The following is a 144179-nucleotide window of genomic DNA, read 5'->3' as shown; positions in this document are numbered from 1 at the left end:
CTCTAGACGAAGAAGGAGAAACCATAGATGAGCAAATAAGGAGACCTAACTGAGGGGATGGGAGGAAGGAAAAGGAAAATCCCCTAATGTTCAGGATGTACATTAACAAACATATCAAGGTCAATCACGAAAGGAAATTTTGTTTTTTAACAGAAAAGACACAGCCTCTAGTTTTGCACCAATGTATGTTTTTATATTGAAGATTATTTTGTAAGACCTACATAATAAATTGATTAATTTTAGCCAGCTTAGGCATATGAGATACCCTTTCCCTTCTCCTTTCTGCCCTCTTCCCTTTTTCCTCCCAACTTTCTATGTCCTTTCAGTTTTTTCTTGTATATTCCCTTTTCATTCTTAACCTTTTATTTTACATAAGTACAGAATTGCTTTCTTTCTTTTTCTTTAAAAAAACCCTCATATAACTTTCTTACCAAAAGTGCATTTTATTTCCTTTGTATGTTTCGCATAGTGTTGTTTTCCTTATTACTTCTAGTAGTCTTAATTGCATCTATTAATCAGAATTCTTAATTCTTATAACTTTAATTTCTAGAAGCAAGTGCTTCCTCTTAAAATTTTTCAGTGTGGCACAGGGCATGTTTGCTAATAAACCCAAATATGTCTAACTTCCCTATTTCATATAAAACAAGAGTCTGGAAGTATATAAAGTTAAATTTACACTTAGTAATTAATATTTCAGTATTTTATCTTATTTGGAAATGATCTAGGTATTCAATAAGCATCTATTTTTTAGCTTAACTTAGCAAAACTTAAAGGTGTTAGTTACCAAAGAGATTTGGAAAACAGTTTTTAAGTAGAAATATTAAAAAACATAATTATTGTTTAAATGTACATTTATAAGATTTTATCACACTGGTATCTACTTAATTCACTTGTTTTTAACAATTATGTTTGTATTATTCATGAAAATTTTACAAGACATTAGCCAAAGCTAGCCATCATCTCAAGTTATTTCCCTGCTAAATATTTTTTACACTGCATACATGTTAGATAGTTATCGCCAAAGAAAGAAACTGATGATTAAATACATGGGCTTTTGTTTGTTTATGTTTTTATTAACTAATAATATTAAACTAATTTTATTGACCAAAAAGTTACCCAAGTCACATGAACTTGAAAAGCATTTGGGTTAGTTACTTCAAGCAGCTTCAGGAATATTTCATTGATTTAAACAAGTATTTTCCTTGAGGCCAATTAAATAGAGCTTTTACAAATCAATTTTGGCAATACCATCCAGAATGTGCCCAATTTCCAAATAACCTCCCCCTCCCTAGCTTAGAATAAGACAGCTCCCTGAAATTTACTTTTAAAAAAGGGATGGTTCTCAGATAAAGCAGGGTAGAAAATATAGATCTCAAAGGCACAAGGGAGCCAGCCAAGCATAATGATGCATACCTATAATCCCAGTACTGGAGAGGCTGAGACAGGAGGATCATGGGTTTAAGGCCAGTCTCAGCAATTTAGCAGAAGCTCTCAAGCACTGAGCTAGACCCTGTCTCAAAGTAAAATATTTAAAAAATAGGGCAGGGGATATAACTCAGAAGTAGAATGCTGCTGTTCCCAGTACCACACACACAAAAAAAAAGCAATAGCAAGGGGGTGCTAGCTTTTCTCCATCTTGGGGCACCTTTGTCGGCCATCAGCAGTCAATTCCATGAAAACTGGAACAAGCTTTAGGAGGCAGCCTATTTTGGGGAGGGGAACGAAATGGGGTTGGAATTGGGGAAGGGCTAAATGTATGCCTCTACCATCTTGTACCCATTTAAAATGTATGATAACACCAATTCACCAATTAAAAAGTAAAATAAAATTCAAAGATTTTCAGTAAAATAAAAAGAGCCAGTCTATTTCTTTTTTTGGGGGGAGGGGGACTGGGGATTGAACCAGAGGCATTTTACCACAGAGCTACACCCCCAGCTCTATTTTTTTATTCTTTATTTTGAAACAGGGTCTCGCTGAGTTGCAAAGGGCCTCACTAAGTAGCTGAGGCTGTCCTTGAACCGCGATCCTCCAGATCTCAGCCTCCCAAATGCTGGGATTACAAGCATGTGCCACCATGCCCAGGACCCAGTCTATTTCTAACTAATCTTTTTTTTTTCCTTTTTGACCTCAGGTCATTGCTGTCAGGGATGCCCAGGAAAGCAGGATCTCAAGTCTTAAGAGCATGAGGAGAGGATGAACGGAGCCCAAGCAGGGGTGGCCAGAGGGCTGAAAAAGCATATCAAGGATAGAAAGAGACAGAGGTGAGGACTGGAGACAGCGCACGCTGGAAGGAGTAGAAGCAACAGAAAAGAGGAGCTGTGGGGAACCTATTTGAGATGATCTGAAGTTTGCTATAGAAGCCAGGGAAGCCCCTGTAGGGGTTCTGTTTCACAGGATGCCGGCCATGTTGAGTCTTAGCTGCCATGACTGGCCTTGAGTTACCTAACCTGCTTCCCAGCAGACTATAAATAGACAAAATCATTAGAATGGAGTGCAGAGCTTTATGAACAGAGCCTGGTGTCATCGGCACCAGGAATGTGCCTGGCATCTTTACTACTGGCTTGAGATAAACTAGGTACAACCGAGTTGGGTGGGGTGAAGTCAATGGAGTCTTGGCCCTAATATAAGCCCTCCCCGTCTGATCCAAGTCACGATCTTGACCTTGCTTCTGCCCAGGCCCACACTTCTGTCAGCAAATCCCGCAATAAATTGCACTCTGTGTAATTCTGCACCTGTCTGCCTCTCTCTTTGGTCTTACAGCATCTTAGAACTGGTTCTGATAAACTTGGGTTGTGTTTTTCCGGAGAAAGTTCCACATTATCCTGAACAAAAATCATGATAACAGGAAAGGAAAGTGATGGGGGCAGGAGAAAGACAAGACATCTAGTCTGCAAGGATTCTAGAAGTTTCCTGTGGGAAAATCAGCAAAGTCAAATCGGAAATAGGTCAAAAAGCAAATAGGGTCAAAATGTCAAAGTCAAATAGGAAATAGAGTTAAAGAGGAAGTAGGCCAAAAGAGAAAAGGACTTAAAATTGCTCCTATCAGGCTCTGAAATAAAAAATCAGAAATCAAACTTTTAAATTAGTGCAGCCACTATGGAGATCAGTGTGGAAATTTCTCAGAAAACTGGGAAGAGATTCACCATAAAATCTATTTATATTCCTGGATATCTTTCCACAGGGACTGAAATATTTTTTAAAAAATCAGAAATCAAACTTTTTAAATCAGTGCAGCCACTATGGAGATCAGTGTGGAGATTCCTCAGACAACTGAGAATAAATCTACCAAATGATCCATCCATAGTCCTGGGTATATTTTCAAAGGAACTGAAAGTAGATACATGCCTACCCATGCTTATAGCAAACAATTCACAGTAGCCAAATTATGGTACCAACATAGGTGTCCATCAACAGATGAATGGATCATAAAATTATAGGATATGCACACAGTGAAATTTTTCTCAGCATAAAGAAGAATAAAAATATGTCATTTGCAGAAAAATGGAAGGACCCGGAGAACATTATGTTAAGTGAGATTAGCCAGTCACAGAAAAGAAAGAGTTACATGTTTTCTCATATATGTGCAAGCTAGGGAGTAACTGGGATGCCAGAGGGACTTCAGATAATGGAGAGAAAAATTCAGGGGAGCCAGAGAGGTCGTCTGGGGGGAAGGAGGATTAATATAGGAAACGTTTCCATTGACTTAATGTATGCATATGAGAATACCAATGCCAATTTCAACACCATGTATGAGGAAGGGAAGGGATGGGGAGTCAGGAGGAAGCTCACCAAGTGTGTGTATTTCTGTCACTATCATTCTGAACTTCATCATGATTTGAGACTACAGTGCATCAATAAAAGTATATAAAAAATAAGCCGGGTGTGGTGGTGCACGCTTGTAATCCCTGCACTAGGGAGGCAGAGACAGGAGGATCGCGCAGGTTCAAAGCCAGCCTTGCTGGCTTAAGAGACCCTGTTTCCAAATAAAAATATAAAAGTAGGTCTGGGAGTGTAGCCCCGAGGTAGAATGGTTTCCACCAAAAAAAAAGGAAGAAGAAGAAGAAGAAGAAGAAGAAGAAGAAGAAGAAGAAGAAGAAGAAGAAGAAGAAGAAGAAGAAGAAGAAGAAGAAGAAAAAGTATATAAGAATAAATAAATAAAATACAGGTATCCCTACTGAGTGATCAGTAAGCCCTTTTTGGATTGAGCACAGATGTACATGGCATCTCCACAGGGTGAAAGGATACAGTCCATGACCTAAAAGTTCACTCCCAGCAAATAGCATGGAACAGCAAAGGCCTCTGTGCCCCCAGGCTGTTGAGGTAAGGATAGTGTTCACACAGGGTAGGTAGTGTCTCCAGCCTTCCACAGAATGTGAGATGACTTCGGCCACATCCTTGCTCAGTGTAACACCGGGCATGCTTTACTGGAACAGAACTTTCCCACCACTAGCCAAAAGTGATGAAGGTTGAAATGGCAAAATCCCCTTCTAGACTGAGACCTCTTATTAGGGTAAACTCTCCTGAGAGCTCACTCAGTTGGACAATGAGCACTTCCTGTCTCAGGCTTCCAGCCTGTGGCATTGGCTACCTAACTCAAGCCAATGCTTACCCTCCCCAGCTGGTAGGGACCAGAGAGAACATCCTCACTGGTCACAAAACCAAGCTCTCAGGACATAAACAGAACAGAAAGAAAAGCAATAGCTGGCCATGGAAGGAAAGTGGCCAGAAACAAATGGCTGTACCAACATCAAGAGTCACACCCAATTCAAACTAATTTTTATAAATGTTCTCCTCTTGGTAATCTCAATTTGGAAAAGTAAAGACAAAGAAAATGTTTAAGTTTGCTCATCCAGCTTAGCATCACAGATAGAGATCATGTAGAACTGATTTTAGTTCAAAAAAAAATTACTGTCTTACTGGCTCTGCCTGTTTTCCCAGTATCTTATCTGCAGACTCTAGAGCAAGTGGAATGTCCCAGAAAATACCACTATATGGTCACCAGGAGGTAGGAGAAAGAAGAATCCCATAGGTTCTTAGTTGTAACAGACATTACAACAGGGTAACAAGAGAAAAACAAGTAGAAGTTTATTAATATATATATTAATATATAAGTATATATATAAATATATATACATATATATGTACATACATACATGGGAGAAACTCAGAGAATGAGTAGTTTGCAAAGAGGTGGCTTTGCATTCCCTTACAGAGCATTTTCAACTAAGGATGGTACATTTTTTAGAGAATTAACAAGATAAGAGTTGGAGGCTCTAGAGATGGCAACTTAGGGGAAAGCAAGTAACTGGCAGATAAAAGTTGGTAAGGCTTATTAATATAGATTCCTCTGTTGCCATCACTGATACCAAGCCAATAAGGATCTAAGTTATCTTTAGTAGGCAAGCTTTGTTCTCTTTGGGAGAGGGAAAAGGATGACTTTTATCTCTATTTTATGACCTACTTTTAAGCAAATAGAGGGGGTTCGCAAAGCTCGCCTGTATCTACATCTTCTTAACTGCCCTCAGCTCAACATCCCTTCATATATGGGGGTGGCATATTCTGGTCCCCACACAACAATCATCAGAAATCCCTCCTCTGAAACTCACCTTGACCTCCATCTTCAAACTCTTACTGAAGTACAGTCTTATGGTAAACAAGGATGTATCATTTACTTCAATCATGAAACACTCCTCTTAAATCACACAGCAAATGATTATACATTTTTTAGGAATTATGAAACTCAGATTTTATAAAATTATTTTGGCTTCTTAGTCCTATAAAAACTGTCATTTGAAAAATATATGTTACAGAGCTGGGCATGGTGGCACATGCTTTTAATCCCAGCATTTAGGAGGTTGGAGACAGGAGGATTGTGGTTCTTGAACAGCCTCAGCTACTTAGTGAGGCCCTTTAGCAACTCAGGGAGACTCTGTTTCAAAATAAAAAATAAAAAACAGGGCTGAGTGTGTAGCTTGAAGGTAGAATGCCCCTGGGTTCCATCAAAAGAAAGGCAAGAAGGAAGGAAGGAAGGAAGGAAGGAAGGAAGGAAGGAAGGAAGGAAGGGAGGGAGGGAGGGAGGAAAGGAAGGAAGAATATGTCTTGGGGGTATAGCTTGGAGGTAGAATGCCCCTGGGTTCCATCCCCAGTACTGCAAGATAAATAAATAAATAAATAAATAAATAAATAAATAAATATAAAAATGCATGTTACACCAAGTGTTCTTTGCAGGCATGTCCATATCACTCTAAACTTTGTTTTAATATATAAATACAACACACTAATAAAAGTATATTTAGCTAGACTTGATGGCACACTCTTATAATCCCAGTATTTGGGAGGCTGAGACAGGAGGAATGCAGCTTCATCGCCAGCCTCAGCTACTTAGTGAAGCCCCCTGCAACTTAGTGAGACCCTGTTTCAAAATAGGGCTGAGGGTGTCACTCAGAGGTAAAATGTCTCTGGGTTCAATCCCTAGTACCTCAAAAAAGTATATTCAAAAAATTAAAATATGTGTTAAAGATAAAAGAAAAAAATATAAATAAGAAAGAATAGCTGGGCAAGGTGGTGCATGCTTGTAATCCCAGCATTTGGGAGGCTGAGAGAGGAGAATCGCAGTTTATGGACAGCCACAGCTACTTAGTGAGGCCTTTTGCAACTCAGTGAGACCCTTTTTCAAAATAAAGAATAAAAAATAGGGCTGGGGGTGTTGCTTGGAAGTAGAATGTCCCTGGGTTCCATCCCTAATACTGGGGGGAAAAAGAAAGAATATTTAGTGCCTGTACAGATTTTTGCTAACAGGATTAGGCAAACCAAAGTCCAGAATGTGCTAAAGTTTATGTGAAAATGTCTAAGCTAATAAATAAATAAATAAATAAATAAATAAATAACATTTAACTGGATCACAATGAGACAATAACTAGGCAGAAATGGGCCCTGTCTCTTCGAAGTTGAGCCTCAGAGAACAGAGGAGTCAGAAAGGGCCAGCCCCGTTAACTGTGGTCACAGCCTCGAAGCTCAGCTCCACTGTGCAGGGAACTCAGTTTGCCTGGAAGACTGGAAACACCTGCAGATGCTCAGACAGAACAAAGACCAAGGGACTTTGAAGACGTCAACTCACCCTCCCATGACACAGTAGTCATTCTTGTGAACATTTTCTTTTGTGACCATTTTTTAGACAAATGACTAAGAGGACACATGAGCAAACAATTCGTTTCAGACGTGGGTATGACACAAAAGTGAAGTTGATAGAAAAGGAAGAAGACTGGGAAGAGAAAGGGGAGAACTTCAATCATGGAGCCTGTGCCGGAGATGTTGGGATAATTACTTCATCAGTCCTTCGAGCTACCTCTACAACCCTGCTGTGATGCACAATGGGTGACTCAGCTCTATTATATCTCCATCAACCTGTCACTTTGTTGGTTAAAATTTTGCCATCAAACAAATTTTTTTTTACCAACTGCTACCCTTATGCCCATTGGACCTAAACCAGCCACTCTTCCCAACATTTTATACTCTGAACTAAATTGTGTGTGAAAATTACCTTTTATTGACTTGCATAAGAGCCTTGTACAAACAACTGAAAGCCAATTTCAACTGCCCACTGCCAAAATAGTCCTCTGTCCCATCTGTTGGATGTACATATCATTTAGACTTTTATTAGCCTCAGAAAAAGAAAACTCATTTTATAGTGCTAGCTAAAAACCTACAAAAGTCCTTGAAAAGCAGCTCTACTGTCCCGGTAACCACTACATCTAAGAAATGGTACTAAAGAACCAGGTTGACATCAATATTATGAGATAAAACTTCCCCCGGGTGGTAACGACAAAATACAATTACATGTCTGTAAGTTCACAATTTACACTAAAAACTGTTCAATGAGAAAACATCTACTTCTCCCAAAAAATGGAGACTGTTTTAAATATGTTTCAAAAGAATATTAAAGCTGGGAATAGTGGCACAGACCTGTAATTCCAGTACTTGGAAGGCTGAGACAGGAGTATTGCAGGTTCAAGACCACCCTCCACCACCCTGTTTCAAAATTAAAATAAAATAAAATAGGGCTAGGGGGTGTATCTCAGAGGTAGAGTATTCCTGGAAAAATGAAAAAAAAAAAAAGTCTGTCCAATTTTCAGTTACCTTGAATAAATTCAAAAACTTTACCTAACTAACATCATGATGACAGCAAATGAGTAAGGTAATAAACTTTTCTTGTATACTTGAGAATTGCTGAGGGTACATTTTCAGTGTTCTCACCCCACCAAAACAAGTGTGTGAGATAATTCATATGTTAAATGGCTTAATTTAGCCATTTCATAATATGCATTTACCAAAACGTCTGATTGTATGCCATAAATACATATTATTTTTGTCAATTAAAAATAAACAAAGGAAAACATTTCCCTAGAGACATGGGGAAAACATAAATTCTCAAAGATACCACTATGAGGTAAAGCCATGACATTAAGAGCCACCATCAGAAGAAATCCAGAACATCCTTGGAAATGGAAAAGTTGTAAGAGGCTTAACCATTAGGAGCCCAGGGAGAATTAATGGTCTCGTAGCAGAAGAAGAGAATAAAATCATGGAAGCCTAATATGGCTTTTTACAGTTCTGCTTACAATTACGCATTAAACAATTTACCCCTTGTGGATGAGTTCCTAAAGCCTGCTGAGAAGTTGCACTTGGAGAGATGAGTACACGCTGGCTCTTCTTCTGTTGTGGTTTATTTTTATTAAAACAAACAAAAAAACCTTACAACAACTAAAAGAAGAGTCACTTTTATTGAATTTTACTCTTTCCAAGAAGACGACAGCATGGCCTACCATTTGTCCAGTGCTTGTAGCAAGCCCGGCAATAAAAGCCAATGGCTTTATACATTCAAGCCCAGTCAATGTCCTATGGGCTGGAATTCATAAAATCAAGGCAGCAGATGGCATACCTAAATTTAATTTGCTATTTGATTTATCCTTGGGTTACCACTCTGAAATGCAGATACCGAATGTTTGCCTAACGCTGTTAGAGAACACAAGACCGTGCTTCCAGCAAGTTTATCATGTAATCGGATGCTGGACCATCAATCCTGAGAGTGAAAACTATCCTATCCACAGTGCCCGTTGCCCAACCACAGAGGCACTGTTGGACTAAGTGGGACCTGTCAACGGCCAGCTTTCCACGCATCAGAGCTGGTATTACACGCTATTTGGAATCACTACTTGTGTCAGGAAAGCAGCACCAGACACCATCACGGGAGAAAACATGCCTTTGATTTTGCTGTTCTGATTTGAAACTAGAGGGGATATTTTTAGGTGTTTCAACTGTCCTTATTTCCCCTAAGTTCTCCGAGAATAATGATGGTTTTAATTGTTAGGGTCACGTTTCCTTGTGGGTTCTTCTCTTGAATACTGCACATCTTTGTCCATTAATATGTACCTGATTAGCATCAAGACAATAGTCTAGACCACCACACTCTAAAATGAAAACTTTTTAAGTCACGTTACTGCTTCGGGCAGCTGTCAAAATAATTCCTGCTGATATCCTGTTTAATGGACATGCCTCCACATCAGATCAGTGGTGGAGAGCAGCGTGCACTGCGGCAAAATGAGCTCACGCGTTGTGAAGCCAGCTCCAGCGCCCTTGTGTTTGGAGACCAAAACTCTGAGAGGAAAGGAAACTGTACGATCAAGGATCCTGGATTCATCCTTCCAACCTGGAACAAGGTGTCGATTTAGCAATGTATTTCTCAAAGCTCTCAAAGCCTGGTGGTATCATACCCATTCTTCCGACATCTACATGTCCTGTAAAACATGCCAACATGAAAATATTTTACTCCTAAAGGGTGTAAATTCAAGACCTAAAAACATTTATCGCACTGATCCTGTTTCTGAGCACTTGAATGTCAACTTCGTAAATGATTCCAGGAGAACCTAACGCTAACCTATTTTTCTTAAGTGTCAACCGGAGTGGTCATTAGAGGGTTTGCTTATAAAATTACCTCAACCTAAAGAAGGAGAAAGGAGGGAGAAAGAAGGAAAACATCTAAATCACACAATGCACTTAAACATACCGAAGTCAACCGCTAAGCCAAACAAGGGAGGGAGGGACGGGGAGGGAATGGGGTGGGAATTGGGTAGGGGTTAAATCAGTGATGTGTACATGTATGTACACACAAGTTTTTTACCCCAATATGATGTATGAATATAATACACCAATAAAAATTTAAAAAAATAAAATAAAATAAAATTACCTCATAATAATATAGTACAAAGGAACATCAGAGTGTGTATGATGTAGAGAAAGAAATAAAATCAATCTGGTGGCTATAATCCACATGCAAAATTACTGGCAGCTGCATTGCCGGCATGCCTGGGGGTGACCCTTCCAAACTCATTCTAAAAAGAAATTGAAATTGAACTGAATCCACACAAAGTAGAAAGCAGACCTTTTTGAAGACTCATACCAGTTAAATAGTAAACAGGTTGTTAGAAAATATCCACATGTGAATTGATTTCATAGTTTTATTTTGCACCCATAAGGCAATTTGCATGATATGCATCCACTTATTAAAACCCTGCCCCTTTTTCTAAAGGTTTCAGGAGCTGGGTATGGTGGTGCATGCTTGTAATTCCAGCATCCGGGAGGCTGAGACCCAAGGATCGCAGTTAGTGGACAGCCTCAACTACTTAGTGAGGTCCTTTGTAACTAAGCAAGACTCTGTTTAAAAAAAAAAAAAGACTAAAAAATAGGGCTGGACTGCCACTCTGATAGGGGGCTAATATCCAGAATACACAAAGAGCTCAAAAGATTCTACACTAGCAAAACAAACAACCCAATCAAGAAATGGGCAACTGAAATGAATAGACACTTCACAAAAGAAGAGAAACAATGGCCAATAGATACATGAAAAGATGTTCAACATCACTAGCCATCAGGGAGATGCAAATCAAAACTACTATGAGATTCCATCTAACCCCAATCAGAGTGGCAAACATACAGAAATCAAACAATAAATGCTGGCGAGGATGTGGGGAAAGAGGAACTCTTACACTGTTGGTGGGAGTGCAAAGTAGTTCAGCCACTATGGAGATCAGTATAGAGATTCCTTAGAAAACTGGGAATAGATCCACCATTTGATCCGGCTATACCATTCCTGGGTATCTTTCCAAAGGGGTTGAAATCAAAGAACTATATTAACATATGCATAACCATGTTCATAGCAGCACAGTTTGTAATAGCCAAAATATGGAACCAACCTAGATCTCCATCAACAGATGAATGGATTGCAAAATTATGGGAAATACACACAATGGAATTCTATTCAGCTATAAAGAAGAATAAAATAATAGCATTTGCAAGAAGATGGAAGGAACTAGAGAACATTATGTTAAGTGGAATTAGTCGAGCACAGAAAGAGAAGGGACATATGTTTTCTCTAATATGTCCAAGCTAGGGAGTAGTGGTAATACCAGAGGGACTCCAGATGATGGAGGGGAAATCTCAGCAAAGCTTGAACGGAAGGATAGGAGAGGAAGAAAGCTGAGGTTGTTCAAGGGAGGAGCTACATACAAATATGTGTAATAGCATAATTACAACATGATTAACCTGGACACTCTCTATTGCGGGGGAGGGAAATGAGGGGGAAGGGCATGAAGCACAATGTAAATGTACACCACTCTCAATATGTTCCACTTATAAAAAAATTAAAAAATTTAAAAAAATCGGGCTGGAGGTGTAGCTCTGAGGTACAATGCCCCTGAGTTCTGTCCCCAGTACCACAAAAAAAAAAAGATTGCAAGAGTCTTAATATTTTGTTATAGCATTTTAAGAATAAAAATAGAGTGGCCATTTTGATGTTTTTTCTGTCTATCCAAGAGCAAGGGAAATATTTCCATCTTCTAAGATCTTCTTCAATTTCATTCTTTAGTGTTTTATAAACCCATGTTCATGGGATCACAATTCACAATAGCCAAATGATGGAACCAACCTAAGTGTCCATCAGAGGATAAATGGATTACAAAATTATGGGATAGTCACATAATGGAATTCTACTCAGCAATAAAGAGGAACAAAATTATGTCATTTGTAAGAAAATGGAAGAACCTGAAGAACATTATGTTAAGTGAGATCAGCCAGTCGCAGCAGGTGAAGGGTCCTATGTGTTCTCTAATATGAAGAGGCGAGGGAGTAATAGGAACACCAGAGGGACTCTAGATAGTGAAGGAGAAACTTGAGTGGAGCCAGGGAGGTGGTCCAAGAGAAGGGGAGTGGACAGAATACGTTTCATTGAAGAAATTAATACCATAGGGTTTGTGTACATAAGTGAGAATACCAATGTCAATCTCAGTACTCTGTATGGAGAGGAGGGAAGATGGGAAGGCAGCACCGAGTGCTGTACATGTATGTCACCGTCAACATGATCTGCATGAGGATGTGAGGCCATGATACACCAATAAAACATATAAAAATAAAATTAAAATAGTTTATTGCCTTACAAACTAACATAAAACAAAATTAAAGGTAGACATTCGCATTCTTTCATAATGTGTTTCCAAGAAAGTAGAGATGCTAATATGGTCATATGTGTCATTTAATTATTTAATAATTCTAAATACCAGGAAATTCTTTTTCTCAAAATCCATCACATAGTACTAAAATCAAAGATTAAAATGTTAAGATGGCCTGAGAATTAACAAAGATAAATGTTGGGACAAAAGCGGATTGATGGGCTTGGTACCATTCCAACTTATCTCCCCACTCTTCTGTCCTGATTAATTGCCCTCAGCAAGGAGCAGGAGCCTTGTTATGCTGTTTTCGTAATTCCTGTTGATGGGGTGTTGATACAAGGATAGAAAGAGAACCAACTGCCTTTTAACTAACCCATTTTTTCATGTGTTAATCAATCATAACTTGTCCATTTTAATTATCTCCCAAATTCCAAATAGAGATACGCTTGCAGTTTCCAAATATTTGCATGATTAAAGATGTTTTCCTTCTTTCAATAAGGAACCTCAAAATGATGACTCAGGTGGTAAGATTTATGATCAGATGAAGCAGTTGTGTTTATCTCCCAGCTTTCAAAAATATGGTCTGCAATTTGGTAACAAAGAGCATTCCCACCAGAGATATGCAGACTGTGCTCATTAATGATGATGTGATGATGATCACGTTTAAAATACATATAGATATAGATATTAACACTAGTAGATAGCACATGAGCTGAAACACCATTCAACCCAAATTCTAAAGCAAGGGAAAAATATGTCAAGAAAACTCTGTCCTTAATATTTGTGCCTATATTTTTTTATATATGGCACAGCAGGTTTTGAAAAGCTGGACTCAAACCCTTTTTATCTTTGAATACACCATAACACTTACCCTAGTGACCTTAACATGAGCATCACAAGCAATTCTTTGGTCTTGAACTAAGTGGATAAGGAAGCCACAGACCCAAACCTTAAGTTAATAAAATTCCAGTCATGAATTCAGTCTCTAGAATTTTCCAAAATATGTTCCCAAAATCACTGGTTTGAAGTAATTTTTTGTTGTTGTTGTTGTTTGGGGTTTTTTGGTTTGGTTTGGTTTGGTTTGGTTTGGTTTGGTTTGGTGGTACTGGGGTTCCTGGAAGCCCTTCAACCTCCAGGCAACACTTCCAGACCTATTTTATATTTTTTAATTTGGAAACAGGGTCTCTTAAGCCAGCACGGCTGGCTTCGAACCTGCGCAATCCTTCTGTCTCCGCCTCCCCAGCTCGGGGATTACAAGCATGCACCACCATGCCCAGCTGAAGTAATGTTTTTAAAGAAAATGTTTCACAACCATACGCACTGTAGTGGTAGGAACAGTCCTAAGTCTTTTCATTTTACCTGGACTTGGCCAGCCCAGGCCTCTACTGTGAGGTGTGCTTGGGAAATGCCATATGCCAGAAGCTATTTTTGAAGATTTGTAGTAGATACTAAAGACTCTAAGTAGCCCTACTTTAAAAGATTGTATTTGTTTTAGTTTTTTGAACTTAGAACTCTTTTCTACTTAGGAAATAGAACATGCTTAAATAATATTATTCCAGAAATTAAGATATTGCACAAAATGAATTATAACAGGATCAGACAATTCACACTCAACAAAACAATGTCTCATTCCTGAAACACAAATAGACACAAAGTAACTCTTGTCTTGTTAATCACCAAAGCTGTGCATAAAAAATAATTATAAAAAATTGAAATGAAATAGAGCAGAAATTTCCTAATTATGGCACCTAACAAAAAAAAAATTTTAATTACTAAAATTCCTAAATGTCCTCCTTTTGGTCACAAATATCAAGTGAGATTAAACTCTCTAGAACACTAAAATTCTAAATACAACACCAAAAGTCAGCCCCAAATAAACACATCCTTCTAAGTGGATATGTGTTATTCTTAGATCTGAATGACTCCCTCCCCCAAGTTTGGAGAACACTCTAGCTAAAAAGCCATAGGAAACAGAAACCCTCCGCACTATCAAAGTTAAGAGTCAGATTCCAATTCCCCAGTAGTAAAGGCACCGACCTATGTATGGCCTTGACTTTGACTTACAAGCTGATAACAAATGAAGTGTGGATTTCTTTCTTTTTTCTTTTCTAATTATTCATTTTATTTTACTGTTTTCAGTGTGATTTCTTCTTTTTTATGCTTTTATTGGTACATTATAGTCTTACATCATAATGTAAATCATGTTGACAATGACATACGTCCACTCAGTACTTGGTGCCCCCCCCAGCCTCCCCATTTTCTTCCCTCCCAATAAGTACCAAGTACCCAGATTGGCAATGGGATATTCACATGTCAGAGTCATAGATATATACATAGTCAGCGATAGTATTTCCATGAATGTATCTCAGTCTTCCTCCTCCCCTACTCTTTCTCCCTGACTCCACTGAGATTTCTCCTCCATAATCTGGAGTCCCTCTGATACCACAATTACTCTCTAGCTTGCGCATAGTAGAGAAAATATACGACTCTTCACTTCCTATGATTTTTGTTTTGCAATACTAGGGAGTGAACCCAGGGGAATTCTACCTCCAAGCTACACACCAAGCCTTGATTTTTTTATTGTTTATTATATACAAGGTCTCACTAAAGCTGCAGAGGGTCTCACTTAGTAGCTGAGGCTGGCCGAGAACCTGTGATCCTTCTGTCTCCGCCTCCCAAGTCCTGGGATTACAAGTGTGCACCACCACGCCCAGCTAAAAGTAAGGATTTCTAAAGATCTCTTCTAGAAAGGCTGGAAGCAGCAATAGTGCCTGCATTAAGTATTTTGTATGGGGCTTCTGCCAAAGTTCTAGGGGTGTTCATGTGACTCAGATTTGGCTAAATAGCACATCCCATAACCATGACCCCGAGATTTGTTTTAAGGATAGACATATCTGAAATCAGTCTGCTGAGATACAATCTGAAGATTTGGGTTAGAACTTTTGTAAAGAATAAATTTATCTTTACAAATGATTTACTAATCCACTTCGATGCAAAACTATCCCTATTGGTGGCCATCCTGTTATTATAAAGAGAGTCAACCAAAAAGAGGGATCCGGGCTGAACAAACACTGTTAACTGGGTGTGTGAAGTCAGCAGTATTATTGAACTTTTCAGCTGTATGTACAACAAGTTGTCCCTTTCATTTAGATAAGTTTATTTTTATTTTTAGATACAACCAAGAGAGAATGTGAGGGCAGTTCAGGGAAGTGAAATAAGGAAAGAACCCAAATTAGGACTGATGGATTGCAGAGGTTGAGGCTATGAAGACATTAACAAGGGCTAAATCTAAAAGGAAGGGCAAATGTGGATGAGGAAAATAAAAACAGGACAATGAGTAGTGGGGTCCGAATCTAAAAGAATCAACAGAAGGTTAATACTGTGTACAAAGAAGACTGGGTTATTAAGATAACTTAGAATAAATCCATGAACAATGAACAAATATGATTTACCATTTATGTGGGGCCCAGAGAAAAGCTCAAGAGGGGCATGGTAATCACAAAGCCATCCTATGTGAATACCACTTGATCATTAATTCTGAATGTAGAAAAAATTCTAAGAAGTAAAAGCTCCTTATAAGAAACTGACAATTCTAATAATAAAGATATGGTGTGGTGGAGGAGTTTGGCTTCAGATATGTTTGTAGTTCTTCTTCTTTGATGTGACTTTTCTTAGAGTCATAAAACCTGAAAGAGAAATCTGGAAAGTATTTTTGCCATTAGTGTAAGAATAATAAAAGATAACCTTCCTAAGAAAGCAACATCTATCTTAATATTAATCTCCTTATATTGTGGTTATTGAGCAATGGCAAAGTGACTTGGAATTTTTATGAAAATATCAGATTGTCATTATTTCTTCATTCTTCCACTCAGCAAAGAGGCCCACACCTGCCGCACATCAAATTAAAAAGAATAAGACACAGTTTGATCTCTCAGGGAGATTGCAATCCTACTGAAAGAAAAAGATCCACAAATATTCAACCAGAATACAAAAACAAATAAATAATATGCAGAGATAAAAGTAAATCATTATAAGAGGATGCAGGAAAAGAAATAATTAGTAATACTTGCAAAAGAAGCAGGATTGTGAAAGTTGATTTTCACAGCCTAAATTTCCAACTTTTTAATAAGTTGTGTGGATAAAAATACCCATATATTTATATACTTTATACACAGGAAGTTTTGTTATTGAAATTTGATTTATCTGCTAACAAAATCATAACACAGGGACAATCCAAGCTGAAGGACATTCTACACAATAAGTGCCTTGTGTTCTTTAAAAAATGTCAGTATCATTACAGATTAAGATTAGAGCTCTAGTCCAGATAGAGACTAAAGAGGCAACATCAGTTAAATGTAATCCTGGATTAAGGATTATGTTACACACACATGCAAAGTACATTAAAACCACCTTAGATGTGGAAGGCATGCAGGTCAGTCCTAAGTCACTGGCCAGGGTTGTAATAGATGATAAACTTGCCCTAGACTTCCTCCTTAAAGCCCACAGTGGAGTTTGGACAATAGTTAATATATCCTGTTATACCTGGATTGTTGCCTCAGATGAAGTAGAATAGTCAATACTAAAGCTTCAGGAGAAGGCTAGTTGGCTTTCCAAGGCAAACACTGCTGGCTTATGCTATCTGTTCTGCTTGTTGAATCCAATAACCGGGGGAGATCTGGCTGAGGTCAGCGTGGCTGAAGGCCCTTATGTGCCACGTAGTCCTGTTGATAATGACCGTCAGTAACTGTCATCTTAGACAAGTTGAGTGACTCTGATCCTGGCCTGTGTCAGTCAGATAAGAGTGACTAACCAAGTAGTCTACTCATGGGAACATTCACTAAAAAAGATATAGAAAGTGGGAGGTATTGCTGAGAGCAATTCTCCATGGGTCCCTCTGTTTCTGCATGTCTTAGGACAGCTTTTATTCTGAACTATCTTTACGAGGATATTTGCATATCAGACAGATTGGAAGATACAGATGTTGCCTCCCTTCCAGGGGCAAAGAATCTGTTGCTATACAAGATAATAAAAATGATATCTCCTCTGGGGCAAAGGTTGGACAAATTTGCTGGTATTTCCTTCTCAAGATTTCAAGTTTCCTAAACTCAGTATACATCAACTGTAACATAAACCTATGTACACAATATCTACCTGGGCCCACCTGCACATCACCCCCATGGGTCAAGGGAATAAAAGAATTGGTACAAACAGGAAGATTATGGTCTCTGTCAACATCAAAACAACTGGACACATGACCTAAAGAAAGGGAGATTTATTCGCTCACAATTTTTTGGAAATTTCAGATCTTCAACATGAGGCCAGGTTTTATAGATCTCAGATCATGGTAGGGAGAAGCAGAGAGAGGGAGAAAGCAAGGGCTCTGCTCTCACATCATGAAGGCTGGAAGCAAAAGAGCCAGCCGCAAAGGGATTCAAAGATAAAAACAGTCCCTAAAGCCACACCCCCAGGGACCCACCTTCTCTAGCCACAACCCACCTGTCCAGGTTACCACCCAGTAAATCCATTTCCACGCGTTTATTCACCAGTGAGATTACAACCCTTGTGACATCAACACTGAACATTAATTTCATAAGCCCTTCAGAGGACAGTCCTCATCTAGCCATAACGCTTATGTAGTTCTCTGTACCATAAGAAATAAAGCCTCACTATTGTAAAATCAGTTCTTCTCAAACTGATCTCCAGATTTAGTGCAATACAAATCAAAATATCAGTAAGATTTCTCATGGAAATTGAAAAATTGATACTAAGACATGCATATCTATACAAAAGTTATAACAGCCAAAGCAATCTTTAAAAAGAATCAAGTTAGAGAACACATAGTATGTGCTCTTAAGACTTACTATAAAGTATAGTAGCCAAGACATTTTAGTAGTTGTATTAAATTAGATATATCAATGGAACAAAACAGGAAGTTGGGAAATTGCCCCCCCACAGATGGCAAGTGAACTTTTTTTTTTTTTTTTTTTTTTTTGGTGGTACTGGGGTTCCTGGAAGTCCTTCTACCTCCGGCCTACACTCCCAGACCTATTTTAACATTTTTATTTGGAAACAGGGTCTCCTAAGCCAGCGCGCGCGGCTGGCTTCGAACCTGTGCGATCCTCCTGTCTCTGCCTCCCAAGGGCGGGGATTACAAGCGTACGCCACCACGCCCGGCTTATTTTTATATTTTTGAAACAGGGTCTCTTACGCCAGCGCGGCTGGCTTCGAACCTGTATGATTCTCCTACCTCTGCCTCCCAAGTGCAGGGATTACAAGCATGCACCACCACGCCCAGCCATCAAGTGAACTTTGATAAAGAAATTAATGCAACTTAAGGAAGAAAAAACTAGATCTACTGGATATTCCTATTAAAAATATTGATCCATACTTTATATCAAACATAAAGGCCAGAAACTACAAAGCACCTATAATAAAATATAAGTGAATGTGTTGAGACCTTGGAATAGGGAAAGCTTCTAGAAAAAGGTAAAGGTACTAATTATAATAAGAAGTATAAAATGAAACGATCAAAATTTAAAATGCCTGCTCATCAAAAGATAACTGTGAGAAAACTAAAATGTAAACTACGTGTTCAGAAGAAATATTCCCAATATGGGCATTTAGCAAAGGACCTGTATTCATTGTTTTGAAACAGGGTCTCACTGAGTTGCAAAGGGCCTCACTAAGTAGTAGCTGAGGCTGTCCTCCGTGATCCTCTTGTCTCAGCCTCCCAAATGCTGGGATCACAAGTGTGTGCCACCACACCCGGCTGAAAATAGAGGAAAAAGGTACTCAAAGTGGGTGCGGTAGTAAGAACCTGTAGTCCCAGTACTTGAAAAGCTCAAACAAGAGGATCACAGGATTAAGGACAGCCTTAGAAACTGAGCAAGACTCAGAAGCCCAGTAAGACTCTGTTTAAAAAACAATTAAATTATCTGGGGATGTAATATAGTGTAGAATACCACTGGGTTGAATCCCCAGTACCAGCAAAAAAAAGTGCTCAAGAGCACTTTTTAGGGTAGGAAATGTTCAATACCTTGTTTAGTATGTAAAATACATAGGTGTATACATGTGTCAAAACTCATCAAACTTATACTTAAATCTATAGAACTTACTGAGTGTCTTTCTTGACTCAAAATGAAGCAAAAAGACTGCAACCTGCAAGATTTTATTGAAAACTCCTTCCCCCCACCACCCTATTCAAGGTCGAACTCCAAATTAGATAAATAATTTGCTCTGTTTCCACAGGTGTTGGAAAAGATATTTCTCAGACTTTCCACAGCGATGCCAGGAAAGTCATTAATCAAGATCTGATAGTGTTATTTGCAATCTGGAGAAGGGCGGAAAGAACATTCTGGATTATAAAAGCCGGTGGGACCCTGCTCGCCCAACAGACCTAGACAGACACGATGCTGCTGTTCCTGGTTCTGGCGACGGTGGCCCTGGCATCTGCTCATCCTTCTGGTGAGCACTTTGAAGGGTAGGTAAACAATTCTTCAAAGAGCGAGTTTTTAATTCTTTGGTAGCCCAAAAAGTTTGGACACATTACCAATTTTTCCCAATCATCTTTTCTTCTTCCATTTCACCATTTAGCGATAAGGTTTTCCGTGTCAATGTTGCCGAGAAACATGACATCGACTTAATCCACCAGCTGGCCAGCACCACTCAGGTCAGTAACAATTCTACACTTTAGGTTTTCTTCACAACTACCTTAAAACCTGATCATACTGGGATCAGAGGTAGAATACCAGGCATTATTAACTAAAGTTGTTAAGAGTGACAAGAAATAAGCCTTGGAAAGCATTTAATGCCACAGTACTTTTTTTTCTGCCTAAATTAGATGGCCATAAACCCGATGGCATTATAAATCCATGCAGACGTTTTAAAAGGGCTGACAGTGTGACACGGGATTTGGAACTGGCTCGAAGGTCAGAGAACATCGAATGTGCAGTCATTTCCCTTCTAAGGGCGAAGGAGAAAAATGATCAACATGGATATTGCTGAAAAACTGGGCTGTTATCCAACTTCAAATTCATTTCCACATCCCATGTATCATCTGTTCTCTTTGATTTTCTTTCATTCCAAATCAAACAGCTTGTGTCTTCATGACCTTGATTCCGATCCCCTTAACGATATGAATGGGGATGGGGTGGGGGGTAAAAAACCACCAGCAATTTCTATACTTTTATTTTGCTTTCAAGAAAATAAAATATCTATGCAACTTTTTTAAAAATCACTCTATACGGGGTGAGAACCAACATTTTTAATTGTATATATAGCAAGAGCAGAAAGCTGTTTCTGATCACAAATAGTTCAGCCTGGGCTGATAACTGTTTCTTCATAGACATGCACTGATTCTCTAGCTCCTGAATATCTATATATCCCTCTATTTCTCTATCTTTCATTTTCTAGCTTGTAAGGTGAAGAGAACTGAAGGAAGGTAGAGTACTGGAATTACGGAAGCAGAACTTTTAAACTGCATGAAAATAGAAAGTCATATATTCCAGTCTTCCTCTCTAATCTGGGATTCCCTCCAGGAAACAGCCTTCCTGGTTGCTAGCCCTGCTAAACTCTAAGTACTTCCAAGGACAGTAGGTTCACTACTTTTCAGACCAGCCCATTTGCCTTGCAAATCCTCCTCGTTGTTTCCTTCTTCCTCCTGAGCTGAAAGCCACATTCTCTAATTTTGACCCGTTAGACCTAGCTGAGCTAAATATTGTGCTACTTCTAACATTTATCTTTTGTAAGCCTCCCATCATTTCTCTTAGCACTGACTTACAGACACTTGATCATTCTGGTCACCTCTGGACACAGCTCAGTCTTCCTGTCTACATTTCTTTCTAAAAATGTAGCCAGCAGAATTGACAATGGGCCCCCAGGTGTGCTCTGATTAATACCTGCGACAGGACCGTTGCGGACCTTCATCTGTAAAGCAGACATTTATTGATGGGGCCTAAGATTCTTTTGAGCATCTTGAGTAGTCACAAGAACACTCTTAGCTTCCGTTAAACTTTTGTTAATCAAAATCATTAGGTTATTTATTTTCCCGTCTGAATCACCTTCAAACAAGATACCCCTCCTTCAGTTCTTGCCTAATTGATTTTTTACCAAAGTGCAAGATTTTAAATCTATATGGCTCAATTTTATCTTGATAGACTCCTTTTAGATTTTTTTAATGTATTCGGTTATCCAGGAAAAACATTCTTCCCACCAACTTTGTACCACCAGCAAGTGTAATAAGTATGCCTTTGCCAATAATAAAGGAAAATATTAAAAAGAGGAGAGAGTCTGCACCAAAATAGTACCTCCTTTGTAATTCACTCATTTACCCAGCTTCCTCTTCTGAGTGTTCACAAGTCCATCTGCTTCCAGTTTACTCTGCATCTTTGCTGGAATCCATGCCAGGCCCCAGGAGCTCCTGCTTCTGGGATTCACCTGTTTTTCTGTTTATGAAATCCAAGACCACTCTACCACCCCCTTTACTCCCCAGTGAGCCCTTCAAGCTCTGATTCTTTCAATATTGCTGAGAAAGTTCTGCAATCACATCTGCAGTATTTTCTAGTTATCAAAACTTCAGCATTTTATGGTTGTCAGGAGCAGAGAATCTGTTCTGAGGGTCCCTGGTTCAAGTCCTGGCCCCCGCTGCTTTATGGCTGGGCCTTGGACACCTCTCTGGGCCTCCACTTGCTCGTTTGTAAAATAATTATTACCTTAGAAGATTGTTGTGAGAGTTAATTAATATAAGTAAAGCACTTAAGAGTTACATGAAAAAATATGTAAATATTTGATTATTACTATCATTAGATTTGAGAGATTTTGAATACAAATTACATATCAGTATAATGACCTATCTTGTCTCTGTTGGACCTCAATATATATATTTCTTTTTCCAGAGAAAGTATTTCTGCTTAAATTTCATGTGAAAATTCATGACTTGTCTCATTGGTAATTTCATCTTTCATCTTTAAAAGTAGAAAAAGTGAATGATAGTATAATTCCTCTTTGGAAAGACAGGGCCAAATAAGAGGGGCTCTTTTCTCTCCTCCAGCTAAAAACACCATACTTTAGCTCCAAACAGTAGGATATATGTTTCTTCTTCCTTTTTTTTTTAATTTCCAACATGATTGAAATAGAGTCTTAATCTCCTTTGCAATTGTGAATGTGCAGTATATTCTGGGACTCGGCCTTCCTGATAAGAGCATCACAAGGCCATCCTTGGTGTTCATCCTTGGCCATGTGTCCTTCCTCTCTGCTTTTGAACATGTCCTTTTTGAAGCTGAATGTATTGGCAAGGTCTGTGATCGTGTTGGGCTCCAGCAGCCGGTCCTATTTCATCTGTAATTATATGGGAAGGTGTTTTTTTTTAATCTCCTTACAATCAAGGTTGTACCAATTCCTTTCTTGGAGACATTCACCATAAAACCTATTCTCTTTTCTCTGGTCTTTCTTCAGATCTGTGTTTCCCACATTTAAGAGATGCTTTGTTCTGTCTGTAGTAACATGGCTACTGTCTTTGAGTGTCCTAAGCATTGCTGCTACTCCAGTCCATTCCCCCTTGCTGTTTTGAAATCAAGCTGCGAATAGAAGTTACTTCATTTTTTAACTAGAAAGGAAAATTTCCCCCAAGATAAATAAGGAATCTATCAGATGCTCAACTTAGAGTCAAATACAATGTAAAAAGACAAATATGTCAAAATTAGGAAGAACCAAAGAATCCCAACACCATTATTTAGCCTTTTATATGTAAATCTTAAAACCCCAAAAGAATTTAAAACTTACATTCTATTTTATCTTTCATTCGTGCTAGTTGTGTGGCATATTTTAGACTCAGAAAGGACGCTAGGTATTAGATACTGGCTGATTAAGTTGGAATTCTCAGAAGGTTGTCACTTAAAGACATCTCTTTATCATTGAATAAATGTTCTGTATGGTCCTCTAGCACTCAATTCCCCACATTTATAATTTTATAACTTCAGTTTTATAACATCCTAACAGATAATTTAATCCCCAACATAGTATAGGGGGAGCAACAGGGTAATTGAAGCCTGAACCCAGGGGCATTCTACCTCTGAGCTGCACCCTGAGTTCTATTTATTTTTTATTTTGAAACAGAGTCATATTAAGTTGTTGAGGATCTCACTAAATTACTGAGCCTGGCTTTGAACCTGAGATCCTCCTGTCTTAGCCTTCCAAGTACAAATCCCTACATCTTATATATCTCACCTGTTTCCCATAGTGAAGGCATAAATCTAATTTGTCAGTTCTTCATAATTCCTGAAATTCATGTTATTTCCTGTGCTATTGCTTAGAGTTTATTACTTGTATCCATACTTGGTGCATTGCTAAATAGCCCGTTGCTCCTGATTTCCAGCTATGTTTCTCATGGAAATTACCAGAGACTATGTTGGGTAGAATAAATCTTCATCACATTTGCAACACCCTGTATGTTGCACATTGACAGATTTGCTAACCAATTTTCTCCATGTCAAGGAGAAATTTTAAGCAACCCCACTTTAGGTCTGCACGTTTTTGCTAAACATGTGTGTAACACTCCCCTTTAAGGAATCTGTCATTCTCACAAAAAAATCTTAAACCTGCACGTTCATATGTAGTGTTCCAATGTTTGGCAAAAGCTTAGGAGGTTAGAGAAGGCAATTTCCAGTTTAAGATTTTAAAAAATAGTACTCAAGGTTGTCATAGAATCATCAGCAAAATATCATTAGGCATTTATTGTTTTGAGTGGAAAGCTAGCTTCTTAATAGAGCTTCTTCCAGAGCAGCCCCTAAGACAAAGATGCAAGAAAAATAATGTCATTCAGGTGCAGAGAGCACTGATTAAAAAAAAAAAAAAAGATTGAGCCAGATGTGGTGGCCCACGCTTGTAACCCCAGCATTTGTGAGGTTGAGACAGGAGGATCTCAGTTCTCGGACAGCCTCAGCTACTTAGTGAGACCCTTTGCAACTCAGCGAGACCCTGTTCAAGAAAGAGTAGGGATGAGCTGGGCGTGGTGGTTCACACCTGTAATCCCAGCATTTGGGAGGCTGAGACAGGAGAAACTTGGTTCTCAGACAGCCTCAGCTACTTAGTGAGGCCCTTTGCAACTCAGTGAGACTTAGTTTCAAAATAAAGAATAAAAAATAGGGCAAGGGGTGTAGCTCAAAAACAGAATGCCCCTAGGTTCCATCCCCAGCACCATAAAAAAAAGAAAAGAAAAATTGAGAAACATGGCAGATAAACTAAAGGAATCAACAGAGGGGGCAGCATTATTTAAGCCAGGTACAAGAGGACAACTGGAGTGTAACCCAGAAGAAACATAAATATGTGTTCCTCCTGCTTGTTGGTAATTCATTAAAGTTACATATGTATTTGTAAACATTTTAACCAACATTTAACTGCTTGGTCCTGTTCTGATATGTCTAAGAGATTTAATGGATAATTTGATTTTGCAAATACCTCAATGGAGAGGAGCAACGGTGTTCCCTCAGATGCTAAGTCACCCACTGAACTGTAGAAGTCTAATGAGAGTATTCCTTGATGTTTATGCAGATTGACTTCTGGAAACCCGATTCTGCCGCACAAATCCAACCTCACAGTGTAGTTGACTTCCGTGTTAAAGCAGAAGATGGCGTCACCGTGGAGGACTTTCTGGACCAGAATGAACTGCCATATGAGTAAGTTCATGTTTTGTAGCTATTAAATTTCCTGCTTGTGCCTGCTTCCAGATGAGCCTTTAAACAGCCCTGGGAAGTAGAAATGAACCCAAGACCTGGTCTATATAGAACCTGGCCTCACAGAGCTGGCTCCAGATTCCAAATCTTAAGACATCAAGGCTCATGAAGGCTGTGTCTAGTTATAGTAATGAAAAAGGTTTTAAGTCTACAACCCCAGGTCTTTAGTCATATACAGAATATAGGCTAAACCAATGAGCACTCTATTATCACCTGCACAGTTTCATCCCCAGGATCTTGCCCTGACTTCTTCCCAGGTAGTCTGGCAGACCTCTGTGAGCCATAGGACTCTTTATGCTCCTTTAGCTTATGAACAAGACCAGAGTCAGTCCGACTGGACTTTCTGCCGCTTTGTTCCCAAGATCCCACCACCATCTCTAAAAAGGAGAAGACATGGAGAAAAGGAACTAAATAAAGGAAAGTTTCCACAAAGGCCTGAAGTTGGGTTGGCTAAGCTAATCATTCCATACTTCCTCTCCCCAGATACCATGCTGGCCCATCTAGGACTTTCATGATAAAGATGTCCTTCTAAGAAGACACTGGGTATCTAGATGTTTCTAATCCTAAAAAGAATAGATTATAGTTCCACCTGCTTCAGGAAAGGACAGATTTTATATTTCATGTGTGTGGGTCTGGGATATAACCCAGGGACATTCGACCTCCGAGCTATACCCCCTGGCCTATTTTTTATTCTTTATTTTTAAACAGGGTCTCACTAAGTTGTGGAGGGCCTCACTAAGTAGCCAAGGCAGTCCATGAACCACGATCCCCTGATCTCTGCCTCCCAAATGCTGGGATTACAAGCATGCGCCATCATGCCTGGCTAAAGAACAGATTTTAAAGAATGAATTTCAATTGTGTATAGCAGATGCTAAGAAGGTCAGAGAGCTGGAGATGAGGGGAATAGATCAAGTCTAGAGGACAAGAAAGGCTGCCCTACAAGATGGTGCTTCAGCTGAGAACGAGTTGAGTAGGAGCTTTCTTGATCATGACAAAGAAAAGCCATGCTCTGGGCAGATAACAGACAACATATGCTAAAGCTCGGAGGTGGGAGAGAAGACGCCAACCTGGAGGTGGTCCATGAGAGGAAAGAAGTGAGTCTTTCCTACAAAGCAGGTCTGGTGGGGCAGACCAAGGACCAAGAAGGGACAAGGAGAAGTCCTCGAACTTCAGTTCTGAATATTCCAAAGTCTATCTAGCTACCCACCACCACATGCTCAAGTCCTCCTTAGGTTTTGAGAAAATAGGACCCACAGAATTGTAAGACTTTTCTGTTGTTTTTCATATCTTAAAAATATAAAGGAATAGTACGTAGGTCGTGAAGGTGTCAGAACTGTCACACGTGTGAAATCTGCACCAACATCAGAAGCTGCGTAGCATAGCGTGACAAGTAGATGCTTTGGGCAAGAGCCCGGCCTGGCTCTGTAGCCTCCTGGCTGTGAGATGATGGTAACTTGCTCACCCTCTCTGAGCTTCTGTTTTCTAGTCTATAACATGATGCTACAATGCCACTCTCAAGGGGCTGTTGTGAACACGAAAGAGAACAAGAGTAAATAAGGTACAACTAGCTTTATTGCTATGGAGAATGTTGCTCTGGCTTCCTCGTGTACAAAGAGGGAAAATTTATTCCTCCTTTTTACGGGTCAACAGAGACTGTTATGTTTAACCCCATTACCATGCCTCATATATCTCAGCTCTCTGCTTCTGCCTGGGGGAAGTGTCAAAACGTGACCTTAAAAACTGACTGTCATTTTAAAACAAAAATATAACCCAGCAAGTTTAGAAATGTGATTAAGATTCATGTCTATGGCATTTTGCTTGTCTTATTATCTAGGAAGAACTTTAAGTCTTGACCTTTAGAAGCCTCAATAATACATAAAATGATGAGTTTTTTAAAAAAGAATTCTTTAAGAAAGACAGGCCTAATGTGGTGGCACATGCCTGTAATCCCAGTACTTGGAGGCTGAGATTGGAGGATGGATCACAAGTCTAAAGCCAGTGCTGGCAATTTAGCAAGACCCTCAACAACTTAACAAAACCCTTTTTGAAAGTTTAAAACAAAAAAATTTTTTTAAGGGTTGAGGGTGTAGCTCAGAGGTAGACTACCCCTGGGTTCGATCTCCAGTACCAAAAAGAAAGAAAAAATTCTTTAAGAAAAGCAAAAGAAGCAGGGCGTGGTGGCTCACGCTTATAATCCCAGCATTTGGGAGGCTGAGACAGGAGGATCGCAGTTTGCGGCCAGCCTCAGCTATTTAGTGAGGCCCTTCACAACTCAGTGAGACCCTGTTTCAAAATAAAGAATAAAAGATAGGGCTACAGGTGTAGCTTGGAGGTAAAATGCTCCTAGATTACATCCCCAGTACTTCTAAAAAATAAATACATAAAAAGAAAGAAAAACAAAAGAAGATCAACAACCATAGACTAACACCAGCCACCTGAATGTTGTCCCAATTCTACTCTTATCTGAAAGCAGAGCAACGGCTCCCGATCCCATCTCACTCCACATTTACTGTGCCAAGGAGAAAAATCCACTTCCATTTTTAGTGACGAACTCTTTGGGAGCCATGGATGAATGGTGTGTCTTCTAGAACATGGGTTGTTCCCAGAGGGCTAACATCTTGTTAATTTTTGCTTCTCTGTTTGCTGCCGAGTACACATTCATAGCATATAATTTTCTAAATATTAAATAATAATAAGTCCCTAGAAATCCTGGAGAACTACTCCAGCAATATCCTTGCTGGGGCTGCGAGCGGTCCCTGTGCATCCCATTATTACTTCATATGGTAACTAATGTGTATTTAGACGGTTTCCTGCCGGCAAGAATTTGCAGTTGTGTTTGTATATAATAGAACCATCCACTGCAAAGTTCCACCAAAATAGATTTTTCGTTTTTTTGTTGTTGTTTTTGTTTGCTTGTTGGTTAGTTGGTTGCTTGCTTGGTTGCTTGGTTGCTTGCTTGGTGGTTCCAATTCTCGTCACCAAGGACTGGATCATTTGGCAATTTTAGATCCTCAAATATGCATCATGGGAAAAATTTAAATATTCACAAGAAGAAAAATAACTGTAGTTTTAAATGTCTAGGCCATTCCCCATTCCCTGATATACAAAAAGACTAGGAATTACGCAGTGTAAATCTCCAACTTACCATTTGAAGCTAAATTGATAGACCCCTTTGGTGGGCAGCTCTCTGCAGAATTCCTTCCTACAAATTCTACAAAAAAAGATTATCTTTGCCCTGCCTCATCCAGGGAAACACTTCTTATCGCTAACAAACTATAATATCATTTTTTCATATTTCAGAGTCACACAGTATATTGTCCTTGTACAAAAAATGGGTGCATGGTTCAAGAACCAACCAAATGTTTCATTTTCTGGAATCTGAAAGGGCGACAAAATTAAGCCATCTCTCTCTTTCCATCTCAGATACTGTATTCCTTGTTTTTTTTTTTTTTTTTTGGAAGGCACAGTTATTTAATTTGCTTGCAAGTTTAAAAAAGAATTAAAGAAAAAAAAGTTAGATGGCACTATAAAAGCAGCACATAAAAGTATAAACTAGCATGCATGCCTCTGTATTTTGGAGCTCTAATGCAGTCTCTATTATATTAAGAGACATTGTTTTAATCTTCTACAATAGTAGCTCATTATTTAGTAATAATATTTTGTAATATAGCTAAAGTAATGTTTTGTCCTAAATCTAATAAAATCAAGTAATCATAAGGCTGGAAAAGATCATTTGAGGTCAACCTCCGCCTCAGGCAAAAGTCAGCATCGTATTTTAGCCTAATTTTGATGCTCCTTTACAAGTTACTAGAGGATACTTTTACTCTTGGATGTCATCTCAAATTTAACTGTTCCTTTTTTGCTTCTTTGTTCTGGTTATTGATGAAAATGTTTAATATTTAACCCTGTAGTAACTCTTAATACCAAACAACACCATCAGCCCTAGCCCCTACGTAGTTGCTAACTCTGCTAAATAATTTGAACTTGAAGAATGGGTACAGGAGAGAGAGTAGCTCTATGCTCTGGAAGTCTTGCTGCTCCTATACCCAGAGCTTATTCCTGATAGATCTGAGATAGCACGGTAATGGCCTTACACACTGATGTCCATTCAGGTTTCAAGGCTGTGGCTTGCCCAGGAGGAGTTAACTGATGACATCTTTTCCCGAGTACCCACTAAGAAGTCACATGAGTTAGTCAGTATCACACTTGCTCATTGACAAAGGAAAATCCTTTGACAAAGGAAAATCTTGTTAAAAGGAAGGTATTTTCCCTTTGCCATTTTTCTTGGATCTGCTTTCTTTCTTTCCTCCTTTCCTTTCCTATCCTTTCCTTTCCTTCCTACCTTTTTTCTCTCTTTTTCTGTCATTCAATCAGAAAAGTTCATCCTTGTTACAGAAGACATGTTGTTTCAAATTATAATGAAATGAAATATAGTTATACCTTGGAAGACAGCTAGACCAAAGCCTATGGATTTAAGTTGTTATATTTTTATAACTGAAAAATATATTGAATATTCACTATCTACTACCCCAATTCTAAAACATATGGAATTGAGGCACAGAGATTAAATGACTTTTCTGAAGCCAATTGTTAAATTAGACCATACTGAGATAATGATCTTTTGATTCCTAATTCAGAGTTCCTTCTACTTCTACCCTATTTCCTAACAGTCTAATTCAAATGTTGAGTATATTTATGGGACTTACTAGAATCATTATTCCTAATTGTAATTGGCAGAATGATGGTTCCCCAAAGGTCTACAACCTAATCCCCAGTTTAACTAAATATGGCATGTTACCTCACAAAGAAGAATTAAGGTAATAGATGGTGGCTTCAGGTTCCTAAACAGCTGACTTAAAATAAGAAGACTATGCTGGGTTGTCCACATAGACCCTTTGTAATCTCACAAGTCCTTCAAAGTGGAAGAAAGAGGCAGAAGAGAAATTCAGAATGACTAGGACGTGCAGACTTGATTCCCTGTTGCCAGCTTTGAAGATGGAGGAGGGAGGACCAGCCAAGAAGTGGGGGTGACTTCCAGGAGCTACAAAGGGCTCAGAGCAACCCAGTTCTTCCCTAGAACCCCCCAGAAAGAAACAAATCTCTTTTGAAAACATCTTTGCAGCCCAGTGAGACCCATGTTGGACTGCCAGCCTACAGAACTATAAAATCATAATTTCATGTTGCTTAAAGCCACTAAGTTCAGGTAGTTTAAGTAGCCACAGAAAACTAATACACTAACAAAGTATTGGTGACTATTTAGTGAAAAAAGTTCTTTCCACAAAATAAATGTGAAGATCTGCCAGGCATGACAGTGCAAGTCTATAATCCAGGTACTTGGGAGGCTGAGACAGGAAGATTCAGCCTTAGCAACTTAGCAAGACCCTTGTTTATTAAAAAAAAAAATAGGATTTGGGTAGAATGCCCCTGAGTTCAATCCCCAGCACCACCACCCCCCACCACAAAAAAAGAAAGAAAATCTGCTCCTTTTCTTTTTCTTTTTCTTTTCCCCCTTTTTTGCAGTACTGGGGATTGAACCAGGGGCATTCTCCCTCAGAGCTACATCTCCAGCTCTATTTTTTTTATTCTTTTATTTGGAAACAGGGTCTCACTACGTTGCAGAGGGCCTCACGAAGTAGCTTTGGCTGGCCTAAAACCTGTGATCCTTCTGTCTCAGTCTCCCAAGTACTGGGATTACAAGTGTGTGCCACCATGCCTGGCTCTTTTCATTTTTTAATACTACCTGAACTTTTAGTACTTAAAAGTGTCCTTAAGTTAGCATTTGCCATTTTCTAGGAAACAACTACCATTTAGTATTAATTTATGGCATTTTCCATAAATGGACGCAAGCTCATACCCAAGTTCACCAAACGAAGGAGCAATCAGGCAGGCGGTTCAGAGGATGTCCCTGACATACTTCATCAGAATGTCCTTGGGATGGCCAGAGGAAAAGCATACTTTTGATGCGTGGCCATAATACTCTCTGTGTCACAGAGAACCATTTCAAGGCTCAACTGTGGATAATAGAACTTTCTGCAAACTGACCTCCTTCAGTAATATTCACAAGGCTCTGATAAAGGATATTAATGCTCATAAAACTTTGTCTCTTCCAACCACACTTTCCACCCAAAGTAGTCAAAGAAAATGAAGACACACGTTCAGGCCTTCTTATAAGAGGAACTTTCAACAGACTATGCATTTAGAGGAACAGGCAGTCCTCAAAGGTTCTGTTGCCAGTTTTCCTATTACCTTACTATAGAACTATTACTAGATTACTTTAACTAGCCAGACGGGCAATAGAAGCTAGACCTTGTAACCCAGTATTCTGCTGCTTAATAAACCTTTACTTTGTTCACATTTATTAATTCCCAGCCACCAAGATATTTGCCTCAAAGCTTAGAGATTGAAACTGGGTAACAAATTGTCCCCTTTTACCTATGTTTGAGTTTTCTAAGACATGGAACTTTTAGTACTAAATATCAGGAAAGTCCTGAGGAAGAAAGACCATAGGTAGACCTCAAGTTCATATTGTTTTGTGGCTGTCCAAAGCCCTGCCCCAGAATGCCCAAGGAAGCAGAGGAAACTGTGTCTGAGTTTAGGATCTAAAGACACCCAGATATGTGTGCTTGGGCTGAGGGGAAGCCTGCCATGCTCACACCCTGCAGTGTGATTCGCAATGACTTACTCCTTTTTTTTTTTTCTTCTTCTATTTTTTTTCTTTCTTTTTTTTTTTTTTTTTTTTTTGTTGTTGTTGTTGTACTGGGGATGAAACCCAGAGGCATTCTACCTCTGAACTACACCATCCAAGCCCAAGTTTTTATTCTTAATTTGGAAACAGGGTCTCCCTGAGTTGCAAAGGGCCTCACTAAGTAGCTGAGGCTGTCCAGGAACCACAATCCTCCTGTCTCAACCTCTCAAATGCTGGGATTACAAGTGTGAGCCACCACGCCCGGCTTAGTGACTTACTCTTTGTAACCAGTAACAGTTCAGATTGCAGGGTGTCAGAGGCAATCAGAGGGCAATCTATGGTGAATGGGCTGGACCTTCTACTAAAGCAGAGACTCTGGGTTTTGGGGTGTGTTCCCTGGGGGAAAATTTGCTCACGTTCATAAGCTTGCTCTGGCTCCTTACAGGGTATTGATAAACAACCTGAGAAATGCCGTGGAGGCGCAGTTCGATAACGGGGCACGTGCAACCGGACACAGTTATACCAAGTACAACAACTGGGAAACGGTAGGCTGTGTGCACGATTTCAACAGACATTACTTTGGGAAAAGAACCGGTAATAGCACATTAACCCCTCTATGTTCCCTTTGGTAGATAGAGGCTTGGGTTAAGCAAATCGCCGAGGAGAATCCGGATCTCGTCTCTCTCAGTAGCATTGGAACCACATTTGAGGGACGCACGATGCACCTCCTCAAGGTAATTATTTTAACCGTGACCTTGCCGTGTCTGAGGGCTTTAAATCAGTGAATCCTAATGCATTAACATCTGTTTCACAGACACACTTATCCCAAACAGTGTTATAACTTTTCCTGCCTATATCCCCGGGGAGTCAAACAGATTCCCTGGCTTCCTTTATCATATGTGGATTTTCAAATCATTATTTTGATTTATTCGAAAGACAAATGCAATAAAATAAGAGAAGACCTATAAATTTACCCACATTCCTGTAAGCAATGTAAATGTTCATCTACCTGGCTGCAGCTCTTCTCTCCCAGCTGTTGTTTGCAAACCCATTTGCTAAAGAGGTTCATAAACTTCACGTTTATCAGACAACATTACAAAGCGCATCAACAGTTCGTTTCTGCCACACTCTAATGCCATTTTTGTCATGCAATTCTAATGAAGGAAATAAAAAGACGAGAAATAATGGAGAGAAGGAAAAAATCCTCCAAGGTTAGCAACAATCATGATTATTTCTAATTACTCACCCAGTTGTCTTGGTCATGTCACCTAAAAACAGCAGCTGAAAATAACCTCCACGTGAGCGCCATTAAGCGGGGTAATCAAGCATCATCCGAAAATATGAGCTTGTCAAGCTTAATAAAAATAATAAACAGCCATGTAAGCTTTCAGCTCAAACATTGTGAGTGTCTGGAGGCGAGAACACACTGTGCTAGGATTATGTTTTAATTTAATCATAGGATATATCACTTGCTGCTGTCAGGTTTCACCTGTTGAGTCCGAAGCCCAGACGGGTAGTGAATGTTAACCCCTGAGTGCCAAGTGGTGAACCACAGTTTCCCTTTTCCTTCTGTCCTCTATAGATTGGCAAAGCCAAATCTAATAAGCCTGCCATCTTTATCGACTGTGGTTTCCATGCAAGAGAGTGGATTTCTCCAGCTTTTTGCCAGTGGTTCGTGAAAGAGGTCAGTATATACAATAATTGTGAGCAAGGGGAGATTTGTTTTATTTTTATTTCAGCCGGGCATGGTGGTGTGTACCTATAATCCAAGTACTTGGGAGGGTAAGACCGGAGAACTACTGGTTCAGCCTCAGCAACTTAGGGAGATCTTGTTTTTGTGCGATTGGTGTTGTTGTTGTTATTGTTTTAAAAAGGCTATGGTGTAGCTTGGAGGTAGAATGCCCCTGCATTCAGTCTCCAATACCAAAAATATACATATATAGTAACAGAAAGATATCGTTTTATATTTCAATTAATTCCTTACACCCTGGCTACAATAAGAAAGAATTTCCAGCCGGGCGTGGTGGCACACGCTTATAGTCCCCGCATTTGGAAGGCGGAGACAGGAGGATCGCGCAGGTTGGAACCCAGCCTCGCTGGCTTAAGAGACCCTGTTTCCAAATAAAAATATAAAATAGGTCTGGGAGTGTAGCCCGGAGGTAGAAGGGTTTCCAGAAAACCAAGTACCACACACACACACAAAAAAAAAAGAATGTACATAATTCCAAGTTCCTGGTTTTCAAAATTAGTTTCAACTTTTACCAACATCTCTTTCTAAAGCAAATTTTTAAAGCAGTTAGAAAATTGTAATTTATATGAATTTCACTCATCTAAACTTTCTCACTCACTTTTGGTGGACAGGTGAACAGCTAGCATAGTGAATAGCACTTAAAAATTAATGGTCAGGGATAAACCACCAACTTGATCATTATGTCCTTCCTGATAAACTTAACAAACTTAAGTTTTAAAATATCCTTGAATCTATGCTGATATAAATGGATAACATAAATAAGAGGGAGAGAAGAAATGACTATTTCTTGCAAAAGAATTAAAACTAGCCAGGCATGATGGTGCATGCCCATAATCTTAGTACTTGAGAGGCTGGGACAGGATGTTTGAAGGTTTGAAATCAGCCTCAGAAATGTAGCAAGTTCCTCAGCAACCTAGCAAGACCCTATTTCAAAACAAAAACAAAAACAAAAAAACAAAATTAAAGAGCTGTGATGTAACTCAGAGGCAGAATGCCACTGAGTTCAATCCCCAGTTACCAGTACCACACAAAATAATAATAATGATAATAATAGTAATAATAATTACAATAAAAATAACATGTATATAAAAAATGAATGAAAAGTAACATCTTTAGAATACTGCAATAATAATAATTTCAGGTAAATCCATAGAGGAACGCAAAAATTACTGGGTGAAATTTTAAGGAGAAACAAGATATTCATGGTCATGAATTATCTTCTCCCCAGTACATAGAATTACAAAGAGAAGCCGGGCATGGTGGCGCACACTTGTAATCCCAGTACTTGGGATGCTGAGACAGGAGGATCTTGCAGGTTTGAAGCCAACCTCAGCTACTTAGTGAGGTTCTCAGCAGCTTAGTGAGACCTTCTTTCCAAATAAAATATAAAATAGGTCTGGAAGTATAGCCCAGAAGTAGGAAGCCCCTGGGTTCCATCCCCAGTAGCGCACACACACACACACACACACACACACACACACACACACACACAAAAGAATTACAAAGAGAAACTTACAGAGAAAAAGACCAAGCAGAAACTACTTTAACCAAGTCATCAAGGTTAACATCACCAGAGGATCATGCCCATTTCCCTGATATCCTACACTGAAGAGATACCTCACCTTTTTGATATTCCTCCCCAAAATGTAGAACTTCCTAATCAAAATAAAAAAAACTTAAAAAGATTTAGACAAGCCGGACATGGTGGTGCATGCTTGTAATCCCAGTACTTGGGAGGCTGAGACAGGCGGGTCACGGGCTCATGGCCAGCCTCAGCAATTTAGTGAAGCCCTTCATAACTTAGTGAGACCCTGTTCCAAAATATAGAATAAAAAATAGGACTGAATGTATAATTCAGAGGTAGAATACCTTGGGTTCAATGCCAAGTACCACACACAAAAAAAATCAGACAAACTCATGTCGATAAAAGACTAAGAAAGACTGAAGAACTATCACAGATCAGAGATAGCTAAGAAAAGAGGATGTGCAAAGCCCATGCAGAATGCTAAATGGAGTCCAGGACAGAACAAGACATGTTAGTGGAAAAACTAGTGAAGTCTGAAGAAAGTTGAACGTTACCCAATGGTATTCCACCCATTTTAATTTCTTCACTTTGATAATTATACCATGGTTATATAACATTAGGGAAAGCTAGGGGTGCAGGGTATATGGAATTCCCTATTGTTTCAGCTCTTTGCAACTCTTAAAATTTACATGGACATACTTTAAAAATATATTAATATTATTATATAAAACCTGTTTTTTATGAAGCACTTCTGTACTCATTTGCTATAATCTCGATTTCAGACATGTTGTCTATCCAGGGAGCATCACTGTAAAATTTACCATCTGCCCTTCATAAGGAAAAAGTTCATTTTTATCATTATCTCTGATTCATAGACCATTAGAAGAACCTGGCTCTACAGCTCCTCCAACCAAAAAAGCACACTTTTCATCCTCTGTTATGATAATGAATATATAGAGATTCACAAAAGGCATATCAGAGCTTTTTGCATATAGAAGCCTTATGTCTTTTAAAGGGCATTTAATTACGCCTAGATTAGATTTAAATTTAACAAGACGCTGATGCAGAGGGCCTGTGGTTAAGAGAACATATCAGACAAGCAAAATGTCCTTTATTCTTGATGAAGTGTCCACATTCTCTAACACAGAGAATTAGTCCTTTGATGAGATTTCTGTCTCAATAAAAAAAGGAAGAGAAGACTTCCACCAGGAGGTAGCTTGGAAGGGTAGGGAGAACCCCCTGATGATCTATCCATGGAATTTTAAGGAAAGGATTATCATTCCTCTTCCATGTGAGACTCTCCCTCTACTAAGATCATCCATGAGAGGTTCATAGAAAATAAATAAATTTCTAGGTGACATAATTAGGAACATGCGTGGCCGCCCACCGATATTCCTTCTTACTGGGACTAGGTCTTTCACTCAAATTCTTTCAATAACAAGTCACCGCAGTTGTTATCTCCAAGGAAGTGAGTACCTGTATCTTTTTTTTTTATTAAATCTGCATTCATCTCCAGAGAAAACAGTTAAAATAAAAAGTAATAATTACATGAGGTATGTATGGGTAAAAAGAGAAGTATCCTAGAAGCAGAGAGAAACCAGAAACAACAATTTTAAACAAAATGTCCGTGATGATTTGCTGATGGCTCTTTAAATATCAAAGTGGCTACCTCAGTAGGAAACACGGCATTCATTACCCAAGTCCACACGCCCCCGGTCTAAGTTTTAGCAGCATCATGAAGTCTATAAATTCTGCTTTGCCGTTCACATACAGGCTGTGCGCACCTATGGACAAGAGATCCACATGACAGAACTTCTCGACAATTTGGACTTTTATGTCCTGCCAGTGGTAAATATTGATGGTTACGTCTACACCTGGACCAAGGTATGTGAACTCATACAAAGAGCGACTGATGAAACTAAAAAGAAACTGCTTCCTGTAGTGTTTGTCCTAATCATATAATCCACCTGCAGAACCGAATGTGGAGAAAGACCCGCTCTACTCGGTCTGGAACTTCCTGCGTTGGCACAGACCCCAACAGAAATTTCAATGCTGGTTGGTGCAGTAAGTATCTGGCTGACCATTTCACATCCAAGAGTTGAAAATACAATGGGGGGAAATGGCATTTGAAAACACAAGAGAGTCCAAGATCAGAGAAATTATAAAATTTTAGATTTTAGAATCCTATATTTCTAAAAGCACAGATAATAAGTAGTTTATTGATTCACTTGACAAAAAAAAAATGTTTTCAGCACTCTCTTGAGCTGTTTACTGTATTAGATGCTAGAAATATAAGGCTGAACAAACCAAGAATAAGCCAACTACTTGTAGGAGGTGCAGTCCAGAGAGTCAAATCTAATGAAAGTCTAGAGACAGTCATTGAATAAATAATTATTGAAACAAGATTGTGATGCAATTAAGAGTCATCATAGAGCCGGGCGTGGTGGCGCACGCTTGTAATCCCAGCATTCGGGAGGCTGAGACCGGAGGATCGCGGTTCACGGACAGCCTCAGCTACTTAGTGAGGCCCTCTGCAACTCAGTGAGACCCGGTTTCAAAATAAAGAATAAAAAATAGGGCAGGAGGTGTAGCTCAGAGGTCGAATGCCCCTGGGTTCCACCCCCAGACCCACACACACAAAAAAAGAGTCATCATAGTAGTAGTAACAGAGAGTTTCTCATTAATATTAGTTTGGACCCGACTTACTCATTTTCTTACACTATATCGATCCCATTGTAGAGTATTCTACAAGGACATAGTAGTGATTTCATGTGCAACTTCTTACCATCCCAACCTGAAATCACACCACCCGAATCTCATGGCTAAACACATACACACTTTATAACCCATGCATAGTGGAGAATAATTATAAGGACTCCCGTGAAAACAGCTATGGCCAACTTCCTATTTTTGAAAGTCAGAAACATTCCAGTGTCATTGGTGAGAACTTTGGTAGGTGACTGAGCTATAGTAATAACAACGTACGTATTTTCAGAGGTTGGAGCGTCTCGAAGCCCCTGTTCTGATACATACTGTGGACCCTCTGCCGAGTCTGAAAAGGAGACCAAGGCCCTGGCTGACTTCATCCGCAAGAACCTCTCTTCCATCAAGGCGTACCTGACTTTCCACTCCTACTCCCAAATGCTGCTTTATCCTTACTCCTACACAGAAGAACTGCCAGAGAACAATGTGGAGCTGGTAAGTAGGCATGGCTGTCATTGGGGAATTTCACTGTTGAGATTGTTCAAAAAAGTGATAAGAACAACTTCTAGAAATTTCTGGGTTTTTTTTGTTTGGGTAGTAGAAAAATATTTTAAAACTACATTGTAGATTTATAAAGAATCTAGAGCTGGCTGGGTACGTTGACTTTAAAAAAAAATAGAACTGTAATCAGGGGGCAGTATCCTACATGTGGGCTAGTCTTCAAAATTATAGTAGTTCTGTTTCTTCTGACTTTATCACAATACTGATTCAAAGGATGATCTCAGATGTATTGGGCATAAAACAAAGTTTCTTGCATGATCTTAGTCAGAGTCTCTTTCCCAAGTTGCCCTGAGCCGGCTTAATACCACAGAGCACAGCAGTCGTCCTTAGGGAGGTGCCCCATTTGACTGGGCTATGTTTAGTCATGAGACCCTGAAGTTGCGTATTTCACTCTCTGATCAGTTAAGACACAGAAGCAAATCCATCCGTGAGCCAATGTCAGTGAGTCTTTCTCCATGTAGGGAATACTGCAAAGAGCTTTAAGTACCTCTGACTAAAAAAAAAAAATCGAGAAATAATCACAAATATTTTGAGTTTTATAACATTTCACATTAACAAGCACATCAATGCATAATTTTTAAAAAAAAACATTTTGCAATCCATCAAACAATATATTTTTTTAAACTTCTGAAACATCTGGCTTCCAGAAGTTGAAACCAGTGATCTACAAGAACAAGCATAAGATTTAAAGCATTTCAGTTACAGCCCCCCAAAAAAGAGTATTCCACTTAGACAATGACATAGATATTTGGCTCCCCTAAATTCATGAACTTGAAGGACCAGAAACTGAAAACTGTTGTTCTGCGCTCTCAGATTCAGACTTTCGGAGACCGAATTTTAAAATAATTTAATGCTGTAAATATGTCATGAAAAAGCAAAACTGCAAAACAGCCAAGTCACTCTCCTAAAAAACTGATAGCTAATAGTTGGCTAGAACCTTTATTAATATTTTTTGCAAAAAGCTTCCCATTTTCCCTATCTGTGGCCAAAAAAATAAAGGAAAACATGATTAGTAGAACCATTAAATATTTGATTTTCCAGTTAGGCTCCATCTGTGCATATTCCCAGGGAGAATTCCCAGTCCTCTTGCACCAGAAATGAGCATGATCTAATCCCAATTTTTGTCCTAAATTTCTAGCCACCAGAAGGAAGGAAGTTGGGATATATGGTTTTGTTCATTCACATGAATTTATTTAAATTTTATATCATCAGAAGAAAAAACATAGTCATAATAACTAAACACTAACAAATGAAAATATCAAGACTATAATTATAAAACACTCCAAGTGTATCAATAATAAAGATATCCAGTTTGCTTGATATCTACTAGTTTTTGACAAAAGTACCGCAAGACTAATACCAACCAAAAAGCTTATTCTATGGAATCAATTGTTTCCACAAATGGGCAATACCTTCCCTTACTTGGAAAATAAATTTAAGCCCTTTTAGTGCAAGGATAGTTTGGTGTCCTCTGCTGTAAACAATAATATCCTAGAGTCTGGACTACTGTAAGTTGTCAAACCATTGCTAAGCAAGGAATCAAGGAATCTTTGCCTTTGGAATCCTGTGACTGTGTTTTGCTACATTCTATGAGAATTTTAGGCAGGAAAATACCTGTGACTCAGAGGTAAAGAGGCCATTTGCAGGTGCTCCAGCAGATCATGAGAATCATGGGAATCATTTCTTCATTTAAACTCTTCATAATCAGGAGGTAACAGTAAGAAAAATACTGTTCAAAGTCTGTCTCCCAAAATTCCTTTTAAATTCTAATTAGCAAAGAAGAGGAATAAGCTGAATTCTGTCGATGTAAAATATTCATCGTCTATTCTCAAAAAAAAATAAAACATGACACAAAACAATCTTATTTTGAAGATTTAGTTAATGCTTACAAACCAGGCAGAAGTATATATCATTCTTTCCTTCTTTAAAGCAAAAAAAAGATACATAAAGTATAAAACTTGATCAGATTTATATCGCATTCATCGACTTAAAAGTTACTTTAGCTTCCAGAACTTTCCAGTAATTAAACTTTTGCTTGCTTATCTTAAAATAAATACTTAAATGTTGTTAGCAATTTATCCTAGGGTGAGTGCAGCTTGAATCATTCAGTATCTAAATTAATTTAGACACCCTAAACCAGTGTAATATTTTGAGTAACTATAGGCCCTTTCAACTTTTAATTTGTAATGAGAATTTCAAGAAGAAAAAATTATACTGATCTAGAAGGATAAATTTTTTATCCAAACTAGTCTCTCCATATTAATTCTTTAATAGAGAAATGTGACTCTGCTAGAGAAAACAGAAAGGAGTAGAAGATTGATAAGATGAATTCTTAGAACCATACATTAGAGATAACTAAGAATTTTCTAGAAGGGACACAATGAGAATTTGTTATTGCACATGATTTGGCTAGTCATTGATGTATATATGATTTTTCTTATCTTTATACTTATAAAACTTATAAGATTGTATCTGTAGCAAAAAAAAACTGTCTTATCCTCAAAGAAAAATAAAACTCTAGAATCAAGAAAATTATTTTGTACTTACATTAGCGTTTTCAACCCAAAATTGGAATATACTATAAGCAGAAATCCTTTGATATCAGAATAACGATAAAAACTTATGTGAGTTCATCTCTGTGGATCTTACATGTAGATTGTTGTTTGGTAACTGTTTATATCATGAGACACAGTTTAGCAGAAGTAAGAGACAGAAATGCAAAGATCAATGAAGAAAGTAATTATGTGAATTAAAGAAGTAGGCAGGAAATATGCCTTCAGTAGAGCAGTACAAAGTACAGGAATAAGCCAGGCACAATGCCGCACACCTGTAATCCCAGTACTTTAGAAGGCTGAGACAGGAGCATCATGGGTTCAAGGCCAGCCTCAGCAACTTAGTGAACCCCTCAGCAACTTAACAAGATCCTGTTTCAAAATGGAAAATGGAAGAAGGATTAGAGGTAGACTGCCCCTGAGTTCAATCCCCAGTACCACACACAGACACATGCATACACACACAAAAAAAAAAAAAAAGTATAGGAATAATCTGGACATGGTGCCACACACCTGTAATCCCAATACTTGGGAGACTGAGACACGAGAATCACTCATGGGTTTGGGGTCAGCATCAGCAACTTAGCAAGGCCCTCCGCAGCTTAGTGAGATCATGTTTCAAAGTAAAAAATAAAACAGGACTGAGAGAATAGCTCAGAGATAGAATGCTCCTAGGGTCAATCCCTAGTAACACACACACACACACACACACACACACACACACACACACGAAGTACAGGACTAATAAGCATGGCTTATATGTATAATAGTTGTCATTTTACAGACTACTTTTTGCTGCTCTATATTGCTTACAGAAAGAACTCAAAGGGCACCCAGTTTCCGGTGGCTACGAAGCCCTACACCAAGCTCCTCAGTGCAGACGTCACTAACATAGTGCTACCACTCTCTTCAATGGAGATGTTAAGGCTCAGAAAAAAAGAATGTATTTACCTTTCCAAAATTCTAAAAAAAACTGCATGATTTCATTATTGTCAGAGGAAATCCAAACAGAGAGTACAAAAGGCTCCCAAACCCAGCCCCATAGCTACGTTCATTGAGTGTGAAGAATCTCCCAATCTTCAGTCCATTTCCTATCCACCAAGATGCCTACATGACACTGCTGTTGATGATGATGATGATGATGATGATGATGATGATGATAATAATAATAATAATAATAATAATAATGCCATGTGAGACTAAAAAGCAGGAAGCCAGAAAAGTACCCAGCCAATAAGCATCTTGTCTGAGCAGGAAGCAGAATGTGTGGCAAAGTTTCCATAAAGACTTCTGCCGTGGACATTATTAAGGTCTCATGTGGCCACCCTGCTCCACAGCCACAGGGCTTTATAGCTGGAACATCTTAGAAATCCTCTTATTCTGTCCCTCATTTTCCAGCTGAAATAATGAAAGCCTGGCTAAGCAGACACTACTAGTCAGGGAAGCCCTGGGTCTAGAGCTACTGACTCCTGAAAAATTGTCTGGGCTGCCCCAATTTCCAAACACACATGCACACACACACACACTCACACACACACACACACACACACACACACACACACACACACACACACTTATGAAGCCATATTTTCTGTGGCCCATTTAACTATTTTTCAGAAAAATATTCATTAAAAAGATGTCTTTAATCCCACAAAATATATATAATGACCTCAGATGCATTGCTAAGCAGTTACACTACTTATCTGACATGACTGATTTCTCAGGACCCAGTCTATAGGATTCTGGCCCAGTCTTTTGAGGAGTGTATATTTAAAATGTATAAATATATAAGATGGCAGTAACCAGAAGGAATATGAAAGTCTTTCTGAAAAATTACTGAATGTGACAAAAAGATAGAAATTCCCTTCTAAAGTCAATACCTTCCCATCTAGGGCACATCATTAACTGAAAACTTTAGGTGTCCTAAAACTTCAGCTGAAGTTTTAGTTAATTACCACCACCACTCCAACCAAGCATGGCAGCAATTAGAGATAAACATAAAAAATCCAAGGGCAGAAAGAGTGTGAATAGGAGGCAGATAATTGTGGGGCCTCGTGCAGATCCCCGCAGCTGTCACCACATCCCTGCCTAGAGGGACAAGACCACACAGTCCTCTGTCAGACAAGCTACCAAGAGCTACTGTGAGCAAGACCCAGAGAACACAGTAATTGCTTCAGGAATTTACTCAGAATTCTTAACTTTGCATAAAAGACAAAAAGTTTTAAATGACATAGCAGAATGCCTTTGGTTAAAGAAACTGGTGGCTGATATTCCAATATCCACTTTTAGTGACTTTTTGGCCTGAAGGATTTCTCCTATTAGTCCTGGTCAGGACTTGACTTAGCAGTCAGACATTCAATTTCCATTAAGTACCTATTAAGTGTCCATTATAAACCATGGTGCCTGCCAAGGAGAACTTAGGATCTTAGTGAAATTATGAAATTCAGGTTCCAAAAACCATATAAGAGAAGGACAGAAACTGGGAAATTTTTTTATGCACAGTTATAAGAATTCAGGGAAAGGGACTGGCAGTGTTTGCTGAAGCTATCTTATGAAGGCTGTGGAGAAGAGAGGAGATTTGTTCTGAGCCTTGAAGTGTGGTCAGGATTTGGGTAACAGAGAAAGAAACAGGTTAAAGAAAAAAAAGAATCAACAAGTATACAATAGTAGGATTGAAAAGTGGAGTTGAAGAGAGGTATAGAAAGGAGTCGGTCTGTTTTCAGCGTTCTTGCTAGAGAAGACTGGGGGATGACATTTGACCAAGAGGGTGACCAGGTGCAGGGGCTTGAATGTCACATGAATCCTGTGTCTCCACAGGACCTGGAGCCAGTGACACAATGAATAACACTGCCAGGTCCAATGGAGGGTCCCAGCTTAATATGGATTTCAATAATAATAATAATAATAATAATAATAATAATAATAATAATTTTCACTATAAGTACGTCCCAACTATTTCATGAGACAAAATTATACAGAAGAAAGTGTTAGATGAATTTGGTTCTTATTTCAGATCCCCCCCCATAAGCTAAGTCTCCTGAAAGGCCCTGGTCTGACCAGTTAAGCTACCATCCCCCTCTGACCACACCTGGTCACTTACCTGGGAGACCTGCCCCCTCCTGGTGCCCTTGGCCAATCAGTGAAAGGGACATTTCCCGCTGACCCCGAGCCAATTACCTGGCCGCACGACCCCCTCCCGTGGGACTCTAGCCAATTAGTTCAAAGGGCATTTCTCCTAGCCTATTAGCCCCCAATCTGTAACCCCAAGCCCCTATATAACCCTGATCCCAGCACATGCTCCTTCTCTTCCTGGATTCTTCCTTCTCTTCTTCTTCTTCTTCTTCTTCTTCTTCTTCTTCTTCTTCTTCTTCTTCTTCTTCTTCTCTCTCTCTCTCTCTCTCTCTCTCTCTCTCTCTCTCTCTCTCTCTTTCTTCCTTTCATACCAGCCCCTCCAATAAATCTCTTGGCTGCAAGGTGGTCTCTGGTGTGGTCAAACTTTGTCCTTTCAGAAAGTATTCACAGTTTCTCTGAAATTTAAATCTAACTGAGCTTCCTATGTCTAAATCTGGCTACCCTACTGGCAACGTGAGATTTTTAATAAGACTGACCTAGCAGAGATGTGTAAGAGACACTTGCAATGTCCCCAGCAGAGGAATAGGTGTTTAGAACACTTTTAAGACCAGCTGTCTTTGGTTTTAATTCTTTTCCTAAAAGAAACTCATATTTGCCAAAATATATTTTTTTCTCACTTTCCATTCAACTAATTTTGACACACCACCACCACCACCACCACCACCACCACCACCACCACCACCACCAGCATTCCCACCTCAAAAAGTCATTTGGCAATGCCTGGAGACAGTTTTGATTGACAAGAATGTGGGCGTCTCACTGGCATCCAGCCGATGGCAGCCAGAGGTGCTGATAAACACCCCACCATGTGCAGAACAGCCCACACACAAAATACAAAGAATCACTCTCACTCGGCCCAACAGGTCAAGAGTGTCGACACTGAAAAACTGCTTTATATGAAGATAAGAAGAGAGTTACATTCCTGGCCAAAGGCTCTTGGCTTTTATAGGATCTTATACCTTTCCCCCCACACCCCCAAAAATAATGTACCATGTTCTATGATCTCACATGTCAGCGACTGGTACCTCCTTATGATTCAGTATTTGTTTATATATATATATATATTGGGGAGAAACTCCACTTCCACCAAAAACAAATGAAAAACAATTCTCTGGACTGCAAGAATCAGCTGACTCACCTTTCTCTTAAATCTTAAGGAGACAAAAAATATGTGTACAGATCAAGCCAGAGAAGAGAAAAAAAAAATTGTTTCTGTCAGGGAGAACATTCCAGCACTCCTGGTGTGCTCTACGAAAACTATATAGGGCTGCAGCTCCTACAACTAAGGTTTCCCCGATTCCTGTCCTCTCTGATCCCAGGGCCTCCTTCTGCTCAGAAACATATTTGTTTTTTTTTTTATTTTTTCAGACTCAAATGCTTTCTCCTCAGTGTCTGCTTGTAGACTTTATGAGCTTCCCCTCTTGTGCCAAAATTACAAAGGTTCCATTTTCATCGGTCTCTTGGTGGAGGGTATGCCTTATCACAGGACAGTAAGGAAGGAAACCGTGGTTAATGATCATCCTGAGGTTCCATTATCACATGCATGCACCCACAGGGGTGGTAAAACTCAGGACTTCACCTTAGAAACAAAGCTCTGAAAGAAAAGTTTCTTTGCCCTCCGATTGGGGCTTTTGTTTTCCTATGCTGTAATAATGGACGGATGGAAGATTTTAAAAGTTAACTCCTGTCAGGATTCTGGCCATGCTTGTGGAGACAGGGATGAGGATATGTGTGCTGTCATGAATCAGGGCTTCTTTCTCATGTGCTACCTGGGAACGCAGGTCAGAGGAAAGGGACACCCTCTGCCTCTTCATCTCACCAGGCCCCTGGAGCCCAGAGCCCGGGGCGACATTACTCTACTTTTTCCTTTGTCTCTTGGGCTTTGGGCTAAATATGACATTTTGGACTCTTTGGGTTTTTTTGCTCTGGGACCAAGGCCTCTTTTTAAGGAAGCCAAAAGTGAACATGCATAAGATGAGGTAGGAAATTCATATCTAAAGATTAATAAAGGCTGCCCATGTTTGGCCTTGACTGAAAGCAAAGTTTTGTCTGAGACCGATTTATATTTAGCTGCCCTCTGTTCTTTACAATTGGTAAAAAGCAGCTCCGGCAATGCTTCTTTTGAAGTAGTCAAAGGCCACGGAGAGAAGAGAAAAAGAGCACAGGATTTAAAGAAAGAAGAACCTAGCCCAAGTCAGCCCCTTCTGGAGCCCGGTGGCCTTGGGCAAGTTAATTTATTCTCTCTGAGTTTTGAGTCTTTCATTTGTAAAATGGGGATAAAAAATACCTAGCTCTTATCAAGAGCTCTTTTTAAAGCATAAGGTTCTATGTAAATGTTTAGTTCTTATTTTGAATCCATTGAGTAACACACTGGTTCCTCAGAGTTGTGGGTTCCATGGAAAAGCATCATTCACTGGAACTTCGAGACCCCTGCTCTCTGCTGGTTTGGCTCATTGGGTCTCTAGAACAGCTATTCCAGCCAGTACCTTTGGGCAGGAACATGTAGGGGAAAGGTGTTAGCTAGCTTGCTCTAACATTTTAGCAAATGCAAGCTTCTGCCCCTTCCTCTCTACCATTCCTAGCAGGGGTCAGCCCTCCAGCTGGGCTGGAAACACTCCCACCAAGCAGCTCTCAGCCCACGTGGCATTCCATTCCCCTAGAAAATTCTGTGTTGAAATGAGGACAGATAATGTTGGGAAGATAAATGAGTAACACTTGTGAAGTTATCTGAGCTCTTCCAAAGAAAAGACCCACAATGATTCTGGGGGATTTTTGTTAAGATAATTGGAATTTAAAATATGATATTTTCGTGGATTAATGTCGGTTCAGACTTCTTTTTTTTCTTTTTTCTTTTTTTTTTTTCTTCTGTCTCTTGGCTTTAGAGGAGCTCAGAGATAGAGCCCAGAGACTCTCCTTTTTCTTTCTTTCTTTTTTTTAAATTAATGGAAATAAGTCAAGCATAAGGAAAATGTCAGTGTCTAAATGCGGCCACCCATCAACCATCACTCCATGGTCCCCTGCCCTCCCCATTAGCATCCTCAGTGTGCACTCAGGTGGGTCATTGTTCAGGCTTTGTGGAGCTCAGCACATCCCTACCCAAATCTTGCCATTTATGTTACCCCTAAGCCCCAAGTACTCAGTTTATCAGTCTCTGCATGGTACTGAGAAATCCACTGAGGGTACAGCAGGGACAGGCAAGAAACCCTTTCCAAGGAGCTCAGCTTTGGGGAGAATAGATACAGACACAACTGACTAAAGCCCAAAGTCCTGGGAACTCTGAACCTTCCAAAAGGAAAGGGGCTCAGTGTTCTTCAAGGAAACGATTCCTACAGAAGATTAATACTAAAAATGAATCTGAAAGAACACCAGAAATTCTCCCTGTAAGCAACGAAAACACGGCTTCTAGGAAAGAAAAAAAGAAGGATTCCCAACATCGTGGAAATAGGGCAGGAAAGGAAAAATGTTCAGGGAAGTAGTTAAGGAGAACCTACCTCCGAAGGAGTAGGAGGATGCACCAGTGAGAGAGAAGGCTGAGACTAGTCCACAGTCTTCCTTTTTCCCAAAAGAGCGTTGAGTTAAGCATACTTGAGTATCTCAAGTATGAGTTGAGTTGTTAAGTTGGGGAACTCCTATAATCCCAGTACTTGGGAGCCTGAGACAGGAGGATCACAGGTTCGAAGCCAGCCTCAACATTTAATGAGACCCTCAGCAATCTGTTGAGACCCTGCTTCAAAAAAAATAATAAAATAAAATAAAATAAGAGGGCTGGGAGCATGATCCACAGTATCACAAAAATTAAAAGAAAAAGAAAAGGAGGTTGGACTTCAATAGAAGGTGATAGAGCCATTGGAGATGTGTGACCCTCAGAAGATGGTCAAAGATGACAGAGGGCCTGGGGACCGGAAAGCAGAGGCTGAGGCCCAGCCAAACGTTCCTTCAGTGTGCACCAGAGAGTGGAATAAAATAACAGGGTTTTTGAGCTAAAGCCAATTAGCTCTTGCCTCAGCATCAAAGACAAAGCCACCATTTCCAAAAGGTAGATGCCCATGAAGGCTGAGAGAGCAAGCCCTTGAGGACACTTGACTTCCCACCCCCAGAGCGTGGTTTGAAGAGGACTGTTTTTTTGTGTGGCTCTCACTGCACTCATGACTAAACTGCTAAGTTGATAAGTCAAAAGAGATAACAGATCACGAGTATGTCAGAAATTCAAATTTTCAAATTGTGTGTGTAGTACTGGGGATAGGACATAGGAATGTTCTACCTCCGAGCTACTCTCTAAGACCTATTTTTTTTTTTTATTTTAAAACAAGGTCTCACTAAGTTGCTGGGGGTCTCACTAAATTGTTGAGGTTGGCTTAGAACCTGTGATTCTCCTGTTTCATCCTTCCAAATACTGGGATTACAGGCATGCACCACCACGCCCAGCTGAAAATTCAATGACTAAATAATGCATTATTTAATGCTGACAGACTTGAGTGAAAATCAACACATGGGATCCATGGATAACAACAATAACCATTCAATCTTCTATATAACTGCATAACTTTTCATGCTTGGGACTTTTCATGTTGAAAAATTGACACATTTGGAAATAACACAGAAGAACTACATTTCCACTGATTCAAAATAATATTTAAGCTGGGCATGGTGGCACACACTTGTAATCCCCACACTTGGGCGGCAGAGGCAGGAGGATTGCGCCAGTTCGAAGCCAGCCTCGCTGGCTTAAGAGACCCTGTTTCCAAATAAAAATATAAAATAGGTCTGGGAGTGAAGTCCGGTGGTAGAAGGGTTTCCAGGAACCCCAGTATCACCATAAATAATAATAATAGTGATAATAATAATAATATAGTAATAATAATAATTATTATTATTTAGAGCCAGACATGGTGGTGCACACTTGTAATCCCAGCATTTGGAAACCTGAGACAGGAGTATTGCAGTTCAAGGACAGCCTCAGATATTATCTAGTGAGGCCCTTTGCAACTTAGTGAGATAAAGAATAAAAAAAATTAAAGAATTAAAAATAGGGCTGGGGGTGTAGCTCAGAGGTAGAAAGCCCCAGGGTTCCATCCCTCATACCACAAATTATTATTATTATTATTATTATTATTATTATTATTAATTATTTAGGACTTAATGGGGAACAAAACAGAAATAAACCCTGAAAAAGGAAGCTATGGAAGGAAAAGGGATTTTTCTGGATGAGAGGTTCTTCCTTCTAGAAAAATCACTAACTAGATGGTTAGTGAACACAAGTTAAAGAAGCCGTCAAGAATAGTAGAGAACATAATGTTTATCTAACAAAGAACTACTTGCCACATCATGTTTCAAATCCCCGAAAGATGGTTTTAAATCCATCCTGAGCATTAGGCAATGTTTACAGACTGTTCTAATTCCAACTGAAAATAGGGCTTACCTACCAAAGAGTTAAGCGAGCATCTCAGACTACCATCATGGTCACAATATGGCTAAGCAGCAGGAACAACACATTTAGACCCCAATAATACAGATACCATGTGGTAAGAGAAAGGATGTCTAAGTTTGCCAGCTTGGAAAGAGAGAAACAGAGCTCTTAAATGTCCAAGTTGCTGATCTAAAACTCTGAGAATAAGAAATTAGTTCCAGGAAACTAGGTTGCATCATTTCAGTGGACCAGAACAGAAAATCATGACTTAAATTTTATGACTCTTTAAATTTTCTAATTTGCCACTTGATTGATGAAGCATTCATGCCTTGAGAGCTGGAATCCTTGAAACCTTCAGTTTTCTCCCTAGTCAGTTTAACATTAGATTCTCTCCAACTGATGTTAATACTAGAATAAAGAATAAAATTCCTACTTTATGAAAAAAATCAGATTTTTTTATTTTATGTTTTTTTGTTTTATTGCCAACCTCACGGTTTCTCAGGCATATGTACAAGAAGGAATTGTGATGCCAAAGTATGAAATATAGCAGGTTTCATAACCAGAATGAATTATGGCGAATTCTCCTGTAGTAAACAATCCGTTTTTCCAGTCTGTGTTCCCCAGTCAGCTGAGCCAGGCCTTGCTTGTCAAGTGTTGCTTTAAACAAGTGGGGTGTCAGGGCAAGGCAGGGTGCCTGGGCACAGACAGCTTGTCGCTTGTCGGATGAGTACGCAGGGCTGGAGGGTAGTGGTTCTTATGAGAGTGTGATGCCATGCTAAGAAAAAAGAATCCATGTAAGTGAATGCTTACTACTTTTTATTTTTTTATCCTGGAATTCAAACGTTCTGCATTTTGAAACAGAACAAATGTTTTCTTAATTTTTCAGTCTAAAAAACCTTTCAAGCCGAAACTATCCCTTCATTGCTGGAACTGCCAATTCCTAAGCCTTTCTCTGCTGGTGCTGAGATTACATTAACTCTCTGATCACTCATACGTGTTGTTCCTAATGCTACTGACCTAAGCCCATCATGACTCAATCTTGGCTTTATGCCTACCATATTGCCAGGTGGGTTTTGTTTTGTGTGTGCTTTTCTTGTGTTTGATTTTTGTGCAAAGAAGTAGCCAACCTCTGCACACACCCACGAAGACACCCTTACAGGCTATATTTTGCTTACAAGCTCTGGAGACTAGCTACAAGTCCAGAGTGAGCGATTGAGGATGGTGTCTGGAAAGACATCCTATCACTTGAGTTACTTGGATCATATGATTGAGCTCCCCGGAAAAATGGAAGTAGGAAATTGGAAAAGTATAAAATAATAACCCAAAGTGTGGCAGGAATGTCTTCAACGTCTTGAAAATCATGTACAGGGTGTGCGTCTGTTCAGCTGTGCGTGACTTATTGATTTACTTACTCGTTGCTGGTTCTTTTGCAGAATTCCCTGGCCAAAGCTGCCATAAAAGAACTTGCCTCCCTGCATGGCACCAAGTACACCTATGGCCCAGGAGCTACAACAATCTGTGAGTCTTGGCTTTAGAACCCTGCACGTGCCCCATGGGTCAACAAATAATTCCCAGTACATTTCTTTTCTAATCATTTAAAGCATGTAGCTTTTGCCTCATAGTGATTTTACTATGAGATGTGTAATCATTTTCTGTTTGAAAAAAAGAGAGGGAGAAATATCCTTTCACCCCACAGAAACATTTGCTCTCTGTATATCTCTATTGAGCAGCTACGACATGCAAGCCCTCGGTAGGTACCAGGAGAGAAAAGAGGGATGAAGAGAAGGGAAGCAGGAAAGAGACTAGAGCATCCTTCAAAAAACCCATAGTAGGGAAGCAGGCAAACGATGACAGGTGCTAAAAATTATGGGATGCACAAGGAGAGAACTCAGCCAACCAACCACCCTGCAATGTTTGAGATCAATTTTCAAGATGGTGGCACAGCTTTTTCTAGAAAGGTCATTGGTGGGGGGGGGGAAGTAAATGAGGAAATGTTTTGCTGGCTAGATGGGCTGCAGGTACTGGGGCTCCTTGTGGCACAAGCCACCTGTGAGGGGCAGATGTGATCCACTCAGCATGTGCCTCTACGTGGAAGGGACCCAGAGAAACAGCGAGGTGGAGGCTAGACCCCTGAGCCCTGGATGTTGCAGAGGTTAGATTTCTCCAGCAAAGCAAATTCTGCAGGCTCTATTCCCAATCTCTATTTATATTCCCTCTGCCTTCAAATGATTTTTTTTTCTGCCCAAGATCTGAAAGAAAGAGAAATATACACGAGAAAAAAATAATAATAAAAAGACCAGGTCCTATCATTCCAAGGGACCACCAATGTAGTTGGTTAGACTCAAGTCCTGAAATTTTGTTTTTCTTGGTGCATTGTAAACTAACATATACTGTGATGCCGTTCAGGGTGATGGAAGCACACAGGCACACAGTACTCACTGGGCCCTCCCCCATTCCCCACCCTTCCCCCCTCCTTCCTGTGCTCAGCCCAGCGAGTGCCCTTGGTGAGTTTGTGCCTGTATACCATGTCCATTGAGGTGTTGCCCTCTTCGAGTCTTCCTCCCCCTTATACCTTCCTCAGTTAGGCCACCCCTTTACTAGGGTTTCTCCTCTGTTCAAAGTCCCTCCTGTGTCCCAATTTCTCTCTAGCCTTATCATATGACAGAGAACATCTGATCCTTCACTTTTTGTGACTGACAAATCTCACTTAGCTTAATGTTCTCCAGTTCCATCTATTTCCCTGAAAATGACATAATTTTGTTCTTCTTTATGGCTGAGTAGAATTCCATTGTTTATGTTATCCCATAATTTTGTGATCCATTCGTCTGCTGATGAACCTTTCAGCTGGTTCCATAGGTGTTTCTTTAAGTTCTACATTGAATACAATTTTCAATATTTTCATTTTTAAAAACTGCTTTAATCTGACATTTTAAACTGCTCCTTAAAGGGGTTCTAGCAGAAATAATTCCCTTCCTCATATATTGTGAACCTCCTGTAGGCTTATTTAGACCAATCCGATTAGCTTTCTGTTTCCATAACACTGTAAACCTTTAAGAGTCAGGGACAGTGTCCTTCTTTTGTCCTGGCATTTCTAGACCTGGGCAGCTGGCCCACTGCTCAGTGAGGGCTGTACAGTTGTTAAATGAATACGTAAATGAATGATCAATGAATGAATGAATGAATGTGCTATGTGGTTGAGAGAATAAATTGTTGTTGAATTAATTGGTAACTGAATTAATGCCAGCTAGATATATGCGAGGCCCCATGTTAGACACTGAAGATAAAAAATAAAGATCCAGCCCTATCTTAAAGCTGCCTCTTGTTACCACTCAGCACAATCTCTGCAGGATTTGGATTCCTATCTCTTACCATTTATCAGGCAGTTTTCCTTACATTCCTGGACAATACACAAATACACATACTTTTCCTTGATAATATATAATATATATATAATATATATATATATTCTGTAAACAGATTATATACTATATAGTACAGTTTACCATAACATGTAAGCACATTGAGGATTTTATACTAAAATAAAGTTCTGGGATATTAATCATATCCCTCTCACAAAGTAGATCTAGGGTAAGATTGGACCAAGTTTTGAAAACTTTATGAGCCAGCTAACTAAAAAATTGCCCCACCCAGAATATTTTGCACAGCAAAACAAATGAAATTGTAGCGTTTGTTCCTGTTGCTTTAACATTCTTTCTACATTTAAGAATTTTTCGTTTCCTTGTTTGCTCATTGCAGATCTGGCCGCTGGGGGCTCTGATGACTGGGCTTATGACCAAGGAATTAAATATTCCTTCACCTTTGAACTCCGGGATGAAGGCTACTACGGCTTTTTGCTTCCTGAATCCCAGATCCGTGCAACCTGTGAAGAGACCATGCTGGCGGTCAAGCACATCGCTGCCTACGTCCAGGAGCACCTGTACTGAGAGAGAACACCCAGCGCTGACTTCAGAGCACTCCCGGCTCCCTGTTCTTCTCTGTCTTGAATTCTTAGCTTTGTTTGCCCAGAGGTTTTACTGGTCCTAACCTTTCTTTTAGGCCTCTGGGTCTACTAAACTACTTAGCTCCTTGAAAATTGATAACAGTAATAAAGCAAATCATTATAAATGGAAAACACAATAGCCTTTCTATCTTGGGGGGAAAGCGCCGTGAACAAATTAATGACCGAGTCGTGCACAAGTAATGTGTCACCCATAAACAACTTGGTCTTTGGTGACCTGGCCAACGCCAGCAAAGTGTACACCTTATAACGGGAGGTACAGAGTAAGAAGAAATGTACAGGGGAACGTGGGGCCATAAAACCTGGTGTAAAAGGAAAAGATGCCACCTGGCTTTAGCTTTATGGCTCAGCTCATCTCAGGAGGCTGAGGCAGGAGAATCCAAGTTCAAGGCCATCCTGAGCCACCTGGCAAGACCCTGCCTCAAAATTTAAAAAAGGCATTTGCTTAGCATGCCCAAGGCCCTTGGTTCAATCCCCAACACTGCAAAAGTACTCACCAAATAATGAGCTAATTGATTAATAATTAGTTATTAATTTATATCTAGCAAATAAGAGCTAGATAGACCACACAAAAAGAAACAAGAAGAATATCATTTCAGGACATACTGCAGCCTAGGAAGGGAGTCGTGATGAGCAGACACAGGAGCTCCTTGCCGGCCTGGGACTCCTCAGAGACCAGGGTAGTACCTGGAGGGTGGAGGGAATAGGGCATGGGTGCACCTGGACAGAAAGGCGGGACCACAATGGGCAGAATATGGGGGCTGTGTTTGAGGTTTGGCACATTGGCCTAAGAGCAATGGGACACAATAGAGACATGAGGTTGGAAATGACAGAGTCACAGTCCTGTGCAGAGAGCCCTAAGAATGTTAGGAACTCGGCGGGACTGGTGGCCAAGGAAACAGGCAAAAAAGAAAGAAAAGAAAAAAACCCAGGGCTTTCCCATCACACACAAGTTGATATTTTCCTGAATTATAACAGAATGTGCTAATGTCAAACGGTACCATACCAAGCTCACTTTTTTAAATAAGATAATGAGCCAGACATGGTGGTGCGCGCTTGTAATCCCAGCACTTGGGAGGCTGAGACGGGAGGATCACACAAGTTCAAAGCCAGCCTCAGCTACTGAGTAAGGCTCTCAGCAACTTAGTGAGAACTTGTTTCCAAATAAAGTATAAAATAGGTCTGGGAGTATAGCCCAGAGGTAGAGAGGGCCCTGGGTTCTACACCCAGTATGACAAATAAAACAAAACAAAATAAAATAAAATAAAATAAAATAAAATAAAATAAAATAAAATAGGATAATGTGCATTTAGGTTATCATTTGTGGGCATCTCGCTTTCAAATCAAGAACACAATGTTGATTCATTTTTTATGTAGCAGCAGAGAGGATAGAGGTCCATGTTGGACATAATAGGTTGAAATGGCTATAACACTGCTCTAATTTAAAAAAAAAAATCCTTTGAAATCACAACACTTTGGAAGTTGTCAAGCTGCAGAATGATTAATTTCACAAAGTGGACACTAGGTGGCAGCAGTACTGTTGCTACTGTTCTCAGCCATCATCTTCAAATATATCATTAAGGAGAGAAAAAATAAGTTCCCGTGAATTCATCAGAAGCATTAATGGCAATGAAAACTGGGTGTAAGTGATCTAAATTATCTTTGCCCCCTACTCTATTGGAGAGAGAACTTAACCATAGTTACCCAAGCGATATTACCTTGCTGGAAACATCATTCAATTCCTGCTTCCAAGACACACTGCCCTCCTGCCTCCAGTGGGTAACATCAACCACTAACTAAGGAATCCTGTTCCCCAACATATGAAAATCATGTAGATAAATCATAAAGATCCCTCCAAAATTCTAAATTGAGCATTTTAGAAATAGAAATTAGGGGCCAGGCGTGAAGGCACACCCCTGTGATCACAGTTTCTCAGGAAGCTGAGGCAGGAGAATTGCCAGCCTAAGCAACGTGGGGAGAACCTGCCTCAAAATAAAAAGGGCTGGGGATGTAATTCAGGAGTAGAGTGTTTGCCTCACATGTGCAAGGCCCTGGGTTCAATCCCCAGCATTGTATAAATAAATAAATAAATAAATAAATAAATAAATAATAACAGAAATATATGTGGGCGTTTATAAAATACCAAGGCATGTTGAAGGGGAAGAATAAGAAATGGGAAGCAGATGTGCCAATATTCTCATTTAGATCTCAGTGTATCTAAGATTTTCTATGCCTGAGCCACTTTCTTTTCTTTTCTTTTCTTTTTTTTTTTTTTTCCTGAAATATTTGCCTACTTTTACCAACAGCAGCTAGCTGACTAGGAGTTTCAGTTACTGCAGCTACACCAAGAAAAACAGAAAGGGCAGAATCTGCCTTAATCCTTCCCAATGCAGCAGAGCCCCGTGCCCTCTTGCCCAGCTGACCAGACTTCTGACACAGCCGGGTGAGGGGTCCAGCCCCGCCCAGCTGGACCTCCCAGAGCTCGACTATGAGGCGACTCATTTTCCTCCCTCGTTTGCTGCTCCAACTCTGAGAGCCAGGCCAGCCCTGGGCCTTTCCTCCAGCCCCATGCTCTCGTCTACCCACAGCAACAGATAACAACAGAAGAACAGCCTTGGAATCTTTCTCAAATGGTTTAGCTAGGAAATAGTAAGACTGATTTTCCAGTTTTATTTATGGGATTTCTGCACATCTAGATTTGGATGTCATGGATTTATCTGCTTTTGCAAGAGGACCCATACATGATCAAAGAAAGAACTTCTAGAAGGAAGAGGAGAACCCTGACCAGTTAATGAATTCATTTGGGAGCCAGATGGGGTTTGGAGGAGCCTGTAAGGCCACGCCACTGGAGCAAAATGCTACTCTCCCTCTACCCAAGCTGATCACACATCTATGTATTTGTTCAGAAAACCCACCTATGCACAACCAGTTAAGATCAATTTCTCTGCTACATTTACAGGGTAGCTCTGTTTTATTGGTAAGAATCCAACATCCAGCTGAGTGTGGTGCCACACACCTGTCATCCCAGTACTTGGAGGCTGAGATAAGATTCATAGGTTCAAGACCAGCCTTAGCAACTGAGCTAGACTCTCAGCAACTTAGTGAGACCCATTTCAAAATCAAAAAATAAAATAGGGCAGGAGATGTGGCTTGAAGGTAGAGCACCCGTGGGTTAAAGCCGGGCGTGGTGGCGCACACTTGTATTCCCAGTACTTTGGAGGCTGCGGCAAGAAGATCACAGGTTTACGGCCAGCCTCAGGTACTTAGTGAGGCCATCTGTAACTTAGACCCTGTTTCAAAAATAAAGATTAAAAAAAAAACTAGGTCTGGGGGGTGTAGCTCGAAGATAGAATGCCCATGAATTCAACCCCCAGTACTGAAAAAAAAGAAGAAAAAAAGAACACCCCTAGGTGCAACCTTCAGTACCACACACAAAAAACAGAATCCATTATCTACAACTAAAAGCAACAAACTTTTCTTTAAGCCTACCATTTATGGGTTGTCTAAAGGTGTTCTAGCAATTTCTTGGTTTGGATTTAATAAGGATAATTTTTTTTTGCCTCAATCTACTTTTTATTTGCAACTACAAGATTTCACGTAATTCTTCTAAACAACAGTGACATAAAATAGATTTCCTCATGTATAAATAACTTACATACTTTCCATAAAGTAAATGCTCAAAGATGCTAGAACACACCATCCACTTCTACAGTGTTTTCATATCCAACAGAGTTCATGCACAATATATAAATACTCAAGTCCAATATTAAAAATTCAGGCACTTGGATAACTTTAATAAAGTTTCTCAAACTATATCAATATATCTAAAGTACATAATATATATTTTTAATCGAGGGAATGGCCATGAGAATCACTGCCCTCCTCCTGTTCCATTTGGTTACCCAAATCAGGGAAGGAAAAATAGATCATGTCGCCCAATTCCAGTGACATGGGTACCACCTCCTGAAATGCACTGTGAGCGAAATCACTGGATTAATCCTCACAGGTTAATACCTCACTAGCTCCTTTTCATTCTGTTGATGTCATGTTAACAGAAAGATATATTATACCTTACTTTTCATTCAGAATTGAAATTTCATATTCAGTAGTAAAGTTAGATGGATCCAAACTTTCAAACTTATTTTTATAGAGAAGTTATTGAGAATAATCTTTCTTAAAAATAAGGAGAATTTTTGAATCCTATTAAATGACAAGAAAACTTCCACTTCTGTTTCCTAGTATATTTTCTTTATAGTGATCATGCTTAAACACCTTTAGAAAAAGCATAGTTTAAAATAAGTTGCTGCCGGGTGTGGTGGCGCACGCTTGTAATCCCAGCATTTGGGAGGCTGAGACAGGAGAACCATGGTTTGCGGACAGCCCCAGCTACTTAGTGAGCCCTCCACAACTCAGTGAGACCCAATTTCAAAATAAAATTTAAAAAATAGGCCAGGGGTGTAGCTTGGAGATTGAATGCCCCTGGGTTTCATCCCCAGACCCGCAAATAAAATAAAATAAAATAATAAAAAATAAAATAAGGTGCTCTTTTAAATGATAGCTAGATAACTGCAACTACTACAAAAATCCTAAGAGTGTAAAGCTCCGGAAAGATGGAAAATTATTGCTGTTTGAAGCATTCAACTTTAAATGGCTTTTGGGTTTTTTTTGTTTTTTGGGGTTTTTGTTGTTGTTGTTGTTTGTTGCCACCACGCCCAGCTAAATGGCTTTTTAAAGAGATAAGCTTAACCTAGGAAACATTATGGTCTTACATAGTCCATTCTAAAATGATATGGTGTCCAACAATTGATCTTACTGCAGAGATATGCCAAGACCTTTTATAAATCTTGATTCATGAACAGCAGGTTACACTGAAGTTGCCAAGAAAAAAAAAAAAAAAAACTCAACTCCAGAAACTCCATAATAGTCTTCAAACCCATCTATTGTACTTTCCAACACAGGCTCCATGAGATGAGGATGTCTATATCTCATTCAGAATCAGAGAACTATCAATACCTAACAGGTATCATAAATACAAAGAGGTACTTTTATTTATCATCAAAATCTTACCCTGAGTAATACCAGATCCCCAAATAAAATAGAAAGTGTCCTTCCTTCTTGTTTTAAAAGAAAGATACAGTGAAGCCCTCTTCACAGTTTTGTTCATGTTTTTGCCTCCTGACCAAGCTGAAAATAAAATCTGTGGGGAGGGAGGACAGTTCCTCCCACAAAACCGAGAGGAAATCAGCTGGTCTTCAAGATAAAGACAGAGGCTTAAAACCGGCCAAGGGTCTCGAGTCCTGCGAAGAGAAGCCATGCGACTCCTCCTGCCTCTGGGCTTGCTGGCTACCACCCTTGCCATCGCCCCTGTCCGCTTCGACAGGTGAGACTCACCATCCTGGGATCCCATCCCTGGGTGGAAAGAGGGGACAAAAGGATGCTTCCGTACACTTTGCATTGTTCATCTTATGCTTTCTCGAAGGGAAAAGGTGTTCCGAGTGAAGCCCCAGGATGAGCAACAAGCCACCTTCATCAAGGATTTGGCCAAAACCAATGAGGTAAAGACCTGGGAGGAACATTTGATCTTTCCTTTCTCTGAAGTCTGCTTCTTTTTCATTTTATTTTAATGTCCCCAAGACACCCAAAGACCATCAAATATAAGGAAAAATGGCAGATGGTACTTAGATCATTTAGCCAATGGCCAATAGGCCCCTCGTTTTTGTTTTCCCAGAATACCACTTGCTGTCCCTCCCCCAGGGTTTGGCAAACAATACCTTTTTCTAGATAAAACTGTAATATAAGGGACTATTCCTGGCCCTTTACTAGGGTCCCCACTCCCTCCCGTTGGTGTCTGGTGCTCTCTTCTCTCCATACTCTTCTGTGATCTCCCTTGGTGGCATCATTTATGTTAAAGAACAAAGGGGTCATGTCTCTGCCCTGGCTGATATCAAAATGTGACCCCTTTCCACGAGCGAGAGTGTTTCCAGAAACAACTCTTAAAATCAGGCCTTTAAAACCCAACAGGCACAAGTAACTATTGTATCAGTTAAGGCTCCTGAATACAAGGCAGACTGAGCCAGCCACCTTCCACCCATGGTTTCAGTCTCCAACAGATTCAGTCATTATCTAACCCATTTAAAACAAAGGAACTAAGCCAGGCGTGGTGGCTCACACTTGTAATCCCAACATCCATTGGAAGGCTGAGACCAGAGGATGGCAGTTTGCGGACAGCCTCGGCTACTTAGTGAGGCCCTCTGCAACTTAGTGAGACCCTGTTTCAAAATAAAGAATAAAAAAAATAGGGCTGGAGGTGTAGCTCGGAGGCTGAATGCCCCTGGGTTCCATCCCCAGACCCGCAAAAAAAAGAAAAAAGAAAGAAAGAAAGAAAGTAAGAAAGAAAGAAAGAAAGAAAGAAAGAAAGAAAGAAAGAAAGAGAGAAAGAAATTATGTGTATTTAGTCTGTCCCCCATATAGAACCTCTTGCATCTCATAACTTCCTCGTTAGCCTCTTCAAAGGTAAGATCCAGCTCTTTGCCTGGTGTTTAATGAGAAAACAATTTACTCTTACCTCATCTTATCTTGCTAGAATTGAGGAATTACTACTGTGATTTCCTGGCCTGCCTAAATTGCCTTGAAATCATACTTTCTCATATGACCAACTCATGCTGTAACACTTTGATCAAAATAAACAGATATATTGATCAGCACCCTCATATTGCAGTGACCCATAATGGGGTATCTTAGAACTATGGTAGAACTATAACGAAGAGACAGCCAGGCAGACTTAGACACTCCCAGTATTTTGGGATGACGAATGGCAATTGAGCATTTCTTCACCTCTCCCAGATTGGAAACTTGTACTTGAGCTGGGCGTGGTGGCCCACGCTTGTAATCCCAGCATTTGGGAGGCTGAGACCGGAGGATCGAGGTTCGCAGACAGCCTCAGCTAACTTAGTGAAGTTTTCTGCAACTCAGTAGGACCCTCAAAATAAAGAATAAAACATAGGCAGGAGGTGTAGCTTGGAGGGTTATGTATGCCCTGGGTTCCATCCCCAGTACTGCAAAAAAAAAAAGAAAAGAAAACTTATACTTCATTTGGTTTCATAATTAAGTCTGATTTTGAAGAACCACAGAATTGGAATCTTCTCAAAATTATTTTAACCTGAATATTATCTTTCTGGACTCATTCACCAAATTTCTGAAATTCTCAGCTAGGGGAAGATAGAAGGAATTCAGCATTTATCAAATTCCTGTGCATCTCAGACCTTATATCATTTCACAATCTTTACAACATCCCCCAAAATGTTCTGTTAGCCCCCATTTTTCAGGGTAGAAGGAAAAAATGACAGGGCTTAAATTCTGCCTTCTGGATACAAGCCTTCCAGGTACTTCAGCGTTTACAGTGACATCTAGTTTACAGGGCTGGGCTATGATGAGGAAAAGCCAGATATTTAAAATAAATGCCCAATTAGAGCCATAAGCTTTGACTAAGTCAATTATGAGATTGCCTATTCAACTCCGAAATGGTAGAAGCAAAGAGAATAAGCAAAAGAGCTGCCTGTCCTTTTGCACTGATAGATACAATGTCCTGAACAGTAATCAATACATATGGTTCTTGCCCACTCTCTAATAGTCAACAGTTCCTAAATATGTTTGCAAAAATCCCATTAGCTTACCAGAAGAAGGCCCAAAACTTAGTCACATGGAACCTCAATTTTCTTTTACGGTGTATAGGCCACATGGTCATCTCTTAATAAATATGATTTGGATGAGCAAATAACCAATCGCGACTAAGAGTAACCTCCTCTCTGCAGCTTGACTTCTGGTATCCAGATGCTGGCTATCACGTAGCTGTTAACATGACGGTGGATTTCCGGGTTAGTAAGAAGGAATCCCAATCTATCCAGTCTGCCTTGGATCAAAAGAAAATGCACTATGAGTAAGTCCTTCACCACTATGTAAATGTGCTAAGTATGCAAATTTTTGGAAATCTTGAAATATTGAGGAAATTATTACAATTGGACCTATCTTTTTGTTTTTTTGTTTCGGTGGTACTGGGGTTCCTGGAAGCCCTTCTACCTCCAGGCTACACTCCCAGACCTATTTTTATACTTTTATTTGGAAACAATAAATGGCTTCCAACCAGTGTGATCCTCCTGTCTCCGCCTCCCAAGCACGGGGATTACAAGCGTGTGCCACCACGCCCTGTGGGGAGCCGAGAAGCAATGTCCCTAAAAACCACCCTAAGCTTCCCCCAGGCTGCAGCTGTACTCTGGATGACCGCAACTTGCTTTAAAAGAAGAACAGAGAGCAGTTATCACTGAGGCAAGGCCAACAGAATGTGAGCAGTTAAAAATAAGTTAGGGACTAACAGTTCTCTTCCTGCCCTCGCTCTGATCAATGTAGCTCATGGCCATGAGAAAAGTTAGAGCAAACAATAAGACTTTCATACTGCAAAGGTTTATTGAAGGTTTAACATTCACCAGATGTAACATTGTGTGCGCAGATATCTGACTGTTCTAACATTCCAGCAAACTGTGTACGTGACATCCGTGCCTTGCGGCTTCCCGCCACTTCCCCCTCGGGGCTGTGTGCAAAAGGCTGTATTGGCAACTCCTGATTGGTCGCCCTGGCTCCACTCCTCCTCCTTAGCCCTTCTCCCCTTCCCCCAGCCTCTCACTGCATAAAAGGCTTGCCCCAACAATAAAGTTTGCTTCAGATCCTCATCCTGTGTCTGGAGTCATCCCTTCCCTACTAACCAATTTGCTTCCACAGGTACTCAGGAGAAGTTTCTCACCCACCACGTTGTGCGGTTGCCTTTTGGACAGCTCTCACTGCTGGTCAGCGAGAGCTCGGAGCCCTTTGGGGCTCCCCCCGCGGGGAACCGCATCTGGCGCCCAACGTGGTTGTCATCCTTCTCCTTATCGACCGACCACGACCGTTTTGTCGAAGGCCAGCACGCCACGGTAAGCCCTTTCGCGTGCCCCTTCCCCGTGCGCACCCTCTTCGCGACTCCTGTCGCTACTCGTCGGTCTACGCCTCTGGGCCCGCCCTGTCCATTTTCGGACGCTTTTGTTCGCCGGTTGGCCACTTTGTTCGCCCTTAGGCCCCTTTTCGCCTTTTGGCCACAATGGGCTCCGCCCTTACCACGGAAGCCCGTTTCCTCCGGTCCCTTCAGGATGAACTCCTCTCTCGCAAGATTCATGTCTCCAAGGCTGATCTCTGTCAATTTCTTCTTACTGTTCATAAAGCCTCTCCTTGGTTTGTTTTTACTGCCCCTAAAATCGCCCGCTCTACCTGGCTCACCATTGGCAATGATCTCTCCGCCTACGGAGACAAGCTCAATGACCCCGCCTTCAAAGACTGTCTCCTTAAATACTGGCAACTTCTTGATGGCATCATCACTGCCGCTCCTGTCTCCTCTGCCTGTGCCGATATCCTTGCTGCCGCGGAGGCTGTCCTCGCTTCGGCCTCCCGCTCTCATACCCCCGTCTCCCCTCTCCCCCCCCTTGAATCTTCTGCTTCTCAGCCCCCGCCCTACGTCCCCTCCTTCCCCACGGCCCCCGCGGTATCTACTGCGAGTCTCAGTCGCCCTCCCTCGCCTGATACTCTTTCGCCTCAGGACGAGGCTACCCTGGAGGAGGCAGCTGCTGCCTATGACTCTCGGCTTCAGCCCCCTATCGGGTCCCCCGCTCCCGCCTCCACCCGCTCTCCCGCTCCGTCCTCCTCTTCCCACCCTATGATCACCCGTTCCCGGGGCGCTGTTGCCTCCGGCGGCGCCGCCCCTCTTCAGCCTTCCTCCTCCTTGTGCCCCCGCTGCCGCCGCAGCCGCCATTGGCAGGCCTCCTGCCGATCCACCACTGACGTTGAAGGTAACTACCTCGGCCCGAACCCCCGCCTTCAACAGCCACACACAACCCATCCTCAGGGAAACTCCTCCAGGGGCTGCCCCCAAGCCCCGCGCTCCAAGCCTCGTCACATCAACTTTGTCCCAGCCTCGGGGGCTCAGACTGGGACTCCGGCCAAGCATCAGGCCTACCTTCAGCAGGCCCCATCCCAGGCCTTCGCCCCTCAACCGCCTCCCTCCTCCGGGCCACCCCCGGCTCAGCAGGACTTGACTTGTGTGCCTCCTCCCCCCACTTATTAACTCCCCAGGGCGGTATTTACTCCATCCCCACTGGTATCTATGGTCCTCCTCCCCCTGGTTATTTTTTCATGATTATTGGCCGCGCCTCCTCCACTATTGCTGGGCTTATTATCCAGCCCTCTGTCGTGGACGGTGATTATTCTGGTGAAATCTTCCTCAATGCGGTCGCCCCCTATCATCCTATTCAAATCTCTCCTGGCACTCGCATAGCCCAGGCCCTGCCTCTACCCCTAGCCGTTGCGCTTCCCGCCCTTCCTCATTCTCGAGGTCCTACCAGGCCTGGTTCCTCTGATGTTTATTGGATTAAAACTATCTGTGAAGAACGCCCATCTGCCATTCTTTCCTTGACCATCCAAGGACGCCTTTTCCATGGCCTCCTGGACACAGGTGCTGACACCACTTGCTTTTCACCGCTCGACTGGCCCCCGGATTGGCCTACTACTCCTTCCCCCTCTCCTATCTCCGGCGTTGCGGGCACAGCCAAGCAGGTCCACCTCAGTGCCCACCGCCTTGTATGGCAGGACGAGGATGGTGATACCGGCCTCGTTCGCCCATACATTATCCCCGATCTTCCTATTAATCTGTGGGGGAGAGACCTCATGGACCAAATGGGCCTTGTTCTTCTTAAATGTCGGGATAAAAAAATTCTTAACCAGATGCTTGCCTCCGGCTATGTCCCCTCAAAAGGACTCGGAAAATACCTTCAAGGTATTACCAAGCCCATCACGGCCACCCCCAACCCCGGTCGCCACGGCTTCGGCTACTCTTCCTCCCTCTCGTCTCCCATTCCTGATAAATCCTTATCCTCCTCCATATATGCTCAGTTTACCTTACCACCGGCATCTTCAGCTCTCCCCACGCTCGCTCCAAACCCTCGTCCCTCTTTGCGCATTTCCTGGTCCTCTGATGACCCGATTTGGGTCGCTCAGTGGCCCCTCACCACCGAAAAGCTCGCTGCAGCATCCGCCCTCGTACAAGAACAGCTTGCAGCTGACCACATTGAACCCACTACCTCTCCCTGGAACACCCCCATCTTTGTCATCAAGAAAAAATCAGGTTCATGGCGCCTTCTGCATGACTTACGCCGCATCAATGCCTCCATGAAGCCCATGGGGGCCACCCAGCCTGGTCTCCCGGTCCCTACAGCCTTCCCTGCCGGCTCCCATAAGATTATCTTAGATCTCAAGGATTGCTTCTTTTCTATTCCTCTCCATCCTGCTGATTGTCCTAGATTTGCCTTTTCCCTCCCTCCTATTAATGCGTCTGGTCCAGCTGCTCGGTATCAGTGGAAAGTCCTTCCTCAGGGTATGGCTAATAGCCCTACTCTTTGTCAGGTTTACGTTGCCTCATATGTGGATCCCTTCCGTTCCCTGTATCCAACTGTCTCTTTCTATCACTATATGGATGATATCTTGCTCCTCGGCACTGATCCTGATGAGTTGCTCCATGTAGCATCTCACCTTGTCTCCTCTCTTAAGGCTCATGGTTTTGCCATTTCGCAGGACAAAGTCCAACTTCATCCTCCTCACTTGTTTCTTGGTTTTGAGCTGCTCCCTTCGTCTGTGCGCACTCAAAAGTTGCAGCTGCGCACCTCACATTTGAAAACTTACCATGACTTCCAAAGACTCCTCGGGGACATCACTTGGCTGCGCCCATATCTTAAACTCTCCACGGGAGACATCAAGCCTCTGACTGACATCCTCCAGGGGGATTCAGACCCTACATCCCCTCGTTCGCTCACTCCTGCTGCGAAGGAGGCCCTCCATCTCGTGGAACAGGCCATTTATGGTCAGTCACTTGTCTATTATGACCCTCGAAAGCCTCTCCAGCTTATTGTTTTGGCCACCACCTTTGCCCCCACTGCGGTTTTTTACCAGTCCGCCCCTTTGTATTGGATTCATCTCCCTGCCACCCCTCCCAAGGTTCTTGCCACATACCCTGACCTTATCATTTCCCTCCTCAACCATGGGCTTACCCTCTCGGTAAAAATTTTTGGTATTCATCCTCATTCCATTATTCTTCCTTACTCCCCACAAAACTTGCAGTTCCTCCAAATTACATCTATCGATTGGGCTTTGTTTCTCACTTCCTATTCTGGTACTCTTCTTTCTCATTACCCCTCTGATAAACTTATTCAATTCCTCAATCGCAATCCTGTTGTTTTTCCTACCCTCTCCCGCTCTGTACCTATCCCACAGGCCACACTTGTTTTCACAGATGGTAGCTCCTCGGGAACTGCCGCTCTGTCCATTTCTGGTGAGATTTCCACGTTTAATACGCCCTATACCTCGGCTCAACATGTTGAATTGTTTGCCATCCTGCAGGTTTTTCAACTTGTTGCCGCCCCTTTCAATTTATATACTGATAGTGCTTATATTGCGCACTCCATCCCTCTTCTTGAAACTGTTCCCTTTATTAAACCTACCACAACTGCCTTTAAACTCTTTTCCTCCATTCAACAACTTATCCTACTTCGCTCACACCCTTTCTTTATTGCCCATATTCGGGCCCACACTTCTCTGCCCGGACCCCTTGCTACGGGCAACGCCCAGGTAGACACGGCCACTAGGCCCTCCTCCATTTTAGCCATGGCAGCCATTTTCTCTTCTCCTACTCCTTCTCCTTTAGAGCAGGCGCAACGCGCTCACGCCCTCCACCATCTCAACGCGCAAACACTGCGCCACAAGTTCCGCGTTACTAGGGAACAAGCCCGACTTATTGTTAAGTCCTGTAAATCCTGTCTCTCTCTCTTGCCTGAACCTCACTCGGGTGTTAACCCCCGGGGCCTCACCCCAGGAGCCCTCTGGCAAACAGATATCACTCACTTCCAGCCTTTTGGCTCCCTCCAGTATGTTCATGTTTCTATCGATACGTTTAGCGGTTTCCTTTGTGCCTCTCTGCACACAGGAGAGGCAGCTAAAGATGTTGTCGCCCATTTTCTTCACTGTTTTTCAGTTATTGGCACACCGAAAACGATCAAGACTGACAATGGTCCAGCTTATATTTCTGATAAACTCAAAATCTTTCTCTCTAAATTTGGAATATCTCATACATTTGGAATTCCCCTTAACCCACAAGGCCAAGGCATCATTGAGCGAGCTCACTCGACATTAAAAAATATGCTCCACAAACTTTCCACCCAAGATCTTGTTTTTCAAGGGTTTAAAATAACCCCTCGGTTACTGCTTAACCATGCACTTTTTGTGCTCAACTTCCTCTCTCTTGACACAGAAGGGAAGTCAGCGGCTGACAGGCTGTGGCATCCGGCCTCAGCCTCCTCTTTCTCCACCGTTCTGTGGAAAGATGTTCGCACAGGAGCCTGGCTTGGCCTCCACCCTGTGCTGATCTGGGGCAAAGGTTATGCCTGCGTTCACAACCCTGACACTGAAGAAACCCGTTGGCTTCCTGAAAGACTTGTTAAGCCGTTCAACCCTCCCAGGGAACCGGCCCCTGAGGCCTCTCCTTCTGTTCTCTCCACAGCTCCTGCGCAAAATGAGGCCTCCAACTTGGACCCTGAGGCTCCTGTCTTTGCTCCTTCTCCGAACTCCTGATGTGCACTACGCCCGGCAGTCTTCCCCCTATGCCCTTTATAATTATACCTGGCTTATTGTGAACGAAGCCGGTGACATTGCCAACAGTACTAGCCTTCTTTCCAATAAAACCCCCTTTCCTACCCTATATGTTGACCTCTGTGCGCTAGCCCTCGGCGCTTCATACTGCTGGGGCACTGAAAATTCTTTTCTTCCTCGCGCCGGCCCCGTTTATGATTACTCCAGTAAACAGGCCTGTCAGGGTTCCCAATTTCGATGTGACCGCCCGAAACAACGCGATCAACTAGCTGCCGCCCCCATTTATCTTTGCCCCGGTAATCACCGCCCTCGTGAGTCTGCCGCCAATTGTGGCCTATTGTCTGATTATTATTGTGCCGCATGGGGATGCGAAACCACCGGCGATACCTATTGGAAGCCCTCTTCCAAGTGGGATTTCATTACCATACGCAGGGGACGTTCCGTCCGTGGCCCCCAACGCTGTTATGCTACTCCCGCACCCTCTGATTGTCTCTGCGCTCTTAACCCCTCCTCCTGGTGTAATCCCCTTGTTATAACCTTTACAACTGCTGGTAAAGCCCATGACTGGTCTCGACCTGTGCATTGGGGCCTACGATTGTATAAATCCCTTTATGATCAAGGACTCTCATTTTCTATCCGACTCCTGAAAAACCCCCCCTATAGTTTAACGCCCTATGGTCTAGGACCTAATAAAGCCTTAATTCCTCCATCTGTTCCCCTCACCCCTCCACCCCTCGTTGCCCCCATTACCCCTTCCCCTGCTCCTTCTCTTTCCTCTTCCAGTGATTCTCCCCCTCCCTTTTCCTTTCTCACCCCTGTGCCATATCAACTAACTCTTCCTCCAGGAGCCCCCTCCGATACCGCCCGTTTGCTTGATATTATGAATGCCTCTGCCATGGCTATCCCCGATCCCGCCTATAAGCAATGTTGGATCTGCTTTTCCCCTGCCCCTCCCTTTTATGAAGGTATCGCAGTCCATGGTGACCCTGTTTCCTGTACAGATCCTGCTTCCCTCCCCTGGGATGTTCACAACGCTCATGCCATCACTGTTGGTCAGATCATCGGCTCTGGCCTCTGCCTCCATCCCAATGGTACTAGAATGCCTCGCAAGATGTCATCCACCTGTAACGCTTCCATGCTCGTTTACCCCTCGCCTCCCGATCGCGAGAATTACCTTGTTGCACCTAATGGGACCTATTTTGCCTGTGCCTCGGGTCTTTCCCCACATATTGTTATTAATGATTTCTATGCCTCTAACGACTATTGTGTTCTTATTCTCCTGCTGCCACGCCTCTCCGTCCATCACACTGAGGACCTCCTCGTCGCCCGCATGACCGGCCCGGGCTACTCTCGTATCAAACGGGAACCACTCACGGCCATCACGGTGGGCCTCCTCCTCGCAGTTGGAGCTACCGGCGCCGGCACGGGCATTGCCTCCCTGGTAGAAACTCAAGGGCAGTTCCGCCACCTTGAGGTCCTGCGCAGAAAGGTTGATGAGGATCTTGCGGAGCTCAAACAAGGACTTAAACACCTAACTAACACTGTTAATTCTCTAGCAGAAATGGTCCTCCAAAATCGTCGCGGTCTCAATCTGGCATTTTTGAAGGAAGGGGGGGTATGCGCCGCATTGAAAGAGGAATGTTGTGTATTCAAAGACGAAACAGGTCTGGTTCGAGATAGCATAAAAAGAATAGAACAAAGTCTTGAGGAAAGACGTAGAGAGATTGATCAGAGCGAGGGCTGGTACAAGAACTGGTTTTCCACCACTCCGTGGTTATCTACACTGCTCCCAGCTTTTCTGGGACCCTTCATTGGCTTTATGCTGCTCATTTCCTTTGGCCCCTGGGCCTTTCGCCGCCTCACCAGCTTTGTCAAAGGCCAAATCGACGAAGCCACAAAGAAGCATCCAACCGTCATGTATCAGCAGCTAGGGGCCACAGAAGATGCCCCCTACCCAGAACCAGACACAGCAAAGGAAGCTGCCGAAGACTCTCCCCCTACACCATCGCTTGCTTTCGAGCAGTTTGAACGACTGGAGAAAAAATCTCCATCCTGCAGCTCGCGAATGGCGAAAGCTTGGCGTGATTTCAAACGCCGCTGCAACTGCTGAGCACTACCCCTGAGGGGCACCTCCAACAACTCCTCGCCGTCTCGCCGTCAGTAAATACAGAAGGGGGAGATGTGGGGAGCCGAGAAGCAATGTCCCTAAAAACCACCCTAAGCTTCCCCCAGGCTGCAGCTGTACTCTGGATGACCGCAACTTGCTTTAAAAGAAGAACAGAGAGCAGTTATCACTGAGGCAAGGCCAACAGAATGTGAGCAGTTAAAAATAAGTTAGGGACTAACAGTTCTCTTCCTGCCCTCGCTCTGATCAATGTAGCTCATGGCCATGAGAAAAGTTAGAGCAAACAATAAGACTTTCATACTGCAAAGGTTTATTGAAGGTTTAACATTCACCAGATGTAACATTGTGTGCGCAGATATCTGACTGTTCTAACATTCCAGCAAACTGTGTACGTGACATCCGTGCCTTGCGGCTTCCCGCCACTTCCCCCTCGGGGCTGTGTGCAAAAGGCTGTATTGGCAACTCCTGATTGGTCGCCCTGGCTCCACTCCTCCTCCTTAGCCCTTCTCCCCTTCCCCCAGCCTCTCACTGCATAAAAGGCTTGCCCCAACAATAAAGTTTGCTTCAGATCCTCATCCTGTGTCTGGAGTCATCCCTTCCCTACTAACCAATTTGCTTCCACAGGTACTCAGGAGAAGTTTCTCACCCACCACGTTGTGCGGTTGCCTTTTGGACAGCTCTCACTGCTGGTCAGCGAGAGCTCGGAGCCCTTTGGGGCTCCCCCCGCGGGGAACCGCAACGCCCGGCCAATTGGACCATTTTTAAATTGAAATTCCCCCATACTAAAACTCTTTCTGTAAAATAAAGGTCACTGTTCCTTCCAAACATTACTAAAGCATGCCTGTTGAGGTGGTAAGGTCATGGGCGGCTCACTTTCTATCTGGCACTGGCTTTGATTTGCACGAATGATACTAAATCTGCCATTTCCAAAACCAGCCCCTCATTGGCACAGAGGAGGCATGGAGCGTTTGGCCACACATTACCACTGCTGATGGGTAATCAGTCAGAGTTCCTGAGCTACCAGAGATGCTCGGCATCCTGTTCTTGTATTGAAATTTTCCTGGTACCTAAAAGCAAGCCCCCCAAAAAACAAACAAAAAATAAGTACTCATCCACAAGTCAGAGATGTGGTAATGAAAGGTCTATAATAAATAAATAATTCTTTATAAGAGAAGAGTTTTTCCTCGGAGAAAATGAAAGCAAAGCAGTAGAAAAAGGCTTTAATCAAAGAAGGGAAAATTTCAAAAACAGTCAGAGATAGAGAAACGAGTCATTCTGGCCCCCACAGAGAAATAAGAGAAATAAAAGAATTTATGAAGCCAAAACCATGGTCCATGCACAGCCTGGGCCCTGGGGCCATGAACAAGTAAGGAGCTATCACAAATCAATGCATAATTTAGGAAATAAGATGTGTTTTTATACTTTCAAACGCTCAGCAGTTTGAAGTACGGTGAGGTCCAGTTTTCACTTCCCCGGGCCTTCACATCCCAGGATTCACCTTTATTGAGACTCTCACTGTCAAAACACTGCTAAGCACTAGTTCTTTCTTTTTGAACTTGCTATTTCATGCCTTCGCCTAACTCGGTGCTTTAATTCAAAAGGCCTTCTTCTTCTGGCTGAGATAAAGAAACAGCCCATTGATGGCAGTAACTCCATGTTGTGGAGTGGGACTGGCCACTGCGCCTCGTTATCTGAGATGGGCACAATGGCACAAATAAATACTATCAAAATGAAGAAGGGCGTGTGTAAGATGAGCAAACAAAAGCATTCCTGGTCATGGTTTGCAAAGCAGGCGGCTATTTGTGAAGGCTACTGATCCGTGTTTTAGTTTCCGCTGCTCTCCCAAGATGATTCTGACACAAATGTAGAAGTTAGTAAATTGGGAAAAGGACACTCCAAATTAATTTATAATAGCACTTGATCATTTTTCGTTAATATATTGATGTGTGCTTATCTATATTTTTGTAGATTACACCATTAGAATTAGTAATAGGATTACTATAGAATTAGAATTAGAATAGTAACTTCATGAGTACCCCTAGGAGCGCAGAAATTCGTAGTACATTGTAGATTGTTTGTTTACACCAGGTTCATATGGCGGCTTGATCCCCCCATTGGAAAGAAACCCTCGCCACCCTAAGTAACCAGTCGCCGTGACTATTAATTCAGTTCACAGTCAAGCTCCTCACTGTGCGGCTCGGGCACTGTGCCCTTATTTCAGTAAGAAACACCTGACGGGAGCCAGGCATGGTGGCACACGCCTGTAATTCCAAGACCCAGGAGGCTGAGACAGGAGCACTGCAGGTTCACCACCAGCCTCAGCATCTTAGCGAGACCCTAGTAAGACCCTGTTTCAAAACAAGAAATAAAAGCTAGATGTGGTGGAGCACACTGGTAATCCTAGCACTTGGAAGGCTGAGAAAAGAGGATCACAGGTTTGCGGCCAGCCTCAGCAACTTAGTGAGGACCCCCTCAGCTTAGGGAGACCCTGTTTCAAAATTAAAAATAAAATAGGGCTGGGGGTGTAGCTCGGAGGTAGACTGCCCCTGGGTTCAACCCCTAGAACCACACACACACACACACACACACACACACACACACACACACGAAATAAAAAGGGCTGGAAGTGTAGCTTAGAAGTAGAACACCCCTGGATTTAATCCCCATCACATACATACACACACACACACACACACACACACACACACACACACTCAAACACACACACACACACACACACACATAAAGAAAAAGCTGATATGAATCCCCAGAGTCAATTAATCTTTACGAAGCATCCAGCCCAAGCTAAAATAAAGTGCTCTGGCCAAATTTGATATCATTTGGCTTGAACAGCAGAGTAAAAATGGGATGGACTGTTTTACTTAATATTCTTGTAGAGATAACGCTGACCACTGCACATAAGTGAATTGTGAAGGGAATCACAGGAAGAGGCCTAGGCGGGCGATGGCACCCTCAGCCACGTCAGATAACTCACATCCGCCCCCTGCCTCTGGTCCCCTAGGCCTCCGGGGCCTGAAGCTCCTTGGACCCAACCAGATGTCTGGTCCACACCCTCACAGAGCGTGTCTTTCATTTTGTCTTATGCTGAGATCTTTCCCTACAATCTACATCAAGGAACCAAGTGTTAATCTACCTATAAAAAAATTAGTTTTATCTAATTAAGACATGATTTCTAGAAATTGGCCCAAATGAGCCACAGTTGTGGGAAAGACACATAATTAGATAGTTATCTTCCTCAAAAAATATAAATATGTAAAGTGATCTGTGCAGACAAGAACTATTTAAAATCTTGTCTCCAAGTACTAATTATATAGATAATTTTATTTGCATATTAATTATATGTGTTACTCGGTGTCAGTCAGTAACAGAAGAGGATTCTAAGAACAGAAACATCTGGTTGGACCCGTGCACCAGGCTGAATAAAACCGTATTAAGAGGCTGGTTTGACACAAAGATTTACTTAGACACCCTTCATTAGACAGTGCATATAAACCACTATTTAGTTTAAAGCATCTGTGTGTGATATTTTTTAATCTCCAGAAAATTAAATTACTAAATCAGATTTGATTTTTTTGTGGGGGAGAGGTACTGGGAATTACACTCAGAGGCATTCTACCTCTAAGCTACACCCCCAGACCTATTTTTCATTTTTATTTTGAAACAGTGTCTTGCTAAATTGATGAGAATCTTCCTACTTATTGAGGCTGCCCTCAAACCTGCGATCCTCCCATCTCAGCCTTCCAAATACTGGGATTGCAAGCATGTGCCTGGCTTAGATTTGATTTTAAAATAGCATGCTTACTTCCTTTTTTTTTTTTTTTTAGGGACTGGGAATGGAACCCAGGGATAGTCTACCTCTGAGGTATACCCCTAGCCCTATTTTTTTATTCTTTATTTTGAAACAGGGTCTCACCGAGTTGCAAAGGGCCTCACTAAATAGCTAAGGCTGGCCGGGCATGGTGGCGCACGCTTGTAATCCCCGCACTTGGGAGGCGGAGACAAGAGGATCGTGCAGGTTCGAAGCCAGCCACTCTGGCTTAAGAGACCCTGGTTCCAAAAATAAAAAATAGGTCTGGGAGTATAGCCCGGAGGTAGAAGGGCTTCCAGGAACCCCAGTACCACCAAAAATAAATAAATAAATAAATAAATAAATAAATAAATAAATAAATAGCTGAGGCTGTCTGTAAACCAAAATTATAAGAGGTTAAGTCCAAAAGTCAAATACTACGTATATACTAACAAACCCAAACAGACCCGTAAGCAAATGTTTAGAGGAAAGGGCACCCACTGGGCTGAGCCCCTGGGGACAGGCACCATATTTACATTCAGCAGTTAAAAATCTTAGTGTTCTTACTAGTATTTTACTTTTTTTTTTTTTTTTTGGTGGTACCCCACAGTATTTTACATTTAGATAGTTGCTGGGCATGCACGCTTGTAATCCCCATGCTTGGGAGGCAGAGACAGGAGGATCGCGCAGGTTCGAAGCCAGCCACGTGCTGGCTTAGGAGACCCTGTTTCCAAATAAAAATGTAAAAATAGGTCTGGGAGTGTAGCCCGGAGGTAGAAGTGCTTCCAGGAACCCCAGTACCACCAAAAATATAAATAAATAAATACATTTAGATAGTGGATCTTTACCAGCATTTCAGAGGCTGAAACAAGAGGATCGTGGTTCGTGGACAGCCCCAGTCACTTAATGAGGCCCTTTGCATCTGCGTGAGACCCTATTTCAAAATAAAGGAAAAAAATAGGGCTGGGGGTGTAGTAGCTCAGAAGTAGAATGCCCCTGCATTCCATCCCCAGTACCACACACAAAAAAAATTAAGGTTAGAAAATGAAGAGTTGTTAATGAAAGGTAATTCGGAAAACCACTCTTAAAATAATAATAAAATTCAAATGGGACAATTCAGTAAAATCATATTCCGATTCTGTGGGAGAAATGCAAAATAGACATGTACCAAACTGGCTTAGTGATAATCAACACTTCAGATTAATGTCTGATTACCTAATAATGTTCAGCCAGACACAAATATATTCCAAGTATATACAACAGTCCTATCAAATAAGCGTCTCAATCAAATAATCATTCCAATGATTTATCCAATGTCACTCCATTCATTTCTGCTATACATGTTGACGTGTTACTTGCCTGGGAGTGTAACATGTATGTGAGGCCTGCCCCAACGGTGAAGAGGAATTCCGTGAGCCAGGTGTAGTGGTGAATGCTGGAAATTCCAGTACTTGAGAGGCTGAGACAGGAGCATCACAGGTTCAAGGCCAACTTCAGCAATAGTGAGCCCCTTGGCAACTTAGTGAAACACTATTTTTCAAACTATAGAATAAAATAAGGTTGGGGGTGTAGCCCAGAGGTAGCATGCCCAGACACACACACACACACACACACACACACACACACACACACACTGAGGTATTGGTCAAGGTGGAAAAGAAAAGGGCGTGGTAGGTAAGAAAATGGATTCTCGCTGGGCTTGGTGGCACAACCTTGTAATCACAGCATTTGGAAGGCTGAGACAGGAGGATGGAGGGTCGAGGACAGCTTCAGCTTAGTGAGCCCTCTGCAAACTTAGTGAAACCCTGTTTCAAAATAAAGAATAAAAAATAGGGCTGGGGCTGTAGCTTGGAGGTAGAATGCCCCTGGGCTCCATTCCCAGTACCGCACAAAAAATAAAAAATTAAGAAAATGGAAAGCAAAGCTGTCTGCATCCAATCTCGTTCAAGAGGTGTTTCACCCTGAGAGTTTATCTAACTTCTCTCTGCCTCTTTTATCTCACCCACAAAATGGGGATAATAATGGAAAGGAATTCATGGGGATTTCGTGAAGAATGACTAAAACCAAAAATCCCTCTGCAACTGGTCCTTTTCCTTCTACTAATGTAAGTAGAAAAAAGGCCACTTATACATATGACTGTGTGGGTGCACACACACATATAAGCACACGTGCAGCTAACACACACACACACACACACACACACACACACACACTACTACTACTACAAAGGGATGACTACAGGCTCATGCCAGACACCTCCTTCCTCTCCTACAGTATAAATCAGTGCCTTAAATTTTATTATCCAACATACCATACACCTCAGACATTGGGAAATCTGTGTCTGCAAGTGCAGATTGATGCCTGGTAACTCAAGTAAGGAGTTACCAAGTTGGATTTTGTGGAAACGCAAAACCAGACTTTATGAAGAGCCCCCATCCTGCTATATAAGGGAGCAGCTATATAAGGGACCCTAGTCATGACTCCAACTCACTGAAACATCCTGCCCCATCCATGCACGCGCACACACACACACACACACACACACCACGGCAGTCACATACACAGGCCCCAGTTCTCCAGTTCCTCGATGCTTTAAAAGCAGCCTTGAAATGCTCAAAGTAGGATTGATCTTGATCTCTACACCTTCACCTGCTCCCTGACCTTGAAGACAGGCTTCCACAAGAGTTGGCCAACAGGAAAAACCATGTGCAAGTCTCAGAAGAGGAAGGAGAGAAGGGGTCTGATGTCTCTACCCAGCGACTTCCCTCTTGTGATCTGCTGGACAGTGGTCCCAGCTGCGGTCACCAGCGTCAGACAGCTCTTGGTTCAAAATCCCAACTCCTCTATTTAAATGGTTGTTACAATTTTAGAACTAGACCTATCCTCCATTGAAATGGAGGTGATAAGGGTATCCAATCTCCATTGTTGACAGTGTCAGCATGAAACAAATGTAAATACGGAGTCAAGCAGAGTCCTGGTACATAAGAAAGGTACACCAACCCAGGCATGGTGACACACTCCTGTAATACCAGTACTAAAGAGACTGAGACCAAAGGATTGCTGGCTTAAGGCCAGCCTCAGCAACTTAGCAAGACCCGGTTCTCAAAATTAAAAAATAGAGTCGGGCGTGGTGGCGCACACTTGTAATCCCAGCATTTGGGAGGCTGAGACTGGAGGATCGGGGTTCGAGGACAGCTTCAGCTACTTAGTGAGGCCCACCGCAACATAGTGAGACCCTGTTTCAGAATAAAGAATAAAAAATTAGGGCAAGGGGTGTAGCTCGGAGATCAAATGCCCCTGGGTTCCATCCCCAGACCAATAATAATAATAATAATAATAATAATAATAATAAATATAGGTTTGAGTGTGTATCTCAGAAGTAGAATGCCCCTGGGTTCAATTCCCTAGTACCATCAAAAGAAAAAGAAAAAAGGCACACCAAACGCTCTGTATATGTTTCTATCACCCTGACCTCGCTATGATGGACAATTCCAATGCACCCATAAAAGTATATTTCAAAAAAGAAAGACTCGGTAAACCTTGTGCCATTTGTATCGTTGACTCCTCAGGGATAATTATCTATCTCTTCACCTATATTTAGAGATTTCTTTTACAAAGTAAGCAAATCTTGGAGCACTAAAATAATATTTGTGGGAAATTAATTTGGTTTCCTCTGCTTAAGCCTGGCTCCTGGTTAGTGGAAGGACTCGTGAAAGTAACATCTGGCCCCAGTACTTAATTTCCAGCCTTAGGCTTAATTTCTAGCTCCTATCAGCAACAATCTGGCACCAATCTGATGCCCTGATGCAGCTGCGTTTGTGCAAAGGGCGTATTTTAGCTCACACAATTTTCTTTTTTGCTGTTTTTATCACAAGAGCTAGTAACTGGTATGTCTAAGTCTAAAAATATTCTTGGATTATCCAAGCTTCTAGAGATTAATTAATACTGCTCTGTGTTACGGATCAGCACCTGGGATCAGAAATCCTCTCTTTTGCTGGGTGGGGCAAAAGCTAGTGCTCTCTTTAGAGCTTAAAGCAATTTCATTATATCTGCAGTGACCACCCCAAATATCATTTGAAAGCTCCTCCGGCCTCCCGCAACCTTTAGTGCAACGTGCCCCGCCTGGGTGCAGAATTGCCGTCACACATGTACGTTCTCCAAAATCCTAGATTCATAAGTCAAAAGCAAAGCACACAGAGAGTCGGTGATAATATGCATAATAATGTACTCGTCAGTGCCATTAATGGAAATCAATATTCATGAGCGGTACTTGGTCCCATGTGCTAAATAAACTCTAATTAGGAGTAGACCACGTTTGCGTTCTGCATCAGAACTCAGTTCAGTCAGTCAGTCTGCATGAAGCAGCTAAGCCCCGCAGTGTCGCCGTTCATTATCATTTGAGAAACTGAAAGAAATCAAACAACCACATACCCTCAAATCGGGGCTAGAGATGTGTTCATTCTGCAGAGCGGCTGTCAATTTGGTGACTCAGTTTTGCTGCTGTGAGGTTTGCCGGGGGCCTCGGGCATGCCAGCCGCTTCTCTCCTATCTCCTCCTTCTACCCGCATCTCAATCCTGAGGGCTCCTGTTGTAAAGAGCGGGACAACTTTTTGTTAACTGAGGCTCGGAGCTAAGCTGCGTGAGACCACACGGAGTATTGAGTAGCAGAATTGGGGCCAAATGCAAGAACGTCCGACCACAGGTAAATGCTAGATAATTATTAGTAAATAGTATTTACTAGATACATAATTGGAGGATGAAATGACTACAGCAAACATTAAAAAAAAATAGATGGCGTCTTCCTGCATCAGGGAATCACTACCAATGGGGAGGGGTGGGGGGAATCATGTGTATTTCATTACCAAAAGCGAGCAATGCCTGGAATCAATGAGAAATGAGAAAATCCAGATAAGGAAATTGCTTGAATTAATAGCAATCTCAAAAATTAAATAAAAGCCCTGCGCTCGCTCTCTCTCTCTCTCTCTCTCTCTCTCTCTCTCTCTCTCGGGATTGAAGCTATGGGCATCTCCTCCAAGCTATACCCCCTTTTTTTGCAGTACTGGGGATAAAACTGAGGGGCATTCTACCTTCCTTCAAGCTGCACTTCCAGCCCTATTTTTTTTTTTTTTTTTTTTTTTTTTTTTGGTGGTACTGGGGTTCCTGGAAGCCCTTCTACCTCCGGGCTACACTCCCAGACCTATTTTTTATACTTTTTTATTTGGAAACAGGGTCTCAAAAGCCAGCGCGCGCGGCTGGCTTCGAACCTGCACGATCCTCCTGTCTCTGCCTCCCAAGCGCGGGGACTACAAGCGTGCGCCACCACGCCCGGCTCCAGCCCTATTTTTTATCCTTTACTTTGAAACAGGGTCTCACTGAATTGCAAAGGCTTCACTGAGTAGCTGAGGTTGTCTGCAAACTGCGATCCTCATGTCTCAGCCTCCCCAATGCTGGGATTACAAGATGTGCCATTATATCTGCAGTGACCACCCCAAATAGCATTTGAAAGCTCCTCTGGCCTCCTGCAACCTTTAGTGCAACTTGCCCCACCTAGGTGCAGAATTGTCGTCACACGGGTACTTTCTCCGAAATCCCAGATTCATAAGTCAAAAGCAAAGCACACATAGAGTCACGCCCAGCCCCTTTTTATGTTTTTTGTTGTTTTTGTTGTTTTGTTTTGATTTGTTTGCAGTACTAAGATGGAACGCAGGGGTTTTCTACCCCCTGACTACACTCCCAGCCAGACCTATTTTTATATTTTCTTTGGAAACAGGGTCTCACTAAGTTGCTGAGAACCTCACTAAGTAGCTGAGGCTGGCTTCAAACCTGTGCGATCCTCCTGTCTCTGCCTCCCAAGTGCTGGGATTACAAGTGTGGGCCTTTTTTTTTTTTTAAACAGAGTCTCCCTAGGTTACTGAGAGTCTCACTAAATTGCCATACTCCTTTTTCAGCAGCGTCCTAAATCCTGGGATTACAGGCATGCACCACCATGCTGAGCTCTTTTTTTTTTAATATTTTCATCATAAGCCACCATTCTATGTACTACAAAATAGAGTATGTCAAATATAGCTTACCCTGAGTAAATAATTCTCATTATAAGCATTATCATACTGTGTTACAAAAGAACAACAGTCTCAAGGGCTATTAAAACTACCAACGTGTGTTGGGCCATTTGGAGCAATATCAAGGGACCACTTACTAATCCTTCTGTCGAGGCAGTTTTGCTTTTTTTCTTCCTCTCACCTCTCACCTGCTGACATCAGATGCCTGCATTCAGCAAGCCATTTCCCCAGCATCTAATGCATTCCTTCGAAATGAAGTGAGCTCTTTAGAACTTGTTAGTAAGATATTTTACATAATTTTTATACTAATTCTTCAAAACCCAGGGTATGCTTTCCACGTTACAGGAATCGCTATCTTGGGACAGGCCCCATGTAAAGTACCCAGTTGCCACCTGTGGCTAGAGATTATCACACCAACTGGCACAGCTCTAGATAACGGTGCCATGAGAAGTCAGACATGTGACATGTCCGGAGGAATTGACGAGAGGGAAATAACGAAGAAAAAGAGCAAATTTGATCAAAGATAGAAAAGAAGGAAGAGGAACTTTCTGCAGAGGAAAGATAGCTGTGTTTTTTCTCTCCCATGATAAAATATGTGTTTTATCATTCCCCTGTCAAACAGGATCCTGATTAATGATCTGCAAGAAGAGATTGAGGAACAGTTTGATGTTACAGAAGCCATCCCAGGCAGGCACAGTTATGCAAAATACAACAACTGGGAAAAGGTACCATTTACAAGCATATTCCTAAAAAAAAAAAAATAGTGACCTTCATCATGTTTTGTCATATTGCCTTCCTTAATTCTGATTCCTCAAAATTGATTTTGTTCCTTAGATTGTGGCTTGGACTGAAAAAATGATGGAAAAACATCCTGAAATGGTGTCTCGGATTAAAATTGGCTCAACTGTCGAAGATAACCCACTGTATGTTCTCAAGGTAAAAATGATCCGAGAACCACTGATTCTTACTGTCAATGAAAAACAAGAATGTAAAAGTTGCTAAGTGGCACCACCGAGCCAATTTGGAGACAGCAGGAAAGTCTTGTCTTTTGGCAGATAGTTAAATTCTAGACTTCAACTTAAGAGTAGAAGTGACAAGCAGCTGTTGGTGAAGCCTAGAATGTGTGTAAATAAACATTTGTCAGAGATTGCACATTTTTTGTTTTGTTTTGTTTTGTTTTTGTTTTTCAATACTGAGGATGGAACCTAGGGGCATTCTCCAGGTCTGGGACTGGGCATTTGATCTCCAACCCACACCCACAAAATTTTATTGTTTCAAAATAATTTTTTTTTGGTGGTACTGGGGGTGGAATCCAGAGGCTTTCTACCTCCAGGCTATGCTCCCAGACCTATTTTATATTTTATTTGGAAACAGGGTCTCACTAAGTTGCTGAGAGCTTCACTCAGTAGCTGAGGCTGGCTTCGAACCCGTGCAATCCTCCTGTCTCAGCCTCCCAAGCGCGGGGATTACAAGCGTGCGCCACCACACCCGGCTACGAATAATTTTTTTAGTTTTTATTTTGAAACAGGGTCTCACTGAGTTGCAAAGGGCCTCACTAAGTAGCTGAGGCTGTCTGAGAACCACGATCCTCCTGTCTCAGCCTCCCAAATGCTGGAATTACAAGTGTGTGCCCCACGCACGGCTAGAGATAGCACTTTGAACCAAGCTAGAAAAATATCTCATTCCACAGCCTTCTTAAAAGAGTCTGTGATGATACCTTTTCCACTCATTAAAATTCAATGAAACAGATGGATGTCATGAAGAGAAATGTAATCACCACACAGCCGTCACATCCCAGAACTGTACAGGAGACATTTCGACCCAGCACTGATGTGAGATGCTCTTGCAATTGCTCTTTCTTGAATTCCAAGGGTGCACAGCCCGTTGTGACTAGGAAATCCACCCTTACCCTGGCCCCCATTCATGTCCACCCAACCCAAACAATCCTAAGCTCCCTTCAGAATGACAGCCCTTCAAATGCCTGGCACTGGTCTCCCCACTCCAAACACAACACAAAGTCCTCTCCATTTCAGTCGATCCAGTTTATGAAACCAGAAGGAAAGAAAAAAACACGTGACTTAATTTTTGTCTCAGAATATAGGGTGTTAGCAAAGAAATTTTAAAAATCAATAGACTAAGCCAGGCATGGTGGCGCACGCCACCATACATATTTTATAAATATGTATAAAAATAGGTCTGGGAGAGTAGCCTGGAAGTAGAAAGGTTTCCAGGAACCCCAGTACAAAAAAAAAAAAATCAATAGACTATGTTTTTTTTTGTTTTGTATTGTTTTGGGGGTTTTTGGGTTTTGGGGTGTTTTTTTTTGGTGGTACTGGGGTTCCTGGAAGCCCTTCTACCTCTAGCTATACTCCCACGGGCTACACTCCCAGACCTTTTTTTTTTTTTTTTTTTTTTTTTGGAAACAGGGTCTCTTAAGCCAGCGCGGCTGACTTCAAACCTGCGCGATCCTCCTGTCTCCGCCTCCCAAGCACCGGGATTACAAGCATGCGCCACCACCCCTGGCCAGTAAACTATGTTTTTTAAAAAACTCTAATGCTGGGCGTGGTGGTACACGCTTATAATCCCTGCGCTTGGGAGACCGAGACAGGTTTGAAGCCAACCCCGTGGGCTTAAGAGAACCTGTTTCCAAATAAAACTATAAGACAGATATGAGAGTGTAGCCCAGAGGTAGAAGGGTTTCCAGAAATCCCAGTACCACCAAAAAATAAATAAATAAAATAAAAACTCTATATACAGTTCTGACACTAGAAAATTGTTTTTGAAACAGTTTGACATAACAGCGTATGAATTATATAGATATAAGGATATGCGCCATCTTTCTTCTTGAGGACAAAGTGTGCAAACACGCGTCAGCATCAGTGCAAAGACTTGCTCTGAGCACGTGAGTTACTGGATGACAAAGGATCAGTGTGTGAGTTCATGCAAAATTATAACTCAAGTTGCTTTTTAAATAGGTTGGGAAAAAAGATAAACACACAAAGGCCATTTTTATGGACTGTGGCATTCATGCGCGAGAATGGATCTCCCCAGCATTCTGCCAATGGTTTGTGTATCAGGTAAGTGAATCGAACGCGCTCGCCAGCCTCCAGTGACTGCCTCGCCTCCAACACTTGACCGAGGGCCGGCACCCCTTTCCAGATGAGTGCAGTTCCACTTAAGCATGGAAAATTTGAAACCACCTTCGTATTATGACCTGCAGATTTTTCTTGCCTCCGATGAGCTCAAAACATAGGCCTTCAGTTTCAGTTTAGATCTGTCACTGACCCTGCATGAAGTGGAAATTTTCATACTTCAATTTCCTTCCCAAGTAAGAAATAACTCATTTTTTGGTTAATTGTATTCGTGCATTGTAAGCGTACAGCACACCGAGGCTTTGTGTGATAGAAACATACATGAACACAGCACCTGGTGTGTTTCTCTCCAGATCCCGACCCGCTCCCTCTGCCTCCTCCTTCATCAGACTGAAATTGGTATTGCTAGTTTCACCATGTACATAGGATCATTTCAGCTGTTTCCTTTATCAATTTTCTCCTTTCTCCTTCCCGTTCCCCTAATCTACTAGTACCTTTCCTCATTTATTTGAGGTCTGTTTTCATTCCAAGTTTCTCCCTAAACTTCCGCACATGAGAGGAAACATATAATGTAAATCCAATTTGTAGATTTTATTCCTCACCTTCTACTGTGAATACATTTTGACTCCTACTATCTTTTAGCTATCTTTCTCCACCAGCTTTTGCACATTACACACCGATAGGCTATGCACGACAGTCGTGACAGGGGCTGTCTGGCCATGGATGTGTTCATTGGGAAAGATCCTGCCTTAGAACTGATTTAGCTTAACTTAATCAGGCATGGTGGCACACACCTGCAATCCCAGTACTCCGGGGCCTGAGACCAGAGGATAACAGGTTCAAGGCCAGACTCTACAACTTATCAAGACACTTAACAACTTAGCAAGACTCTGTTTCAAAATAAATAAAATAAAATAGAACTGGGAGTGTAGCTGAGAGGTACAATGACCCTGGGTTCAATCTCCAGTACCACTAAGAAGAAGGAAGAGAAGGAGGAGGAGTAAGAGGGGGAGGAAGAGGAGGAGGAAGAAGAGGAGGAGGAAGAGGAGGAGAAGGAAAAGGAGGAGGAAGAGGAGGAGGAGGAAGAAGATGAAGAGGAAGAAGAGAAGGAAGAAGAAGAAGTGGAAGAGGAAGAGAAGGAAGAGGAGGAGGAGGAGGAAGAAGAGGAGGAGGAGGAAGAGGAGGAGGGGAGGAAGAGGAGGAGGGGAAGAAGAGGAGGAAAGGGGAGGAAGAAGGGAGTGGAGGAGACTTGGCCCTGTTTTAGCTATCTAGCTCAGAATGGAGCTCTTTCCTTACTCTACCCATGAAGGAGCACACATCAGAGGACTGAAAGAAATCTCTTCACTCCAGTAGAGATGCACTCCGGAGGGATTTTCCAAGAGTGACAAGAAAGTTTGTTTTGTTTTGTAGACACAGAAAACCTACATAATTTGAGAAATTTCAGTTAAATATGAGGAACATGTTAACTAGCCAACCTCTTAAATCTTAATATTTTTTGGTGGTACTGGGGTTCCTGGAAGCCCTTCTACCTCCAGGCTACACTCCCAGACCTATTTTTTTATATTTTTATTTCCAAACAGGGTCTCTTAAGCCAGCGCGGCTGGCTTCGAACCTGCGCGATCCTCCTGTCTCTGCCTCCCAAGCGCGGGGATCACAAGCGTGCGCCACCATGCCCTGCTTAAAATTTTTATTAATAAAATTTTTCTTAGCTGGGGATTTAGTTCAGAGGAAGAGTATGCATGAGGCCCTGGGTTCAATCACCAGCACAAAGAGGAGAAATGAAAGAAAGAAAGAAAGAAAGAAAGAAAGAAAGAAAGAAAGAAAGAAAGAAAGAAAGAAAGAAAGAAAGAAAGAAGGAAGGAAGGAAGGAAGGAAGGAAGGAAGGAAGGAAGGAGAGAAGAGAAAGATAGTTTTTTTTAAATCCTATTCACAAATATTTCCGGAAACCTCTCCAAATTTCCATACTTCTGTGCTCTTAGACTCAATCTATATCTACTTGAAGGATATAAGGGAAATAATCCATCTAAAATAAGTTGAACAACCAATATTTCAGTTGGTGTCCATTTTCCCTGTTTAACACATCTTGCTTGTAATATTTGGACTACCTCAAGTCTCAATTCAATGATCCTTTAAATAACGCTCATTTCAATTAACGCCACTATCCTGCATGAGTAGGGCTTTTTTTCTGTAATCTATATGGGTTACTTATTTTATGCAGCTTAGAAAAATTCTGTTTAAAATCCTTTGACTTTGGGCAAATGGCTGAAGGAATGGTAGTTATTACTATTAGAACCACAACTTTCTACAAGATAGCCAATTTTACACCAAAAGACTGATGCTTTTCCCTACTCCTACAGGCAACAAAAAGTTATGGAAAAAACAAAATTATGACCAAACTCTTAGACCGAATGAACTTTTATGTTCTTCCTGTGTTCAACGTGGATGGGTATATTTGGTCATGGACACAGGTACTGCTCTCTACTCTCTTGTTTGCAATCAATTTACATATTATTTGCTGACTTTTATGCACATTTATTGTTGTACGTTGAGTTGAAGGTTTGGGTAACCAGTTAATTTTAGTTCAGGAAAGTATAATTTTAAATTTTTCAAGTTTAGATTATGTCAACTACACAGATGTCTTTAAAATAATATGACACCTTTGCTGCTGAAGATAATAAGATGCAAAAATTAAATAAAGCTGCAATTATAAAGAAAACGTATGGCTATGTGATGTGGCAAGAGCATATTCTAGGAAAGAATAAAAGCCATTTAAAAAGTTTTATAATCACATCAATTTCAAAGCTAGAGTCATTTTATCAGTTGGGAATAGGGTTAAGATAAAATATTGTATAAAAAACAAGAAGAGCAAGATACAGATATCTGTCTTTTTGTAGTAGAAGCAGTAGTAGTAGTAGTAGTCATAGTAGTAGTAGTGATTGAACTCAGGTGCATTCTACCTCTGAGCTACACCCCAGCCCTTTATGTTTTTGTTTGTAAACAGTGTCTCTCTAGGTTGAAGGGTGTCCCACTATGTTGCTGACGCTGGCCTCAAACCTGCAATCCTACTCTCTCAGCCTTCCAATTACTAGAATTATAGGCGTGCGCCAACATGCCCAGCTCTGTCTATCCGTTTTTAATTGGGAGTTTTATTGGCCTATTGTTGCTAAAAAAGATTTAAACATTCAGACAAATGCTATCATATGATCACATCAAGTTCTTTTCTGAAAATTATTCTTTACTCGTCACAATTTGATTTGTATTTTATCTGAATCTATACATGGTAAAAGATGTAATAAATTTATAATTTAAATTCTAGGTGATCTAAACTCCTGTTGGTCATTTTCTTAAACTAAGAACTAAACAACAGTTTTTAAAACAAACTATATTCTTTCATCAAGGCCTAAGACTATTCATTTCAGAAGCCCCATTTCTGAAAATATTTCCAATTACAAGGTGGCAATCAATATTTTCTTCATAATAAGGGGGCTTGAGTTAACCAGGTAGCATACAAATAAAGCTATAGGCACCAGTAGAGAGAATCTGAGATGATCAAGGTTGGAAAGTGCAAATTGTGTTGCATAAACATTTCCAACATCCAATCCAACAGGACCGCATGTGGAGGAAGAATCGTTCCAAGAACCGAAACTCCCACTGCATCGGCACCGACCTCAACAGGAACTTTAATGTTTCCTGGAACTGTGAGTGGTAGACTTGGTCTCAAGGAAAATGGCTTTGAACATTTGGACACCAAACTTAACTAAACCACCTTGTTATTTTCTTAAGAATAGAGAGTCTCTGCATGTTACGTTTTATCTATTAAATGAAAGATAGCCATCAGTGCCACCATGAAAGAAGCATAAAGGTTTTCTGTGGGAGGTTAGAAGCAGCATATCAAGCCATCTCTTCGTGAATGTATCTAGGCTGCTAAAAACCAGGCACAATCCTTTTGTACAAAAATTCAGACCATCTGAATAGAGAGCTCAGGCCCCTCCTCTTCATGATCTGATAAAAGCTGAGAAATTCCAGTGGTTAAAAATCGACAACCTAGTAATTCCTTATATGTTTAGTAAAAAGGAACCTCTGGGGCAAAAAAAAGGGGGAAGTTAAAAAAAAAACTTTATAGAAGTACCATAAGTACAGGTCGACTGCCATACCCAACTTCATTAATAAGACTTTTGGGAAGAAAATTATAGCTGCCCCAATTTATGTGTTTCTTCTTTGTCTAATTTGGTTGAAAATATTACCTCAGCTGGGCATGGTAGGATACACCTGTAATCCTAGCATTTGAGAGGCAGAAACAGGAGGATCACAGGTTTGAGAAAGAACCTATTTCAAAACAAAAAAATTTTTAAAAGGTGGGGGAGGGCTAGGGGTGTAGCTCAGAGGTAGAATGCCCCGGGATTCAATCTCTAGTATCATAAAAATTATCGCCTCAGCTTTCACTGTATTCTACCATAAGGCCATAATGAATATAATAATAGCAGCAGCTATCCCTAATTGAAAACTTCCTGCTAATAAGAGGCTGCAGACAGGCTCAGAGAAGGTCATCTAGACCCGTCCCTAGCGAGTTCAAGCTGGAGGTGAAATAGAGTTGAGGTCTGTCTGGCATTCAGCCCTGGGATGCTCCTCCTGTGCTTCTCCTCTGGCCCTGGAGAAGAAGGACAAAAAAAAAAAAAAAAACAATGGTAAAAATATTCCATTGGACCAAGTCTATCAGTTTGACAGGCGTGTACAGTTATTCTGCAGTAGCCATGACACCAGAGATATTGTCATCGCCCTGTAAACAGGAGCGGCCCAAGTGTTGAAAGCATTTGGAGAATCCATTTGGAATCCAAAGGAGGCCAGGGCTGCACCAAGGGGGAGCAAATTGTGATCCTGTCCACTCACGTCCTCCACAGCTTCTCCTAACACCAACGACCCATGTAAGGATGTCTATCGGGGTCCTGCGCCAGAGTCGGAGAAGGAGACGAGAGCTGTCACCAACTTCATTCGAAGCCACGTGCGGTCCATCAGGGCATATATCACTTTCCACGCCTATTCCCAGATGCTACTGTTTCCCTACGGATACACACCCAAACTACCACCCAACCACGAGGACCTGGTACATAGAGGGAAATCCGGGGCTGACACATTGACCTCCATTAGCTGGGGTTATGGTGAAGGGATATCACATTTTATTATCAAAGGAATAAACTAATGAAGTTAGGGAGTTAAAATCATGATCTTTAGATTATGTTTCTGTCTGATAAAGTATACAGTTAAAAAAATCTCTCAGTGTGATTCTAAGGAAAAATAAACAGGAGAAAGAAAGTTCTAAGCCATTTAAGGTAGAATTCTACTACTACACAGCTCATAGTGGCGTTTGGTATTTGCTGAGGGTCATACTATAAAATCACACACAGCAAAAGCCTAATAGAACAGCAAAGACTTGCTGGTCCTGGCCCCCAGCTAGCATATTTAAGGAAGTCCATGGTAATTTCATCCTCCTGACCAAGTTGGAAATGATATTAATTCTCTATCTGAAGAAAAAATTCTATAAATATTGTGAGGCTTCGTCACTAAGAATACACATATTTCCAAAACTCTGAACATTATTTTTCTATGAAAACTGATTTGATATATCAGTTCTATAAAATATACCCTGTATATGGAAGAATCACAGAAATTGACAAGGTAAATAAATAGATAGAAAGATAAATATCTTGCCGGAGGTGGGTGGCACACACTTGTAATCCCCGCAGTTGGGAGGCCGAGACAGGAGGATGTCGATTTTTAGGCCAGCCTCAGTAACTTAGTGAAACCTTGTTTCAAACAAAAAATAAAAAGGGCTGGGGGTGTAGCTCAGGATGATCACAGATTCAAGGTTCTCTGTCTTATGAAGAAAGACACAGAGAGAGAGATAAATACAGAATAAGATATGGCATGACTATAAACAATTTATTTCACATTTAGAAATCTTTACAATGACAAAATATCTCACTGAACTTAAGTGTCTTCTTTAACCATTGATAATAATTTGATCTTCAAATGCCAAATAAACCTGTAAAATTGATTTTAACCCCTAGTAAATTATTGGTACCCACATAGTATTCTATTGTTCTGCTCTAATGTGTCTTTTTCTTCAGGCCAAAGTTGCAAAGATTGGCACCAATGTTCTGTCAACTCGATATGAGACCCACTACATTTATGGCCCAATAGCATCAACGATTTGTAAGTTTCTGTTCAGTTTTTCCTATATTTACCATGACCTTCTCCCCAATTTTTTAATAAATATTCAAGAAAATTATCAACTTTGTAAGTGAGTGTTAGAAATCTGGATTCTCTAACTTGAACTTAGTTGCCACAGGAGATTCTGAATAGATGTGAATCTAGGGGATACATGGTCCCTGTTTCTAGGGATAAGATTTTCCTGGAAGCAAATGATATAAACTTAGAATTCTATGAAACTTTACGAGGTTGTGAGGTTAACAGAAATCAGTAAATGAACTCAAATTTACAGTTTAATTCACCCATATTCCTGTCCCCCATCTCCATCACATTTTATCTTCATAGGAACTAACTTTAATTAAATTCCTTCCACCTTGACCTTTTTTCCTGAGAGCGGTCTTTTCCTTAATTCCTGGAGGGAAGGTGGGTCGTTTTATACCTGGAAAGCCAGGTTCTTGTCCCTCTAACCTGAGTCTTCCCATCATATTCATTCAAAATGTAGATGCTGAGCTAAGACAGGGGGCCACACGGCCCTACCTCTGTTGCTTTGGTTTTATGTTCTCAGCACCACTCTTTATTTTCTTCACTATTTCTAGAATTTTGTTGTCTTTTTGTCTACGGCAAAGATTTAGATTTGAGTCTAAATCTATTGATGTAGATTTCTTGGTCTTGATTTTCTTGCCTCTTTTTCTAAATACAAGAAGTCAGCAAATTTTTATGCAAAGGGTCAGTTAGATGTTCAGGCATCTCTGGCAGTGTGCTCTCTGTCACAACTACTCAACTAGGGTACTTGTTATGGTCCACATTCTCCATAGATATAATCTAAGAGATTGACCACATAACTTAGAGAGTAGAAGATTTATTTTCCTGTAGTTTTGGGTCAGGCCACGGAAGGCCGGGGACCTCACATTTCAAGGCATTGTGGTGGGAGGCAGAAAGAGAGAAAGTGGCTGTGCTCCTCACATCATGGAAACCAGAAGCAAGAGATTGAGCAGGAGAAGGAGGAAATATATAGAATCCCAAAGCCCGACCCCCAGTGACCCATTCCCTCTAGTCACATCCTACCTATTGGCCCAGGCCAGTACACAGGTAAATACATTACAATGGCTTGCTTTATCTACTGCTGGTATCACAACCTTCATCACTCAGTTACTTCAGTGCAAACATTAATAAATAAGCTATTTAGGGGACATTTTGTATCTAACTATAATGGTACTATAGATCAAAAGAAGCCAGAGACATGAAGTTACATGTGCATGGCTATGCTCCTATAAAACCTCATTCCTCACCAGGAAGCTGGCCAAAATTTGTAGCTGTTCAGTGGTACAGTGCCCTGGGTTCAATCCACAATACCTCAAAAAGAAATTGCAATTTGGACCTTAAACGCAAATATATCAGTTTAGTTAAAATTACAACTTTCCTTAAAAGGAAAACCTAAGAGATAATGTAAGTCCCTGGTCCTTAAGAATAACTTCCCTTAGAATGATCAGGGGGCTTTTAAATTGCATGGGTGACCAGGCGCAACACCAGAGACTCTAACTCTATGGGTCTGGAGTGCGGCCCAGGCATCCGCATTTTTAAGTACACAAACTGGTTCTAAGATGAAATTAGGGTGGATCCAGAACCACTAAACTAGGCTGAGCCCATCATTTGTAGACTATCAAATCGACATACAGAAAGATGTTATTACTTTGGGACAGAACAGGAACAACAATAAACATCAGCATTTCAAACTAGTCAAAATGGTACACCAACAGCTGTGCCCCAAAGCAGCAGTATTTAAATGACAATAATGATGTTAAAAGATTGGGAAATATTTGCATCGCATATTATCACCATATCCAACCTTTCACCATCTTAGAAATAACTAAATACAGTCCTGGGGAGCAAGAATGGTTCTTTTAATTGATGGGAACCAGGATGTTTGCACCACCAATAACATCTATCTGTTACATCATGAACATCATGAGCTTAAGCACTGATTTCAATGTGCCTTTCCTGTTGCTTCCCCCATGCACCAAAATTGCTATATTTGTTCCTGGTTCTCAACCCAATACACTTAGCCATAATCTGTCTAGACCACTCTAGATTTTGAAAAAGGAAAAAATCGCAACTTACAGCTCATGACACCCAATCTCTGCTTTCTAAGAGACATTCAAACTGAGATTACTTAAGTTGGTCTGTAAGTTATTATTTTATTATATTTATATTATATTATTATTGTATTTAATGCATTCAATAACACTTTAAGTGATACAATTTTCTAGGAGATACTTTATCAAGTAGGCAGTAAACACAACACACATGGAATCACCAGCACCACCTTATCTGGGTTCCTTTGGACCAAAATCAGAATCTAGATTGGTACAGTTTCACTTTGATTTGTTTTGATGGTATGATATAAGTTCCTTGCATCTAATGTCTTGCTTTGAAAGGAGTGAAAAGCATTTTGTTTTTCTTTCCCAAATGTTGATAGATTAGAACATGTTGTCAGCTGGACGTGGTGGTGCACACTTGTAATCCCAGCATTTGGGAGGCGGAGGTAGAAGGATCACAGTTCATGGACAGCCTCAGTTCGTGGACTTAATGAGGTCCTCTGCAACCAATGAGACCCTGTTTCAAAATAAAGAACCAAAAAATAGGGCTGGGGGTGTAGCTTGGAGGTAGAATGCCCCTGGGTTTAATCCTGAGTACCACAAAAAAAAATATGTTGTCAACAAAAAATATATAGATGCTCATGTAAAACTAAGAGACGACTTTTTATTGGGGGTATTATAGATTGGCACAGGTGAATAGTAAACCGCAATGGTTAACAGCACAAACTCTGAAGACCTGTAGCCCAGCTTTGAATCCTGACTCAATCACCTACCAGTCACGTGTCTTTCAGAAGGTTGCTTAATCCCTCCGAGCCTAAGTTCTACTTCCATAAAGTGGCAATTGGTACTTATATAATAAAGTTTGCATGGGAATTAATTAAATGATTTAACCATGCATATAGTACTTCAAAGGGTGCCTGATATTTAGCCAAGTAATTGTCATTTTATTTTATAAGTATATACTATCTCTTAATGAGTGCACACAGAGCTAAATAAAAGACTATCATGTTCAGCAAATTGCATTCCATGATAATGTGTTCTTATGAGTGAAAGATTTCAGTATTGCCTTTATTATGTGCCTTCATATAGTTGTTGTTTGCAACTTTAAGGTCTAGAAGATGCCAAGAAGTGGTATCATAAAAGAAAAATGTATTATACTCTGTAATATCAGGCAATTATGAAAAATCAGACATACATTATCACTCACTACTGACAACCTTGATGAGAAATTCCACATAGAGCAAATCTCTCAGAATAGAACAGCCAGGCCCTTTAGCCCTTTGAGACTGTAGAAGTTTGCTCAACTGCATATGGAGGGAGAGCTGGTATGGCTAAAATCTGGCCATGTATATTAAATGTCTAGTCTACTCTGAATTATTACGCCAGACACAACTTGTATTTTTTCCTCCTTGCTGACTGAACTCTTATCTTTCTATATTTCCTTTCTAAAGAACTTAAATCCAACCAGCTAAAAATGTCAACCTTCCTGAAGCCAATACATATGTCTCAAGTCACATGCAGCACAAATTACCTACAGCATCTGGCTTGTTGAACCCTTTTTTATGGATGCCTTAACTTTGAACTTTCCTGATTCTCTTTCACTTTCTCCTCTCTTTCTACTCGGTCACTGGTGACTGCCTCTAAAAGTAGACATTTTTCAATACATAGGGCGCAATATATAGATTCTTCCCAAAATTCTCCTTCAGGTTCTTCCTCTTACTTCTGATTCTTCTTCATCAGGAATTGCTTTTTACCCCCACAGGCTACATCTCCCCATCTCCCCATTTGACATCTGGTGTCACCAGGTTACCCAGCTAGGCAGTTGCCTTTCTCCCTTGCTGCAGGTACAGTAGGGATCAGTGGGATCCCAGGAGCATTAGAAAAACCACCACTCAAAACAGCCCTAAAAAGCCTCTAAAGACTATGTTATCAATAACAACAAGCCTCAAAAAAAGTAAGTCTATGCTGGGCATGGTGGCACAGGCTTGCAATCTCAGTACTTGGGAGGCTGGACAAGAAAATCAAGGTTCAAGGTCAGCCTCAGAAATATAGCAAGACTTTCAGCAATCTAGAAAGACCCTGTTTCAAAAGATAAAAGGAAGCCAGGCATGATGGCACATGCTTGTAATCTCAGCATTTGGGAGGCTGAGACAGGAGGATCCCAGTCCGGGCCCAGACTCAGATACTAAGTGAGACCCTTTATAACTTAGTGGGACCCTGTTTCAAAATAAAGAATAAAAAATAGGGCTGGGGGTATAGCTCGGAGGTAGAATGCCCCTGGGTACCATTCCCAGTATCACCAAAAAAAAAAAAAAAAGATAAAAACAGATCTGGGAACATAGCTCAAAGGTAGAACAACCTTAGATTCAGTCCCCGGTACCACACACACACAATAAAAAAGTAGACCCATGCCTCCATCCTTAGCCTAACAGTGACTGCCTGATAAAACTTTAACATAGCATCTAAAATGTCCAGAATAAAATTAAATCTCATGTCATACTAAAAACAAGAAAAAAATTGTAGTTTGAATGATACAATTGTAGTTTGATTTCTGTGCTGGAATTATCTGAGAAGAATTTCAAAGTTGCCATCATAGAATTTACTTCAATGAGTAAGATTACAGACATCTTTGAAACAAATGTCCCACTAAAAATATAATCAGAGAAATACAAGACATAGAAAGAAACAAGTCAGGCATGATAGTGCACGCCTTCTAGTACTTGGGAGGCTGAAACAGCAGGATTTCAAATTCAAGGCCAGCCTCAGCAACTTAATGGGGCCCTCAACAATTTAGTGAGACCCTATTTCCCAATAAAAAAATAAGATAAGGCTAGGAGTGTAGTTTAGAGGTAGAACACCCCTGGATTCAATCCCTCGGTACCTAAAAAAAATATGGTTCAGCAATATGTTATCTATAAGAAACTTATTTCATATATAGCAACAAGACAGCAGTCCTAACTGCCTACACATCAATTTCACCTAATAATATTTCTGCCAACAATTTTAAGCCTCATTTTCCCAAGATCCTTCCTGAGCATCTTATTAATACTAAACATACTCCTTTGTCTTGCCTTGCCCTTCCTTCTCTCCATCCCAGCCCTCTGTGAGTGCCTGTTTTGGTTAACAATATTCTGTTTTCTTCCTTTTGCCCAAATTAAAACTTGAATCACTTTTTATCAAATTCTGTGTCTTCCATCCCAATGGTTCTTACATAGAGCCCCTCAATTTTATTCCCAGTGTGTTAACTTTTACCTTAGTTCAAGCTTTCATTTTATAATACAGTCTTACTGTTGTCTACTCTTTCCAATTCAAATTAACCAATCTAAAATACTTAAGAGGCTGGGTGTGGTGGCACATATCTATAATCCCAGTACCTAAGAGGCTGAGACAGGAGAATCACAGAGTTGAGGACAGCCTCAGCAACATAGTGAGACGCTCAGCAACCTATTATTGTTTAAAAAACAAACAAAAAAAAAAAAGCTGTTGGTATCTCTTAGAGGTAGAATGCCCCTGGGTTCAATCCACAGCAACACACACACACACACACACACACACACACACACACACACACACACAGGACAGGAGGGGTACTGAGGAGACTTATTGCCTCTCAAGCAAAATCTAAACGTGTCTGACTTACAGCTTTGCCCACAGAACTCTCCCACTTTCTTTGATCCAACCCAAATGGCTCTCACAAGTCCCAAAAGACCTCTGGGCTTTTCTACCCTCGTAGTTCACTGGCCAGGAACTTCTTGGAGGTTCTTCTCAAATGCCCCTGCATCATGAAGGCAGCACTTGACAAGTGTGGGCATGAACTGTCATCCTCCTCCCCAAGCAGGATCTCCTTGGGAGAGAGAGAATGCCCCTGGGGACCCAACTTTCAATACAACAAAATAATTTAATAAAATAAAGGTTTTAGAGCCAGGTGTGGTGGTGCACGCTTGTAATCCCAGCATTCGGGTGGCTGAGACCAGAGGATTGCGGTTCACAGACAGCCTCAGCTACTTAGTGAGGCCCTCTGCAACTCAGTGAGACCTGGTTTCAAAATAAAGAATAAAAAATAGGGGAGGGGGCATATCTTGGAGGTCAAAAGTCCCTGGGTTCCATCCCAAAACCCACAAAAAATAAATAAAATAAAATAAAATAAAGGTTTCAAATTATTTATTGGATAATTTAAAAGCCAACTCTTTCCACCGAAATATTTCTTCTCATTTTTTCCCTCATCGTAGCACTGAATTTCTACCCTTCAGAACTAAATGCTAATATCAGCTAAGCTCATTACTTGTGCTAGAACATAAATGGTTTTACACGCAAAAGTACTTTTCTATTATATAAACTATACATAAACATTTATAATAGGTATATGCAGTTTCTACCTGGATATTATATAACCATATATGTCTTTTAGGTGTTATATAACCCACATGTATGTATATGTACATCCTGTAGATGTGCATACATGTTTTTCAATCTTTTCACCAAATAACAACATGTTCAGTAAAATATTATAAAAGTTGACATAGGAAGTTTGGATTAAGGGACTAAATATGTCCTTAGTAACTAATGTGAGCTTCCCTGGTCTTCTAACTATGAAAGCATTTACCTTAGCAACAGAGATATTAGGAGACTTGAAGTATTAGAAAAAATGCGATTTTTGCATCGCTTATGTGCATAATTGTCCTGGGTGGATTTCAAAGACTCCTGTGCAGTAGCTCATTCTGGCTAAGAAAGCTCCAGCCGCAGTACTTGCACCCAGAAAATACTCCACTTAGTACTGACCCAGATGAGATGTAATTTTAAAAGTGTAGCTCATATTTCAAATGTATGGAGATAACAATTTACAGTTATGTTTTGCTATATCCCGGCCATACTGTTCAGACCGCTGCTCTCATTCGGTCCTGCAATTAACTGTACACATAATTATTTTTTATTGCTAATGTTACACCAGTGATTCCCATTTCAAGAAAAGCGTGAGCACTTGTCTCTAATTAAATATTTACTGCTTATGTTTTGCAGACCCAACATCAGGCTCTTCCTTAGACTGGGCTTACGACCTGGGCATCAAGCACACGTTTGCCTTTGAGCTCCGTGATAAAGGCAGATACGGTTTTCTCCTCCCAGAATCTCGGATAAAGCCAACCTGTAAAGAGACCATGCTAGCTGTCAAGTTTATTGCCAAGTATATCCTTAGGCATATTTCCTAAAGAATCGCCCTTAATTTGAAATATGCAAAATAGTCATGTGTGTGTGTGTGTGTATGCACGCACAAGCAAGCAACTTTCACCAAAAATGTCAATCTTCAGTTATCTCTAGAGCCGCTTCCACATCACCTGAAGAGGCCCTGCTCTTGCTTGCTTGACTCCTGCGTTATTTGCCCTTGCTTTTCTTTACTACCGATAGCACCATTAACAAAGTAGTTGTAAGTAAAACCTTTAAACTACCCTTCTTTGCTCTAAGTGAAGTTTGAACCCAGTAGAAGGCATGTTAGTATTTTGAAAGGTGATACACAGTGGAGCACAATAAAGAAAAGAACACCTTCCATTCTCCAGAATTTGATTTTTACCACATGGTGTCATCATTACATGCGCTAATATGATTAAAAAATAAAAATGCATTCCAGTGCTTTACAAATGCATCTTCTGTTTTTGATAAACGTTAGTCTCTGCGTTTCTCTAACAGCATTAGTACTCGAGATTAATGTTTTTCTTCAGTCTGTTAACAAGAAAGAATATCTTCAATTTTCAGAAACATCATTTGCCCACATATTCCCCACCCTGTGGAAGCCGACTTTGTTTACAGAGATATATCTCAGTGTTCTAAACAGCCACACCAGTGCTCATCAATACAACATACATTAAATTCAAAGTAGTCTAATTCAACGTGCTATAATCAGAGAAAACTACGGGCCAAAACATCTCTTGGCAGTTACAGATACAGCTGTGACCCTTGCCCTCCTGTGGGAGAGAAAGGAAGTCAGGAAATTTCTTACATATTGAGGAGAGAAAGTCATGATGACCAAAGGTAACCAGAGGAACTTGCTATATTTACAAGTGTCTGTAATCCTACTGTTAAGGCACTGTTACGCAATACTTTCCTCTCAACACTGACCCCCTCAATCACGTGACAACAGGGTAGTATCTACTCTGAAAATTCAGAACACAGATGCCTACCACAAGGCTGACCAGGACTTAAAGGACAAGTACGGAGTCCTTGGCTTCCCAAAACTTACTTCTCTGAACACTCTGGATGTAATTTGTGAAAACCCTGAAAGGTCCTGAAAACAAAGTCAAAAAAATAACTTTGGGTATTCTTCAGGAATCCTTCAAAGGCCCACAAAACCAGGGATGCCATCAAATCTGTAAGACGATGGTGTTTCTGATAGCCATGAGATAGGTAAAATTTTCTCATGCAAAATTGTCTAAGGGAATGATTAACAACATTGCTTTACAGGTGGAGGAGTGAAAGTGATAAAGAGAGAAAAACACAAAATACTGACTGAAGAGTATATTGTCTTGTAAAAAATGTATAATATCTACACCTAAATATTTAGCATTCCAAACTGGTTTCAGAACATAGGAATGTAAATTTGTTCCATTAAACCTGCCAGATGGGAATTACATGCTCATTCGTGCTTACTTACTCAACTGAGAAAGGATTAAAATAAGCAGCTCTAACCCTAAAATTCACATAAATATCTCCAGTTCCATTGGGACTTTTGGTGGGGGAGGTGAGAGATGGAATCTCAATTGTTGGATATTATCCTATGTTCATCCATTATTCAGTTTATAAGAGGCAAAAGTTGTACACACCATTTACTGGAGCTCTTAAACAGTTTCACATTTCTTTTCTCAATCATAAAAAAAATTCTCTGAGTGACTAGAAGTCCTAACAAGACCATTTCTCATTCTAATTGAATAGTTTTCTGAATATCCTTGTGCGATACTATTGCCTTTTTGATTTTATGTGAATTATGAAAATACATATGTGAGGGAAACTATATTAAAGTTTAAAAATTAAAAAATACATTAAAGTTTACAATTTTATTTTTATGAAAACATTTGTATAGTCAATGCTAAAATTCTTTCCCCGTCACCTCTTTCTTATCAGCAAAAGGCCTTTGTACTCAATTGCACGTTCTGCTATCTCTTATCTTGACAGTGCATCCTATAAAAAAAATTATTCTAAATAATTCCTTTTCCAACTTTTCCTATTAAATTCTCTCATGGGGCAGTGGTGATTTGTATGTTGGATATTTGTTGTTTTATAGCAATGATTTAGTGTCTAAGACATGCATTTCTATCCCATGAAAAAAATGAAGTATTTTCTTGGTTGTGCTGACTGGTGCAAATAAATGAGTTTCCAGTGAACATTATGACTTTCTACTGACTATTTAAAGTGCAAAGTCCTATCAGAAGTGTCCTCCTCCCATCCTATATTGTGGAGATGTTCTTTGGCCACAGAAGTGCTCATTGGCTAAGTAAACATCAGACTTACAGGTAAGAGTTTCTGTTTCTCATGTAACACACACATTTATGTCTAATTTTCTTTAGATGCTTAAGCAAACAATCGCCAGAAAAACTTAGAACATGTTACAGAGAGCATGCAATTTCTCATATTCTCCCCTGTTCTTCATATACTCACAAAAGGAGTCTAAATTATCTTGGCATTTCCAAATGGATAGATGATATTAACCTTTCCTGAACATGGGATTAGCCTATGACAGGAAACTCATCTTGACTCCACCATGTGTTTTTAGCTGTCACCAACTAACCTCTTCTATTCAATATGGAAAAGGTAACGGAGCATTTTCCTCAAAGAGAATATGCATTGGTCATCAAAATCTACAAGAAAGTATTATAGTATTAAATTAACGGTGAATTTCTCAACTTCATACACCACAAAGCAGCAGCAGTAAATTGATGGGTCACTGAGTTGAGCATCCCCAAGAAGCAGTGGAGTAAAGAAACTGCCTGCCCACCTGGACTTTAGTGACTACAGGTTATCCTCTAAAATCTATTCTCCCCTCCTTCTCTTTCTCTCTTTCTCTACTCTATTTGCCCTAAATCTACCAATTTTTTTAACTAGACACATGGCCATTTGAATAAAGGCTATCTCATCAAAACTCTCTTGCAAACAGTGGTGGCCACTGGACTGCTCTTGCCTATGAGTTGTAAAAGGAAGCAGCCCATGACAATGTTGAAGATACTAACTTTAAGTGTCTCAGTCCTTCTTTATCTTGTCTGGTTCCCTTTTGGCTGCAACCCAAATGTGATGTCTAGTGATGATCCATCATTTAGGACCATAAGATGATCTTGAGAATCAAAGAGAAAAAAAAAAAAAAAAAAGATGGGAGCCCATGGCATTAGGACTTCAACAAGCAGAGATTAAGCAAGGCTTAGAGCATTTATGTTAAAACTTAAGTGTCCAGCCACGCTGGCTTAAGAGAGCCTATTTCCAAATAAAAATATAAAATAGGTCTGGGAATGTAGCCTTGAGGTAGAAGGGCTTCCAGGAACCCCAGTACTACCAAAAAAAAAAAAAAAAAAAAAAAACTTAAGTGTGACCAAAATTAATAGGGCTGGTGAGGTAGCCTAGTGGTAGAACATGTGTCTAGCATACACAAGGCCCTGGTTTAATCCCCAACATAAAAAGATAGGATAAGATATGATATGATAGGAGAAAAACAAAAGAATAGTCAAATATAAAATAAAAAAGAATCGAACAAAAAATGAAAGAAAAGAAAATTAAAGTTCTCATAGTTAACCTAATATGAATTTGGGTCACTGTTCTTCCAAAAAAACTTAATTATGAGTAATCGGCCAGGAGCAATTGGTTTAATAGTTCCAGATGTGTCCTAAATGGAAATCCTTGGAAGATGTTTTGGTGTTATGTAGAATCACAGAACTAGAAATCAGAAGTTTTCTAAAACTTCTGGAATCCTAATTCTACCACTGAACAATACCCAACAATGCCATTGTCCTTTGCCTTTAGAGCTATACTCAAGAATTGGGGGAAAGGCATAGGGAAATCTATCTTTTATTTAAGATGATATTTTTAAAACCATGCCAAATCTTCTCTAGATTTTTGTTTGAGTTTGAGGTAATGGATGCTCACCAAGTGAGTCCACTGGTTTCATTTTTGTGTGTGTGTGGTACTGGGGATTGAATCCAAGGGCATTCTAACCTCTAAGCTATGCCCCAGCTCTGATTTATATCATATCATATCATATCATATCATATCATATCATATATTTTTAACAAGGTATCACTAGGTAAGTCTCACTATATTTCTGAGGCTGTCCTCGAACATGCAGTCATCCTGTCTCAGCCCCCTGAGTACTAGGATTACAGCCATACACCATCGTGCCCATCCACTGATTTTCATTTTGTTCATAATTGAGACAAAGTACATTCTCGTAGAGGGAGTTGGCTCCGGTGGGGTAAGGATTGGTTGGAACCAACACAAGCAGCACAATTGCTACTGTAGGCCTGGCTCTGCACCCAGCCGCACTGTGAGGTATGCACATATGTGTGTATGTTTTCCTGCACTCAGTTTCCAATATGAGAGCCATTGACTGCCAAAGATTTAATCATAATTGAAAACAAATATGACTTGAAATAACATTTTCACAGATTAAAAATAAAAATTACAACTCCAAGTACCTCAAAGTTTTGTATAGTAATTTGCTTCGTTTTTGTTGATCTTGCTTGTAACTATTGGTTGCTTCTTTTGTGGTTTTTTTTTATTTTTTGATACTAGACATTAAACCCAGAGACATTCTACCTCTAAACTATACCCCAACCCCTATTTGTTTTTTATTTTTAAACAGGGCCTCACTGAGTTGCTGGCCTTGAACCTGCAATCCTCTTGTCTCAACCTCCCAAGTCTTGTCATCACAGGAACACACAACCACTCACAGCCCTCTTTTACTTTTTAATGATCCTCAGAAAAAAATATAAAGTGTCTATTAGGTGGATGGAAAATATAAAGTATTTCTAATGATGAAAAACAGGAAAATTAAAACTTCTAAAATTTTTAACATGATTAATCCACCAACTTGTTATAAAATTGTGGTCCTTATAAATGACGTTGTGTTTTTCATTGTGCATCAGGACAGCATGTAATTTTACACATATACCTCAAAAATTAACCCATTGAAATGGGAGGGGGAAGCAGCGTTCCACCCAGAGAAGAATGAACTTACACGTCTGGTTATGAAAGAGGCTTCCTCTTCACTCCACTGGTAAGATGCAGAAAATTATGGGCATGGCTCAAATTATGAAAAACAAATACAGGAACCTTTCCAAGCTGGAAGATTGGATTGTGCAAAGTCACATTAAGAGCAACATTCTCTAAATAGTGAGGCTAATACGAATACAAAGCAATACGTCAAAGACGTGCCTCTAACTCATCTTTTTCCTTTTTAACACGGTTGTATTTCATGATTAAAATAGCCAGCCATTTTTCTATAATGAGTCCTAATAGCATCTTGAAAAATTTGGCAGCATATAGGCTACTGTCAGATTTTCCCAAGCAAAGCTTTTGGGAGATTCGCTTCTATTTCATTGTCACAAAATCCATTATGCAGGGACAGATCTCAGCCTGCCTAAGTAATGTCTATCTGAGGGTTATAATTTTGTCATAAAAATTTACTCTCACGTGAACTTAGCATAAAAGGTCTCCGTCCAGAAAATAGGGTTGGAAATGGATATATTATCACTCGAACAGCTTTTTTTCTTCACTTATCCTTCAATTACAAGCCTTAAGTTCACTGGTGTCAAGAGAGGTTAAACCAGAAAAGATGTAAAACAATTTTTGAAATATGTGAGGGAAATTTGACATTTAATGTTCCAAATGCATTATTATTACCCTGGCATCACTAAAGTGTGCAAATGATTCGTTTCACATTGTGGATTAACAGCGTAAAAGATGGTATGTGAAACAAAGACAAAAATCCATATGTATCATCTCATATATAAAATAATTTGCAAGAGCTCTGGGGTTCTTTTTTTTTCAGGTATTTAAAGTCTCCGCTTTCTTTTTTAATAAAATGACTGCTTTGAAAAACTTACATTTCAAGATGTAATTAAACCTTAATGGGGCGAAGAGTGGGGAGGTGAGAAGGGTAAGTTTTGGGAATTGCAATTATACTGGCAGTTATGAGTATATGAAAAGTAACATTTGAATAGTACCAATAAGTAACATTTGAATAGTATCGATAAGGTAAAAATGGCCCTCATATGCATTTCTGCATTTGATCTCAAGTCTATGAGACTTAGAGGAGGCCGTTACTATTCACATTTCATATATTAGAAACTATAACTCAAAGTGCTTTAATGACTTGCATAGAAAGAGTTGCCAGTTGAAAACTTGATCTTCACACTTTTTTTTTGGGTACTGGGGAAGGAACCCAGGAGCATATCTCCAAGCTACATTTTTTATTTTTTTGAAACAGAGTCTTACTAAGTTGCAAAGGACCTCACAAGTAGCTAAAGCTGGCTGCAAACCACGATCCTCCTGTCTCAGCTTCCCAAATGCTGGGATTGCAAGCATGAGCCACCACAAGGGCTGATCTTCACACTTTTGAATTGGAATTATTTTAACTGCTCAGTGGTGGTCACTTCCACAGAAATCAAAGAAAGCAATCATCAATTTTAAGTTCTGACTCTCAAGCCATGCTAAAGGCACATCATCATAATGGCCTACCAGATGGTCTAGATCAGGGATTCTCACCCTTGAGTACATGCTGAAATTACCTGGGAGACTTATGTAACTACAAAATGTGGGCCCCATCCCCAGAGTTTCTGATTCAATAGGTTTAGAGACCTATTTAATAGTAATAGCCACAAAAAAACTTCATCTTTAACAAGTTATCACCTAATGCTGATATGGCTGGCTGAAGAACCACATCTTGAGAACCATGGATACAGAATAATCCCTTCTGTCTTTTCAATGATTATTCGCTTTTCCAATCATTTTTGTGATGTCTATCGAACTGTGAAGTGTATTGAAAAAAATAATTTGCTCTGGAGGGTCCTCATGAGAATGAGAATGAACCTACCATATGACCCAGCTATACCACTCCTGAGTATCTACCTAAAAGAATGGAAACCAGACAACCATAGTGATGCATAAGTTTCTATGTTTATAGCTACAAAAATCACAAGTGCCAAACTATGGAATCAGCAGAGATGTTACAAAACTACGGGATATATACAGTGGGATTCTACTAATCCATTAAAAAAAATATGTCATTTTCAGGGAAATGGATGGAACTGGAGAATATTATGGTAAGTGATTAAGTCAGTCTCACAAAAAATGAAAGATCAGATATTCTCCCTCATATGTGAAAGGTAGAGAGAAATGGAGACACAGGAGGGACTCCAGACAAAGAAGAAAAAAACTTAGTGGAATGAAGGAGGGGATCTAGCTGAAGGAGATGGGAGGAAGACTTCAAAGGGAAACTTCTTAATGTACATGATGTCCACAAACTTACTGAAATCATCACTGTACTGAGCATGGGAAGGAGGGGAGAGAGAGGTAATAGGGCAGGAACTGGGGAAGAGCCTAACAAGTTTTGTATGCATGCATGCCTCTATCACCCTGAACGTCATCAAGATGTATGATTAACAAATACTAATGTACTCACAGATTTTATGTTCAATGTAAAGTGTATACAAATCAAGCAACAGATGAGATAAGGATAAGGCTTCCATTTCAATTCTTATCTTCTGCAAAAGTAGTTGTGAAAAACAAAACCAGGTGTTTGAGCACAGGGTTACATATTTCAAATCCATTGCCTATGTAAATAGTTTAGAAATATACAGAAATGATTAAGTATAGTAAATTAAGTATATTTTGAGGACTTCCAGGAAGATGATGCCCAAGAAAAGCAGCACTTATGAGTCCTGATAACACTCGATCTCTATTGCCACAAAATAAGTGCTTTTCATGGCCAAAAAACACTATCAGCAGGAAATAAAAATTGTAAACACAAAGGACAGAGAAAAAGAAAACTAGAAAAACAAGCAGAGGCCAGAAAAGAAACCAGTCCGCATTGTGGTGGCAGAGCTGCGCTGGCGCTATCTTGCCTCACAGCACCAGGCTCCAGAGCGGAAAAGTAAGCAAGGAGCTGAAGTGAGCAGCTGCGGATCATTTGGGTGTAATTCTGCAGTTCTTTCAGTGCAAAGAATGTCTAAAACTCCCAGTGGCCAAGCTCATCACACCTTCCAGGGACTCAGAAAGGAGCTCAAAACCAGAAAAGAAATATACCAGCCTCACAGCCGAGGGCATAGCAGTGGTGCCATATTGCCAGCAGCGGGGGCATGGTGACAGCTCCAGATCAGTGCACACAATAACTGTAAGTGAAACTGTGGCCCCTAAAGGAGAAATCCCAGCACTGCACCCACCAGGGACTTGTGCAGCTTTGATAATCTCCCTGGGTCTGAGATTTTTCAGTCTAAGCCAGAGAAGGAGTAGTGGTGGCAAAGATACCACACCCGAGTCGCAGCTCCCCATAGGAAAACACCCCCCACAGTCTCGCGCAGCCTCAATTAACTCCCTGCATTTGAGACTTTGCGATACAACCCAGTAGAGGAGTAGTGGCGACTGAGATTACCACAAACTTGAGATCCAGAGCACCATAAGTGAAGTCATGGTGACCTGGGGAAGAAACCAGAGAAGGCACAAAATTCTAAAATCATGGGAAAGAGGAATAACAATAGAGCAATGAATGTCCACAACCCCACAATATCAGAACCTGATAAGAGAAATTCGGAGACCTCCAGAAAATCTAATCAAGAATAATACAGGACCTTCAAAAAGAATTTAGAGGGAGTCTAAAAAAATAAAGGATGGAATAATTGAAGTAAAGGCCTCAATTCAAAGTATAAGCAATTGATTAAACTGCATGGACAATAGAATCTCGAACCTAGAGGATGATCACTCCAAAAATGAACGCATAATTTATAACTTAGAAAAAACAATCAGACAGTAGAAATCTGACATTGCAGAAATATGGGCCCATTTTAAAAGAGCTAACCTAAGAATAATCAGAATAGAGGAGGGAAAAGAAGGTGAAGCCAAAGGGATCAATAATCTCTTCAAAGAAATAATAACAGAAAATTTTCCAAACATAGAGCAAGAGGTTGATATACTGGTCCAGGAAACGTATAGAACTCCCTTTAGACAGGATCAGAGAAAAGGTTCCCCACACCATGTAATTGTCAAAATGAACAATGTAGAAGCCAAGCAGAGAATCTTTTTTTTTAATTTATTTATTTTTTATTGGTGCATTGTATTCATACATCATAGTGAGATACAAACTTTTGTAGACATACATGCACACATCGCCCAGTCAGCCCCCACCCGATCCCCACCCCATTCTCTCCCCATCCCTCCCTCCCATGCTTGGCTTAGTGGTTTACATCTAGTATTATAGCAATTTATCCTAAATTAAAAATGATAATCTCACATAACAGTTTCATTTGTCTGATACCAAGCTTTTGATGACTTAAAGATAACATTTCAATATTTCTTTTTACTTTCTTTCTTACCAGAGAATATTTTTTTTCTATTTTTTTTAGGTGAAACTATCATATATTTATATATCTATTTTTCAGGAAAAAAATCTATCCTAATATGGAATATGGACTCTATCTAGATACCCAAAACGATCTTGAAAAAGAACAAAGCTAGAATATATATATTTTCTGATTTCAAACCATATAAAGCTACAATAATTGAAACAGTGTAGTACTATTCTAAAGGCAGATATATAAACCATTGGAGTTAAATAAAAGCCTAGAGCTAAATTCTTCCCTATATTGTCAAGTTATTTTTGACAAGGTTTCCACAAACATTTGGTGGTGGAAATAATAATCTTTTAACTAAATATTGTTGAGAAATAATAATTACATGGAAAAGAATAAAATTGGACCCTTACGTAATCCCATATACAAATATTAACTCAAAATAGATAAAAGACCTAAATATAAATCTTTTTTTATTTATTTATTTTTTTAATTAATTTATTTTTTAAATTGGTGCATTGTAGTCATATATCAATCACATTGGAGTACAAGACTTGAGAGGATATACAAGCACACATCATCCAATTAGCCCTCCTCCAGCCCCCATCCCATTCCCTCCCCCTCCCTTCATCCCACACTTCTTTGGTGATTTACTTTGATACATTTGTTTATGTACCTCCTGCGTTTTAAAGAGGCTCCGTCCTCCAGTATTACATACCCTCTGATTGGTCACATTAGTTGCTTCACTATAGGGCCCTTTCTATAGCTCAACCTCTTCCTGTTGCCCTTTCCCTCCTAGTTATTGCTGATTAAGAGAAGAGTCTGATTTATATTTTCTGCGATATTTCTCTGTGCATGCTGCGTTGCAAGTACCAATCCCACTCTTGATGGTCCCAGTAGTGGCATGGCTACTCAGTGGACTGATCCAGACCTCGCTGGCTCAAGCAGCGGCCTTGCCTCATGGGAGGCCCCAGTTCTGGTCTCGCTGGCCCCTGAACCGGTCTAACCCCTAAGCTGGCTTTGGTCCCGACCTTGGAGGCCTCAGGAGTGAACATGCCTCACGCCAGGCTCCGATACTGGCCATTGGCCCCTGCACCGGTCTAACCCCTTGGCAGGATTGCAATCCCAGCCTCGGAGGCCCCAGCACCGGCCTAGCCTCATGGCAGGCTCCAATGCCGGCCTCGTTGGCCACAGCACCAGCCTAACCCCTCGGCAGGCTCCGATCCCGGCCTCAGAGGCCCCAGCACTGGTCATGCCTCAAGGCAGGCTCCGATGCCGGCCTCACTAGCCCCAGCACTGGCCTACCCCTCGACAGGCTCTTATCCTGGCCTCGGAGGCCCCAGTACCGGCCTTGCCTCACAGCAGGCTCCGATGCCGGCCTCACTGGCCCCAGCAGTGGCCTAACCCCTCGGCAGGCTCCGATCCCGGCCTCAGAGGCCCCAGTACCGGCCTTGCCTCAAGGCAGGCTCCGATGCCGGCCTCGCTGGCCCCAGCACCGGCCTAACCCCTCAGCAGGCTCTTATCCTGGCCTCGAGGCCCCAGTACCGGCCTTGCCTCAAGGCAGGCTCCGATGCCGGCCTCACTGGCCCCAGCACCGGTCTAACCCCTCGGCAGGCTCTTATCCTGGCCTCGGAGGCCCCAGTACTGGCCTTGCCTCAAGGCAGGCTCCGATGCCGGCCTCACTGGCCCCAGCACCGGCCTAACCCCTCGGCAGGCTCCAATCCCGGCCTCGGAGGCCCCAGCACTGGTCATGCCTCAAGGCAGGCTCCGATGCCGGCCTCGCTGGCCCCAGAACCGGCCTAACCCCTCGGCAGGCTCTTATCCTGGCCTCGGAGGCCCCAGTACCGGCCTTGCCTCACGGCAGGCTCCGATGCCGGCCTCACTGGCCCCAGCACCGGCCTAACCCCTCGGCAGGCTCTTATCCTGGCCTCGAGGCCCCAGTACCGGCCTTGCCTCAAGGCAGGCTCCGATGCCGGCCTCACTGGCCCCAGCAGAGGCCTAACCCCTCGGCAGGCTCCGATCCCGGCCTCGGAGGCCCCAGCACTGGTCATGCCTCACGGCAGGCTCCGATGCCGGCCTCACTGGCCCCAGCACCAGCCTAACCCCTTGGCAGGCTCCGATCCCGGCCTCGGAGGCCCCAGCACTGGTTATGCCTCACGGCAGGCTCCGATGCCGGCCTCACTGTCCCCAGCACCGGCCTTACCCCTCGACAGGCTCTTATCCTGGCCTCGGAGGCCCCAGTACCGGCCTTGCCTCAAGGCAGGCTTCGATGCTGGCCTCACTGGCCCCAGCACCGGCCTAAGCCCTCGGCAGGCTCCGATCCCGGCCTCGGAGGCCCCAGCACTGGTCATGACTCAAGGCAGGCTCCGATGCCGGCCTCGCTGGCCCCTGCACCGGCCTAACCCCTCGGCAGGCTCCGGTCCCGTCCTCGGAGGCCCCAGCACTGGCCTTGCCTCACGGCAGGCTCCGATGCCGGCCTCGCTGACCCCAGCACCGGCCTAACCCCTCGGCAGGCTCTTATCCTGGCCTCGGAGGCCCCAGTACCGGCCTTGCCTCACGGCAGACTCCGATGCTGGCCTCGCTGACCCCAGCACCGGCCTAACCCCTCAGCAAGTTCTGTACCCGACCTCGGAGGCCCTAGCACAAGCCTTGCATCATGGCAGGCTCCAATGCCGGCCTCGCTGGCCCCAGCATCGGTCTAACCCCTCTGCAGGTTCCAATCCCGGCCATGGAGGCCTCAGTAGTGGCCTTGCCTCACAGCAAGCTCCGATGTCGGCCACTGGCCCCGGCGCCCGCCTAACCCCTCAGCAGGTTCCGATCACTGTCTCTGTGGTTATTATTATTTCAAAGGTTCCAGTTGTAATGTATCAGATCTCTGCCTCCCCCGAATATTGGCCACTGGCATTGCCACTGCCTCCACCGTTTCAAATCCTTCCCAGGCTCTTTTTCCACTCTGAATGTTGTCCAGTGTTCCTAAGCATGCGTGATGGTAGCATTCGACATTTGGTGTAATTTCTCCAAAAAAATAAAGTTGGTAAGATCCAGTTTCTGCTTCTCCTGAATACAAGTCTCCACCACCATCGCGGAGAACTCTTTCAACACCGCATTTCTCCTTGGTCTCCGCTAAACTCTCTCCTTATATGTGATGTCTGAGATTCTTAACAATATAGAGAAATAGCAGTCCTCTTTCACGGCGAATTTTTCCATAAGTTCCAGTGCATTTAGATAAGTTTTGTCTGCATCTCCAGTGTCCTGGCATCCATAACGGCTTTCTTACCACCTCTCCAATATTTTTCTTTATCATTTTCTGTTCTGGGCCCGGTTTCTCCAGGGGTCTGGCGTGCTACGCGCAGTTCAGCCGGGGCCCAGAGTCCCGAAATATAAATCTTGAGACTATAAACTTTTAGGAGAAAATCTGGGTCATAAAACCTCACAACATTGAAATCATATCCAAGAAATATGATATGATATGATTTCAATGGCACAGGCAACAGAAGACTATACAAACTCCCTAAAACATAAAAAAAATTGTATATCCAAAGACAATGTAAACAGAGTTAAAAGTTACTAATAGAATGGGATAAAATATTTCCAAATGCTATATCTGAAGGTATATTAATATTCCAACTAGAAATCCTAAAAATTAACAACAATAAAGGCAAACAATACCATTTAGAGATAGGTAAAAGACTAACATAAATAATGAATCTCCACAGATAACCAATCTTAGTTGTCTGTTGGATGGAAAATCTTGTTTCTCTGGTTCTGGTGTGTGTTACCTATTTCTTCTTTGTAGTTAATCTTTTTGAGTATTTTCTCTAGCGCTGGTTTTGAAGACATAAATTCCTTCAGTTTCTGTTTGTCATGGAAGCTTCTTATTTCCCCATCTAATTTGATAGATAGTTTTGCTGGGTAGAAGATTTTTGGCTGGAAGTTGTTTTCTTTCAGAGTTTGGAATATGTTACTCCAAGCCCTTCTGGCTCTCATGACTTGGTTTGGGAAGTCTGGAGTGATTCTAATTGGTTTGCCTCTGAATGTCACTTGGCCCTTTGTTTTTGTTGCCTTTAAGATTCTCTGCTTGGCTTCCACATTGGTCATTTTGACAATTATGTGGCGTGGGGATCCTCTTCTCTGATCCTGTCTAAAGGGAGTCCTATAAGTTTCCTGGACCTGTGTATCAACCTCTTGCTCTATGTTTGGAAAATTTTCTGCTATTACTTCCTTGAAGAGCTTGTTGATCCCTTTGGTTTCACTTTCTTTTCCCTCCTCTATTCCAATTATTCTTAGGTTAGCTCTCTTAAAATGGGCCCATATTTCTTCAATATCAGATTCCTGCTGTCAGATATTTTTTTCTAGATTAGAAACTATGCGTTCGTTTTTGGAATGATCATCTTCTAAGAGCGAGATTCTGTCCTCCATGTGGTCTAATCGGTTGTTTGTGCTTTGAATTGAGGTCTTTACTTCATTAATTGCATCCTTTATCTCTTTTTGGCTCTCTCTGAGTTCTTTTCGAAGCACCTCTATTATTTCTACAGTTATTTTCCTGATTTGATCTTCTAGAAATCTCTGATTTTCTGTTTTATCGGGTTCTGATGTTGTGGGGTTGTGGGCATTCATTGCTCCAGTATTATTCCTCTTTCCCATGATTTAGGAAGTTTGTGCCTTCTCTGGGTTCTTCCCTTGGGTCACTATGACTTCACTTAAGGTGTTCTGAATCTCGAGTCTCTAGTATCTCAGACCCCACTACTCCTTTACTGGGTTGTATCACAGAGTCTCCGACCCAGGGAGTTGATAGAGGCTGCTTTAAACTATGGGGGGTGCCAGGTTGCACGTTCTCCTATGGTGTGATATCTCTGCCACCACCCCTCCCCCACTGGGTCAGGTCCCAGGGAGTACAGTACTGGGATTTCTCCTCTGTGGCCCGCAATTTGACTCACTGTTCTTGAGTACGCAGATGTAGCTGTACTGGCCTAGGTGAATTCGCTGCTGCTGCCGCCAGTGGCAATATGTGCCGCTCCTCGGCTGTGAGGCTGGCGTATTTCTTCCTGGTTTTGATTTCCACTCTGAATTCCTGCAGCGTGTGCTGAGCTCAGCCACTGGGAGCTTAAGATGCTCTGTGCACCGAGAAATCCCACCTGGCTGTTTCGCAGTGGCTCACCTCGGCTTGCTGTAGCCATCCGGTGAACTCGCCGCTGCCGCCGGCAGTATGGTGCTGCTGCCGCGTCCTCGGGCATGAGGCCGGTGTATCTCCTCTGTGGCTCTGAGCTCTGTTCTCAGTCCACTTTCTCTCTGGAGCCTGGTGATTTTTTTTGTTTCTCTGGTGATGGTGTTTTCTGGCTATGAAAGGTGCTGATTTTGTGGTAATGGAGATTGGTTCTTAGCGGGGCTCTTAAGCCCCGCTTTTCTTGGTTGCCATCTTCCCAGAACCAAGCAGAGAATCTTAAAGGCAACAAAAACAAAGGGCCAAGTGACATTCAGAGGCAAACCAATTAGAATCACTCCAGACTTCCCAAACCAAGTCATGAGAGCCAGAAGGGCTTGGAGTAACATATTCCAAACTCTGAAAGAAAACAACTTCCAGCCAAAAATCTTCTACCCAGCAAAACTATCTATCAAATTAGATGGGGAAATAAGAAGCTTCCATGACAAACAGAAACTGAAGGAATTTATGTCTTCAAAACCAGCACTAGAGAAAATACTCAAAAAGATTAACTACAAAGAAGAAATAGGTAACACACACCAGAACCAGAGAAACAAGATTTTCCATCCATCAGACAACTAAGTAAGAAGAATAAACAGTATTTCAAACAGAAATAAAATCTTAACATGTTAGGAATTAAAAGTTATCTCTCAATAATCACACTGAATGTAAACGGCCTCAACTCCCCAATAAAAAGACATAAAGTGGCAAAATGGATTAAAAAGCAGAATCCATCCATCTGCTGCTTACAAGAAACACACTTTAAAAGTAAAGATAGTAACAAACTCAAGGTAAAAGGCTGGAGCAAGGTAATTCATGTTAAGTAGCCATCCTAACAAATGTGAAGTAGTATTTCACTATAGTTTTTATTTGTATTTCCTTAATGGTTAGTTATATTATGCTAATGATGAGTGATATTCATGTGTTTATTGGTCATATAAAAATCTTTGGAGATTCATTATCTATTTTAGTCCTTTACCTATTTCTAAATTGTACTGTTTGCTTTTATTGTTGCTAATTTTTAGGATTTCTATTTGGAATATTAATATACTTTCAGATATAGCATATGGAAATATTTTATCCCATTCTATCAGTAACTTTTAATTCTGTTTAATTGTCTTTGGATGTACAATATTTTTATTTTTTATGAAGTTTGTTTGTTTATTCTTTTGTTGCCTGTGCCTTTGGAATCATATCCAAGAAATCACTGCCAATTTCAATGTTGTGAAGTTTTATTACCCATGTTTTCTTCTAAAAGTTTATAGTCTTAAGATTTACATTTAGGTCTTTTATCTATTTTGAGTTAATATTTGTATATGGTGTTAGGTAAGGGTCCAATTTTATTCTTTTTCATGTAATTATTATTTTTCAACAATATTTAGTAAAAAGATTATTATTTCCTTTACCAAATGTTCTTGGAAACCTTGTCAAAAATAACTTGACTATATATAGAAGAATTTATTTCTAGGCCTTTTATTTTACTCCACTGGTTTATATATCTGCCTTTATAACAGTACTACACTGTTTTGATTATTGTAGCTTTATAATGTTTGAAATCAGAAAATGTACATCTTCTAGCTGTGTTCTTTTTTGATATTGTTTTGGTGTTTAGAGTTCATATTTCATGTTAGGATAGATTTTTCTGAAAAATAAATAAATAAATAAATAAATGTATGATAGTTTCACCTTAAAAAAAAAGAAAAAATATCCTCTGGTAAGAAAGAAAACAAGAAAGAAATATTGAAATGTTATCGCTAAGTGATCAAAAGTTTGCTATCAGACAAATGAATCTGTTATATGAGATTTTCATTGTTAATTTTGGATAAATTGCTATAACATTAAAAAAAGAAAAAAATAGGATCAAATGCTGTCACTAATATGCAAAAGCTAGGGAGAAATTGGGTCATAGAAGGAACTCTAGGTGAAGAAGATTCTATAGATGTGCAAATAAGGTGACTTAATTGAGGGGAAGGGAGGGGAGAGAAATTCTCTATTGCATATGATGTACTTTAACAAACATATCAAACTCAATCACTAAGCCAAGCAGGAGGAGGAGGGAGGGGAGGGAATGGGGCGAGAATTGGGTAAAGGCTAATTGGGGGATGTATGCATGTATTTCTCCACCATCTTGTATCATTAATGTGTATGTAATGCACCAATAAAAAAAAACCAAAAGAAAATTAAGTATAGTTTTGGAATTATATTGATACTACAAATTTTAAGATGATTATTAATTTTTATTATTCACATTTATGTCTTACGCATTGATTTGTTGGATTTAAAAATGCTTTGACTTTATCTTAAATTTCATACCAAAATTAATTTTTGGAACATAAAAATTGTGGCTTCTGCCAAGGCCTGGGTTCATATAGGTACATCCAAATGAAGAAACTCTGGTCAGAAAGCCTTTGTAAGAATTCCTTTGGTAGTCAACAGCAGCTTTCTAATAGTAAAGCTGCGGAAATTCTCTGCAAAAATTGTTCGCGGAGGTATTATTGCAGCTCACAGCATTTGTTCCAGGAAGATTGTGGAGAGGGCTCCAGCTGATAGGACACTGTGGCTGTCATGGAGACAGGCAATGGGATAACCTGAGGATGCTCTTATGTGCAGGCATCCCTGATGGCAACACCTATGAAGCTCAGTTATGACTGCTCCAGCTCATCATTTACAAAGACAACAGAAGGAAAGGCAAGGAGTGTGCATCTAGTTGTTTGGGCAGAAGATTGGAAAGAAAACAATCAGGAAAGGAAAAAAAATGGTAATAAAATCCAATAGCCCCTCCCTAACCTCCTTGTCCCCTCCTAACCTCTCTTTTTCCCAGAATTCTCTACCTATTCTGTCTCTAAGCCTCAGGTAACACATCTGTCCATTCCATTTAGCCCACACAAAGCAAGTCTTTGAGATGCATTACCTTTCCTCAGACTCCAGACCAAAGCAGCCTTGTGATTCCGGCATATCCAATATATTCCTATTTATGTATTTTCTTTCTAACTAAATAACCTTGTGGAGGCTAAATAGCTTAATCCCTTAATCTTCTTCTAAACCAAATGTGTTCCTGGTATAATTTGCATGTGTATGTGTGCTAGAAATGAACCCTGAGCCATATGTATGCTATGTATGTGCTCTACCAGTGAGCTACACCCTAAACCCTTTAATTAAAAAAATAAACATCAAAGAATACACAAACAACATCTGAATATACAACAAATGTAATGGAGCAAACAAGAATTTTCAGTCACTGAACAGTGGTTTTGAATACAGGCTTCCCTATTGACTAGCCATGGCCCATTAACCATTGGTGAAATTCACGTACTGGTACCTATGTCTAAAGATAATTGTGAAGATTACAAATGTTTCTCAGGCAAAAATAGCAAATATTGAGACTACTTCCTCTTCCCTTCCAAATCCCCAGGAGGTATTTTTATCAGATAAGACAGATAGTAATACTTATAAATAGCTATTACTTTGCTAGTGTCTTAAATACTTTATGCAGATTTTATCAATTACTCTCTTAGATTCCCAAACTTATTGGCTTACCACTCCCTATTCAGGAAAAAAAAAAAAACACTAAGCATCCCCTGGGAGCTTCCACTGCCATCCCTTGTTTTTATTCAATTCCCCAGTTGTAGCGGAGGCTACTACTGTTCCCATGGATTGGTCCAGCTCCACCAACACAGGCATAAACCCTAAGCTGTAAATGCCATTTTAAGTGCTCTCATTTTGACAGATACCAAAATGGAAGTGTACAGTAACTAAACTTCCTACTCAGAGTCACACAGATCATAAATAGGATAAAAAAAAATTTTAAGCTCAAGCAGTCAAATTTTAAAATGTGTGCACTATACTCTTCCTTCACAGAAAAAGAGATACATGAAAATAGCCAATAGATACATGAAAAGATGTTCGACATCATTAGCCATCAGGGAAATGCAAATCAAAAATATGCTGAGATTCCATCTAACCCCAATCAAAGTGGCAAGCATAGAGAAATCAAATAACAACAAATGCTGGCAAGAGTGTGGGGAAAGAAGAACTCTCTGACACTGTTGTTGGCAGTGCAAATTAATTCAGCCACTAAGACGATCAGTGTGGAGATTCCTTGGAAAACTGAGAATAATAGCTGGACATGGTAGCTCACACTTTTAATCCCAGCGCTTGGGAGGCTGAGACAGGAGAACCGCACAGTTTCGAAGCCAGACTCAGCTATTTATTGAGGTTCTCAGGAACTTAGTGAGATCCTGTTTCCAAATAAAGTATAACATATGTCTTAGAGTATACCCCGGAGGTAGAAAAGCCCCTGGGTTCCACCCCTAGTACCACAAAAGAAAGAAAGAAAGAAAGAAAGAAAGAAAGAAAGAAAGAAAGAAAGAAAGAAAGAAAGAAAGAAAGAAAACTGGGAATTAGATCCACCAAATAATCTGGCTATAGCACTAGCACTCCTGGGCATTTTTCCAAAGGGGTTGAAATCAGGGAACTACAGTAATATATGCATACCCATGTTCATAGCAGCACAATTTGTAATAGCCAAAATATGGAACCAACCTAGGTCTCCATTAATAGATGAATGGATTGCAAAATTATGAGAAATACACACTGGAATTCTACTCAGCTATAAAGAAGAACAAAATAATGTCATTCACAAGAAGATGGAAAGACCTGGAAAACATTATGTTAAGTGAGATCAGCCAAGCACAGAAAGAGAAGGGACATATGTTTTCTCTAATATGCCCAAACTAGGGAGTATTAGGAATACCAGAGGGACTCCAGACAATGGAGGGGAAACCTCAGCAAAGCTAGAGTGGAAGGGTAGCAGAGGAAGAAGGCTGAGGTTGATTAATGGAGGAGCTATATCCAAATATGCATAAAAGTATGAATATAGCATGGCTAACCTGGACACTCATTGTTTTGAGGAGGGAAAGGGGAAGGGGGGAAGAAGGCACCAAGCATAGTCTGAATGTATGCCATTTTCAATACGTTTCACATAAAAATAAAATAAAGTAAATAAATAAAAATTGTATTGGTGTATTGTCGTCATACATCTTAATGGAGTGCAAGATGATAGAGGCATACATGCACACATCACTCATTTAGCCCTTCCCCAATTCCCACCCCGTCCCTTCCCCTCTCCCTCCTCATGTTTGGCTTAGTGATTGACTTTGATGCGCTTACGAATGATGAATGTACGTCATGTACATTAGCGAATTTCCCTCTCCCCCTGCATCACCCCCAGTCAGGTCGCTTTATTTGCTCATCTGCGGTTCCTGCTCTTTAGAGTTCCTCCTATGACCCTTTTTCTCCCTGGCTTCCACATATTAGGGAGAGCATTCAATTTCTGCTCATTTCAACAGACTGAGCATCACCTGGGAGCCTGTTAATGCTGCAGAATCTAGGACTTTAAATAATGTGGAGAGAGACTAGTAGGATAGTCGAAGGAGACTGGGAAGAGAGTAAGGGAGGGGGGAAAGGAGGACTGTGAAACGAAACAGCTCAAATAATATATACAGGGATTACCACCAATTTCACTAACATGTATGAGGAGGGAGGAGGGGGCAGTGGGGTGGGATGTGGAGAGAAAACACACCAAGAGCTGTGTGTGTGTGTGTGTGTGTGTGTGTGTGTGTGTGTGTGTGTCACACTGAACCTCACTAAGGTGTCTAATTGCAAGGCACTAATAAAATTATGAAAATATATTTTTTAGTACAAAATCGCAGCACCACACCCACCCAGACTCCCCAAACCAGAATCTGCCAGAACACGCTGTGCACCCAAGCTCTCCACTCTGGGAGAGGATCTAGGCCTTGAGCTGAAGAGGAGAGTCTCGGCTGCTCCTCCATCCTCTGGTTTCCGAGGTCACAGATCCACAGCTCAGAATCTCCAAGAGCCACACAGAGCCTTTGTGAAGGAGACAAACGCCGAACAAAAGTGGAATTTGCAAGTCCGAAAAATCTAACCAGGCCTTGGACCAACAACTGGACTCCAATACCTGAACTAAGCAAAGAATAAAACTGAAAGGAAAAAAAAATCCCAAACAGTTCTTTAAGAGACATGTTTGGGTTAGTTTGCCTTTTTCTTCAAAATATACTTGCTTAAAACAGGACCAAAACTATACTTCTTCTAAAATTCAAATGCATAAGGAAGTAGAGAAAGGCAAAAAAAAACAAAACATTAAAGCATTTTCAGAAGAAATTTTGAGCTGATCTATCTTTTGTGCTGTTCAAGTAGGTGGCTTTCAGATAAACTAGAAATATGAAGAAAATTCATAATTAGGAGACTTGCTTATGCTTGGCATGGATTTGAAGTTTTCGATATAAATATAAATTAACAAGTATTTAATGTTATTTTCAAAAACAGGATCTCAGCGGTGATACTCTATCAAGCACACTCTTACCAAAAGCTGAAAGCACAGCAATAAAATCTCATTCCCTCCCGAAGCCAGACGCACAAAGTCAGAAATGATGAAGTCATTATCTTTCACTAGATTAAAAACACTCGGTCTCAGTAACAACTCAGGCCCAGTTCAGAGTAACAGCTTCAGTCTATCAGAGTAAATATTTTATGTGCCAAAATATGTTGGGCACACAGTCTGTACCAAATTATGTGTTTAATTAGCAGTACTTCATCAGATGCCTTTATACTCAGGCCATCTCTTCTGTATGACATATTTTTTCTATTTAAAGTGAATAAAATACTCACTGGAAACAACTGCATTTAGGAAATAAGACCATAACTCCACCTCCAAAATTCCGCAGTTTAAATCCAAAGGTTTTTTTCTTGTACTGTTTCAGGTAGGTGTGTGTGTGTGTGTGTGTGTGTGTGTGTGTGTGTGTGTATTTTACTGGGTATTGAAGCCAGGGCATTCCACCTCCAAGCTACACCCTCAGCCCTTTTTATTTTTTATTTGGGAACAGAGTCTCACTAAGTTGCTGACTTCAAACCTGTGCTTCTCCTGTCTTAGCCCCCAAAGTACTAGAATTATAGGTATGCATCATACCCAGCCTTTTTTCCTTATTTTTTTTTCTTTAGGTGGCACATAAATATCTTACTGTGTGTGTGTGTGTGTGTGCGCGCGCGCGCGTGTGCAGTAATAGGAATTCAGGGGCATTTTAACTCTTAACTACACCCCTAGCCCTATTTTATTTTTATTTTGAAACAGGGTCTCAGTAGGTTGATGAGAGTCTCACTACTTGCTGAGGCTGTCCTGGAACCTATAGTCTTCATGTCTTAGCCTCCCAAGTACTGTGACTAGAAGTTTGCAATACCACACCCTGCACTATCTTACTTTTTCATTAAATTTAAGTTGAATTTTTAAGGCTTTAATGTCGGGTATCACCGTTGACTTAGCTATATTAGAAGTTTCTGGGGCTCTGTGCCAGGTACTTTACATCATGACTTTATCTATTCTTTCAACAATGCAACAAAACAGATATAGTTTACCACCATTCATAGAGCAGAGAGCCAGGATTCGACTAATCCAAGGGAACCACCACGGTTTCCAGCTAATCGCAGCAAAGGGGTTCAAATTCTGGTCTGAAACCCAAACACAATGCCCTCCGTGACCATAAGGCACTTAAACCCTCTGGAGCTGAAAGGACTGTTTCCCCACTAAACTAGGTAATTACAAGTATGAGTAAACCCAGGTTTAATGATCTTCCGTGCTACCCTCAGACTCTCCCTCAATCCCACCACAGCCCAGGGGATACAGAATCTCAGTTCTCCCCTGAAGATGAAGAGGGACCATGTCTCCCCTGAGTGCAAGTTGACTCCAGAGCTGGCCAACCTCATCCATCAAAACCACTAGCCCCTAAGCAAATTCTATCACAAGTGACCCAATGTCTTGGGCCCAAGGACTTGAGCCATACAATAGCTGGCTGCCCCTAGAAATGAGCCACCAGGTCCCACTATGTCCAGCACATTGGTCCCATGATGTCTAGACTCTCATCTAGCATTGCAAAGCATCCAGAAACTGAGCTCTCCCTGCCAGAGTAACCCACCCAGTCTCTCTCTCCAGGTGCATTGCAAATGACAGTCTCCCTCTTACCGTAGGCATTTGAACCTACAGACTTCAAGGAACTTGCTGGATGAATTGGTTGTCAAAGAGGAATAACATCATATGACATTTAAAATGGCATTTGCTTAAAAGTATCAGGCTCCAAAGAGACTGTATCCTCAGAGGCACCATCAACAGAGCTCCTGTAATTCTCCTACCCATTCGTTAGCACGCTGCTCATACCTGGCCTCCCCGTGAGGCTTTTCCAAAAGATTCAATTTGTGAAAGCTCTTGTTCCTCTCAATTGCTCCCAGAGTTTGAGTCAGTAATTTGGTAAACAATAGGGTTACTGCCAAGCATGCCTCTAAACTCCTAGAAAACAGCCATTATCACGTGGACTTCTTCTTTATTCCCCAAAGCACATAACGCATCTGTGAAATAGCAAGGACAGGAATGATGTCATACTAACAGGCTGCTGCGGCCGGGCTTCCTAGGACAGCAACGCCTGCGTGGAGCAACCAGAGTCCAGAACATGACACAGAGTGGACAGCTCTGCCAAACACATGCGTAGCCACCAAACACAGTGGGGACCGATTTCATGCGAGATGCCCAAATGATAGAGTGACGATAGGTTGATCATGGTTTGGATCAGAGTGAATCAGAGAATGCAGACTAGATAACACGTGCTATGTCGATAGACAGTGTTCTTTGCATGCGGATGTTAAAAGAGACAGAAATGCAAACGGGCTGGGAGAATATGAAACCATTCTGGGTCTCAGCTTCATGTACTTCCATCTGGCAAGGAACAGGCTTAGTCTCAACTTTATGCATTTTGTCTGGAATAAAACAAGCCCAGCATAGTGTTTCCCAGTAGCCACCTCTTTGTCTTCAATACTACTTCTTCTTTTTATTCAAAACAATAAGAATGTCTTTGGGAATGGGAGACTGGAGACAGTAAATGTTCCCAGAGGGAAAGTTCATGGCCTTAGAATGGTATCTGGTTTGGAGATCACTTCCCAAATATGTTCTCTTTGCATTCTCATCTTGGGCTCTCCTTTCACCAGAACCTAAAGTAAAAGAGAAAGGAAGGCAGGAGAAATTGCCAAGTCATTCAGAAGAGACAAAAAAAGGCTCCTGGGTAGGACTCATACAGCATACAGGATTGATATTATTATAATAATAATAATAACATTATTCTTCTTGTCATCATCATCTTGCTGGAAGAAAATAATGCCTTCTAATTTCCTACCTTCAGTCTCACAAATAAGTAATTTTTAATTGGTGCAATGTAGTCATACATCTTAATGGAGTTCAAGATGGTGGAGGCATACATGCACACGTCACTCAATTACCTTACCCAATTCCCACTCCATTCTCTCCCCCCTCCCTCCTTCTCATATTTGGCTTAGTGACTGACTTTGATATGTTTATGAATGTATATCATATACACTAGGGAACTTTCAGATATGATCTCAAATTCTGTTGACAAGAGATTCTGGGAAATAGGTGTGTTCTCCTAAAAGACCAAACTACCAATATAACAAATGGTATGGGACGGGGTGAGTTAGCAGAGATAATCTGCAGAAGCAACAGCCCACTGCTTTTGAGCTTGGCCACGTGACCTGTTTGGGCCAACGCGATGCTAGTAAATGTTTTGTGCATGCTTGTGTGATCTGGCCAGCCTGCTAGCCTTTCTGAGGTCTCCTGTAAGGAGTGCATGCCCAGGTAGTGACTGGCATGAGAGAAACAGAAAGGAACGAAACCCACAGCCTGGAGCTGAGGCCAACAACCCTGCAGCCCAGCTGAGCCACAGACAAGAGGAGAAAATGAGTGTTTACCACTGGAAAGCCACCAGAATATGAGACTGATTTTCATGTAACAAAAATGAATTCAAGGATTAAATGTGTAATCTTTTAAAACAATTCTTGGCACATGTTAACCACGATTATCTCTGGGATCTTGTAAGTTATATTGCATTATAAAAAATATAATATATTCAGGATTTGTCTAAAAATAATGGCAGTTGTGAAGTGCTGTATGGCCCTCAAATGTTACATATCTGTATTTTCTTCCTTTTTAACTTTTTTTTTTTTGTGTGTGTGTGTGTGTGGTACTGGGGACTGAACCCAGAGGCATTCTACCTCTAAAACTACACCCCCAGCACTTTTTATTTATTTAATTTGGGTTGGGCGAAGGGGAACAGGCTCTGGCTAAGTTGCTGAAAGTCTCACGAAGTTGCTGAGGCTGGACTTTAAAAAGTATTGAGATTAGCCGGGCATGGTGGCGCACACTTGTAATCCCCGCACTTGGGAGGCAGAGACAGGAGGATCACTCAAGTTCGAAGCCAGCCACGCGTGCTGGCTTAGGAGACCCTGTTTCCAAATAAAAATGTAAAAATAGGTCTGGGAGTGTAGCCCGGAGGTAGAAGGGCTTCTAGGAATCCCGGTACCACAAAAAAAAAAAAAAAAGTATTGAGATTACAGATGTGTGCCACCATACCTGGCCATATTTACATTTCCCAGAACAAATTAAGTCAAACTTGAGCACTAGATATTAGATTTGGCAAGGAGTCTAATAGCCGTTCTCCTTCATCTCCATCTTTCTCTTGCATAATATACTACCCAGGAACGTACACAGCTCCATACAGAGGGGAAGGGCCAGACTTTCAGACAACTCACAGAAGTTAACACTGATTTCAAAACATCTTTTGCATCTTTGTAGGACACCTAACACCTCACAATATATGACTAACATTTGCTCTCTATATTGCTAAAATCTGAAGGAGTAAATGTCATCCATTGTCTTAACTTATATTTATATTCCTAATTACCTAAATTAGAATTAGAATTAAGGGGATTTTACAGGGCTATTTGGAAGTAATAGTGGTTTTAGAAAAATGAGAATGGTCTATCACCATTTTAATTTAATGTATCCTTTAAAAATGTAATCAGAGTAGTGTAAAAAAGATGGAAGAGGATTTGTCTTAAATGATATGCAACAAGTTTGTGCATATAAAATTAAGTATATATGAGAATAAGTGTATAAAACCACTCAAGGAACAACATCGTCCTTTGAAGGACAATTCAGCAATGCTTTCCAGAGCCATAAAATGTTTCCTTCAATGGACCTTATAAACTCATTTCTAAGAAAAAATCTAAACCAAAAACCTTTTTAAAAGATATATTTATAAAGATGTAATAGCCATCTCTAGTAGTGAAAAGTAAAAATAATCTCTACATTCTATAATAACACAGGTGTGGCAAGTTTGGGTGTATAATTTTTATATATTATACAATATATTAAAAACAAACATGATAGGACCATAAAAGCGATAAAACAAAAAGAACAAACCAAGAGAAATGCATGGGAAATAACAAAAGGTGAAGGAAACTTAATAACATTTAAAAAATGTGTTTGCACAAGGCTAAAACTTGAAAGGAGAACACAGGTAAAGATATTGGGTAGTATTTTATGCTTTAGACTGATAAATATATATACTAACTGCCCTTTGTAAAAATAAAATAAAATCATCAGACAAAACTGCATGTTGATTAGTATTGGAATAAAAAGTTACCTCCTAAAGCAGATGGTGGGTGGACCCGCTTCCAGGTCCTACTAGGAAGGTGGTATGCACTGTTTGGGGCTCTCACCTCACAGATCAGTCAAAGGCATCATGAAAGGTACAAGAAATCCCCGAGATAAAAGCAGAGGGCTGCTTTGAATTGATGTGGGAGGAAACAACTGGCATTGTCCAGCATGAGAGGCAGTTCAGTAGAAATACAGAGAAGACAAAATAGAAAAGATACTGTTGGGACGAACAGTACTCAACCCACACCTAGAAAGAATTGGAGTCTGGTCCAAGTGGTCACAAAAGTAAAAGAAAATCAGGGGCAGCAGCCACTGTGAGATGCCACGAAAAACAAGGTAATGATGTGGGGAAACTGCTGTGTTTAAGGAAGATCTCCCCACATGAAGCTGCTCTTTCCTGCAGGTGAAAAACACAATTCCTTCTTAGGTTGTTTTTTAAGGGTGAGGGATGATGGTCTCTGGCTTTACACTCCAGGGCCTCCCTATTCTAGGGTTCGTGCCAGCACCACACTCATCCCGTAGCTGATCACGGTGACAGACAGGGGTCTGGACCTCCCCTGGTTGGTTGCCTAAGCTGAAACCCCCCCCAGAAAGAGGCCCCACAAACCCAAAGAATTAGCTATTGGAGACTGTGACCATCTAGATAGATTTCAGGTTCTGGCAGAAGCAAAAATATGTAGACCAATAATTTAAGTCATTTTAATGGACACATATTTTAAAAGAATGTGTCAATAGGATATAAAAGTAAATAAAAAGAAAGCCAAGACTTATCTTAAAGACAAGGTTAAATGTTCAAAGATCACAAGATAGGATACGTTCATAAAAGAGATGCCGCTGATATTCATAAAAAGATGCACTAAGGAAGGAAGACAGAAGGACAATACATGAGAAATTGAAATGTCTACAGGGATAAGACTCAGAGCCACTGGGGGTCTCAGAGTCAAAGGATAAGAACCACAAAGAGAGGAAAATAAAATCAGAGTAAGTGTTTGAAAACATAATCTAGTTAAGTATCACAGATTTTTTAAAAGATGAAAGGTCCAAGACTAAAAGAAAGAGCCCTTGAAATTCTAAAGAGGAGAAAAGAATTCACACCATATTCTACTAAAATTTAAAGTTAAACTTCATTGAAAATACAAAGATAAATGAAGATTCTAAAAGCCAGTAAGAAGGGAAAAAACAAAAGAATGATAATCAAAGTATTCAAAAGCAAAGCAGATGGCAAAAGATTATGCAAGTAGAATGTCTGCATTATTTAAGAAGTTTATTAGAATTTTTATACCCAGCTTAAGTATCCATCAAAACTAAGAGGTTGATAAGTATGTTCTCAGGCACCAGAAATATCAGTAAGTTGGCCATGCAAGGTCCCAGGTGGATATAGTATGGAGATAAATGTCTTAAAAAAGAAATGCACGCAAGGTATCTGTGAGTAACAGAAATGAGACACCTGGGAGTAGTCATTGCTAGATTAGAGGGAGAGAAAAGGAGGTATAAAGACAGCTATTACACAGAAAAAGAGGAAACTTATTCATGTAATTATCTTTTTCTCATCAAGAATTGAAAGCCGGACATGATACACAGGCCTGTAATCCCACTACTTCAGAGGGTCAGACAGAAGGATCACAGGTTCACAGCCAGCCTCAGAAATGTAACAAGACTCTCAGCAATCTCAAGATGCCATGTTTAACAATAAAAAATAAAAAGGCATGGGGGTGTAGCTCAGACGTAAAACTCCCCTGGGTTCAATTCCTATTACCAAAAGAAAGAATTGACATATTCATAATAACCTCTACTTAAAACTTTAGATACTAAAAGTTAAAAGTGGGGTTGAAGTATTAAAATACCTTAAAGTGACTTATAAGCTTTTGAACTCTGTGTGTGTGTGTGTGTGTGTGTGTGTGTGTGTGTGTGTGAAAAGCAGAGATCTGAGAGAAATGTATGGCCTTAAACATAATTGATAGTGGGAAAAATAAGATCTTGAAACTAATGAATTAATATTTCATTATAACTATATAGAAAATGAACAATGGAAAAAATCTAAAGAAAATACAAGCTGGTCATAGTGGTGCATGCTTGTAATCCCAGTACTTGAGAGGCTAAGACAGGAGCATCACAGCTACTTAGTGAGACCCTCTGCAACTTAGTAAGATCCTGTTTCAAAATAAAGTATTAAAATTAAATCTGGGGGTGTAGCTCTGAGGTTGAATGCCCCTGGGTTTTATTTCCAGTACTGCAAAAAAAAAAAAAAAGAAAAGAAAATACAAGGAAAGAGATCCAGAAAAACAAAGATTAATCTACCATAGATGACAGTATTCAAGCTCATAATCTACCAATTTCTTGCCTAGATATATGTAATATATATATATATATATATATATATATATATATATATATACACATACATATCCTGGACTCTTACAACAGGAAACATGCAAAAGACTATTCATACCAGCATTATTCACAGAAGCAAAAGCCTGGAAATCGAACGATCTCCAAACACAGGCGATACATAATAGTCAGAACTAATGAATGTTACAGGGACATGCTACCTTATGGATGACGCCTAGCAATCTGATATCCAGGTGAAGAAAGATATCTCAGCTGGGCGTGGTGGTGCACACTTGTAATCCCCATGCTTGGGAGGCGAAGACAGGAGATCGTGCAAGTTTGAAGCCAGCCTCGCTGTTTCCAAATAAAATATAAAACAGGTCTGGGAGTGTAGCCCGGAGATAGGTTTCCAGAAACCCCGATACCACCAAAAAAAAAAAAAAAAGATATCTCATAAGAAGTACTTTTAGTACATGTTACGGTTTGGGTTCAGAAGGTCCCAGGTGGCTCTTGAGTTGAGAGTAAGTCCCCAGGGCAACAGTATTGAGGGGTGAAATCATTGAATCAAGACTGTAATCTGATTGGTGGACAAATCCACTCAGGGATGAATAATTTGAATAGATTTGCTATGTGGTAACTTGGGCAGGTGGGTTGTAGCTGGAGGAGGAGCTCCTGGACCATATCTGTTCCTGCTCACTTCCTGCCGCAATCGAGCTGTGCTCAGCTTCCCTCTGCCACGCACACCGCACTGCCATGTTGGCCTTGGAGTCGGCTGACTGTGGATGTACCTCTGACACCATGAGCCAAATAAACCTTTTCTAAGTTACTCGTGTCAGGTATTTTGGTCATGGTGACAGAAAAGCAGACTAGAACAGCATGATATTCTTTGCATCGATTCTTTTTAAATAGTAAAATAAAAGCTCATCAGAATAAAGAGAGATGCAATCCATCCAGATAAAAAAAAAACCCAGCTTCTACTTCTAGAAGATGGAGTGAATATACTTTTCCCTCTATTCCTTTCTCTAAATGTACTAAAATCCCTGGATATGATATATAAAATAAACATCAAAGGACTCTAAAAAATGGAGAAACAGAAAAGAAAATAAAATAAAAGGTGGAGAAGATAAGGTAGAGTAGCTAAGAATGCTGAATCCAAGATGGGTATCCTGGATTTGGGCAAAGGGGTTCATATATATATATATATCAAACATTTATTAGCTTAAGCCACTATGATTTAGGTGGGTGTTTCTCACTATGGCATAGTCTAGCCTAGCCTGATTAATACAGATAAAAGAAAAAAGGGGGAGGCAGAAATAACAGAAACTCACAATAGAGAAGACTAGAACTGGTCACTGATAGCCAAAATCTGGGGAAAATGGCCACTATTTAGAACTGGATTGAGAAATGCAATCGATCACCCGTGACGGTGTTGGCACAGGGTTGCAGCAGCCCCGATGGTTGAAAAGAAGGTAGCAAGATGCTTCGCCCCTCCCCACTGTCTGCCCTGGCTCAGAAATGCACGGATGCTGCCAGCGCAAAAAGATAGCAGCAGCTCCCCTCCTGCCACGGGCTCCGCTTCCAAAACTGCTCTCACCCAGTGCCATGTCCTTCTCCACTCCTAGCCCATCCTCATGAGACATTTTTTAAGAAAAATAACATAGAGAACTATTTCATTCCCCCCTTTGTAACCTTCCCAAGTCCTCCATCCTTCTGACACTGCCCTGAATATGGTACCTAGTGTCTCAGTCCATATTTTTATATTCTTATTACATGTGTATTTGTCCCAAAGTAACATAGAGTAATGTGGAGTGGAATTAAAAGATTTGCTTAATTAGAAACATGCTAGTCGGGGTGCTCCAAAGAAAGAGAACCAACAGGACATACTGAGATAGGTATGGTGAGATTTCGTATAGGAATTGGCTCACGCCATCATGAAGGGCAAGAGTTGTAACGTGGTGAATAAGTGGAAAACATGATGTCAGACAAAACCCTTAGCTGCAGAAGAATTCATAGAAAAGAAGTTCCTGATGGTTAGTTTTATGTATCGGCTTAACCTGGGCTAAGCATCAATTCAGAGATGGAAATAATTTCTCTTGGTGCATCCGTGAGCGAGAGCCCAGCATTTGAATTGGTGAACTAAGTGGAGCAGAAGATGCTCTCCAGTGTAGATGAACATCATCAAACTCACTGAGGGCCAAAGAGACAGAGGAAGTGGGGTCACTCTCTCTTGAGCTGATGCAGGTTTATGGCCAGCCTCATCAACTTAATGAGAGCCTCACCAACTTAGCAAGACCCTGTTTCCACATTAAAAAAATAAAATAAAATAGAGCTGGGAGTGTAGCTCGGAGGTAGGATGTCCTAGGGTTCAACCACCAGTACCAAAAAAAAAAATCAAAATAATGAATTGTGTTAGTAAACAAGTGACTGAAATTAGCAAGAGAACATTAAGTATCCCTTCCACCTCAAGCTCTTGGTAGGGGGCATGGGGCTGCTGACTTGGGAATAGAGATGTGATTTTACCCGATAGGATTTCAAAGATCAGCAACCTATGAAGAGTCGTGTTACTGAATCCTGGTACCTACTCTAGTTTGCTGAATCAAATAATTAGGCTGGGTGTGGTGGCGCACACTTGTAATCCCAGCATTTGGGAGGCTGAGACCAGAGGCTCGTGGTTCGCAGACAGCCTCAGCTATACTTAGTGAGGCCTTCCGCAACTCAGTGAGACCCTATTTCAAAATAAAGAATAAAAAATTGGGCAGGGGGTGTAGCTCAGAGGTCAAATGCCCCTGGGTTGCATCCCCAGACCCGCAAAAAATAAAATAAAATAAAATAAAAAATTAGGACATGCCTTTGGGAAGAAGAAAAAAAGAAATGTATTGACTTGCTAGCAAACAAGAGAAACCAGTGAAGTTAATCATTTGCAGCCCTGGATTCTCCCAGAACAGAGGAACAGAGTCCCACTTGTCAGAAAAGGCAGGGTTCATGTTTTCCTTGAGTACATTCTGATTCAGATTCTCTGACCAGGGTCATGCTGGTGTGTTATCAGAAGGGGCACAGTATATGTATGTCTTTCTTTCTTTTTTTTTTTTTTTTTTTTTTTTTTGGTGGTACTAGGGTTCCTGGAAGCCCTTCTACCTCCGGGCTACACTCCCCGACCTATTTTTACATTTTTTTTATTTGGAAACAGGGTCTCCTAAGCCAGCGTGCGCGGCTGGCTTCGAACCTGCGCGATCCTCCTGTCTCTGCCTCCCAAGCGTGGGGATTACAAGTGTGCGCCACCACGCCCGGCATCTTTCTTGAATCGGTTCTTAGATCCATAGGTGCCAGGCCTCCTTCCTTCCATAAACAGAAAAGACTGTTATTTGTTAACAAAGGGATGAAGGAAAGAGGGAGATAAGGAGAAAAAATGTCAGCTTTGAGACAAGACATCTGTTAGCTGTCAGGGCCAGAATCAGGTCCCTGCTACAGTCGTAATCTTTTAAATTGTCAATCTAGTATATTTTGTTTAAAAAAATTATATGCGCATGCATGTGCATATGTGTCTGGTACTAAGAATTAAACTCAGGAGCATTCTACCTCTGAGCTACAGCCTTTTTTTTTTTTTTTTTTTAACAGGGACTGGATAAACGACTGGGCCTTACACCTGCAGTCCTCCTGTTTAAGCCTCCCAATTTTTCTGTCTCAGCCTCCTAAGTCCTGAGATAACAGGCATGTGCCACCAGGCCGGGCAAAGAACCTTTTAATAAAGGAAGAAATGTGAGTTGCTTACGATCCTGAGGCGCTATAAATAAAGCTCTATTGTGCTCTATTGATCGGAATTTTTTTTTTTAGACAAGTGCAAAATGAAATGAAATGAAATTTCTTCAACTTTTCTGCCACTGAAAGAATTTGGTAATATATTAATGAGCATTCTCCAGAGCCAACAGGATATGTACATATATGAAAAGGTTTAAGCAATTTGGCTCACACATTGTAGAGGCTGACAAGTCCAAAATCTACACGGTAAGCCAGTGGTCTGGGCCCCAGGGAAGAACGAATGTGGCCCTTCAACTCCAGAGGTGATATGCTGGAAAAACTCTTTCTTCTTTGGGGTAGGCCAGTCTTTTTTCTTAAGACCATAATCTGCTTTTGTCAAAGTTTACTGATTTAAATGCTAATCTCATCTAAGATATAGCCTTCATAGTGACATCCAAATGTATATGACCAAACATCTGGATACTGGCCTGGCCTAATTGGCACATAAAATTAACTATCGTAGATACTGTGCATGGATTTCATAAAATATATAAAACTATAATAAAATATTACAGGATATGCTTTTAGCAAGAAAAAAAACACTGACATTGAACGTAACCAAATTCATTCTATGGTAAACAGCAGAGGGACAAAGGCAGGTTTTTTTGAAAATAAAGTGTTTCTGAACCCTCTAGATTAAATATAATATATAAATATAAATATTATAAGGAAAATGATGACATTTCATATTGCATATTATTCTGACATCTCAAAATGAAGTTGACTTTTTATCTCCTAAATATTCAGTAGCAGGAGAAGAGACTTTTTCACCATTTCTAACTTTGCTATGGGCTTAAAAAGGTCATCTCTATGGAGACTTTTTTTTAATACTGCTCTTCAGTGTGAACTAAATTCTTTTTATATTTGAATCCCAAGAGAGAAAAAATTATTCACTAAGTAAAAATGGCAGAAATCTCTTTTTGAATTTTTCTATTTACAGAACAGAAAAGACTTTCTAACACAAGCTAAACAACCATTCCCAACCCAGAAAAACTCCAATGGAATCCTCACTAGTTTTACCAATCTTTGGCAATTGTCACTGGATTTTCTCTTTTTGCTGAGATATTCTCCACATAGTTTTTCTTTAAAAGGAAATGATTTGAAAAATGTAGACCGTGACTCCCTGTTTTTCTGCCAGTGGTCTAATTGACTATGACTATGGTCTATTAGCTATGCACATGACCTGCCAAGTTTTCAGATCAGTCAATAAAGAGTTGGCCGGGTCCCTGTTGTGTGGAGTGTGCTGGGGGAGACGGGGACACCCACGTCCAAGTCTCCCCAGGATGAGAGGGAGGCTGGCTGCCCACGGTGCTGCTCTGAGATGGTCCTGGGCACACACACCCTACATATTTACATGGAGTTGTTCAAGCCAAGGATTTTCTGCCTTCTTGTCTCTTCGCCCTGTACAATGACATCCATCAATGAAACTTTTCCAACCACTACCTAAAGCTTTGTGTGGATTCCCACTAATTTAATTTGAACTTTTTTCCCCATCTCCCTCCCTCTAATCTTTAAGATTTTTGTTATTTTCTTTTTAAGATATTTCTTCATAACTACTCTTATTCTTTCAAACTTTTTTTGATATTTATTTTATTTATTTGGTGGTACTGGGGTTCCTGGAAACCCTTCTACCTCCAGGCTACACTCCCAGACCTATTTTATATTTTATTTGGAAACAGGGTCTCTTAAGCCAGCTGAGGCTGGCTTCAAACCTGTGCGATCCTCCTGTCTCCGCCTCCCAAGCACCGGGATTACAAGTGTGCGCCACCATGCCCGGCATCTTTCAAACCTTTTAATACTCAGTTTTGTCTTTATTCTTTTCAGGGTTTTTTTTTTTTTTTTTCGGGTCTGGGGATGGAACCCAGGGGCATTTGGCCTCCGAGCTACACCCCCTGCCCTATTTTTTATTCTTTATTTTTTGAAACAGGGCCTCACTAAATTGCAGACGGCCTCACTAAGTAGTAGCTGAGGCGGTCCACGAACCGCGATCCTCCGATCTCAGCCTCCAGAATGCTGGGATTACAAGTGTGCGCCACCACCCCTGGCTTCAGTTTCTTTTCTTGACCCTTATTCTCTTACACTTTTATATTCTAAGCTTTTATGTTATGGGTGTTAGTCTTTTATGCAATATTTATGTCTCTTTTATTGTTGTATTTTAGTCTTTAATTTTTATATCTTTTTTTTAAATCACCTATTGTAGCTATAATTTCAGTTCCTAATATTTCACCTGTGTTGAGATTTAATTACCATATGTAGATATTTTTATTTTTATTATTTTTATTTATTTTGTTTTTTTTGTTGTTTGCTACAATATCCTCACAAGCCTTTACAGTAGCAGATAGGAATCCTTCTATGACTAGCTCAAAATGTCTGAGAATCCCAGCTTGGTGGTGCACACTTGTAATCCCAGCATTTGGGAGGCTGAGATAGGAGGATCACAATTCACGGACAGCCTCAGCTACTTAGTGAGGCCCTTTGCAACTCAGAGTATTCTGTTTCAAAATAAAGAATAAAAAATAGGGCTGGGGGTGCAGTTCGGAGGTAGAATGCCCCTGGGTTCCATTCCCAGGAGAAAGGAAAGAAGGAAGGAAGGAAGGAAGGAAGGAAGGAAGGAAGGAAGGAAGGAAGGAAGGAAGGAAATGAGGGAGGGAGGGAAAAAAAGGTAGGGCTCAGGGTATAGCTCAGAGGTAGAAATGCCCCAGGGTTCCATCCCCAGTGCCGCAAAATAAACAAAAAAAGAAAAAAAGTCTGAGCAAATAAATGGTTGGAGGTGCGCTATATTAGCTCACATTACTGAAAACATGTTTATAGACTTGGTTTCAAAGCTAGGCGGAAGATTTCACAAGTTTTCCTCAGACCCAGTTCTTTCCAATTTTCCCCTGTTGCTCCAACCTGGACAGGCTCCCATAGCGCCACCTACAGGCTGGACGGAGGACCACAACGGCTTCAGCCCTGACACCCTCCACCAGCTATAGGCTCCAAAAAGCTCCTCTCCTTGCCAGTGAGACATCCCAGGACCAGGGATTCTCTCAGTGGTTCTCATAGAGCCTCCCAGTCTCTTCTGGAAACCTGAAGCAATCACTGTGACCAGTGGGTTTGTTGACTGATGCACGCTATATCCAGTGCCTCCTCCCAGACCTCAAGATGGCTCATCCAAAGGACCCTAATAGACAAAACACAGGAGGCCAGTTCCCAAAATGAGGCAAGGGATGGTGGGCTAAATATCATCAATACCCATCACAGCTAAGCTCCATTGTCAGATTGTTCTGAAAATGACCTCACAATGTCACAATGGTTTAATGAGTCTACGGCACTTGGAGGTCCCTGCCTCCCTCTCAGCCACCCCTTCACCAGCCCCGCACGATCGGTACCCAAGCCTTCCTGCAGAGGATGCTCAGAAAATAGGCTTCCCAGAGCCAGGAGTCTCACTGCAGAGCGGAGATACTTAGTGCGACCGAGTAGATGCTGGACATATTACACCACCAGGTTTTCTATCAAAACACAATTGGGCTTCCTTCCTACGACTCAATGAAAACAGACTGTGTCCAAGCCAGGAAGGGTGGATTTAGGAGTCCTTCTTGGAGGAGACACCCTGGACAGCACCATCGGTCTGATCACAAGACCCAACAGCTTAGATGAATAACAAGTATCAATTATCAGGAAACTTTTTAGACCCAGGAGACCCCTGGAGTGTGATCTTAAATGGCAAAGCCTCGTCTTCACCCCAAAAAGGCAGAGACTACATCTTTGACTGTTTATATTATGATTTCATAATCCCCCCTTTTTTAATATCAGGGACAAGGACTGTGGTGGGTATTGGTGTGAGCAGGCAGCTCTGCGCATCAGCTCCTCAGAACGCCTGCCTCCAAGTCTAATTCGGTTCCAGCAAGATGACAGTGTTGTAGTTCCCCTGTCAAATCACTGTCCGAACACACTGAATCCCTTCCCAGTGATTTCACAATTTTTACTTACTCGACACACCCAAGGATAGCATTAATCATATGTGGGGAAATGAACGATAGCGTGGGTACGCATGCTCGTAGACTTTAGCGACCTCCCTCTCTTTTCTTTGCCTTTTTCTGGAATCCTTTCCTGATGATCTTAAAAATGAATTCTCTTGCTTCAACATACGTGTAAGCGGTTATAGTAAATGTCACAGGCCCAACACCATTGCGCAATTGCGTCTTGACTCTGTGCCTTCCATTATGAGATAACTCCCAAACCCCATGGTTCAGCACTGAGCCAATAACATGCCACATCTATGTGACATAGAAGGGCTTAACCTTCAAGTGCATTGCACCAAATGGAACCCCATTCCTTGCCAAAAAAAAAAGTTTCAGGCATCTGTCACAATATTTTTCTACCTTCCAGCTACAGCATCAGTCGCTCTCAGTGGCTTCTGCTATTTCTCTGTCCCAAGTCTCTCTCACGCCATCTTCCAGAGATCTTTCTCCAGATTTACAGAATAGATTTCCACCTCAAGTCCAGAAAACCCCACCTTCCTTCCTCTACAACTTTCCCTGGCTCATCCTAAACTCTTTTGACCCCTCCTAAGAAATTCCCTTAACAGTGCCGGGCGTGGTGGCGCACGCTTGTAATCCCCGCGCTTGGGAGGCGGAGACAGGAGGATCGCGCAGGTTCGAGGCCAGCCGCGCTGGCGTAAGAGACCCTGTTTCAAAAATATAAAATAGGTCTGGGAGTGTAGCCCGGAGGTAGAAGGGCTTCCAGGAACCCCAGTACCACCAAAAAAAAAAAAAAAAAAAAAAAAAGAAATTCCCTTAACATATCCAGAACTGACCTATACCTTTCAGGGCTCTGTCTTCACATAGTCTTCTCCATCAGTGTCATATTGTTTTAGTTACCTCCGTTTTAAATTGTATGGTGTTTTTAAAATAATGTATTCAGCCAGGCCTGGTGGCGCACGCTTGTAATCCCCGCGCTTGGGAGGCGGAGACAGGAGGATCGCGCAGGTTCGAAGCCAGCCTCAGCTGGCTTAAGAGACCCTGTTTCCAAATAAATATAAAATAGGTCTGGGAGTATAGCCCGGAGGTAGAAGGCCCCTGGGTTCCATCCCCAGTACCACCAAAAATAAAATAAAATATTCATATGGATATTGAGAGGGTGTTTTTTTTAGTTCAAAAGGTTATAGAGTAAAAAGTATATTTTCTGTCCAAAAACAGTCCACATCTGTAAGTCCCCAGAGATAACTCCTACAAATGGTTTGTTGTGTTTTGTAAGACCTGAGATAAAGAGATGGGGAGAAAGAAGGAGGGAGGAAGGAAGGGAAGGAAAGAGAGAGAGGGAAAGATCATAAAGAAGTACTAACAACTAACCTGCTAGAATTTAATTTAACATTGCTTTAATTTTTCAGTCACTACATTCAACTGAACTCTGGGGAAAAAATCCTTTTTCTTCTTCTGTGTGACTTCTTAGGCAGAAGCTCTAACTTCACTGGCAATTTCAGTTAAATTCACTTTAATTTGATTTAAAACTCCCACCTCAGATCCAATTTAAATCTCATCTCCTCTCTTCTCCCCAGTGAAGACCTGTGATTGCCCCCACAGGGCCTGGGCTGAGGGAGAGCCGGTCCTCTTCACCCGGTGGAGGGTGGAGGAGGGAGCCTGGTTCTTTTATCCTAACAGACATTTCAGATTAAGAACTGGGGGAAGAAGAACATGATGAGCAGAGACGCTCTGCTCGGACGTCCTGGTAGCCTTTATGTGCTTGGAGGGCTGCTCTTGGCTGGTCTGGCTCAATCTAGCTCCACCTGCTCCTGGGAGCCTCTGCTGAGGACCAGGTCTCCCCCAAAGTGGGGTCATTTTCTTAGAATCGTGCTCAGATTTGTCATGGCTCCCTCACTATTGACAGGCACCTTACGAAGTGGCAGATGTGCCTTCCTTCTGCCTCACTGAGAGATCAGGACCTGTTACAAGTCCTAAATAGGACGTCCTCCCAGAATTCATATGTTGATTTGGGCATAGTGGCATATACCTATAAGCCCAAGACTTGGGAGCCTGAGACAAATGAATTGCAGGTTTGAGACTAGCCTTGACAATTTAAGAAGACCTATAGCAACTTAGTGAGACCCTGTCTCAATTTTTTTTTTAAGGGCTGGGGGTGTAGCTCAGAGATAGAATGTCCCTGGGTTCAACCCAGTGCCAAGAGAGAGAGAGAGAGAGAGAGAGAGAGAGAGAGAGAGAGACCGACCTATGCATACAGAGGAAGGACTGTGAACACACCCAAAACTGACAGAGAGCGACCTCAGAAGAAGCCAAACCTGCTGGGCGTGGTGGCGACACTTGTAATCCCAGTACTTGGGAGGCTGAGACAGGAGGATCGCGCAGGTTCAAAGCCAGCCTTAGTTACTTAGTGAGGCTCTCAGGAAATAAACTTTATTGTTTCCAAATAAAATATAAAATAGGTCTGGGAGTGTAGTCCAAAGATAGAAAGCCCTTGGGTTCCATCTCCAGTACCAAAAAATAAAAATTAAAAAAGAAGCCAAGACTGTTGACACTTTGATCTTGATCTTTCAGCCTCTAGAACTGTAGAAAAAAATGAATTTCTGTCGTTTAAGCCAACCAGTCTCTGGCAATTTGTTACAGCGGCCTTAGCAAACTAATAGAGACCCAGCCTCCACCACTCACTGGGACTAGAAGCTGCCTGACAACCTCAAGGCCTGCGCTCCCTGACATGAAGATCCAGTGCCGTGTGCGTTCATCTTCTGTTGCTCTGAAGGACAGAGAGCTTTAGATGGGGCCGCCCCTTCCTGTTTCCATGTGAACCACTCTCCACCCTCTCATTGCTCTGCAGACGGGAAACCCCTGCCAGCCTTCTGCTGGCAAAAAAAAAAAAAAAAAAAAAAATCTCCAGATAAAGAGAAACACCTATGTTCAGATCCTCTCCACCCCTGGAGCACCTGTTAGGCTCATCCCAGGAGCAACCTCCGCTCCAGTGAGCCTCCAGATGGAAAGACAAAGCTGGGCCACACCAGCCCCACTTCTTTACTAAATCTTAGGAGGCAGGACTTCGATGTGGCCTTAGCCCCTAACTGTGTGTGTGTGTGTGTGTGTGTGTGTGTGTGTGTGTGTGTGTGTGTGTGTGTTGGTACTGGGGTTGGTACTCAGGGGCAAGCTGCACACCAGCCCTATTTTTTACTCTTTATTTATGAGACAGGGTCTCACTGAGTTGCAAAGGGCCTCACTAAGTAACTGAGGCTGTCAGCAAACTGATCCTCCTGTCTCAGCCTCCCAAATGCTGGGATTACAAGCGTGCGCCACCATGCCTGGCTAGCCCCTAACCTTTATTTATTTATTTATTTATTTATTTATTTATTTTTGTGGTACTGGGGTTCCTGGAAACCCTTCTACCTCCGGGCTATACTCCCAGACCCATTTTTTATATTTTTATTTGGAAACAGGGTCTCTTAAGCCAGAAAGGCTGGCTTCGAACCTGCGCGATCCTCCTGTCTCCGCCTCCCAAGTGCGGGGATTACAAGCGTGCGCCACCACGCCTTGCTAGCCCCTAACCTTTTTGAATAACCAAGGAGGAGCTGAAGTGGTGGTTAAGGTGACACCAGTTCAGGGCTTCTTAGTAAGCCCAGCAGGAGGTGTCTGACCTTGGTTATTGGCAGTTTTCAGCGTGTGGGAACCGAACACTTTTTTGGCCTCAAGGATGAGCCGTATTCACCAATTCAGGAGCAGTAGGAAAAGCCCGACTCCGCAGGCATGCAGATATCCCAGTTGTTCTTCTTATAAACTGAATCTCTAACACCATGAGCCAAATCCGCCCTTCTTCCTGTGAGTTATTCTTCTCAGATATTTCGGTCACAGCGATGAAAACCCAGCTAGCACAGATGACAGTGGACGAGACACAGAACAAGGTCAGCATCTAGCTGGATCGTGCATGTATGACATGGAGGTCGCCAGATTACCCCGGACACGCCAGTTTACCATCCCATCCACAGAGGAGGGCGCCTGCTGACCCTCACCCAACATCCCCCGAAGCTCCGGAGCTTTGCCACGGTATTAGGAAAGAAGAAAAAAAAGAAAGGAAGACGGTGATTGGAAAAGAATGGCAGACAAGGAAAGACAGGGGAACAGAGCAGAGGGAAACTGATTCAAATTAGGAACTTTGGTGTTACATTACCTGTGTTGATATCCAGTTCTACCACTAACCGCCATGAGACCGGTCCTCTCTGAGCCACAGTCTCCCTATCCGTGGTCAGCAACATAAGCGTTGATGCTTTAGCGTGCTCCAAGCACTCTGAATGGCTTCTGGGATGAAGAACTATGTATGGGAAAGGACCCAGCGAAGGCAGCTCAGGCTCCAGAGGAGGCAAATGGAAGCCAGGGGAATCTAATCATTCCATTTTTTGTTATTGTTTTGTTTTCTTTGCTTGTTTGTTTGTCTGTTTGTCTGTCTGTTTTTCTGAAAAGATCAGCACGTTGGGAGAAGGTCCTATGTACAGCAAGATGCAACCAATCCAGGCAAATCCACTCAAGCCGGCTGAAGACCTAAGATCAAAAGAACAAAAATGAAACTCTTAAATATGACTGGGCATCAGGACCACTGCCTTGCAGATATAACACCTTTATTTACACATTACAGAAAGGAGACAGAGAGAAAGCCCCTTCCTCAGACACTCCAAACCATTTACCAGGAAAGTGCTGTAACAAATAGACAAAGGTGCGATGGCTTTGATGGAAATGGGTTCTGCAGCGCTGTGCAGTGTGCAGTGTGCGTTCCACACAACCATACATATCGGCCTTCTCACCCTGGCAGAAAGTCCCTTTTCCTATCTTTATGAAATGTTAATACACACTGTCTTTATCAGGAAATTTTTAACAACAAGAGAAAGGAGAATGGGATGGTTTAAGCCCCGTCGGTTCTTCTTCCTCTTGTGGCAAACTGGAAATTTTTAATCCTACTCGGATTTTTTACATCAATTTCTGAAAACTCACTTTGCATAGATTGTGACTACTTAAAAACGCGACGCTTACAAAAGGAACTTTGCCGAAAAAGTTCAGGTTGGTTAAAAGTAAAGCACGCTAATACACGATGGGACGTCGGAAAAGCAACGTGAGCAACTCCGTCGTTTTGAAATGAACTTCTGGAGAGGCTTTGCAAAGCCTTTTAGGCTTAGGAACTTGTCTGCCACCACGGAGGTCCACAGAAGTCTACGACAGGCCTTGAAGCAGTTTGGCTGAAACAAACACAAACTAAACTTCTAGTTTCGGTCGAGATATTTTTTTCCCCCTCAAATTATTTTCCTTTCATCACAAAACAGAAAACCTCTTTGTTCCACGCGCCCAGCTGAGCACCCATGGGCATTCCGTTCTGGTTTGGTCTTGGCTAAATGCAGAGACACACGGTGGACCTGTTTCAAGTCTGTGCCTCGAGTCGACAGGAATTCATCACCGCGCTGTCACCAACGTTCTCCCGCCGCGCTCCCCACGGCCGGCGGTGCCCAAAGAAAAAAGCCAGTATTGTTTATGAGATGGCTGTGAAACAGATATCTGATTCTTTTTGTTTACCCCCCCCTTCTGAATCTGTGATAGGCCATAGAAGCAACGGAAGGAAGAAGAAATAGAAAAGAAGAAGAAGAAGGGCGGTCACTTCAAAAGCATCAAGACAGCAAATGGGAGACAAAACAGAAAGAAAAAGCTGAAAGACAAAAGAACAAAGATAGAGGGGGAAAGGAAAAGGAGGGGGAAGATCTCTGTTCTCTACCCCTACACCGGGGCTCTGAACTGACACTAATTCGGAGGAAAGGTTGTTTTTTTTATTATTATTATTTTTACTTAACTGACAAAAGTTTATGTCTTAGAAGCCGTGATGTCTGTGTGGAGTAGAAAGTAAGCCCTATATTCATCTGAGACTTTCTTTTCCAAAGTGGTGGGGTTTTTTTGTTTTGTTCTGTTTTTTACTATTTTGATTTTTATCAGAACCAAAATTCTAGGATCTGGGTGACCAAAATAGGAGGTAATTTAAAACTTGCTTGGAAAAACCAAACCATCTCTCCATCCTACTCAGAGGAGCAAGCCAAAAACCTAGGATTCCTACATTTAAGGAAGTCCTCTCTTAAAGGGACCAAACCCTGCACTCAGAGAAACGGACAGCGGGCACCACCTTAAATGTAGCACCCCAGCCCTCAACTGCTCACTCCAGTGGAGACATCATCACATCAGGTCCCAGCAAGCCCCTGGCAGCAACCCCAGTGCCCTTCCCTCATTTCCGTCTGTAATCCAGCCTCCTCTTCCTTCCCTGTCTCCACCCAGACAGCTGGATTCCATCCCACAGGCCCAGGCCCTCCTCTTGCCTCCTTCAGCCAAGTCCCTCCTGTCCTGAAGAATCAATGGCGCAGTTTTCAACAGGACACTCAGAATTTTATAGTTTAAGTTGTTCTCCCACCCTGGGCTTTGTTTCAAGAAAAATAAATCAGCCAGATTTTCTGTGGGTCCCTGTGACACTGCATATGAGCCTTCTAAACAAACCAGGCACAGCCCCACCCCAGCAGATTTGGATCCAAGGATGAGCTGAAGCCAAAGGAGATGGCCTTTCTAGTTGGTCATCCTGTTATTACTAGCATCTATCCTGACTGCTGGGGCCTTGCTTTAATTACTCACCCAGAGCCATCTCTCCACCACCCAACCTCCTTCTTTCCTGGCAGACAATTGCACGATGCTGGGACTCTCTTTAGAAAAAGGGAGTGAAAAAACAAAGACTCAGGTGTGCTGAAATCCACAGATCCCCATCAAATCCTATCACCGGGAACCTCATTACGATGTATAATTACAAACACCCATAAAAGTTTACGTTAAGCCAGGTGCGGTGGAGCACACCTGTAATCCCAGAGCTTGGGAGGCTGAGACAGGAGGATCGCACAGGTTCGAAGCCAGCCTCAGCTACTGAGTGAGGCTCTCAGCAACTTAGTGAGACCCTGTTTCCAAATAAAGTATAAAATAGGTCTGGGAGTATAGCCCGGAGGTAGAAAAGCCCCTGAGTTCCACCACCAAAAAAATAAATAAATAGTATTCAGGAGGCTGAGACAGGAGGATCACAAGTCTGAGGACAGTCTCAGCAAAATAGTAAGACTCATCAATTTAGAAAACCCCTATTTAAAAATTAAAGTAAAATAGGACTGGGAGTATAGCTCAGGGGTAGAATGCTCCCTGGGTTCAATCCCCGGTACCACACACAAAAAAGTATGTTTTAAAATAATAACACACAGGTCTTGCTGGAGATGGTAAAATGGCCATGGAGAAGACAAGAGGTCACGTATCAAATGATAAGAGTCTAGTGGAGGCCCGCAGGCCCCTCAGAGCCAGGCAGGCAGAGCTGTCCCCTGCTCTTGGTCCCCTCAAATCACCACAGCGGGCTGTCAGCACACTCCCCCTGGCCTCCTAATGACAGCTCCGGGATCCTGAACGCAACTCTTACCATTATTATCTTGTGTGTGTATCTGTGGTACTGGGGATGGAACCCAGGGGCATTCTACCTCCGAGCTACACCCCCCAGCCCTATGTTTTATTCTTTATTTTGAAACAGGGTCTCACTGAGTTGCAGAGGGCCTCACTAAGTAGCCGAGGCTGGCCATGAGCTGCGATCCTCCTGTCTCTGCCCCCGAATGCTGGGATTACAAGCCTGCGCCACCACGAACACAACTCTTGACTTGAGTCTTCCCATGATGGAGCAGCAGCGAAATTCAGTGGTGACGAGGACTGCCTGTGTGTCAGCTCAGCTGCCGGAGTTTGAACTGAGCCAATGGAGTGCTGAGCAGCACGGATACTGGCTGCGGCTCTTCTGGCAGACACAGGTTCTTTTGCCTTTTGGTGGTGGTGGTTTTAGTGTGTGTGTGTGTGTGTGTGTGTGTGTGTGTGTACGCACGCTACTGGGAATTAAACCCAGAGAGAATCTCCCTCCAAACTATAACCCCAGTCCTTATTTTGTTGTTGTTACTTTGAAACAGGTTCTTCCTTAATTGCTGAGGCTGGCCTCAAACCTGTAATCCTCCTGTCTCTATCTCCCAAGTACTGGGATTATAAGCATCAGCCACTGCTCTCCCTGATACCCTGAAATGTCTGTCCTAATGCACTATCTCTACCAGAATCCTGTCTTGGGGGGATATTGGGACTCTCAGGAGTGACTTGCATGTAATGGTGAGATGTGAGTTGAAGGTGTGTGTGTGTGTGTGTGTGTGTGTGTGTGTGTGTGTGTGTGTGTGTGTGTTACCAGGGACTGAGCCCAGAGGCATTCTACCTTCGAGCTACACTCCCAACCCTATTTTTTTTTTTTCAGGTCTGGGGATGGAACCCAGGGGCATTTGACCTCCGAGCTACACTCCCTGCCCTAACTTTTATTCTTTATTTTGAAACAGGGTCTCACTAAGTTGCGGAGGGCCTCACTAAGTAGCTGAGGTTGTCCGCGAACTGCGATCCTCCGGTCTCAGCCTCCTGAATGCCGGGATTACACGCATGCGCCACCACACTCAGCTTTCACTTTTATTTTGAAACGGGGTCTCACTAGGTTGATGAGAGTCTCACTTACTGAGGCTGTCCTCTAACCTGCAATCCTCCTGTCTCAGCCTCCCAAGCACCAGGATTACAGGTGTACACCACCCCACCGAGCTCGTGCCATGTACGACCTCATTTAGTTCCCCAAACTAAATGAGACGCATTCCATTTTTCAAATAAAATTGAGTGAGACTCAAAAACTTTAATGAGCCAGCCATGGAAGCTCATACTTGTAATCTCAGTACTTAGGAGGTTGAGACAGGACAGGAGGAAAAAAGCAGGGAAGGGGAATAGATCCCAAAAGTGGAATGCACCTGGATTCAATCTCCAGTACCAAAAAAATACAAAATCACTTGGATGCCTTTTCTATAGTTACTCAACTAGAAACAGGTGAGATTAGAACCAGAAGCCAGGTCTTCAGGGCCCTGCAGTTAATATGAAACACCAGATCTATAGAGATAGTAGTGCTGGGGGTGAAGCAGCCTAGAAAGCACCGCAGCCCACCTAAAGAAACATAGAGCACTCTTCTGACCAAAGAGAGCACTCTGCAGCCTGCATCCAGCAGGCACCAGTTTTCAGCCTTACCAGGTCCTACTCTGATCTGCAAGGATTTCCTCCTTCTTCAAATCTTGACTCAACATTCCCTTTATTTCCTAGTGTTTCCTTTACGGACAGCCACTCCTCAGTACACCCTTAACTGTACCTGCAACTTGCAGGACTTTCAAGCCTCTGTTTGTGTGTGTGTGTGTGTGTGTGTGTGTGTGTGTGTGTGTGTGTGGTATTGGGGATGGAACCCAGGGGCCTTCTACCTCCGGGCTACACTCCCAGCCCTATTTTATATTTTATTTGGAAACAGGGTCTCGCTAAGTTGCCGAGCGCCTCACTAAGTAGCCGAGGCTGGCTTCGAACCTGCGCGATCCTCCTGTCTCAGCCTCCCAAGCGCGGGGATGACAAGCGTGCAACACCACGCCCGGCTGCAAGCTTTTGTGTTTTATGTCCCTAGAGGGCAAGTAGGATACATCTATGTTTTATATCGCCACTTTACATCAGCACCCACCTTAAATTTAGTTAACTAGAACCTCCAAGGATATACAGAGGCTGGAATACGCAACTTATATAAGAACCATTCTCGGGGGCAAGTTCTGTTCCTAAGCGGGTAGATTTGAGGCGTTGACATCTTTGGAAACTCCTGAAACGGGGCAGAAGTTAATTTTCTGCCTCCCCATAGTTTGGAGAAGAGAGGGAGACATTCTGTTGTTAATTTGCACGAATACGAATAAACCATACGGCTTTCTGAACGCTTGAGTCGCTGTGACACCCATTTCTCACTTGTCGCCCAGAAAGCTATCAACACAGGAAGCGAAACGTCCTCACTGGAGTCCGCCTATCATCTGCTGCCCTCTACTGGACAGAGGGGATATAGCCGACAGTGCGGTCCAGAATTCCCAGAGTCCAACCCCAAGACAGGAGAGTCACGGAACATGCCTTACCCCCCTCTAAGGTGGCTGTAGTATGGGAGCGAGGTAACAAAAGCATGAAAAATTAGGGGGAGATCAAAAGACAAGATTTCTGTCATGAGGAGCACCAATTGTGTTGAAGTAAAATAGTAATTTTTTTTTTTTTTTTTTTTTTTTTTTTGGTGGTACTGGGGTTCCTGGAAGCCCTTCTACCTCTGGGCTACACTCCCAGACCTATTTTATATTTTTTTTATTTGGAAACAGGGTCTCTTAAGCCAGCAAGGCTGGCTTCGAACTTGCGCGGTCCTCCTGTCTCCGCCTCCCAAGTGCGGGGATTACAAGCGTGTGTCACCACGCCCGGCCAAGTAAATTTTTTTTTTAATATTTTTTAGTGCCGGGAGTGGTGGCACACGCTTGTAATCCCAGCATTCGGGAGGCTGAGACAGGAGGATCCCGGTTCCAGGACAGCCTCAGCTACTTAGTGAGGCCCTCTGCAACGCAGTGAGGCCCTGTTTCAAAGTAAAGAATTTTAAAAGGTAGGGCTAGGGATGTAGCTCGGAGGTTGAATGCCCCTGGGTTCCATCCCCAAAACCGCCAAAAATATATATTTTTTTTAAATAAGAAAAAAACAAGACTGAAAGGAAGCCAAGATATAATCTTTACCCTAAGCAACAAAAATATCATTTAAAAAAAAAGCCTGTGTTTTTCCTACTTTATAAAATTATATAAACTTCACTGCACAGTATTTTTATTACATTGGTGTATGTTTGTTTATTTTACGAAGTACAGACAAGAGACAAAATAACAACTAAACCACTCTCTATTCAAAGAGTACCACTATAGGATCCCACGAAGCCACCCTTCCTGGCTTCTAGCCGCTCAAGCTACAAGTGGCCGGTGACTGTGCTGTGACCAGCAGCATTACCTGTCGTCCCTTGGGAGCGCTCTCCTCTGACTTTTCCGGCAACCAAGAGACCAATCATAGCATATCATGTGATCTCCCTATTGTACTTAAAATAATCAATCCGGGCTTATAGAATATAAATTTAAATGAAGCCTTTCTAAGGCAGCTGTTTCACCACGGTGAGTTGATTGATTGTTAAGATGCACTCCGCAGCCCTGACTTTAATCTTTGGGCATGTGGCACCTCTCTTCTGGCTTTAATAAATTCTTTTATTCTATCCACATGGAAAGGGATTTTTTTTTTTTTGGCCAGAAATTTGTAAGAGATATTTAACTATCAAGAGAGAAAAATGTCAAAGGTAACCCAGTCACCGTCACCTCAGAAGCGCAGCGCGATCGCTCCCGTCAGTTCTCCAGCCAGGCATGTGCCGCCTGCCCCGCGCTATCAACACAACGAGACAGAGAAGAGCATCCATTAAGCCCAAGTCCTGATGGAAGGAAAGAAGACGGCATGACCAGATTTAATGTTCAAGCCAAACCGCAAACTCCAGGACGGTGCTTAAGTGAGCGTGATGGGAACGTATTGTTTCCCTATAATGGTTTTAAATGGAAATTACAACTCAATCACAAATAAAAGTAAATTGTAGACAGAGAGGAGAACAAATCTGTTTCACTCGGATTCACGGTGATTATCAAATTAGCAGCTACTCATTCACCACTAACCAATCTCACTCCTCTCTGTCTCCCTAACCGCGCACAACGGCAGCTTCGTGGTGATGGTAATGGTGGCAGCTCATCAGACCTGTGTTTCAGCTGTGCTCCCATCTCCCCTGCTTTCTGCTTGCTTGCTTGCTTTTTGTAAGCTAAGTAAGAGCACACGCCAGCCCTCCTCACTGGCTCTAGAGCCCCATCCCCCCGCACATACACACTTACCCATTCCGGCCACACTAGTTTTCCTGCTCCACCACTCTGGCCCCAGTACCTTTGCACTTGTTCTTCTCTTAGCCCAGCTTTTCCCACCCACATCCACCAAGCTTCCTGCTCTACAGCCTGAGCAGCTGACGGTCAAGCATCCCCTCTTCATAGACGTTGACCTCCCCAGCCCTTTCTTTTCTCTTCTTTTCTTTTTTCTTTTTTTTTTTTTTTTTTTGGCAGTATTGGGGATGGAAACCAGGGACATTTTACCTCCAAGCTACATCCCCAGCCCTATTTTTTAT

General features: G+C 41.5%; 2 protein-coding genes across 2 annotated transcripts; both read left to right on the top strand.

The window, feature by feature from the left end:
* Positions 1 to 19909: 19909 nt before the first annotated feature.
* Positions 19910 to 53487, top strand: CPB1 (carboxypeptidase B1; the record flags this gene model as incomplete). The annotated part of the gene is made up of 11 exons (XM_080695543.1): positions 19910 to 19980; positions 20094 to 20169; positions 25047 to 25171; positions 32359 to 32458; positions 32546 to 32647; positions 33496 to 33597; positions 36962 to 37072; positions 37162 to 37252; positions 38184 to 38386; positions 50977 to 51061; positions 53300 to 53487. The coding sequence occupies 11 exons, from the start codon at positions 19910 to 19912 to the stop codon at positions 53485 to 53487; spliced, it is 1254 nt and encodes a 417-aa protein (XP_080551669.1).
* A 5386-nt stretch (positions 53488 to 58873) lies between these two features.
* Positions 58874 to 95865, top strand: CPA3 (carboxypeptidase A3; the record flags this gene model as incomplete). The annotated part of the gene is made up of 11 exons (XM_080696328.1): positions 58874 to 58941; positions 59041 to 59116; positions 61373 to 61497; positions 79889 to 79991; positions 80101 to 80202; positions 82242 to 82343; positions 84716 to 84826; positions 85966 to 86056; positions 87257 to 87459; positions 88484 to 88568; positions 95678 to 95865. 11 exons carry the CDS (start codon positions 58874 to 58876, stop codon positions 95863 to 95865), a joined length of 1254 nt encoding a protein of 417 aa, XP_080552454.1.
* Between the last annotated feature and the right edge of the window lie 48314 nt (positions 95866 to 144179).

The sequence above is a fragment of the Muscardinus avellanarius genome, assembly GCF_963383645.1.
Source record: "Muscardinus avellanarius genome assembly, chromosome: 5".
Lineage (NCBI taxonomy): Eukaryota > Metazoa > Chordata > Mammalia > Rodentia > Gliridae > Muscardinus > Muscardinus avellanarius.
This window is presented reverse-complemented; position numbering and strand designations above follow the sequence as displayed.